Below are 143335 nucleotides of genomic sequence, written 5' to 3' on the forward strand. Positions count from 1 at the left end.
TCCGATCCAGCTGACCTTCTGTGGCAGCTGGACCTGACTCGATGACTCTGACCCTGACCTCTTTGCAGATTCTGTTTCTTTTACCTAGAATGTTCCATTCCCTCCACCCCTCTCCCTTCTGACTGGCCAATTTCTAGGCATTCAGTGCCTGGCACATAGTAGGTGTTCACATGTTTCTCAAATGAATAAATTGATATGAACAAATCCTTCCGATCTTGACTGACTGTCATCTTGTAAGAAAGTTTTTTCTCACTTCCCTTTATATTTTACGTTGCACTGACACTGTATTAGTAAGTGTAAATATGTGTTCAGGGCCGGCCCGGTGGCTCAGGCAGTTAGAGCTCCATGCTCCTAACTCCGAAGGCTGCCGGTTCGATTCCCACATGGGCCAGTGGGCTCTCAACCACAAGGTTGCTGGTTCAACTCCTCGAGTCCTACAAGGGATGGTGGGCTCTGCCCCCTGCAACTAAAATTGAACACGGCACCTTGAGCTGAGCTGCCGCTGAGCTCCCGGATGGCTCAGTTGGTTAGAGTGCGTCCTCTGAACTACAAGGTTGCCTGTTCGACTCCCGCAAGGGATGGTGGGCTGCGCCCCCTGCAACTAAGACTGAAAGGACAACAACTTGTAGCTGAATGGCCCCCTCCACAACTAAGATTGAAAGGACATCAACTTGACTTGGAAAAAAGTCCTGGAAGTACACACTGTTCCTCAATAAAGTCCTGTTCCCCTACCCCAATAAAATCTTGGGAAAAAAAAATGTGTTCATTTAGCAAGACTCTCTATTGCTGGTTGTGGGGACCAGCATCTGCCACATGCCAGCAAATATTGTTGAACTAAATTGAGTAACATTATACTTTCATACTGAGAAATGTCAGTGACACTTTATTAGAGCATTCTTACACTTTTTCTGATATTTGGATTCTTCCGATGGTGAGAACTTGTGTCTTGGGTTTCAGCCTCTGGCTTCACGGAGAAGGTGGCTTGTGAACCTATGAAGATGGGAAAGTTTGGTCCTGCAAAGATAAAAATCTTGAGCTAATGGGACAAGGAGAAGATGTGCTTTTTGTTTTTCAAATCAACCCATAGGTCACTGTCCCGGTAACCAGATTATTGGCTTTGAACTGTCAGTAGTCTGACTGTGAACTTCTTTTGTAGGCTCAGGTACCTCTGACTCGGACCTTGCCTTGCTCTCCATCTTCCTTTTCTACTACTTCTCACCTCTAAGACTTTGCTCATGACGTTGCCCTCACCTACAACGCTGTTTCTCAGGGGATGTGTCTTGGAAGCCTGAGCCTTTCCACCTTTTATTAGAATAGTGGTTGTTAACACCTGCACATTTTGTGTCTTTCATAATGTTTTTCAACTGTATGTATTTTGCAGTTCAGGCAGCATCACGCTCCATCCATCCACACAATGTCCTTTAGCTGTTTATTTGTGTGTCTACGACGTCCTTATTGCTGCCAAGGCCTATGGAGAAGTCAAGTGCATAAGACACGGTCCCTGCCCCCATGGAGTTCATGGTCTAGCAGAGGAGTCAAGACATGAGAGAAATGGCTCCTCATGGCTTTCTACGGGTCAGAAGAGGGAGCAATCAACCATTGCTTCTGCTGGGAGCATCAAGCGAGGCTTCACGGAGCAGGAGGCCTGTGGGTTGAGACACGGCATACGAGGAAGGGGTTTGGTCCTGCAGAGTTGGGGTGGAGAAGACTTCCAGGTGGGACAGTCTTGAGCAAATTTAAGAGGACAGGAGAGTGGGGGCTTGTAGAGGGGATAGGGTAGGATATTAAGATGATGCTTGGAAGTGAGATGGGAGACTCTATCCGGAAAAGTAGGGAGGGCCTGGGTCTTGGAGAGATAGCAGATCTCCCTCTGAGGATGAGAACTGTTGCTGGTGTTGAGCAGTGAGGTGTGTTGCTATTTGTGATAAGTCAACATAAAATTAAAGAACGGTGATCCGGCACCATAAGTAACATGGTTTGGGGGTAGAAAGAAGTGGCTATGGGGGGCCATGCAGAGATATTTTGGTGTTGAGGAGGGTGGCACCGAGGGCCACCAAGCACTTGGTGACCCCTGCCTGACCCTCAGTCATTGCAGGTGGAATGGAATTCTTCAAACTGCATGTGGTGACTTCAAATCAGCCAGTGGAGTATTGAGGCCACGGGGTCTCCCGAGAAGAAGGGCGGATGCCAGCCCGTCTGCACACGAAGGGGTCAGGCTTTCATGTTTTACTTTATGCACTTTTGTGTCACTTGAAATTTTTACAAAAATACATGCTACTAATTAAAGGATACACATTTTGTTCCAATGCAAAACAAAAAAGACAGATGCCTGAAGTAATCTGAGTAGTGATGGGCTCCATAAAATAGTTTCGAAGTGTGGCAGGTCAGGGTTATCTGGTTGCAGGCTGAGATGAGGTGTCTTTAGAGAACTATGGCACCCAGTCAATGCCTGGTTGGCAAAGGTATGACAGGTTATGATATAAGACAACTGTCATCACGGGTTTAAACACTTCTGTCATCCAAGGGTAATAGTCATTTTTTGGAACATTTGCTAATCTTTAAAAACTTTACAATGGGAAATAGACCAATGGCGTGAGACTGGCTTTTCAAAGGTTGGGTATTCATTCGTGTATTCACTTACCTGACATTTAATTGATTCATTGACCTGATCCATTGATAGTAACTCCTGCACAACATACACCAGAGGCGACATAAAGCAGGTAGGTTGCTAAGAGGATGGGAGCTAGAAAGGGTTCACTCTCCACCCCTGTGTGGGTTAAGATGCTGTAGTTCCTGGGAGTTTGAAAAACAGCTTGAAGTGCAGGTTTGTGATTATATTTATTATTGTCAGATTGATGCGAAAAACACTAAAAAAATTGCAACTTATAAAGAAAAAATCACAGGTGTGTGGCATTTTGTGGGGACCCCACAGGCTGCATGTTTTTGGCTCAGATACAGAAAGGAGAAGATGGTGGGAGGGCCAGGGGAGAAACCAGCATGTATTGTCCTAGGGCAGTGGGTCACATTGATGCCATTGTAAATCCTGGGTGCTGGCTAAGCCTGCAGGTTCTGGGTCCAACTCCAGAGATTCACATCTAGGAGGCCGGCCTGGAGCCCCGCAGCCCAACTGCCCACCCCCGGTGGGTCTGAGGAATGGCGGTGACTTGGAGAAATGAGCCCCAGTCTTGCATTTCCCAGAGATGCCCAGTGGGACACGTGTTCTTCCTGTTTAATAGCCACACTGGATCTGTCCACTTGGGAAGATGGAGCATTCAGACCCCACCACTCAATTCCATAGTCATTCCTTTAGCTTCGTGTCATTCCAGAGGCCTGGTAAGTGGAGGCCGCCTTGAAGGCCCAGAAGCGGGTTGCAGACATGGTGGGGCCTGTGCAGGGAAGAATGGCTCCTGGAGAGGGGCGCTGTGGAGGGTTGGAAAGTCCTGGTAGCCAAGAGGCACTGGGCGGAGAGGAGAGAGACTGTTCTTCGGTCTGAATGGGCCACACAGGCCCCATGCTGCTCCTCACTGCCGCCTCAGGACTCTGCGGGGCGTGGGGAGGGCCTGTGTTTCCACATACCTGTTACCATTCAGCCTCTCCAGGCACGTTGGAAGGTTATGATGCCCTGTAACAGAGTAAGTACTAATATGAGATTTGGAGGGGGGTGGAAAATGGATTTTCCAGCCATCTCAGTTTCTGTTAGGTTGTTGCCAAAGTAATTGTGGTTTTTGCAATTTTGAACCTTTTAAACCGCAATTCCTTTGGCACCAACCTAATACACGGGTAAACCAAGGCCTAGAGAGGAGATATGACCCCTGGGAAAGTGAAAAGAAGTTGGGCTATGACGTCAGATAGAAAGGGGTCCTTCTCCACCTTTGCCATCCCAGCTGGATGGCCTTGAACAGATGACGTGGACTCTCTAGGTCTCACTCTGCTCATCTGTAAGATGGGGATAAAAATACTCAGGGTTATTATGAAGATTCAGTGTGACTTTTTTCGAGCCTGCCACCCAGCAGGCACTGTCGTCGTTGATGCCCAGGGCCCGGCTCAGTGGTGGCCTGACCGGGACAGGTTCCTCATCCTCAGGTCCAGTGTTCCCTCAGGTCTGTGGCCCTCGGCTGCTCTGCAGCCTGGTCAGGCCCTGGCTCCAGCTGCGACAGTTGGGATTGGGATGTGGGGCAGTGAGCAGGCTCTGTTTGCTAACTTTGTATATTGCTTAATAAGGGAAACATGGCTTGTCCTGGCAAACAGTGGATCCGGCCATATATGGGGAAAAGGAGGAACTTGGATATGGTTGAGGACGCAGTTCTGAGCTCTTCTTATTTCAAACAACATCAAAGACAATATGGAGTTGCCACTCTTCTTTGTCCAGTTTGGTTCTAGAGGAATTTCTGGTTATAAATAGGCAACATCTTGCAGTGTGAGCTTTAGAAATAGCTGTGAATTGTTTGGGGAACAGATCCTCTCCACACTCGAAAGAACTTGGCATACAGCAGGAGTCCCCAGTGCACAGAGAGAAAGTGACTGTTTTGCAGCCACACAGGCAGATTGAGACCTCCTGTGGCGTAGCCGTCCCAGGCTGAGCACCAAGCCTCGTGGGCTGGGCTGGGCCAGGCCGACAGCTTCTAGTCAATTCCAAATCCAGGGCCTCCCTGCAGTGGGGCAGCACTGGCCACACTCCCCCTTTCCTCCAACTGTCTGCTTCATGACATCTGCATCACCTGCATTCCTTAGCCAACACTGACTCATTCATTCATTGACTCCCTCAAGCATGTTCTCAGCACTTACGTGTGAGGCAGCCTCCTGATTTCCTCCTGTTCCTCTTTCCTCTGGCTGCTCCTTGCTGGTGGCTACTGCCCTGGGATCTGTCCTCGGTCCCTTTCTTTTCTCTCTCTACACACTCTACTATCTACACTTGGTCTGATTTCCACAGCACTGCGATTAAAAGGTGTGGCTCTGCCTGGGTCCAGTCCTGGCTCTATAACTTTCTAGCTGTGTGACCTTCGGCAAGTTGCTCAACCTCTCTGTGATGTAGTTTCCTCACTTGTAAACTGGGGATGATAATAGTGCTTACCTCTAGGGTGGCCATTAGGACTGACTCAGTTCATCTTTACGAAGCTCCCAGAACAGTACCCAACAGCAGGCCGGCACTCAGAAAGCTTAGATGCCACTGTTCTTTGCTGATGACTCCCAGTTCTCTCACTAGATGCCATCCCTGCCCTGACCTCCAAAGATGGACTTCCAGCTGCCCACTGTGCAGCCTTCATTCAGTGCCAGTTCAGGCCGAGCTTCTACTGTGTGCTGTCGCGGGGCTGGCATTCAGTCAGGGAATAATGGCATTAAGGAAGACACAGTCCAGGTGTCAGACATTCGAAGACATGCATGTGACCCAGCACTGCAGTGCATGTCCCGCCAGTGGCTGGCGCTCCCCAGGCCCACACTCCAGCTGATGGTCTTTGTCCACACCCCCTTCCCAGGTCTGCTGCCTCTCCTGGGGACAGCCCCCTCTTGGGGGCCAGTTAGGCCAAGGGCATGAGAAAGAGACCAGAAAGTTTCCCAGCCTGGGGGGAGGATGGTGTCACCCATTCTGCTCCTGAGTACTTCTTGATTCTGTGGTCACGGCCCCTGCCTGGGTCTGGCCTCACCGCTGCTCCTCCACCCACATGGTCTCTCCGAAAAGCCTCTTCTACTTCCTGTCACTTATCTTCTGACTTCACCTGGCGCAAGTCAGGCCAAGCCTGTGGACAGCTTCTCGGGTGTTTCCCGTCACCCTCTGCCAGGGGTTAGTGTGTGACGGGCCCAGTGCCCCTGCAGCCTCATCTTTCTCATCCTGGGGACGGCCCCCAACGCAGGCCCTGTGAGTGTTGCCTTCCTCTCCTCGTGTTGCCAAGAGCCCAGCCCCATGCGGTCCTGGAATAACAGGGTGCTGCCTACCTGGGGGTACGGGTTGCCCCAGGAGCGCGGGGCTGCGTGAGCCCTCATGTTCCAGCCCTGGCTTCCCCAGTCAAAGCAGAAGTACTGGATGATTATCTCCTCGACTTCCTGAGGACGCCGAGGTCTGCCCCTGCCACCTCACACGCTCCCATTACTGCTCCCGTCTGGTCAGAACAGACTCAGCCACCTCGTGCAAGACCTTTAGGCTTGTCCTGTGGGTGTTTCTTCCCTGGATCCGAAATTGACTTTGCCTGTTTCCCAGATTGGACCTTCAGACCCTCCTAAACTGTCTGCCGGCGCTGCCCTCAGAGCCCCTCTGACCTGCCTCTGTGGAGTCCCCTTTCCCTACCTGACTGTGTGCGTCTGGAGGGCAGGACTCCGCCTCCTCCTCATGGCCTCTCAGAGAGAAACAATAGGTCTTCGGCCCCTGAGTCCCCCTGTCCCTGTGACTCCCCGCTTGATGGTGGGCACTTGTGTTTTCTCCCTGGGCGTCCATTTTAACCTTTGTTTGCGCAGAGGTTTCTATGCTAGGACTTTCTTCAGAGAAGGCCAGAGAACCGCTGGACTAGTCAGTCTGATCTCCCACACTCCCTTACCAGGTCCTTCTGTGCCGTGGTCTCCTTCTTGCCCTGCCTTTGCCCTGCCTTGCACTGTGGTCCCCGTGTTGAGGCCTGGTGACCTGTGTCCAGCTGTATGTCCGTGGGGGATTCTGAGCCAAAGCCTAAGCCCAGGTGGCCTGTGAGCTCAGGCATGGCCAGTCTCGCAGGTGGGTCCTACGTGTGTAGGCTAGAGTGTGGGTCCCAGACTGGGGACTATGCCCAGGTGTGGGCCTGGCTCCTGAGCCACTATGTCTCCACTTAGATGCTGGGCCCTTAGTGCCCCTGTTAACCTGGGGCAGGGGGTCTTCCTGTCTGAGATTTAGAGCAAAGCCACAGTCCATTCACCTTCTCTCCTCCCACCCAGGGGAGGGCAGATGGCCAGGGTGTGATTCACAACCTCCTGCCTTCCATCCTAGAGCATGGAGGTCGTCCCTCCTGGATGTGTGCCGCCTCTCTTCTAGATTGGGTCCCCAGGGCTCAGTGGATGCCGGCCCCCATCACCCTATCCCCACACAGTGGGCAATGTTGAACCATTCCATTATTTTCCAAGGGTCGTGCTCAAGCATGCCCTCTCCTCCCAGATGGCCTCTTGCTGCCACTTTTGTGACATTTGCTGATGAAGCCGTGGGCTTCCAGCTCTCTGGCTAGTTTACAGGGTTACAGAATTATTCTATGAATATCATACTTGGCTGGTCTTGGCTAGTCTTCCCTTCATGCATATTTAGGTTGTTGTTTTTAATTTTTCTTTATTATAAACAAACTTCAGTGACTATCTTTGTAGGTCAAAGGATATAGAAAGGGATCATTTTGATACGTCCCCTCGAAGGGCACTCACACTGCGTGAGAATGCGTTTCCCACACCCCAGCCAACCCGAGTTTTGTTAATTTTTTTATCCTTTGCCTGTGTGGTAGTAGAAAAGCTAAATATAGCATCTCTTTGCATTTATTTGAGTCTTAGCGGCCATTTTGTATTTCTTATTTTACAAATTACATGTTCATGTCCTTTGCTCATTATTCTAGTGGGGGCTCGTTTTATGGAACTGGATAGTGAGAGGTCTTTGAATGTCAGGAAAGCAGGCCATTCATAAATGTTTGTTGACAATTATGTCTTGCAGAAATTTCATTTAACCATGTATTTTTTCAAATTAGAAGTTTTAGGTTTTTATGTGGTTGGATTTTCCTCCTTTCTGGATCTTTTTCTTCCTCTTTCTTTCTCTCTCTCTCTCTCTCTCTTTCCTTCCTTCCTTCCTTCCTTCCTTCCTTCCTTCCTTCCTTCCTTCCTTCCTTCCTTCCTTCCTTCCTTCCTTCCTTCTCTCCTTCTTTCCTTCCTTCCTTTCTTTCTTTTTTTCTTTCTTTCTTTCTTTTTATAGTGGCGCACTTAGAAAGCATTTCTCTCCCATGCAAGATTTTAAAACTGTTCACCTGTGTTTTCTTCTAGAACTGGTAGGGTTTTATTATTTACATTTGAATTTCTGCTCCACCTAGAATTTGTTGCAGTTTAAGGAGAAAGGCATGGATATAACTATCCTTCCCCTGCCCTTGCCACCAACAAAAAGTATGCAGTCAGTTGTCCTGACGCCATTTATCGAATGATCCATTTCAATTCCCGTGAGTAGACATGCTGCCTGTATCATATACGAACTACAGCCCCATACATGCTTGCATCTGCTTTTGGAGTTTTCTCCTGTTCCATCGGTCTGTTGTATTCTGGTTGTAAAAGTGCTTTTGATAATAAGTACCAATCATTGAGTTCCTACTGTGTTTTAGGGACTTGACATCCTTTAGCTCAAACCTTCGCCATCACTGTACAGGATGTGGGCATGATGTGCCCAACGTAACCGGGGCTTGCCAGACTTACACAAGTTCAAAAAGGTAGTAAGTGGGGTCAGTCAGGAATCAAACCCAGGAATGCTTGGCTCTGAGCATGGCCCTTCCCCCTGCTCCATCCTACCCCTGAGACCCTTCTTCCCATCCTCTGGGGCATGTGGAAGAGGGGGCGTAGGGAATACCAGCCTGAAGGTAACTGGCCCTCACTTCACATCGTTGAAAACAGAAGTCATGAGGAGCAGAATCTTACCCCAAACCGGGCCTGGTTAGAGGAGAACAAGTCTGGGACTCAGAGCTCACTGACCTTGAATCTCCAAACCAGTATCATAACAGAGCTGACCTGTTGGCATGTGATGGGATTATCTGTGCCTGCTCTCAAAGCTGTCACACAGGGTTCCACTGCAGACACGGCTGGCTGGCGGTCTCCCTCGTAGAAGTAAGCAGGTCGGGCTGATGCCCAGGTGAACTCTTGCCCATTGCTGAGCAGATGGGAATTTCATGATTCCTTTGGGTCTTAGAGCTGTAGTATAAATGGGTCCTTACAGGTCACACGGTCTACCCCTGCCATGTTTAGACCAAGAAGCTGGTGCCCAGAGAAGGGACAGAACTCGCCCAAAGTACCCCGTGCTGTGGTGACCTTGGGCACCCCCCCTACCTCCCTCCTGTAGGGAGCTTGTTGAGTAAGAACTGCAGTGGCAACAGCTCTTGGCTGCCAGGGCTGGAAGTGCTGGTGGGCTGGTGTCCTGGGCTCCTCGTCTAGGCCTTCCCTTTTACCCTGGTCTTCATGACTGACACCAGGGGAGTCTTCTAAGAACATGATAAGCATTGCTGTTGAGATTGGCACCTCCTGGTAGTACCTGAAGTGACCTAAGTATTGCCTGCTGGCTGATTCCCATGGAAGAAGCAGCCCGGCCTCAGATCTGAGTAATCACCTTGGCCAATGATGCAGTGTGTGTGTGTGTATGCGTGTGTGTGTGTGCGTGCGCACATACACAGACGTGCATAGAGCTGTTAGTCTTTGGAATGATTGTGTCCCCATAGTGCTGTCTGGGCCAAATCACAGAGTCACTTGGCCTGGTCTGTGGGTACAATTTTCCATACTAGTCTTGGGCAGTCTTCTTTTTAATGCTTTTACCTTGACCTTTCTGCCCAGCTGTGTTGATGTCTTACTTTTCTCCACGTATCAAAGTTCTGGTTCATCTCTAAGGTTCAGATCCAGTCTTCCTCTGACTCTTCTGTGAAGCCTTGTCTGCCCAGCCCAGTCCAAAGTTCTGGCACTTTCCCTCTTCTGCATGCTGATAGCTTTCATTTGTGTCATTCACATGGTACTTAAGCACATACGGCCTTGGGATACCCCATCTCTCAAACTTTTCCTTACAGCTTGTAGTGTTAGAATTTTACATGAGATGACGTCTTGTTGCTCCTGATACAATGTTCTGAGAGCTCCTTGGACTGGGTAGGAAGAAGATTTGGGCCCAATCTTGTATTTCACAGCATTTTGTATTCTCATGAGTGTCTGGTGCGTAGTAGGCCCTCAGGAAATATTGGTTACCTGGTGGATTTGGAGTTGGCCAAACTGCAAACACAAACTAAAATGCTTTCAGGCCTATACTTGCCTGCACACGCTGACGGCCGTTCAGAGGTGTGAACTGGGCTCATTCAGCCGTACAGGAGGTTATAATGCAAGAGAGAGCGTGGTGATGTCTGGCCAGAGACATACTGAGGAATAGGGATTAACGAGATACTACGGGTCTGGTGGTAAAAACCTGACAGTACTTTATTCTACTGTGAGGTGGGGGAGGGCATTTGGCAGTGGGTGAGAGGAGTGAGCATGGGGGTGGCACTTCAAGCAGCGGATGGTGAGGAGAACTGAGCTGCCCTCTCGACCTGGAAGGCTTCCTAGAGAAGGAGGGCTGGGGGGTTTGGAACTGGGCAATGGGATGTAGTTCATTGTCGAGAACTGTCTTTGGGCCCAGATATTCCCCCTAGCCAGAACTAGGAGCTCTTAGAAGATTGTACCAGGTGCAGGACACGCTTCCCCCTAAGATCCTAAGGGGATACTAACTGCTCATTGAGGGCCCATTTTTAAGAGAGAAGTCTATTGTGCTTGCTTTCATTTGCTTATTTGTTCGTTCTTTGCTGGGCCTCATGATGTAATGCTGATTTGCTGAAAGGTCTAAATGGGGCTCACTTGTAACGCCAAAGCAGCTGCTGACTGCCTCTGGCATGGGGGACAAGTTTAAGGTCATGCTCTCTGTCATCCAGGATAACACCCAGGCTCCGAAGGCTGGCAGGCAGTGGCCTCCTTTCGCAGCCTCTGCAGATTGCTCTGGCTCTCAGCTTTCTGTTCTCTAGAACTTCCTCCAGCGCTACTGTATCTCTTGCATTTTCTGAGCACACTGGCCGCCTCACACCACCACGCTTTCGTTCATGCTGATTCCTCGGCTTAGACCTTCCCTGCCTCCTCCATTGCCTGGGCGACTGAGCCCCAGTCATCCTAATTAGATTCTTGAGTAGAATCCTGCAGGAGAAAGACCGTGGGCTTTGGAGTCAGCTCGATGTGGGTTCAAATCCTGGTTTCACCACTTCCTGGCTCTGCATGTTCCTTCTCTGGGTTCATTTATAAGACACTTAATAACACTGACCTCACGGGGCTGTTGGGAGGGATAAATTGAGGGAGGTGGGATGTGCCTGCCCTTTCTTCTCTCCCTGCTTCGACCACCATTCTTAGTGCTAGACCTGTAAATGCCTCGTCCCCCTGAGTGTTTGTCTCAGTGAAGCCCTTTCATCCAACAAATATTAACTGAATACCTACTGTGTGCCAAGTGCTGGGCACTGGGAAAAATTTTTTGTTTGGGTACCTGCTACCAAGGAATTGTGAGAGCCTATAGTGGGTTCCCAGAGGAAATGACATGTGAGCCGAGCTCTGGAGGTACGTGAGATTTAACTTGGAAATGACAGGAGGGAAGAGAGTTCTAGGCAGAGGGAAGCAACAGGCTGAGTGGGACTCAAAGAGTCATGAGCTGTGCTAAAGTCTTTATCCTACAAGCAGTAGGAAGGATTCTACATCCCAGTGGGACGTGGTCACGTTTGCACCCCAAAAGCAGAGAGTGGACTGAGAAGGACCAGCGAGGAAGCTGGGAGACCGGTGAGGATGGGCGGTTGTCCAAGGGAGAGGCTTGGCTGGTTGGCGTGGGGGCTGTGGCCATGAGGAGACTCCAGGTGAGTTAGTAGGCGTGGCGATAGGGGCACATGGGCAGTGAGGACAGCAATGACTTCCAGGTTTCTGGCTCTTGCAACAGGATGTGTTATGTATGGAGAGTGGGTTGGTGCCAAGGGAAGATCCGCCCCAGCTCCTCTCCTTTCAGCAGTGGTGGCCTCTCAGACTCTAGGCCTCCCCTGGGACCTTTGAGTGCCCAGGAGGATCCCAGAAGACTTGTTCCTGGTCCAGGTTGGAGAATTAGTCCCTAGTGCCCTGTCTGTCAAAAGACTTGACCATGGACCCGTCCCCTTCGACTCCAAGGCTTGTTATGTTGGAGACTCGGCCTCTGGCCCCACATCCTGAAGGAAGCCCAGCTTCTCAGGGGCTTCGCGCTGGTGCTGGTGTGCCCGGCCTCCTTGGCAGTGCCAGCTGGGATGGGGCTCCCACCGCCTCACTGAGCCAGGCTGGGGGTCGGCCTCTGTCCTGGCTGTGTTGTATCCCATGGGAAACAGACTATGTGAGTAGAAGTGGCTGCTGGAGAGAAATCTACAACGTCTCTTATTGGGAAAGAGCTAGGCTACCTACCAGAGGCTACCAGATGCTCTGTGTCATATAATACATATTTTATGGCAAATGAAAACATAGATAAAATCTGTACCCAGACAGCACCCTGCTTGCTTAAAGGGGGCTGGATCCTTCTTAAAAATTCTTTTCCTTTTCAAATTTTAGCTCAGAATTCCCTTCCGGGCTAAGAACTTATCTGCCAAGTTGGGGCCCAGAGGGAACCCTTATGGGGTATTCATAAACCCCGTCTTTTGAGGAAATCATGGGGCTGAGTCCACATTCAGCTCCACATATTTACACAATAGTCTCTCTCAGCTCTGAGGATCCATTAGAGTAAATTAGATGAATAATCTATGTTTAAAAAGTCTCTAAATACTTATTTATACAATCCATGCTTTGCCCAAGCCTGTTGAAGCCCCTTTGTGGGATCTGGAATGGATCCTGGGCTTAGAGTCTTCCTCCTGGACTTCCAGGGCAGCTTCGCCTCTTGGTGACCATCCTTTGGTGTGGACGGGGACAGGCATGTATGTATGGATGGATCGTGGGTTGGGGGTCTGATGTGTCATGGCAGGGCCTGGTAGCCACGTGATCTTCCTGAGCCTTTGCCAAACACGCTTTATGGACCACTGGTCCTGGGAGATGCCATGTGGGGAAAGGTTCCAGGGTCTAATAAATTTGGGAGGCACTGTGTCTTAATTCCTCTCTTGACGATTCCTCATGCACATTATCCCAAGACACTGAGGAGTCCTGCAGTAAAGAAACCGACTTAGAGTTCTCTAACCTAGCTTCCTTCAGATGTATCTGATTCTAAGCAGCTCCGTCCCATAATCCTGATGGATATCACTTAGAACTAGCATTCTCTAGAAAAACACGTTGGAAGACAGCAATTCCACTCCCCCCCCCTTTTTTTGCAGGGGACGTGCTGGGTTTTGGCCACCCACCCAAATACTGTGTGTGTTGCCTTTAGTCAAGGACACTGTGTACAGTCATGGTGGCTGTGCATACATAGTTCCCAAGTATGTGTACCCCATGGCCACAGCCTTGCCTGGGTCTTGGAGCACGAAAGAGTCCTGGCATTTGGGGTGGCCACACGGAGGGTTGCATGGAGCACAGCATTTGGTCAGGGAGCCCATACAGACCCCCCAGTCCCGTGGCCCGGAGGTTACCGGACCGGAACCCCTTCTGCAATATGGTCTCTGTGGGTCACTCTAGCCACAGGGATTCGCTGGGCCAGGGACCGCAGGCACCAAATGTGGTCTGAGGCCAGAGCCTGCTTGGAACAAGAGCTGACCTCTCTCACTCATGCTCAGCCGCTGTTTTGAGTTGTCCTGCTCTCAGTCTTCACATGGTTCTCAATCCTGGCTGCACATTAGAGTCACCTGGAGACATTAAAAAACTCCTGATGCTCGGCCAGAACCCCAGATTTGTTCAATCAGAATCTGGGTGGATGGGAAACCTGGCCTGAATAAATTGTCAAGCTTCCCAGGTGATTCCAACATGCAGCCTGGGTGGAGGTGAACGGCCCAGCCTTTTAAGGATGAGGAGTGAGCTGGTGCTGTAGACGGGGTGGCAGGTTCTCCAGTGGGCTTAACCACACTGTGTCTATTTGCCCGTAAGGACGGCATGAACCCACAGCCCTGCGCAGGCAGCCCTGAGCAGTGTGGCAAGCCCCTCGGGTCGGAAGTGGAAGCGTCCTGCTGCAGTTTCCTGAGTTGCTTTTGGCCGTGAGTGAGGGGGAGGACTCCTGGCAACACCACCGAGCATCTCCAGCGTGCCAGGTACGGTCCCACACATGCCTCAGGTAACCCTCACGCTCCCCATTGAGCTAGGGTTTCCATTTGTAGATGTGGAAACTGAGGCACAGCATGGCTATGGAATGGGCCCACAGTCACACAGGTGTTCCTAAGCGATGGAGCAGTGATTTGAATTGCCTGAGGCGAAGAGTTCTTAGTGTGGTCCTGGTAAACGCCACCTTGTTGTTCATGGGGCAGGGGCAGTGTGTGGGGTGGGGGGAAGAGGCTTGCGTGTGTGCTTTCACCCTAGTCAGGGTTGGAAGTATTTCCCTTTGGGCTGAGGGGAAGGGGACGGGACTGGGGAGAACGCAATCAGCAGGGTGCTGGAGCCAGTTCTCACAGCCTGTGGTGCCGATGTGTGTATTTCTTCCCAACTCAGAATTCAGTGACATCCTGTGGGAAGCTTGAAACAGTCCCAGTGTGAGTATTTACACCATCGAGATCAGCAAACACTACAAATCAGGTTTTTATTTATTTGTTTTCTTAGAGAGTTGGCTGTTAAACATTTGCCAGGATATCACTGGACAGAACCCAACATCTTACGCCTAGCTCCTCTGGATTAAGGACGGGGAAAACTTCGGGCCCAGGGAGAGGGAATTGAATGAGAAGCTATGCAGCGGAGTAAAGATTGCATCAAGGGAAATGAAATGAGAGAGGGGGACAAGCTTCTGTGACTTAGGGCAATGTGGTGGAGAAACATGGTTAGTGCTGAGTAAATGTTTATTTTTCTTAAAATTGGGATTATTGGAAAAAAATAGCAGCAGAGACTGGGATAGAAATAAGGGAAGGGCATGAACCATTCTTCAAAGGTCTGTAAACTTGACATGGAAGTTTTGCCACACCACAGCAGGTGAGGAACTCAGAATTGAGCTGCAGTTTGCAAACCCCGGGCCAAAAGCCATGCCTGCGTCCGTCTCCTGAGTCTGCCTTTTGGAGGTGGTGGACAGGCGCTCCAGCAAGGAAATGGTTAAATCAGAATAACAAGGGGTGATTTATCTCGCAACCCCAACATTCCCTTGCTCCCTGCTCCGCCTGGCCCCACTAATGCTCCAGGGTTGCAAATCTACCTATTTGTCAAGTCCCTCTCCACTGCCTGGCTCTCTCTGGCTGCTTGCGTGGTTTATTAAAGAGGCGTTTGCTACCTGTCATCTCAAATGGCCTCCTTTTATCCAAAACAGAATAATAGAGATATCTCCCTCCAGGGACGCGGGATGCAAATGCCTGAGGACAGGTTGCCAATTTGCTGCCTGTATTAGGGGAAGGAAGCTGTCAAGGGAAACGGCTGGGATCCAGGCTCTTCTAACAAGCTCATTTCTGGGTTGAGGGGAGACCTGGGCGGCTTGAGTTTAGATTACGTGGGCATGCGCCTCTGCTTTCCTACGGACAGCTGTCAGCAGCAATCGTTTCTCTCTGGGAAACAAAATTGGCTTTGCTTTCTCCTTCCCCTCCCCCATCACATTCTGGGGTAGCGAGGTCCTGCCAATAACTGTCAAGGAGCCGTCCAGCTGCAGAGGTGCCCACACGGAGTGGAGCTGTGGGCAGCGCCCTGCTCTGGCAGGGCCAGCCCTGGTTTGCAGGCTGTGGAAGTGGGTCCTGCTAGTGTAGCCTTGTTGGCTGGGAGCCGAGGAGAGAGGGGTCATTTTCTCCTTCCTGGAAGGGAATTTAATGAAAACAGAAATCCTGTGCTGGGGACACCCGGGCAAAGATGCTTCTCCCGGCCCTCATCCTAATGGGATTGCATGGCCCTCCTTTTTGCCCAGGGATCTCCCCACCCTTGGTGCCTACCTTTAGGGGCCCCACATAAAGATCTTTGATTTGACTCCGGTTCACCCTAGAAAGAAAGGGTAACTGTCCGGCTCGGGGACCATTCAGCATGCCACTCTGGGTCCAGTGGCTTTTTGCCCCTAGGAAGTGAGAGGACTTGGGTACTAGAGAAGGGTCCTGCTGCACCCAGCAGAGGATCTGGTCATCTCCTGCATTCCTCATAGAAACCTGTGCACACGCCCTCCCCCAATTTCACAGGTGAGGAAGGTGTGGCCTAGTGCCTTCCTGACAGCTGGCAAGGGCCAGGCTTTGGACTTGAACCTGGGACGGGGCTATTCCATTTCCTGCAAGGCTCTGCGTGCATCCACAGGGGCCGTGCTTTGCACAGGGTTCACCGGGCGAGGAGAACTGGCTTCTACCTTTTCTGGGCCATTCCACAGCGTTCAGTCACCCTGGAGGGGCCGGCAGTGACTCCTGACGGGGGTGGTAGTCTCGGGAATGTGTGTGAGGTCTCCTGGGTCCCTAAGAGTTCTTATGATCAACAGGATTCCTGTTCCTCACCATGCCTTCACCCCCACTCCAGCTCCCATACCGCCTCAAGCCTGAGACCCCAGGGCAGGGCCGGGAGTGCATAGATGTGCTCTGTGCGTGTGGCACGGGTTTGTCTTGGAGCTGGGCAGAGGTGACCCTAGTGTGTGGATACAGCTGCTGGACCTGTGCTGCAGCCTGGAAGCCAGAGTTTGCTAAAGAGGGCAGAAGACATGGGAGAGGAGCTTAAGGCAGGCCCTTCCTTGACTGGGAGCCAGACAATATGTTGGGGTTTTGGAAATGAACCTCAGGGTAGGGTTCAAGGCCCCCTGCGAGGACTCTGTAAACTTAAAGGTCTTGCCAACCTTGAGAATTCACATCACTTGACTGTTCTGGGTCTTGACTCTTCTGTGAAGAGGGTCTAAGATGTCTTGTCTGGCCACAGCTCAGGGCTACCTGGTGGGGGGAAGATAGACAGGAGGGGGAGGGGAGGGGGAGGTCCTGCGGAGCAGGGGGGAGGGGGCTCAGATCTTTTGGGGCCGGGCTTGGCTGCTCTGGCCTCAGCCTCCATGGATGCTGGGCTGGGGCTGGGTTTGTCTACTGATAAAACCCCAGGCTGTGGCTTTGGGCTCACCCATGGAGCCACCAGCCCCTGTTGGGATGCCCTGCAGGGCCTCTGCCACCAGTGCAGCCAGCCGTGTGCCAGGCCAACCTGGCATGATCCCCTTGCACTCCATGGCAAGGTTCAGCCCAGATGTAGCTGGCCATGGAGTCCAGCTGAGGCCAGAGAGCCCACAACATCTGGCTGGAGTTCCTTGCCCATAGTCCAAGCTTCCTAGAACAATCATTAAAAAGGCAGCTTCTAGGGTAAGGGAGGACAAACCCAGAAAGGAAAAATGGAATATGTGTGGGATTCTACCCACAAATGACATTGGTATGCTTCAGATGTACTCCAACCTGAAGTGGGACCTTGGGTACCTCACTGATTCTCTCTGAGCCCCAGCTCTCTCATCCAGTGCCTGACACATGGTAAGCGATCACACAGCCATCAGGTGAATCTGTAAAATGGGAATAATAATAGTTCCTACCTCAGAGGCTTGGGGGCAGTGGAATGAGATGAAGTGTGGAGAGCGCCTGGCATGCAGTAGGCACTAAGTGCTCGAAGCTTTTCTACCTGTAGGGAGTCCTGGGGGAGCTTGGCACCCAGCTCCTCTCTTGGTGCCTTTTGTGTGTTCTAGCTTCCTCTCTCATCTGCTTGCCCTCTGCTCTGGGACTCGGAGGCTTCACTCCAGAAGACACTGTAATTTCTCTTAGGGAGAGGCCCCAGGAGCAAACATCATGGAAGTCTCTAAGTAGGCGTGTGAATGCCAGAGCTGGAAAAGCCTCCAGGGGCATCACAGATGGAGGAGCCAGACAGACCTGTGTCTCATCCCAGCTCTACCACCTACGAGCTGTGCAGCCCACCTCTCCTCTCTGAGCAGGCTCCTCAACAATTCCTACCTGGTGGGGCTCTTGTGAGGCCAGACTGAATGGTCGTTGCGAAGTGAAAAGCTGTATTTACATTTTCTAGTAGCATGTGTAACTGTGTTAGGAAAAGCTGTCACTCATTCTTTTACAGTGTTCTGTTCTGCTGAGCGGGCACCTGGGGCTCAGAAAGGAATGAAACTCACCTGTTGTCCCACAGCGAGGAGGAGAGAGGTAGGGCTTGGCCTCTCACCTCTGGGCTCCATGTGCTCTCCCCACCTCTACTTTTTGGAGGCACCATGAGGTGAAGGAAAAGCAAAAATGTATCCACAGCTGTCAGTCAATTCCAACACCTAGCCCCTCCCAGAGGTGACCAGGTTCTCTGTCGGAGGGACCTGGTCTGTCAGAGCCAGGGCCTATATGGAGGTCCACTCTGGGGCCTTCCAGACACCCCAGAGGGAGATGAACCCCTCCCTCTTATCCTACTGCTTTTCGCATGTTCTGGGCAGCCCAGACTGGCAGACATCCTCTGTCAGGGCCCAGGGAGCTGAGGGAGAAGACATCATGGAAGATTTGTGCGTTAGGGGAAAATCTGCCTCAAATAATTCCCAGATTCAGGCCTGAGCAGTGCAGGTGAAGGCAGGTAGGAAATTACAGCCACTTGAGGCTCCCTCTCCCAGGGACTTGATTAAAGCTGAGGAGTGTTGGAGCCAAAATAGCTGGGATAAGTGCCCTTTGATATGTTCATTTGGTTTTAATTTTGGGGGGCACAGGGCAGCCCCAGCTTGTTTTATTTCTGCTTCCTTTTAGCGGTTTTCACTTGGCTCCTATTCCCCACTTCCACCCCCGCCCCTGCTGGAGTTTGTGAATTTCAGGGTCACCTGAAAGTCAAACTTTACCATGTTGGTGATGAAATGCAAGCAGATGTGGCTGGTTTGGCTGATGGCGGCCACACCCTGAGAGCTGTGCTGGGTCCTCTGGGTGATGCCTGGTGAAATTAACAAAGTCTGATCGCTTACAACCCTGGGTTTCCATCTCAGAGATTCAGATTTCAAAGCGAGTGCCAATCAGGCATGTGTTTGCTTAGGAGGGTTGGCTGGGGAAGGTGTGGCCGCTCATCCCAGCAGTGACTGACTGAGAACCGTGGATAGGTGCCGGCATTCGGGGCTGGCGTTTGTCACATGGCACTGGCCCTCGATGCTGGTAGGAGGGATTGGTGGATTCTAGTGCTGGTCACACCACAGGCCCATTCAGTTGCCCTCTCCCTCTTCGAAGTGGGTTAAGCCATTGGCTTGCCATGGGACCAGCCCTGTGTTGGCAGTGACCTCAGGAAGAAGATCAATTTTCGGCTCGGCTTCCTGGAGTCACCCACACCCCCCTGTGACTCAGAAAGTGGCCCAGCCAGCTGCCTCCTGCTCTAGCGCTCTGATGGACATGATTGGGTGGTGCCGCGAGGAGTGGCCTTCTGATGTCCCAGCTTGTGCTAGCTGGGACATCAGACACTACCCCTCAGATTCCATGGAAGGCCTCGCACGGCTCCCTGACTTGGGGTCTGTTGACGGACTGTGGCAACTTCGTCCATGGCACACCTGGGGATGGACCTTCCCAGTAACATGCTGGCACTGGCTTACTGGGCAAGCAGCGAGACCCAGCAGACTTGGGTGGTTTTCTCTGTGCTTACCGGTGCTTCCCAGCCTCGCTTCCTGCACCCACTGCCTCCCAAAGCCCAGCTACAGGGCGGAGCGGATGGACGCACAGCCTGACAGGCAGGGGGCTGAAGATGGGTATTTGGGAGTCAGTCCTGTGTGGGAGACCCAGCTCCATCAGTGGTCAGCTGTGGGATCTCAGTCAACTTGCTTGGCTCCTCTAAGCCTCAGTTTCTTTGTCTGTAAGAGGGGATAATGGTGTCCTCCGCAGAGTTGCTGTGAGAATGAAATGAAATGGTGCATGTAAAGTGCCTGGCACAGTGCCTCGTGCCTGCAGCTCAATCATGTCCGCTATTATAGCTATTGTCCAAATCCAGCGAGAGGTCTGAGAAAGTCGTGCGGGGAGGGACCTGCCCAGGCTCCCCTGTGGCCTGCTGGGTTTTCCTAGCTGCAGAGCCCAATTACCCAGCCATCTCCAAGCCGAGGAGCAGCGGGGAGCCCTGCCTCTTCCCTAGGGATCCTGCTCCAGCTCAGCAGGGAGCAGAGGCAGATGCAGATGGGGAGTTAGCCTGAAATCACCCCCTCTACCCTGCCTTTCTGAGTGGCAGCATAGTGCAGAGAAGGGACGTGTATAAATACGTCCCTTCAATTGTGGAGTTGTCCAAAATGGGGCTGTTTTTCACAGCACAGTCATTTTGGGATAAGAAAACCTAAAATGAGAAAATTGTGAATGCAGAACAAAGCAGAAGAGCCTGCCACCAGCACATGTGAGCCAACCCTCAGCATCTCGCAAACAGCCTGCCTTGTTAAAGTCAGTCCCTTGGTGCAGGGGGATTAGCGCTCTGCAAACTTCCCATCCCAGGCCTGCCTGCATTTTTACTTTCCCTGCTGCACACCTCTTGCTGATCTTCCTCCCTTCATACCTGGGGGGATTTGCAGCACATAATGGAGGACACTCTTATTGCTAAAAGGATGGAGTGATTTTTCTTTGCTTTGGGCAGAAAAACAATAACTTGTGCAGGAGAGAGAGAGAGAGAGAGAGAGAGAGACAGACAGACAGACAGACACTATGTGGAACAACTCCCCCTGCATTGTCCCCCACCCTGGGTGTTCTGGGAAGGAGCAGGGAGACCAGAGCAGAGGGCCTTCTCTAGGTAACTGTGTGAGTCCCAAGGGTCATTTCTTTCCTGCTCCTTCTCCAGGAAGTCCTGCCTGGTTTACCTACTCTGCAGAGTTGGAGCCTCCACTCGGGTTCTGAGTAGCAGACACAACTGTCGACACACAGCACCCCAGGGGTTGTGCAGTATGCAGTTCCCACAGGACCTGCTGACTGCCCACTGTCCAGGTCACTATCTGCCAGCGTGGCTTGTGGGCTATGAGAAGTATGTCCAAGATGGGGCAGCAAGGCCGCACCTAGGAGAACGTGCTGGTCCTCCCTGCTCCCACTGCTCCTCTGCCACTCTGGGCTAGCTGGAGCAAGGCTGCCTGGCTGGCTGGCCTGGGTCCTGGAGCACAAAGCCTTTTCCTCGCCCTGTTTGCTGAGCCTTCCCAGGCTTTGGCCGCTCATTATTCTATGCTGGCGGGTGAGTGGGAGAGGCCACACCAAGGCAAGCCCCAATTACCAGGACCTCACCGCCACACACTGCCTTGGATGCGTTTTCTCAAATGGAGGAGCCCTCTTTGGGGAGAGGCAATTTGTGGGGAGCTCAGGGCAGTGTAATTTATGGGCCCCCTCTCGCCCAGTTCGGAGTGAGGTGGCTGTGGCTTAATTTAATTAGCTGGGTTGAAGCCGAGCACACCACCAGAATGGGCCTGGAATCCTGGTAAACGAGGCACATTTCTCTTCTGAGCAAAGCACAGCCGCAAGGACGAGGCCTACAGTTGCTTCATTCACTTGGATCCTTTGGTTAGGGAAGTCTTCCAGTTTGAAATACAAACCCAGTTATTTTTCTTTACAAGAATCTAGCCCACCAGCTACAGCGCTCTGCTCATACATTTCATAGAAATAATTGAACGGAGATGAAATTATCATAACCCAACGCTCTCCAAGGCAGATCCAGCCACGTCACATTTTTTCTGCCGGAAAGCGGGTATGTTGAACCGCCAGCCTTGTGTGCTGCTGGCAGCAGCCCAGCTCTGCTTTGCAGTGCCTCGTTGGTCGGGCTTCAGGGGGTCCAGGGTAGCAGATGCTTCCTAGGTAGTACCATGTTTCCCCGCTAATAAGACCTAACTGGAAAATAAGCCCTAGCATGATTTTTCAGGATGACATCCCCTGAACATAAGCCTTAATGTGTCTTTTGGAGCAAAAATTAATATAAGACCCAGTCTTATTTTCGGGGTAACACGGTACATAGCTCTCATCTGGGCATGGCTCTCTGATATGAAAGGATGATCAGGGAAAGCTAGAGCTGGCAGGGACCATGAAGTACTAATTCTTTTGGGGGGAGCAACCATCATAATGATTGGTTAGGACCACCTTCTTATTTTACAGTTGAAGGAATTGAGGTCCTGAGAGGTTATAAGATATTCTGCTCATGACAGACTCTGGGCCCAGTTTTTCAGACTTCCCTGAGCACAGAGGGAAGGTTCCAGTGATGCAATTCATAGATACAGATGCCTTCAGCAGGTATGATACACAGAATCTGCGGGGGCCATGAGGAGATCTCCCTCACCCGCTACCCAATCTTGGGGAAGCCTCTCCCAGCCTCAGTTTCCACATCTGTAAAATGGGGATCACAACACCTGCCCTGATTCCCTCACATTTGGTTTGTGACACCTGAGAGAGAATTCAGGGACGAGGGCTCAGCTAAGTTCAGCCAGGTTGTTTGAATACCCCAGAGCACTCTCACCTGCAGAGGGAGAAGCTTCCTGACTCAAACCCAGGCAACTTTTTGAACTAAAAAAATGACCAGAAAGATCAGAATTGCCAAAAGTAGGGGTGGGCTGCTGACTGGGTGGCCTGGATTTGAGCCCGGTGGCTTTCCTCAGATATGGCCCTTGTGGCTCTTGTGTGGCAGAGCAGAGCGTGCTGTGTTGTCTCAGTGGGTCTTGCTTTCATCAGCCCACAGAAGCAGGCGTTCAGGTGAACCACCTGTGGGAGGGGCAGGACCATGTGACTAGAGGACCAATCCTTGTCCAGCCAATGTAACCAGATAGGAATCAGAGGAGGGATTTATTCCCACGGGGCATGTGGATAAGCACTCTCCTCCCTCCCTCCCTTTCTTTCTTTCTCGTCCTTTCTTTTTCTTTCTAGAGCTGCACGTAAAGTCATCGGGAAGCCCAAGCTGGGTGTGGGGTTGGTGTTGGGGCTGGTGGTGGCTGGTGCTGGGCACACCAGGAGCCCTGTCATTCTCACAGGGCCAGGCCCGGAGGCCCAGGGGATTTGCCCAGTGCTGTCAGAGGAGCTGTGCGGTCCCCTGGCAGCAGATAAAGCCATTGCCAAGGTCGCAAAGGTGTTCCAGGAAGCCATTGTGACCCCGTTCCCCCAAGAGGACCACTTGTTCTCCTTTTGTTACTTAGTAAAGCCCATGGTGCTTTCGCTCTTCAATCACAAATTGGGATGTTGACTTCAGAAAAGCAGAGTGAATATTATTCCACTGTTTATCTTAGCACAAAACTAACATTTCAGGGCCTGTGCCCATAATTCAAATGTTGATAGGGACCACATTGTGTGAACGTGGTGCAAATATATACAAGGGGGAAGTTGCTTATATTTAATAGAGAAACATGAAGTAAACATTTTTGAATAAAATGGCAAAGACTTGGGTTCTACTAGTTGCAGTTGCTCTGTTTAGCACATTTAACTGGCACTTCTTAGGAGCGATCATGTGGTGTAAGGGGTCAGCAGGGTTAAGGTCAAGTTCTTATGACGAATGATGCCTCTCAGAACCTGAGCCCCGGGTTCCATGTTCCTGGCGCTGCTGGGATTTCACTGATCTAGAAGCTAGTCTGTGGCTCTGGAAAGTTGAGTACTGCTCCTTTTTCTCTGTCTCCATGTTTGCTTCCACTCGAAGGCTCGTTATAGCAGGAGCCCTTTATAAAGGCAGGTGGGAAGGAGAGAGAGGCCCCTTGTTAAGAGTGGTTGCCTTCAGGCTGCTTTTCAAGAGTCTCACTCAATCTGAAGGCTCTCCCATCCACTGCCTCCCCTGTGTGGAAAAGAGAGCTATGGGCCCCTGTGGTCTTGCTCTAGGAATTCTTATGCAATGGAAACCGAGGCTGCTGCTAGCATCTTACATCATGCAGAGAGGGCCTGCAGGCCTTATGTAAACACTTAGGTGCCTGTCTGTACAAACGTGGGGCCTTGACACTGGCAGGCTCCGTTTCTGTTACAACTGCGGGGTGTGGACGTGTGGGCACTCGCAGTTCCTTTGGGAATTCTCCAATATGTGTGTCTGGTTGGGGAAGCAGTTCTGGGGGTGGCCCCAGCCCCTGGGATAATTCATCAGGTGATAGGTAGAAGTTGGGGGACTCTGTGATGCTGCATGCTGGTTCCTGGGGCTTTAGCTTTAGCATTAAATGCCTTCCCTGCCAGGAGACAGCCATGTGACTTCTCCAAGGGAAGAAAGGACACTGTGGATTTGTTCCCATGGCTCTGTTCATGATCGCCATCTTATTTCTAGAAGTTTCACTTCCTCACTGCTGTATTTTGTATTTTTATGGGCTTCCTGAGATGGCAGAACCAGATAGTCCTTGGTGCCCTACTTTCTAGGGGATAGAGATACAGTGACACTTACCCAGATGAGGTTCATGGGGGGTAGGGAGGGTCCTGGAATCTCATTGGTTCAATTCAGCGGACACTGTCTGGGCACCAGTTGTGGGCCCAGAGCTGTGTGATGTGTTGGGAGGGGGTCGGCAGGGCTGAAAGGGAGGCACATTTAGGTCCGGGGTGGTTCCGAAGCCACCATATGAGTGGGACAGAAGTTAGAATTTTACTTCAGAAATTCAGAGCCATTTCTTTCAGGGGCTCTGTTTGGGGGCCAGTGGTAATAAATAAATTGATTATCAAAAAATGATAAAGTTAACACAGTGCTATGCCAGAAGCTGTTCTAGGTACCTCATGGGTATTCATTTAACCCTTACATCAAGTCTGTGACGTGGACAATAGCAGCCTGTCCGTGGCGAATAGCCACCGTGGCAGACCTGGCTCCAACCCCAGGCAGTCCACTCCAGGGCCCGCGCCGTCAGCCACTGTGGCGGTGTAAGGAAGAGGGCACGCCTGCTGAACCCTGGGGTCTTGGTGTTTGGCCGAAGACCCTGGCCTGGACATTTGCCCTCTGTGCCCAGGGATGGACAGGATGGTGTTTAGAGCTGAGAGGAGAGAGCAGGTCAGGCTGGGGTCACCCACTGTCCAAACCCAGGGCTGAGCAGGCGTTTCTCTCTTGTAGGGAATCTGGGACTCAGCTCAGTTCCAGCTGGCCGTCTGAAGGAAGTGTGCGGCCACCTCTGCCTGCCAAGGCTAAGAGCCTCCTCCCAAGGTGGGGGGTAGAGCTGAAACAAGAATTAAGGGACTGAATGGATGCCGCTCTGTGCTTTCCTCCGGGCTGTTTCCAGGGGCCACTTGCTAGGAGGTAGATGCCATAGAACATTCCTCCCCAGCCTGCTGATTCCGTTCTCAAATGTGTCAAGGCTTTCAGATGTGTCAAGCTCTTATTTTGCATCCCATCTGTACCACGATTACCTGTTCCTATATTAAAGGAAGACACCAATATGGCTGACTCATGGCTGAGAAGCAACTGGTTGAAAGCGCTTTGGACATGCCGGGCGTGTGTGTGTGTGTGATGTGAGATCCCAGTAAGGAAGAGACAGAATGTATCTCCAGATGTCTGCAAAGGCGTGTGATGGAGGAAGAAGTGGTGGTCCTAATGTTGGAATGAGAAACCAGTGTTGAGCAGTTTCTGTTTGAGGGCATCACCCAGGAAACTTCTAGAACTTAGAAGGTGTGTGGTTCGGGGACATTTGGTCAAAGTGGACGGATTCCTCCACTAAATGAATGTTCCTCAGGGAGCGTTTAGCTTGGGTCTGGGGCTGCAGGAAGAGCTGCTGGGGGAAAACTGAGTCCTTGTGAGAAGTGCTGCGTAGAGAGCTTGGGGAACACTGCTTTCTCCAAGTGTGCTGAGAGCAGACAAGTGTTGAAGCTGATGAATAAAACATAAAACAACACACAGGCCCATTGGTATGTCCAGGGATGGATGTAGAGCTTTATACATAGTATTACCTGCCTCTGAAAGCCTTTTTCTTCCAGTATAAGTATACGCTTCCACTTCTTGACAGGGTTTCTGTCTTCTCCAGGAGCAGCCAGTAATGTGTCCTGTGCCTGGTAGCAATCTGCTACCCAAGGAAAGACAGGAGTGCTGTTTCTAAGCTAGAAAACAGTGGAGGAGGAGGAGGAAAAAGCAGCAGTGTTTGCTAAAGTGTCCGATGTCTTGTTTCCTTGAAATGGACTCGTCAGCATTGCTGTGTTAGCACTGGGGAAGGACAGAGGTGGTGTGAAGTGACACCATGTCTCAGCTCTGGGGGTGGAGAGGTCTGCTTGGGTGATATGGTGACTGGCCTTCAAGGCTTGAAAAATACCTGGGTAAAGGACAGGCAGGGGTGTCTCATTTTATGTGACCTTTGCGAAAAGAAAAACAGTTTTTTGTTTACCAAGAGAATCATCTGTTGCCATGGAAACAGAAGGGGGAGAAGGGGAAGTGGCTGGAGGGGTGGGTGTGTGGTGATGGGACTTCCTCTGGGGGAGGTGCCAGAGCAGGAGTTAGGGGTGGCCCTGTAGCCTCTGTCCCCTCTGTGTTCTTTCCAGACACGGGCCTCTGCATGACTAACCCCCTGGGTGTGGATCAGGTGCCTTGATGACCTGCTTTCTTTCTGAGTTGCTGGTCTAAGCCCCCATGTCTATGACTCCTTGCTGTGTGCCCTCCTCCAGGCGGCCCTGAATCCCCACGCCTCAGGCTGTTGTCCATCCAGCACCAGAGTGATGGGGTGCCCTGCTCTGGACCTGACAGGACCCTTTCCTGCCCAAGCCGGGGTTTCCTGGAGTGTGGTCTGTGCGTGACCAGTGGAATCACGATGACTCTAGGAGGTCCTTCGGGGAACTTTGAAGTTAATAGTTATGGTCGTGTTTGATGTACCTTAGAAGATGTTAATCAACATGTGAGATATCAGGTATGAGATTCCTCAGGTATTAGAACCAAGGATGAGACCCTGACTGTGGATGGCAGCAAGAATATGCTAATGAGTAGGGCTCTGAGGACAGGCTTCCTGGTTCGAATCCTGGCTCCGCCACTCACAGACTGAGAACTTGGGCTTGTTGCTCGCTTTTCCTATCTAATTGGGGGATCGTAATAGACCTGCCTCTAGGGACATTGTGAGAAATAAGAGAGTTAATGCATGGGAAGTGTTTAGAAAGTGCTTGGCATATAATACCCACTCTGTTGGTGTTTGCTAGTATTTTTATTGTTGATTGCTGTTGTTAATATTATTTAACAAAGAATGGTGAAGGCAGTACGCAAATAGCGAATCCCAAAGTCAGTCTTCTTTCTGCATAAACAATCCTGGGCTCCTATTTCAGCTCTGCACTTGCTCTCTTTGTGTCCTTGGTGAGATACCTTAGCTCTCTGACTCCTCAGTTTTTTCATCTGTATAATGGGGAATGTAATGCTTACCTTGCAGAGCCCTGAGGTTAAACATATGAGACCCATCTGGCACAGTGGCTGGCACACTCACTGGCATCTATTGTGATATTATTGGTGTTATTGATACTGCTATGAGCTCCTGAGGGATGGGGCCAGATACGGTCAGCTTTGGTGCTAGCTATGCCCAGTGTGGAGAAGATGCTAAATAGATTCCACTGTTCAGAGCTGAGGAACAGGTGCTTTCCATGAGGTAGGTGCAAGGCAGGTGGGGCTGCTGCCTGAGGAGCTCCGATGGCTTCAGGGACATACCTGTGGGCAGACCAGGAGAAAGATAGAATCAGGAGAAGGATAGCATAGGATTTCAGGCTGCCTGGAGTCTGAAACCACTTGTTCTGGGGAAAGTGTGAGAAAAGGCAAGGCAAGGTAGGTATATTTGAGCCCGAGTCCCCTGCTCAGTTCTATTGGGCCATGAAGGCCTGCCCACCCAGGAACTGGTGACTTCTGATCTGTAAATTGAAGTTGATCTCCATAGGGCCTGCTCTCGTCACCCTGCCCTGGGCCTCACAGCTAAATAATGTTCCCAGCTGGAACCGCTGATCTTAGCCTGCCTTCCTCCAGCCACTGGAGTTACTTATATTACTACCTCTTCTATGGTTTGTATTTCTTTAAAAACTTTTTTTAAATTTTCAATTACAGTTGACATTCAATATTTTGTTAGTTTCAGGTGTACAGAATAGTGGTTTAGACATTTATATACCTTATGAAGTGATTCCCCTGGTAAGTCTAGTACCCATCTGACACCATACGTTGTTGTTACAATGTTACTGACTATATTCCCTATGCTGTACTTTACATCCCCGTGACTATTTTGTAACTGCCAATTTGTACTTCTTACTCCCTTCACTTTTTTCACCCAGCCCCATAACCCCCTTCCACCTGGCCCATCAGTTTGTTCTCTGGATCCGAATTTGTTTTGTTTGTTCATCTTTTTGTTGTTGTTTTTAATTATTTTATTTAAAATTTTTTATTTAAACATTTTTTTCAATTACAGTTGACATTCAATATTATTTTATATTAGTTTCAGGTGTACCGTGTAGTTCTTAGACATTTACATATATTTTGATGTTTAGGTTCCACATATAAGTGAAACCATACAGTATTTGTCCTTCTCTGACTTATTTCACTTAGCTTAATACCTTCCAGGTCCATCCATGTTGTTGCAAATGGTAACATTTAATTTTTTTTATGGCTGAGTAATATTCCATTGTATATATGTACCACCTCTTCTGTGTCCAATCGTCTATCGATGCACACTTAGGTTGCTTCCAATCTGGGCTATTGTAAACAATGCTGCAGTCAACATAGGGGTGCAGATATCTTTTCAAATTAGTGTTTTGGATTTCTTCAGATAAATACCCAGAAGTGGGATTGCTGGGTCATATGGCTATGTTTAATATTTTGAGAAACCTCCATACTGTTTTCCATAGTGGCTGTACCAATTTGCAATCCCACCAGTGCACAAGGGTTCCCTTCACCTTTTTGCCAACACTAACTGTTCGTTGATTTATTGATGATAGCCATTCTGACGGATGTGAGGTGATGTTCATTGTGGTTTTAACTAGAATTTCCTGGATGATTAGTGATGTTGAGCATCTTTTCATGTTTCTAATGGCCATCTGCATGTCCTCTTCGGAGAAATGTTTAAGACCTCTGCCGATTTTCAATCGGATTGTTTGTCTTTTTGGTGTTAAGCTGTCGGTCTTCAGACCGTTTGGCTATTAACCCCTTAATGGATGAATTAAGTTGGTGAATATCTTCTCCCATTCAGTAGGTTGTCTTCATTTTGTTGACTTCTACTGTTAAATCAACATTTACTATGCACCTTTCTGTGTTTCACATGTACCACCTGTGAACCCTATGAGGTGGATGTTATCTCCATTTTACAGATAAGGAACCTGAGTTTGAAAAACGCTAAGTGACTCTTAATTGCTCATTGTTAATATTATTTAAAGGAACATAATATAAATGGGTTCAAACTCAACTTTTTGATGCCAAAGTCCACACTTCTAATCTCTTTTAATAGCTTTTATTTCCTCTTGGTCTTCATCTTATCGTGGTAAAACAAAGGCAAGAGAGGATTCACTTTCATCCTGACCCTGGACCCCACTGCGCTAAGAGTGATGATTGTGTGATGGGATGATTCTGGCACTTAGCCCTTCCCCGCAGGTCAACGGCCCCCAGACCCTTTGCTATCCTCATAGAGCATGTGAAATGTGGCCGACGAATCAGGGCTCTGCTCAGGTTTTTGTGTGAAGTGTTTGCGACTCTGGAAAGCTTTTCCTCCACTAGTGGACCCAAGGGAGGATGAAGCCCTATCCGGGAGCCTGGCCTGGGTCTGTGACGAGATGCCCAGAAGGGCTGCTGTCATGGTGACAGGCATATGGACCCTATCCCTGGTCAGTAGATTTCTGCCCTGCCTGCACCTCCCCATGGCACCTTTCTGAGAGAAGCCTGACATCCGCTGTGTCCAGATGGCTGGTCTTCTGATGCCAGCTCTGGGGTCCTGTGCAGTCAAGTCAGAAAGGATGTTGTGATGTATGTGATGGCGCGAGATTGGGTTCTCCACCCTGCGTGGCCCCAGACTTGCTGTGTGAGACTGAACAGGCTTTTTCCCAACTCTTGTGTCTCTGCCTCTTCAAGCTCTGTACAGTGGGCATGGCAATCCCTGTTTAGCTTCTGACACAGGGTTGCTCTGAGGACTGCTGAGATCAGTGAATGAAGGATTGGCTGGTTATAAATCTCAGAGGGCATGTGACCACCTTTAGGAACCCTCTGGGAAGCCTTCCATGATCCCTGCACTGGGTTAGAGGCTGTGTGTGGCCACAGCTGCCATAGTCCACTGTGAGAGCTGTCATCACACTGCAGCAAAACTTCCAGTCCGTGGGGTAGTGTCCCTCCTGTCTGAGAGCTCCTGAGGGCAGGGACTGTGCCTTGATCACCATTGATGGCACAGGGTTGACACTCAGTAAATATTTGTTACTTTCATAGAGGATTGGATGAGTTCGTTTCTAACCTGTGGAATTGGCTGGATGTGTTCCGGGGTCGGTTCTGATCGCTCAGTCAGCCAAGGGCTCCTTTAAAGAGAGGGTTAGGAATGTGAAGAATTAGAGGTGATGCTTCCTTAATATTCTCGATGTAGTCCACGGGTAGATGAGGTGTGGCTTGATTCAGCATCCAAACTGTCTCCATGACAGGGTTTATTTCTTGGTTCCTTTAAGTCGGATCGGTCCTATTCTCAGAGTTAGTTCTGGTCTCAGTCCCCACATGGTTAAAAGATGGCTGCAGCAGCTCTACCCCCACATCCTCTTATTTGGTCCAGTGGGATAGATGGAGAAGGTTTGTCCCTGCATTCCTAGCCGAGGTCCTGGGGCTCACTGTGATTGGACGGACTTTGGTCACGTGCTCTCCCCTGAACCAGTTTCTCGGCCAGGGGAAGGCGATGTACTGATTGGCTTAAATTTGGGCCTGTACTCCCCCCTGTGTGGAATGAGAGTGTGAGTGGGATAGATCCTTCAATACAATTAAGGCTGTTGCTGTAAGAAGGGGAGATGGATATGGAGGGAAATGTAAAGTATTTTCATCATAGATTGCAACTTACGTTTTTTTTTTCTTCTTTTTTAAAACTCTATATGAGTGTATCAGTCCTGGGCTCCTTCAAGCTACAAAGGTGTTTTCCTCTTCTACTGTCTGTGTGAGCCCCTGCAATGCCATGTGTACGTATCTAACTAGAGCCAAATTGCCCCCCTGATGCCGATTCCCTGCTTTAGCTGGGCACTGGCTGTTGGCACTGGGTTCTTTGGTGCTTTCTGGTTTAAACATCTCTCAATCTGCATGTCTCACTCATGGGATGTCATCTGGGTGGGGCTTTGGAGGTCGTGTGTTCCAAATGTCCAGACGAGAAAACAAAAAGCCCAGAGAGGCAAAGGCTCTTCCCTGAAGGCATAGACAGCATCAAAGCCAGGATCAGAACTAGGTATCCTGGCCCCACCCGAGCTCTCTTCCTTCCCTTTCCCCCATCTCTCCAATACGATTTCTACTTTGAGAAGATATTTTAGGGCCATAGACAAAGGCAGGAAAGACTGTCCAGGAGGCCAAGAGGCAGAATGTTGTCCTGTAGAACAGCCCAGTTTCTAGTCACAACCCTGAGCCTTCCCAGACTTGGGTGCCCAGGCCAGAGTCTGCAGCAGGAAATCAGCAGTATGTTGGTCAGACTTTCTATTTCTCTTTTCTAAACTGAGTGATCAGGGTTTCTAAGAGGAACCATTATCTGCGTGTCTGGGGAATGCCTGTTTTTTCACACATGCAGCCCTTCCAGAAAGATTTAGCCTGGGGATGAAGCAGACCAGGCTCTACACTAAAGGCAGATACCAATCATTTTTACAATTGTTTGCAACAAGAGAGGAAACATGAGCTTAACAGTTCTGTTGTGGATGGATTTGGGGGAGAGACACGAATGAATTGTCAACAGGATGGCTTCTGCTTTTATCCTGGGATTTGCTGCCATTCCCCGCGGTCCGCTGCCCTGTGCAGAGCCCCAGGATTTACAGACAGTCCTTGCAGGTGCGGCCTCATTGTGCGGCGCAATCCCTGGGGCTGGGCTGGCGTCTGTGCAAGAGAATCCGTCAGGTGTGTCAGGGGAGGGAGCATACTCCTCAGAGGGGAATTTGGGAGCCCCCAAGTTGGGGGAGGGACCCAAACGGAGGGGCTCAGGCCTGAGCCAGCACCCACTAGCCTCTTGAGTTGGTCTAAGTCCCCCTAATGTTTTCAAAAGCCTTGGACAGCAGGAACCAAGAGGAGCAGACTTTTCAGCTTCCCGCCAGAAAAGAAAAAAAAAAAAAAGACCCTGCTCGGAAATCCATTTGCGGGAAGTTTGAAGTTTGAAGCCCTCCAGCTGCAGACTGGCGGCCTGGGTGGTCGAGCGGGTGGGACGGGTGTCCTCCAGTGGAGTATGGGGCAGCTGGGAGCAAGGCCAGGAGGGCAGCAGTTGCATTGAACAGCGGTGGTGGATTTGCCATCAGACAGACCTGGGTTCAAATCTTGACTGTGGTCCTGAGTCAGCTGCAAGCTCTTGGGCAAGTTACTTAGCCTCCTTAAGCCTCAATTTACTTACGCGTAAAATGGAGATAATGCCTCACTGGTTATTACGAGACTTAAATGAGGTGCTGTGTGTGAGGCACTTGTACAATGAATGGAGGTGGTGTTTGTTGTTATTAGTGACAATGGTGGTGCTAAGGGCACCGCCCCCCCCAGTCTCAGTCGACACCGTTCAAATATACCCCATGCAATAAACACACAATCCATGTGAAAACAGTGTTTCTACGTGAGTTTCTAGCCTCTCTTCCAAGCTCATGGCCAGATTTAGACAAATTCCGGAGTCATCACTGATTAATGTTGATACAAATGTTTCAAAATGACTTGCCACTTTTCAAATATTACACAGCTCTGGGTGAGAAAGGACCCAGGACCCAGGGCGCGTGATTCCTGGTTAACGTAGAAGGTAGGTGGGTGGTAAAAGGTAGAACAGGTAGAAAGACCAGTAGAGAAGCAGAAATGGGGCCCTAGCAGGGTTTCCCATACCCCACCTCAATAATAACTAGAAAAGGAAGGCAGGAGAACGGAAGTCATCAGTAGTCAAACTCAGGGGGTCTGTGTGTCTATATTTTTATATATGTGGCATGGTGGCTGTTCTTTTCCTGAGTAATTTTTTCCCAGGTCTCACAGCTAGGAAGGGGCAGAGCTGAGACTCAATCTCCAGCCTGTGCCCCACCCTCCCCAAATATGTTTTTTTTGGAAACACGCCCCTCTCGGTTTCCAGGAGCACAAAGTGGATGGTGGTTGAGGGGTGGTGGTTGTAGGGGGAGCACATCTTGACACTCAGGCATCGAGGCGCCCAGAGACCCCAGCTGGGAATGGCGGTCTGGGTATTCTCAGAATATCGCCAGGCCCTGTCTATGAAGGAAAGTGCCTGGGAGGTCTGGGTCCCACCTGGTCTGGGCATCAGCGGGCCCTGTGTGACATATGTGCCCGTTGTCCCCACTGCAGCAGGGCAGTGCTCGGGAGGCCCAGTTCTCCAGGATCCTCCCCAGTCAACACCCGGCCCCACCTGGTGGCTGGTGAGACTGGGTGGTGGTGTGCCAGTGCCTGTGTAGGGGAGCCCAGCGAGTCTGGCGTTGGGAGAAGCCACCCTGGGTCAGCACACTGGTGGTGGTGAGCTCCTTCTCACTCTCCGGGTTCCTGGCCTCCCTGTTGGGCCATGCTCCACTGCCCTCACTCTCCTGCCTTCGTGGGCCTCTTTGTGGCACTTACGGGGGTTGCATATTGTTTTTAATTGTCTGATTGGCGACCTGCAATCCTGGCACCAGAATGTAAGCACCATGAGGCCACAACCTGTGTTGAGTTTGTTCAGTATTGGACCCTAAGAACCTAGCGCCATGCTTGGTCCTCCATATTTCATGCATTCTTTCATGTATTCAGTGTACATTTATCGAACAACTTTTGTTCTGGTTTTATGCCAGATGCTGTGCTAGGACTGGGGTGTAGCCGTGAGCACTAGAGTTGAGTCCCCCCACCCTGGAGCTTCCATTCTATGGTATGTACAGCAGCTCAGCACATGCTGGTGAAGTAGGGATTGAGCGAATGGCCCAGGGACCTGCTGGCCAAGACAGGGTTAGCTCTGTTAGCACTCTCTGGACATTGGGCGGCAGGACTCCAGGGCTCCCTCTCCCGAAGGTGGTCAAGACCAGAGCGCTGCTCTCCTCTGATGAAAGGAGCTGGCGGGGAGCCCAGGGCTCGCTCGCTCAACCTGTTGGGGTTTCAGATTCGTTCCATCTGAGCAGTCAATTAATTAGTAATTGGAGCTACCCATCATCCCCGGCTCTTGCGCCAGTTGCTGGGTGCCCCTCCTTTCTCCTTTCCATTCGCTCAAATTGAGCAGCCCAGTTCTGTGATATCATTTGAAACCAGGCCAAGAAGCAATTAATGTGCTGTTTGCTGACAAGGATTTGCTGCCGCTCCAGGAGCAGGGGCTGGGGATGGAAAGACCTGAGCAGAGAAGAGGAGACTGAGAGCAAACAAAGGTGCGGATGGAGGCGCTGCTACTGGTCTTTGCAAAGTGCCAAGGGCAGGTGGGAGCAGCCCTCCTCTCCTTGGAACTTTTCTCACCCCTCCCTGCCTAGACCCGAGTGCTGCAGGGAAGGCCCTGGGAAGTAGAAAGGAAGAGATCTTTTGGGAATTCTGATGGTAGCTGCCAGTTACTGAGCTCGGACCATGTACTAAGTGCCCATCCAACCCTCACAACAACCCTGAGAGAGGGGTTTCATGAACCCATTTTATAGGCAAGGAGCCTGAGGCACCAGAAATGAAAGGACTGGCCCCAGATGCCCTGGCAGTAAGTGGTGGGGAAGGATGCGAGCGTCTGGAAAAGCTTGCCTGTTCAGGCAGGTACTCAGTGGGAATGGAAAGGGTCAGGCCTTGGGCCCACCGCCAGGTCACGGTGACTCGCTAGCGGACACAGGCTTGATGAATGACATTGCATAATCAGTGGCTGCCTTAGGAGGGTGGTTGGGTGGAATCTTATGGAGTGGGCTAGCCCAGTTGGCCCAGCTGACGGAGCAGAGGCTCATGACAGAGTGAGGGGTCAGAGTGAGGGGTGCTGCTGAGGAACAGGACACCCTTCCTCACCCCAGGTGGCTTGAGCCTGTGTCAGGGCCTGGGGGATTCTCAAAGGAGCCCCTGCAGCTGGAGGTAGCCTGATGTGAGGGGGCCTGGGTAGGCCTCTTCCTCAGTGGCTGGGACACCCATGCGGTGCCTTCCCACCTTTCTGACAGCTTTGGGGCCAGCCTGTGGAGAGCTGTCTGCCCTGATATTGACTCATCCTGGGTAGAATTAGGTACAGAAATTAGTCAACAGAGGCCATTTCCAGGACCGCAGGCAGGTCTCTGGGCACTGCAGGTGCCATGCTGGCCCTGGGGTCTTTCCAGGACACAGAACATCGCCTTCATGGGTATGCTTTGGGGGGTGGGGGCTGCTCACTGCAGAGCAGTACAGTTGGAGGCTAGTGACCTGGCCCACTGCCCGACGGCCTTCCCCATACACCCCGGGTGGGAGAGCAAGCTCTGGCCTCTGCCAGCTTGCCAGGGAGAAATGGAAACCCTGGGACTGGAAGTGCTGGTGCCTCCCACCCAGCCCTCTGCCAAGCACCCCATGTACCGGGCACAGAGTCAGCGCTAAGGATTTGGGGGTCAAGTGCCTGGGCACAGTTGTCAGCGACCTCCTGTGGTAAGTGCGGGAAGAAGCTAACGGATGGATGCGGGCGTGAGAAATGCTGTCCTGTAAGAGGCTTCGTGGACTGATTTCCGTTAGGTAATTTGGACACATGGTGAACCTGTCGAAGGGCATGTGCTACAAAAGGGTAGACAGTGACAACTGCATCCCTCCACCGGTTTCCAGCCATCAGTTTCCTTCCCCAGAGGCAACCACTATTTCCCGCATATTCTTTGTGCCCTCCCCCGGATGTGCTCAGTCAAGAAGCCGGTGCTTGTGGATATATTTGATAACTCCAGACCTTTTCTTTTACCTGAACAGCAGCATTCTCTACGTGCCACGATGCCCACGGCTTTTTTCCTTTTAATGCTCTGCATAGCTTGGCACTCATTTCGTACAGCTTGTACAGAGGCGCCTCATTCCTTTTAATGGCTGCATATTATTCCTTTGTATGGCTAGACTGTGTTGTTCTGACCAGTGTCCCATGGAGGGGCTTTGCGGGGACCTTCTATCTTTGCTGTAATAAGCAGTGCTGTTGCAGCAAATGTCTGAGTAAGCATGTGCACCTGGAGGAAAATTCCCCCAAGTGGAAATGCTGATGGTATTATATATTTTCAAGTTTGATCGATTCTGCCATGTTGCCCTGTGAGGAGGTTGTACCAGTTTCCTCCCTCACTGAGGTGGCTTTCTTCCCCACATCTGCACCTACGCACAGCAGTATCAGACGTGCTGATCTCTGCCAATCTGATTGGTAAAAAAACGGATGTCATTGTGTTTTGTTTTGCACTGATATGGTTGGGTGTGGCTGAACTCTTCTCCCTATATGAAAAGCCATGTGCCGCTCCGAGGCAGGTTTAAGGGGTGGCGTGGCCTTTCTTCCAGGCAGGTCAGAGGCCTGTCACCAGTGCCCACTCAGGTACACACGCTGGTCGAGAAGGGGCAAAGGAGACCTGGAACAGGGTTGGTGGGGCTGCTCTGCCAAGGGTCAGGTGAGGAGGCGCATGCCTGCCTGGAGTGCTGGGGAGGATATGGCTGTGATTTCAGTTTTCCATGGTGATGGAGAAATGGAGCAGCCTCTAGACCAAGGGAAGAATGGTAGGCAGCCTTCTCCCTGCCTGGACTAGTGGGCAGTCCCACCTGGAGGCAGGGAGGCAGGCGCCATGTTGTCTCTCAGAGCTTCGCCACCCTGGGGACTCAGAGCTAGGGGGGGCGCTTATGGGACCCTCCGCTTCTCACCAAGCTGTCAGGCTCCAACAGGGTATCCTTGTTGCCCAGAGCTTTCTATGCTGCAGTATCTGCAGTGAGCCCCACACATGTCCATCTGACGTGTGGAGCACATCTTCCTCCCCTGCCCTTGTGAGCTTTCAGTCCTCACGGCCTGTTACCATGCGCTGCTTTCTTCCCTCCATCCCCCCGGCCCCACCACAGGGGCAGCCCCTCAGCACGTCTCACCTAAGGCCTCTCCCTACCCCAGTCTCTCCCCAATTCATCTGTCTTGACCACTATGGTTCCTTGGCTGACTTCTTTCCCTTCAGGGCAGTTCTGGAAGCCTCCTTGGATAAAGAAGAAAGTCCACCTGTGTGACTGGCCCCCACCTTCTGCTCTCCCAAGTCAGTCTCCACCCAAATCTGCTAACCCACCCTCCCCAGACATACTCTTGCAGTTGGGCCTGTATATGACCCACTCGTCTGGCCTGGGGCCTTCTTCCTTCCTTGCTGCACACTCACACTCCTTGAGAGCCTTGAGAGGGAGGTCAAGGGCACTGCCCAGGAGTCATTCTGCGGCCACACTAGCCTGTTCTTTGCCCACACATCATTCTGGGGTCAGTTTCCAGGGTCCAAGGGGTTCACAGTGGCAGTGATAACAGGCAGCACACGCAGTGAGGGGCAGCCGTGAGACTTGAAGTCGTGGGTCTGACAGCAGAGCTAGTGCCCTTAGACGCTGAAGGTCTAACCGTACTCTGGAGAGCAAAAGTTGTCTCCTCAGCTAAGACATCCGCTCTGTCATCCTGCCTGCCACTGCAGCCAAGTGTCTGGTACGTGGTGGGAACTCAGTAACTGGTGAATGAATGGATGAGGGGCTGAGGAGAACCAGTGAAGGTTTTTGAGGAGGAGCGTGACACAATTAGAGAGAGTTGCCTGGTCATGTGGCGATGAACTGGAAAAGAGGAGACTCTTCCAAGGGTTGTTAGAGAATCCAAGGAGATGAGGGTCTGGGTCAGTGAGGACAGTGGGCATCAGGAGACGACAGGCCCTCTGCCTGATGCCTCTGGGCTCTCTCTCCGTGTGCCAGGCACAGGTCTGCCCACCGAGCTGGGCCCTGCTGAGAACAGGGTCAGCTGCTTCCTCCTCCATGTCTCCTGTACAACACCTCACACAGGCCAGCACACAGTAGGTGCTCAGTGGAGAGCTGCTAGCTGACCTTGGACCTGAATCCATGAATCCTGGTAAAATCTGGGTGGGAAGGCATTCCCCAGGGGGCTCTCTCTCCCTTTCTCCGTTTCAACCAGAGATGAGAACCAGACAGAATAAGACATAGAAGATGGCTTCCGGTTCTGCTGCTGCTCAGATGGTGACCAAAGCTGGTTTAACTGGTTGAATGTGATGGTGATGAGGGTGCCCTGGGGATTGCTTCAGGCACTGTCTGAAGAGGCCAGCACTGGATGTCGGGCACAATAAGTGCTTCGCCGATGGGCACCACTGTGAGGGTGGTGAAGGTGATGATGGAAGTCATGCTGGGAGAGCCAGCTGGAGTCTTGGAACCCCGCAGGGGTCGGACCAAGTGAGGACACACCCTGACTAGTCCCCCAGCACCGCTCCTCCCTGCCCCTCTGGGGGCTGCTGTGTGGCCACGGTAGCAGAAGGCCGGCCCTGCTGCATCATGTGTGGCTTCTCAGGGGATGGGTTGGCAGGACTTAGTCAAGGTGATTATTGTGCTCTCCTGGCCTGTCAAATAGATGGCCATGTCACTGACTTACCTGCCCTTCAAGACTGTCCTGATCCCCAGCTGCTCTGGCTGTTGGTGGACAGGTTGGCCTGAGGCTGACACGTGGAGGGGAAGGAAATCGTTGACAGTCTCTGGACCTGGTGTTTGGCCAGTACCTGTACTCAGCCCTGTACCTGACTGAAGTCACCGCGTCTGAGGCCCTTCACCAGACCCAGGGGTGACGAGGGGGAAAGAAGGGCTTGGGAGGCCAGGCAGCCATTGTTGTCTGGTTTATCTGGATTAGGCTTTTCACGTGAAGGGAAGAAAGGAAAGGAATCTGCTTTGTCGCAACTGGGGCATCAGGCTAGACACACAGTTGGTGTTCCTGGCAACCCCCAGCACCCTCCAAAGCTTATTTGTTTCTTTTCCGAGATGTATCCAGGTGCTCTCTGTTATGATAACAAGTAGTGACACAGAGTTAGCTTGAAATGGCATAAACAAACAAATTAAAAATAACTGGATTTGGGCGGCTTGGTACTGAATCTAGTGTGCAGGCTGTCACTGCTCAGCCAAGGGGTGTAGGTGGCGCCATCAAAGGCACCCCTACCCCTGGAGCCGTGGGGAGTCGGGTTGGGTGTGGCTGAGTCCCTCTCCCCTCGCCCCACTTCCACCACATGTAGCGATGGGCTGCCTGAGGCCCCGAAGAGGGGTGTGGTGGGCCCGGATGTGAGCGAGGCAGTTTATGTCTGTTTGGAGGAAGCTGGGCCAATGTTTGGACATCTTTATGGTTTGGGAAGTTTCTTGGCCTCACCCAGAGGCACGATGGTTGCATCAGAATTTGAGGTCCTCTCCTCGGTGGCCCATGTAGAGAGAGAGAGGAGCAAAGGGAGCAAATCTGGTGTCTTTGAGGAAGAATGGGGGAAACAAGACACTTTTCTAATTCCAGGCTGTTGCTTCACCCAACCTTGTGCCTCATGAGATTTACACAGTGCGTTTGGAGGCTGATCTGGGCCAAGGAGAGAGGTCGGAACACGTGAACCTGATACATGCAGGGCCGCGTGGGTGGCTTCTCATGACTGGGTCACATCACAGCAACAGACCCAGTCAGAAGAAGGCTCACTGTAGGGTGGGTAGAGAAGAGACGTATGGTTTAGGAGCCCACGTACACGCCCATTGCCAAGTTGAGTCTTTGCTTTCATGAGCGCCATCGGCACCTGTCAGTCAATGGCGCTGCTCTTACACATCACAGGCCTGTTTCACCAATGACCCCAGGATTCCGCCCTTAAACAAGCACTTGCTGTGGTCATCCTAAGTCCTGCCTACCAATGTTTCTGGCTCTCCTCCTGGCCACGTGGTAGGACTGCACTTCCCTGTCCCCTTGATGTTAAGTGTGGTTATGTAAACACCCAACAGCTTGATGTTTCAGCCTGATTCTCTCTTTCCCTCTGGCACAGAATTCCAGAGTGTGGCTGAGCTGTCTGCTCAGGCCCTAGAGTGAGGACCAGGCAGGGCAGAAACCCCAGCTGCCCTGTGATTGGTGTGTAGCCTCAAGAGGATGTCAGCCATTGAGACTTAGGGCTTGTTGGTTACTGCAGCATAACCTAGCCCATCCTGATGGCACTGGAGGGGAAAATGCCATGCCTGGCCTAGAATCAAAACCTAAGCACCTCTCAAGATAGCAAATGGCCTTTTCATAGCACCTTCTTGCTCACTAAGGACCAAGTACACTGGCCTTTCTGTCACTTGAATGAGCCACCCTTAAACCCACCTCAGCTCCTTTGCACTTCCTCTTTCCTCTGATGGGAGCACTATCTCCCCAGATTTTTGCGTGGAAAAAAACATTCCCTGTCATTCAGGTCTCAGCTCCAAAGTCACCTCTCAGAGAGATGCCCACCCAGTCTGAAGTGCTGCCGCCATCTCCACTGTCACTTTATTACGTTACCACATATGTCTCTTTTTTAGCACTCATCATGCTCGTTTACTTCTTTATAGTGTGCCTCCCCTTCTAGGAAGTCAGCTCTGTGAAGGCCAGGACCCCAGTTGTCAGGTTCATATCTGTGTAGCCGGTGGCTACAACGGTGCTGGCCCAAGATGGAGGCCCATTCGGGGAATACGTGGATTAGAAGGCGTGAGGGGCACAGGGATTTATTGCTGTGTCCTAAGGGTGGAAACTTATAAATATAGTTGTTCAGTGCTGACGATGGAGTGGGAGCTTAATAAATATTTGTTGAGTGAATGAGCTCTGGTAGGGAGGAGGAGGAGGTGGTGCCATTTCAGAATCTGGGAGAAGGCTTGTGTGCTCTCCAAGGGCGGGAACCATGCCTCCAGCCAGCTCTGTACATGCAAAGAGCAGAGAAGGTGCCATGGTCCCTCTAAGGAGGAAGAGAGTTACTAGGATGGTGACTTGGGCCATCCCACGCCACTCCCAGCTCACTTCCCGTGGCACCAGGGTCCAGAGAGCTGAGGAATGACCGGCTGGACAGGCTGCGAAGCAGAGCCCAGTGACAGTTTTAGCAGGTGAGAGAGACTGAATGTGTATGTGTGTGAAAAAGAGAGAATATGAATGAATGAGTGAGTGAATGAATGAATGAATGAATGCTGGGTACCACCAGGGCCAGCTTTGCAAGCTCTTCACCCCCAGGGGACCCTTTGCTGATCAGGAGGCTGAGAGAAGCCAGGAGGCCTGGAAAGAGGGCTGGGCACTTGGAGCAGGAGACTTGGTGGGGGGGGATGGAAGGAGGGGAAGAAGCCTGTCCTGCTCTGGCCCCTGGTCTTCGTCCTTCCCAGAACTTACCAGCCCTCGGCCCTCCTGGGCATCTGCTCTTCTCTGTACCTGGAATGCTCTTTTCCAAGTGGTGACTTATCCGATGACTTCAGGTCCACTCTGAGTGGTCTCCTCTGTGAAGCCTTCATTGACTGCTGAAAGTTGGCGGCTACCTCCTCCATGCTCCCGCAGTTCTTGGCTCAGCTTTGTGGGAATGCTTATCTTGCAGACCCAAGTTCTTCCTATCAGGACGCTAGGGCCGGGCTCTTACCCTCTCTCTGTCTCCTTACTCGCTGCCCAGCATGTGGTGCTACCCTGTCAATGATTACTGATGATGAGGGACTTGGCCTCTTCAGGTAGCGGAAGCGCTCTCAGGTAAAAGAGGAGGCTGTCTGATTGTGTGACCTCAGAGGACAGGACCCAAGCTGTGTCTCGCAACTTATAGACAGACAGATGTCAACTCACTGTGACAGAAACTTCCTGTTTATCAGAGTGGCCATCTAGGGACCCAGCCACCTTGGGGCCACTTCCTAGCCCTGAAGGTGTGTGAGCAGAGGTAGCATGATCCCCACTCGTTTTATTCCAGGAAGGAAGTGAGAGCGTTAGATTTTCCAGCTCCCTGTCAGAGATTTTACTGGGCCGAGCAGACTGGGGCCTGGAGCAGATATGACATGAGGTAGCTGCTAAGGGGCTGAGTTGAAGTGTTGGGCCCCAGGTGTTTCCCAGGTGCCAAGGGTGTGGTCAGAGGGCCCAGGCCTGATGGGTGCCCATGCCCTGACCTCACTGAAAGGTGGGGCTGAGCAGCTTTGTCCAACTGCCCAGAGCCCTGCAGATGGGAGAGGAAGATGCCCAGCCCAGCTGGGTGTGAAGACTCTTGTTCCATGTCCTCTGTAGCAGTTTGGGCAACCAGAGCAGGGCTGTGCCATGTCCTGGCCCCACTCCCTTTGGAGTCTCCACTCTCCTGTGTCCTGGTGGGGCTTCCGGAAGGAAAGAGCCACACTGTTCTCCTCAAAGGTCTCAGGGTCCCCTGGCAGATGAATGACCCCCTGCAGTCCTGTACCTGACTCTGGGTTTCTGAGCAGTAAGTAGTTCAGGTGGAGGAAGAGGTGCCCCAAGAGGGCAGGTTGTTGGTATATAATGGGGAGCTTTGGCGAAGCACCTCCGTGAGCTACATGCCCCGGGGCTGCTGTTCTTGGTCCTCGGGATTCAGTCCTCCTGCCTATGGTCTCGGATGAGGCTGCTTCCCTCTCACCATGTTGTCCCCGACCGATTCACGCTGGGCTGACTGTTGAATACAAGTGTCCTGGCCCACACGCCCCGCCCAGCCCTAGTCAGCATTATGAGGCCTCGGCCCCGGGACCTCCGTCTCCTGCCTCAACCTTGACCCTGTTCTTCTACTCCTTCCCCCTCCAGCCTGGCCTCCCCTGCCTCCTGACAATACCTCTCTTTCCACCTCTGTAGCTTTTGATTGCTCTCAGCAAAACCTTGCTGTGCACAACGTCCCCTCCCAGAGGGGCACCGTGTGATGCTGATTTAGGACGCGCGCAGTGGATGTTAGCTGAATGAAGGCCCCAGTCACCGTCTGCCTTCTGATGGCAGGGCCAGTGCCGCTTTGTCCCCGTGCCAGGTGTGGTGCTCAGCCGAGGGCCAAGCGTGCTGTAGAAGGACCATCGTACATCGTGTTCCACACACACCTGCAGTAGGTGAGACTTGGATGGGCAAGGCTTCTCCCTTGGGACAGGCTGTATGCCCGTGTGGCCTCTGGGAGACCTTGCTGCACCTTTGGGGTCTGGGCTGCTGGATGGGATTAGTTGGTCTGGCCTATCACCCCGGTTGCTGGGGTGTAGTGAACTGAAGGACCGTCTGAGATGGTTATTGAAGTGGGTGACACAGTCCTGGCAGAACGGGAAATGAAGAGGTGTTACTGTTAATATGGACAAAGTGGGGTTACTTCCCTCTGCCCCTGAGTTCACGGTGGGTCTGTTTGGGGGGTCGGGCAGCCCTTGAAGCATGACCTGAGTCCTGCTTAGTTCTGTCACCCATTCAGATCACCTGCTGTGTGCTGGTCACTGGGCAGGAAGACGAAGTTCTGGCCCTTATGGGGGTAGGGTGAGGAGGGGTCATGCAGGAGAAGAGGCAGGGGGACTGGGAGGACGGGGTGTAACCCCCAGAAAACATCCCCAGTACTGGAGTGGCTGATCATCTCCCGCAAGGCTGTCCAAGATTTGTCATCTTCCATGCACCTCGCAATTCAGTGAGCGCAGCTGGTGTGACTCAGGATCAGAATCATACTGCCTCAAATACCATACCTGGTTATAAAGTATAATTCTTAATGTAGCAATACAGTCTATGAGAGTAGATGTATCTTCCAGCTCTGTGAGGCTTACATGCAGGTACTCCTTTGAGCCCAATCCTCAGTCTGAATTAGTCCTCCCAGCACCGCTACGGCTCCCTGTCTCTCTGTGTTTATGGCACTCTGTATTATCTGAAATTTCAGTTCATCCATTTGTCACTTGCTGCCAGAATGGAAGCGCCATGAGGGCATGGGTCTTGTCAATTGGTGTTGTGTCTCTTGCGCTCAGAACAGGCTTGGCAAAGCGTAGGGACTCAATAGGTGTCTGTTCAATCGTTGGCTGAATGACTGCATTCAAATTGGGTTTTCACAACTATCAAGTGACTTGGGTGCTATTGCGATGCCATGTTCCAGAGTGGGGATAAAGCTCGATGAGATGGAGTGATAGGCCTATATTACTCAGCCGGTAGGTAACAGGGGTGCGATTTGAACCCGTACGCATACATAGGTCAGGTGGGTATGGGTGTCACCTGGTCGCAGTGTGTGTGGGTAGACCCTGGCACGCGAAGGGCTGTGTGCGAGCAGCAGTCATTTTATTGCATGTGGCATGTTGAGATGGAAAGGCTTTGCAGGAATTTTGCTTTATAGGCACATAAAGGCCTTTATTACCCTTTATTGTGGACGTAGGTCCAAAGAGGATTCTACTCTGCTTTCTACCAAGGGGTTTGTCTGAGGCCCCTGTGGAGGCTGGAGCTCCTGGCCCTGCTTTGAGGAGGCTGGACCCCAGGGAGGAGGGAATGCTGGCTATGGGTAGGGCCTGAGGCCCAGGGCAGCTTGCTATTCATGGGGCAGAATGGGGTGGCAGTATCCCTGGGGTGCAATGCACGTTTAAGCTGCCTCAGTGGGAAATGTGACGTTATGTAGCTTATTAAATCCTACAGGAACACGGAGGAGAGCTGCTTCCAATTACGAGGATGAAAATTAATGGAATAAAACTTCTAGCCAGGCTGCCCCATGGTGGAGCAGGGAGGGCTTTTGCTGCCTGGGCAGGACTGGCCAAGAAGTGTTGGGGCAGTCACACGGACTGTCTGATTGGGCTGGGGTAGAGATGGGTCCTGGCTAATCCTTTCTCCCCTTGGCCCAGAATAGGAAGGGAAATGGGGCTGAGCAAGAAGCTGGACAAGGCCCGGTTTGCAGAGACCTGAGACAGGCGGAGGTCCCTTGGAACCTTGGCCAGCCTCCAGTGAGCTTCAGACCAGGGTCAAAGCTGGGATGGAGCTTCAGCTCACTTTTGAGCATTTGCCTGGAAGCCTTGTCATCAGGTGACTTAGTGAAGCTCAGGCACCTGACTGCGAAGGGGCAGCCCCCTGTGGGCGGACTTCTCATTTTGCCACAGGTCCCAGGACAGTGAGGGATACCGTGGTTGCACCGCATTGATTACACCAACCATCCCCTGCTGCCACTCCTGATACAGGGGGTGGTATTGGCAGGAGCTGAGAGCCACAGCCTGAGTCCTGGCCCGCTGGGTGGGTCAGGGCACATTACTGTGTACAGGAGCAGATTGGCTTCGTGTCTCCCTTCTGCCCAGCCCAGCCATGCGCCGCAGGTCTCTTATGTTGGGACTCATTCTCACCAATGCTGCCTGAGCACCTTCTGCCACCATCCGGCCAGTGTACACTCAAGGGAGTAGATCATTCAGCCCGGTGTGCAGTCCACTCTCGAGTGATCTCACCTGGCTACCCCTTGGATTAGGACAGTAAATACTCAGTACATGTTAATTATTAGTTACAACGTAGAAGATTGATGCTATCTCGTCTCTATCTTGTTGGTGCATAAGCTAAGGCTCAGAGAGGACACGTAACCAGGAAGTGGACTGGAATCGGGCCGTGTGACTCCCATCAGAGCCAGTGCTCTGAAGCTCAGCTTCCTGCTGCCTTCTTGGATGGCTGAAGTATCCTTCCTTCTAGGACTCTCAAGTTGTCCCCTGCAGCATTTCTGGACTTCTCACATCATTCTTTGTAGGGGGGTGGAGTCAGACATGCTCCGCCTCACTTTGACAGTGAGGAAAGGGAAAGGCTGAGTGGCTTGCAGGGCTCACACTTGCACTAATTGACACTTGTCTATGGAACATGGCACCGGGATGATGGGTGTGTTTTGGTTGAAGTCCTTGGAGGCCAGTGGTTTGTCACGAGGGTTCTTGCCTGGAGTTTCCTTGGTGTCGGGGAGCTGGTTGTCCTATGTTTGGAACCAAAAGAGACATTCCAGTGTCCCTGGGCTCATGGCTCCCATGGTGGGGCTTCTCTTTCCTGGGGACTGCCTGCAGGACCACCCAGGGTGTCAACTGGCAGGGTCTCATGTAGCGCACGCAGCCCTGGACAGAACAGGCAGTGGGATATTCAGGGCTCAGTCGGCCAAACTGAGCTGTCTCCTTGGATTGTTGTGTTATATTTATTCCCACTAATCTACTTCTCTTGCCTGTTTATACAGTGCAAAGATCTAATAAAATGTTTTTGAGGCCAGAGCAAATGAGGAACATTTTGGAAAGAAGTATAAAAGGAACGACATCTTGGAATACCTACCATTGCTAATCTGAGTCTCTTTCTCAGCTCTGAGGCCCTGCCTTGGAGAGCTCCATTTCTCCTCCTCTTCATGCCCTGTAAAAGCGAGAGTGAGACTTTTTGACATTAAGCAAATGCTGGTGTACTGCCTCCAGGGTGAGGTTTGCACACGTGCTGCTGAGAGCAGGAAGCTCTTCCCAGCCGGTGGATGCGGGCATTGTGGCTCTTCCATCTAAGGATCCTGGTGGAAAAGTGGGCTGATTTCACCACTTACGTGCCAGGACCCCGGATGCCGAGGCAGGGGAATGCTGCAATCTAAACATTTACATTCTGAAAAATGGGAAATCATCCACTTAGATATAAATTAACCGGGGCCTGACGGGTTTATTACATCCTGGAATGCTTTCATGAGGCTTTCAGAGGGGTCCATGTTGCAGGCCCAGGTCTCCAGCTGGGCTGGCTTGTGGCATTCTCCTAGGGGGACCCCGCTGGAATACACAGGCTGGCCTGAGTTGTCCGTACATTTCCACGGCCTGTAACTGGTTCATGTGCGACATGAGGAGGAACAAGGAAGCACACTGCCGCACCCTGAACAATGAGACGCCCTGAGCCATGAGCATCTGGGAGCTGATTGGGGTGAGGTTAGCCCAGGAGCAGGAGAGGGAGACACCAGATGTGGAGGCCCAATCAGAGGCTGTGGACAAGAGTCAGCAGGAGGAATGGGCTCTGCCATTTCGCAACGCCTGTGGTGTGACTCTTGTAGAGCAGGAAGAGGGCAAGGAGTGAAGTAAGAAATGTCCAGGAGGGCAGGCTCGCACGTCCTGCGCTGGGGGTTTCAGACAAATCTTGGACCCTAAGCCCCGGGGGCCTGGCTGGGTGTGAACTCGTCTGGATGGTGGCTAGCTTAGCTCCGGGCTCACCTAGAGTGGACTGAACAACCCTGTGGGCAAATCCCCAGGGGTGGGCCAATGTTCCAGACCCCCCAAGTCCCAGGCCCAGGGAGTTCAGAAGCTCTTAGGGAGTACGTGTGAAAGACTCACAAACACACATCAGTGTAACAAATTAGGAGCTTCTTTAAAATTTCCCCTTATCTATTAAGTTCATGTATGTATGTAAATATATGTAGATACACTTAGAGTAGATGCTGAATAAGTGATTTTGGAGGACTTTGATGCTCATCACGAGTAATGTGTGACATCAGCTATTGTTGGGGGGATTTGGAGGCAGAAGCCCGCTTTGCACAGCGGTCTAATTTTCGGTGGGGGGACTTTTATCCAGCGCACTGGTTGGCAAACTAGCTTATGTCAGGATCACCTGCAGAGCTTGTTAAAGCAGATTTCTGGGCCCCACCCACCTTCAGAGTTTCTGATTCATTAGGTCTGGGGTGGGTCCTGGACATTTGCCCCTATCACAAGTTCCCCTGTGACTGCTGCTGTTGATTGGGGGGATCCACTTTGAGGAGCCGTGAGCTAGAGCGACCAGCGGGGGGCTTCTGTGGGGGACGGTGCTCTTTTGTACAACTTCCTTGTCTCTGAGCACTTACCTTTCAGACGTTGATAGGAGGAAAGAAGACTCACTGGTATCCTCGGAACCATTTCCTTGTTTTTAGAAAGAAGCCAGACCTCCTGTAATGTGGGCCGAGCCAGCTTGCTGCCACACAGAGCAGCGACTGGCTTTGTGGGTTTACAGATTCATGGGGCAGACATCCACCAGTGGCTGCTCTGTGCCCAGCCCTGTGTGTCACGTGTCTTCAACCTCAGGAAAGCCTCTCAGGCAGGGTGTTTGTAGCACAGTTTAACCCGCCCAGTGTTGGGAATACACCCTTGTGCCCAGCTGGGCTGCCCTACGTGAGAGCTTGGAGGAGAAATGACGCGGTGCTGGCCATGGTTATGCTGGTCATCCTCTGTGCCCTCCCCAGGTCTCTGGCTCCACGTTAGTCCCCAGTCACAATTCTGGACCTCGCTGGGAAGCCAAGTGTTTCCCTCAAAGCCTGTGGGTCACTTTGCTACCCGGGTACGTGTCTGTCTTCCTGGGCTTCCCCATAGCAGACTTCCCAAGACTGAATGTCTTGGCACCTGGGCCTCAGCCCTGGCTCCCCAGCCAAGCAACATTGACCTCCCCTCTTGACAACCCACCGTGTGTTCTAGTGTGTTTTGTAGCCACTTGCCACCATTTTCTTGAAGAGTAAAGTCAAAGCTGGACTTTGGAAAGCCATGAATAGCTCTGCCTCCTTGTAAGCAGGCCACTCCCAGTGTCTAAATGAGGACAAGGAAGGGACACCTTGGGGGATAGCAGAAAGGACGCCAGAGGTGAGTCAGGCCACCTGGGCTCTTGTTATGGGATTTCAGGCAAGTCCCTTCTTCTCCCTGGTCTCAGTGTCCTCCTGTCAGATGAGGTGTGCTAATGCCTGTCCTACAGCCTTTGTCACAGTGGTGAAGCTCCAGTGGGACAATGTCTCAGTTTTCCCTGAACATGTGTGAATGATTGACGGTCTCCGGGATGATGGGCAGACCTCTAAAGCTGTCTTGAGGAGAGCAGGGACCCTTTGAGGTTTGGGGGCTGGAGGTGCAGAAGCTTGAGGAGCCGGGGCAAGGGTTAGCTTGGAAGTACAACATGTCTTTGAGAGACACGCTGAGCGCCTAGATTCACAGCCCCGGTCTGCAACTCATTCACCCCAGGGAGGAGGCCGTGCTGCTTAGCCTGTCTGAGCACCAGGCTCATGTGGACAAAGGAGATAAATAACAGCGCCTGGCTCCCTGGGTGACGTAATGCTCATAAGGCACTTCCTGTGAACCAGGCCCTGTGTTAAGACCCAGTGAATGATGATAATGACAGGGCTTATTGGGGTGGCTTTCGTATCAGCCACAGGAGAGTGAGGTAACACATTTGGATAGAGGGACCCAAACTTCCTGCGCCCCCAAATCATCGCATGCTTGATACTTAAATCTGGATGGTACTTATGGGGTAGAGGCAAGTAAAAATTCAAGGAATGTTTATTAGGCTGAGACCGTGAGGAGGGGAGTTTGGCTCTTCTGGTGCCTGGGTAGTTTTTAATTTAACTTTTATTTTTACCGAAGGAATATATACTCATAGCCAACCAGTAATAAGCTTATAATGAAAAGCAGCAGCCCAATGCCCCATGCCTCCCACCACTGGTTTCTGCTTTCTAGAGGTAACTGTTTTTCATTCTTTTAGTTATTTCTTTTGGTGTTTACCATCTTTCTAAATAATATGCCTATGTTACCTTCATCTTGTTTTAGTTTCGATTTTTCAGTTTTCTTATTTTTTGGACATTCGATTATGGAAGATGGGGGTTAAGTTTTCCTGTACCAGTTCTTCTCTGATACAACAGATGCAGCCACACTTCCCTTTTCCCAGTCTTTCCAAAACATGGCAGCAGCCGGGTTCTAAGGGGGCACATATCCACAGGCGTGTAAAGCTATCGATGGAGTTACTGTGATTATGTTTTCTTCTCCAGTAGACTTTGTTTTCCTTGGAATTGTGCACACAGTAACTGATTTGCTTTTTTTATTTGCTTGGTTTTCTATTATTGATTCTCCGATTCTCTGACTAAACTGGACATATTTTCTGAGTGTGTTCAAGTGCATCAGGTAACATTTGTTTTGTTTTTTCCTTCAGCCTTGAGGGTTGCTCCCCAGGTACTGCTGCTAATCGGAGTCCTCCCTTCACCATCATCCGGGGAATGCTGTGGGGTCACCTGTCTCCTGAGTTCACCTCTCTCTCTCTCTCTCACTTTCAAGGAGCATCTTCCTGAGAAAGGGGACACGGGAGGCAAAAATTTTGAGATCTTGCATGTCTGAAAATATCTCTGTTTGACTTTTATACTTGACTAGTAGTTTGGCTGAATATAAAATTGTAGGTTGAAACTGCTTTCTCTTAGAAACTTGGAGGTATTGTTCCATTGTCTTCCAGTTTCCCTTGTTACTCTTGAGAAGTTAGGTATCATTTTGTGTCCCAGTCCTTAGAATGTGACCGTTTCTGTACTACTCCCCTTCTCCCTGCTTCCCCCCACCCAGAAGCTTTGAGGATCATCCCTTTAAGGACTGTCCCTTGAGGGGACATTTGATAGCCAGGCACATGTAGCTGAATATTCAGCCCCTGGAGGTAGGAGCTCCGGGTACTGAAATGTCACATTTCAAGTGCTTAATATAATGTTTTAAATGCATTATTGAGGGCACTTGATATGGATACTTTTCAATCTAGAAACTTCAGCTGTAGGGATTTGCTTTATTTATTTGGTAAAAATTTCTGCCTGCCATCCATTTTCTCCTTTCTGGAATTTTTCCTTTTTTTTTTTTTTTTTTTTTATGTTGAACCTCCTGAACTGATTCTCTAATTAACCTTATCTTCTAATTTCCATCTTTTTATTGTTTTACTTTCTAGACCAAGAGTTCTCAGACCTTTTGGTCTCAGGTTCCCTTTTAGTTCAGGATCTGTTGACACTCCCTCCTAAGATCATTGAGAATCTCAAAGAGCTTTTGTTTATGTAAACTGATATGCAAATTGATATAAATTGATACCTATTGATATTCACCATATTAGAAATTAGAACAGAAATTTTTAAAATTATAATTTATTAAAAAGAATAAACCATTCCATTATAGCATAAATAACTTATCAAAATATAAATATATTTTCAAAGCAAAAATTTAGTGCAAAGAGTGACATTGTTTTATGTTTTTGCCATTCTCTTGAATGTGTGGCTAAAGAGAGATAGCTATATTCTCATCTGTTTCTGCTTTTGATCTGTTGTGTTACATTGTTTTGATTGAAGTATCTGAAGTAAGTCTGGTTTCATTCAGATGTGTAGTTGGAAAAGAGGAGTGTTTTTAATAGCCCTTTCAGCTCACTGTGGATAGTCTTCTTTGATAGTACACCAGAACTCTATAATGATAAGTTCTTAAAGCTTAGTTTCAGTGTGGAATCTGGAACCTTAATCAGTGAATTCTTTTTTCTCTGTTACATTAAAATCCACTGGTCTGTCTTGTACTTTGAGTGGATTTTACCTATGCCTGATTTTATAATATCATTCATGGATCATTTGGCAAATATCGGTTCACTGAGTTATACAAATCATTAAAATGTTAACACATCTCTTTATATAATATCAAACAAACAATTAGATTTGTAAATATCACCACCAATGTCAACAGAAAAGTATGTGCTCAAGCTTCCTGTAATGGATAAGTTTCCTGAAATTGTAATTTTGCTTGGAAGTTCAAATTTTATCGTTAGTAACAGATATTATCAGTCGTTTTCCTTGAATTGAAAGGCTTACTTTGTTCATTTTCAGGAAAAAAATTTCCTGGGGCAGGAGCTCCAGGTGGGATTCTGTTGCCTAAGTGCACCATTTACATTTCTTCCTGGTGGTCACTGAGTTCAGAAGACCAGACAAGAGGGGCCTCGTAGATTCAGAGGGTCCCCTCTTCCTGCACTGCGTGGTGGCTGAGACCTGGAAACCTTTGCACCGAGCCCATGGCCTGTGCGTCCCCAATTGTCATGCCTGGAAAGGGTATGCAGCCCACCTATCATCTCCTGGGTGGGCTTGGGGAGGCTTCGCAAAATTTCACTTGAAACACTGCAATTTAAATTTCAACTGTGGATAACAAACAATTACAGAAAGAAAGAAGAGCTGTTTTTACTAATGTCGTAGGCTGGGACTAAGGGAGGCAACATAGAGTGGTGGCAGGTACTTACCGGGTCGCTGTCCATCTTTGCTTTGTCTTCCCCAGTAGGTCACTTTGCACAGGTGACTTAACCTTTCTGCCCTCAGTGTCTTCAACATTAATTCATTCAGTCGTTTACCCGACACTGAATGAGCATCTGTTGAGTGGCAGGCCCTGTGCTCAGTGCTGGGCGTACAGAGAAGAACGGGACAGGGTGGTTGCTCTCAGGAAGCTCGGTTTGAGGTGGAATAGAGGGGCCCAAACAGACAAATCCAGGATAGCAGAGCTTGCAAACGTGGGAGGGGGCGCTGCATGTTTGGTTCATCCAGAGTTTTAAATTATTGGAATTCATTTCTGATATTTAAACGTTGGGTGATTTTACCTAAACATTTGAATATGTGACTGCTCTAGAAAAATAAGAAGATTTGGCAAGAGTCACCAGGTGCTTCCCTCTTTAAATGGGTAAGGACCCACGTCTCTATTAAAAGAGATTGAAGAGAGAGGCTGGGCGACTGTGTTTTCAGGAACATGAGATAGTGCCCAGTTTGGATCTGTTCCCTCCTGTTAAGGTACACCCGGGGCTCCTGTGGAGCTGACCCCTGCCACTCAGGAAGCAAGTACTGAGAGGGGCCCCAGGATCCAGAGGTCAACGGGCATGCTATATGTCCAGGGCCGTAGGTGCCGCCTCTACTTCTTAGCATTCTTACAAAGAGCACAGGGCTGGCCAATCCCTGTGAAAGCCTCTGAGTCCTCTGTGGCAGACGGGTCATTTGTTCATGAGAGTTGAGGGCCAGACACTGTACTGTGAATCACTGTGCACCATATCCTGTGTACAGCATCTGGAGTGCAGGAATTATGTTTGAGCACGACCAGAATGTGGTTATGGAAATAGCTGTCCAAGGTTCATGAATCTTCCTTGCCCAAACTTTCTGGCCAAACACCAGTTCCCTGTAGGATCTGGAATCCTGGCTCTCCTCCTAGCTACCATAGCTGCCACCATCATGTAGCCCCGGGGACCTCATCGTCCTGTGGGGGCCACGGGGACTGCGTCTTCGTGGAGGGTCCTGTCAAAGGAGACTTTTAGGAATGGCGTCCTGGTGGGCTTGAGCTGACTGAGTGTCCCCACCCTCGTCCTGCCTGAGGCATCTCCGGGGAGGGCTGGGGAGTCTGGCCACTTATCTCACACCATTAGGCTTATGGCAGTGCTGCTAGCAGACAAAGCCTCGAAGGGGATTAGGGGTAATTACAAGGCCAGCTCTTTATTCCCAAGGTTTAATGGGCCCAGCCACTGTAATTGTACCTGCTGGTGTCAGGCTGCTCCCTCCCATCCAAAGGCCAGGCCCTGGGCTGGAGTATAGGTACTGGAGGACAGGTCCTGGTGCTCGCCCATCTGCCCAATTGCTGGGTGACAACTGGAGTGTCAGGTGGCCTTAGGTGGGTTCAGTGTGGCATGGCAGCGTGGCAAGGACGGATAGTGGAGCTCATCGCGGAGAAGACAGAGCCCATTGTGCGCTAAGGACCTTTTGATGGGGACACATCGGCTCCCTACCTCTTCAGGTCCTGAGCTGCTCAAGGACTCTCGATCCTTGCTGTGGGGTTATCTCTGTGACCTGTGGGGGCCGTGGGTATGTCCAGAAGGGTTGGACATTCTGGAGGGCAAGGCAGTCGAGGATCTTTCTGAGCCTCGTAAGGTGGGACCTGCCTTAGGGATGAGGGAGGGATAGGGCTTTGCATGGAGGGAGGCGCACCAGCCTTTGCACCCTGGGTGCACTAGGAGAGCGGGGGGCTCAGGCAGTCCTGGCTGTGGCCATGGGCACAGGACTGGAGGGCCCAGGATTCTAGCTGGTGGAGCTCACCCCAAAGCCACACAGGAACTCTGTCTTGTTCAGGGAAGCCCTGCTCGGTTCCTCTCCCCTGAAGAGCCTTTGCACCAAAAAGGCTCAAGGAGAGTTCAGCAGAGGGCATTTGAAAATTCAAACTAGGCATCCTTTTAATCCTTTCAGGGAGCATGTAAGGTGATATTGATGGCGGTGTTTTTATTTCTTAGAATTATTTTTCCAGTCATTCATGTGAACTCAGAGCGCCATATCGGTTTTCCACCTTAAGTAAGAGGATTAAAGACATTGCATAATGCGGGACCCCAGTGAAGTGCTCCGGCCCCCGCACCTTGTCACATCGTGGAATTGGGAGTAATTGCCAGTGTGGGTTGGAGGAAGGCGCCCATGATGGGGGTGGGGGATCTCATTTGAGCCCTTGTTATGGGGAGGCAGGGTAAGCTGAGTGAGCAGTTCCTTCGTGCCAACAGGAAGGGTGTGTCTTGAGCATCTTTACCTGGGCGCCGTCTGAGGGGAAACCTGGGGTTGCTCTGAGGGTGCTGCTGCAGGTGTACAGGCAGATAGGGGCAAAGCTGACTCTCTAGAGGTAGCAAGGGCTGGTGTCATGGACCTCTTGGGCTCTTCTACTCACTGGCTGCCCCTTCTTCTCTTTGGGGGAGGGGGTCTGGCCTAAGCATAGTCGCTCTGAGATGACTCCTGCCGTAGCTTTGGTCAGATAAGACTGAAGTTATCTCAGGGGTGGGGAGGGTTGGAGCAGTAGTTGGGGAGGGAGGGCTCACCTTCCATGGGGTGTAACTCTTTCAATACAGCATTCCCCAATTTCAAACCAAATCGTGCTCTGAATCTTGTGTAGTACAGCTACCTTGCCACAGTTGCACAAATGCCCCTCAGGCCAGAGTGTCGCTCATCAGTGGGGACCTGAGGTGGACAGAGGGAAACCCTTAGCCCTCCAGGAAGTGACTGAGTCACCTGGAAGTGAAGGGGTTTTTGGAACACTGTGTTGTAGCCATTGAACAAGCTGTTCCTGTGTCTTTTTCCCCATGTGGTCATCATTTAGCCACATATGTCACCTGCTTTTCCCAGGTTCTGACGCCTTCTTGCTGAGATGGGTGATTGGAAGTGGGAAAGCAGGAAGGAACTTCGCTCTTCTTCCAGAGTTGCTGGCTGAGTGGTTTCTGGAGGCTCCCTGGGACGAGGGAACAGTAGAGGGAAAAGTTGGGAGCAGTGTAAAGTCTCTTGGGATTTTGTCCATGATGCCCCAGGGTCCTGTGTGCCCCTAGCAGTGAGCTGGGAAGGGAGAGGGTCTTGGCTCCTCCCCCTAGACAGTCCCCATCCTGCCTTGTCTTCTGTGGTTACCACTGCCCCATGGAAGGGAGAAGAGGTTCGGGCCCCACCATAGCCACGGCCCTCTGTCCACCCACACTCATTTTCAGTTGAGGATCCCGTTGGGGGCAGAAGCAGTTGCCAGTGAGGATGGACAGGCAGCAGAGACTGAACACATCTCCAATCTGCTGTGCTTCCAAGCAGATGTCGAGTCCCTGGCCCCAGGCCCACCTGGTGCCAAGCCCAGGGCAGCTCCTTGCTCCCAGCCTCAGCTTTTGCAGGTGGCCCTCTGTAGCCCAGCCACACATTTGTCCAGCTCCTCCCCAGGAGTCAGATGAGCGAGACTTGCCCCTGCTCTTCAGAAGCTGGTAGGTTGGGGTCTGTGTGGGGGAGGGGGGAGGAAGGACACATATACCTGAGCCCTCTTCTGGGCTCATGGCTCCCAGGTAGATGTCCCAGGACTCCCAATATTGGGTGTGGTTGACCAGGGGCCCAAGACCAGGGGCACCCATAGGTCTTCCCATCTGGGTGCATTGCTGAGGATCAGCTAAAATAGAGAAAGAGGGACAGGGAGAGAGAGAGGTTGTTTTCCTCAGTCCATTTGCTGGTGTCATTTACATTTCTGGACTTGTGACCATTTTTTATTTTTCTGGGCTCAAGAGGGTTAGGAAAGAAAGGAGGGGCTCTCTGGTTTCCACGGCCCCAAGTTAGATGGCTCTCAGCTGTATTCTGAAGTCTTCCAACTTCCCTTGTGTATCGTCCCTCAAATCAGAAGGCTCGTGGGAAGGAAGCCTCCTGAAGTGTAAGCTGGGAACTCCCTAAAGAAGAAAATTTCAGAACTGTTTTTCGTGGTGGGATCCATTTTTACAAATGAAATTAGACTCTTTAAAATTGAGATTCTGTATAAGAAAGCTGCTTTGGTTAAAACAAAGGTGGGGACCACAGCCTTATCCCTCTGTTTTCTCTGCCTCCTTTGCCAGCTCCTGAGGTACCACTGTGCAACTCTAGGGCTCTTTGGAAAACGGGTTTTCAACTGCTCTCCTAAGTCAGGTACCCTCTGTGTGAAGGTGTACAGATGAAGTTCACAGGCTCTAGAGTCAGGCTCCCTGGGCTCAATTCCTGGATCTGCCACTTGCTAACTATTGTGATCTTGGGAAGGTTTCTTAATCTCTCTAAGTCTGCTTTCCTCATCTGTGAAATGGGCATAATAAAATACCTCCCCATAGGTTTGTTATGATGAGCAAATCAGTTAATCCATGCAGAGAGTTTAAAACAACAACTAGCAGCACATGGGCTAAAAAATGAACAATTATTCACAGGGAACTCCTGAGCTTTCCAAAGTCCCTGTCATCCCAAGAAATTCATTCTAATGGTGAGAACTGAAGCCATGAGAGATGTTGGGAGAGAGAGTCCAGGGTGGAGAGAGGGCCTTCCTTCAAACTCTCAGGGTCACCTCCAGGTCAGACCAGCCCTGGTCTTGTGGGTAATGACCTTGTTTGCAGGTGAGTCACAGGGAAACCTGCCTCTTTCCCCCAAATCTTTGCTAGCATTGAAGTTGAACAGGATTAATCAGGGTGTTGAGTTGTGTCATTCTCCTGCCTCCGCCTGGGGCAGGAACGGTGACTGGATCTCCGCTTGGGCTGTGGCACAGTTCTGGTGAGAGAAGGGGGTGGTGGCCCAACCAGGAGGCCTGTTTAGAGTGGCTGTGGACTGACAGGACATGAGGACAGAATTGAGGACCCTTCCTAAGGAGGGGACCCTGGCTCCCTGTCCCCCCTCCCTTCCTCTGCAGGAAGAATGGACCAGTTATAATAAGGGGCATTGCCTGTGTTGTTAGCCTCCCCCCACCCCAATGGCTCTTGGAGATACTCAGGGTCTCTCTCTCTCTCTCTCTCTCTCTTTTTTTTTTTTTTAAGATTTTATTGGGGAAGGGGAACAGGACTTATTGGGGAACAGTATGTATTTCTAGGCCTTTTTTTCCTAGTCAAGTTGTTGTCCTTTCCGTCGTAGTTGTGGAGGGCGCAGCTCAGCTTCAGGTCCAGTTGCCGTTTCTAGTTGCAGGGGGCACAGCCCACCATCCCTTGCGGGAGTCGAACCAGCAACCTTGTGGTTGAGAGGACGCCCTCCAACCAACTGAGCCATCCAGGAGCTCAGCGGCAGCTCAGCTCAAGGTGCCATGTTCAATCTTAGTTGCAGGGGGCGCAGCCCACCATTCCTTGCGGGACTCGAGGAATTGAACCGGCAACCTTGTGGTTGAGAGCCCGCTGGCCCATGTGGGAATCGAACCGGCAGCCTTTGGAGTTAGGAGCACAGAGCTCTAACCGCCTGAGCCAACGGGCCAGCCCAGCGTACCTCTTTTAATCCCCATTGTGACTGAGGCCTAGAGAGTTGAAAATGCGTGTGTGGCTGACTTCAGGCCAGAAGCCATGGTCTCCTGACAGTGCTCTGAGGTCTTGGTGGATCTTCCTCAGGTTGGAGTCATGGCCATGATGGAGGGAGGCAGTGTGAGAGTGTTCTGTCTGTTCCATTTCCAGTGGAAAGGCCTCTGCCTGCCCCCACAGGACTGGGAACTCCTTTAGTTCCATGCCTGCTGTTAAGTAGGCACTCAGGAGAAGTTTATTTAAACATGTGAACAGTCCTTGAAGGTGTTTCTCAAACACTATCGAACTATTCAATGTACACAGATTGAATCGTGACGTACGCTGCACAACAGGTAGAGCTGTGTGTTCTGCTGCCGTGTAAAAATGGTTACATTTCCATCAGACAGGTACTGTCAATTGAGGCCTCTTATGGTGAGACGTACCACTGCTACATCGAAGTAACCTGCATTAGCTTGGAAAGGTCTCGCCCCACCTTGCCCATGTAGGTCATCACCTTTGATCATCTTTGATTTCCCTCTGTGCCAGGGAAGAAATCCTGACTTAGAAAACAGGCTGGTCTTCCAGAATGTTCTTCACTGACATGGCCCAGCAAACTGCAACTGCTGTCTTCCTCTGGACCTCATTCTGGATGTTAGTCTGGTATTCATGGTGTGATGGGGCTGGGGGGAAGTGCACTCTGAAGGACCTTCTCGATCAAAGGGTCAGTGACCTCAGCCCTATAGCTTTCCACATGTTCTTCTGCGGTTTGCTGTGGGAGCTGCCAGGGCACCTGCTGCCTGCAGTGAGACAGAAAGCCACTTAAGCTTCTCTTGGCTCTGGGCCCCTTGTAGACTTGTCTTACATGTGTAGACGCAGGTCAGGGGCCAAGCCCGTGTGGTCTGTGGAACTCAGAGGTCTTCCCAAGTGGTGCTTTTGTTCAACTGGGGGAGCTTCTCGGAGGAAGGAAATGTGTTATGTAAATGGAGGCGCTAGGCACTTTTATGATTTGGAATGACAATGTCAGGACTGCAGAGTGACATCTTCATTGATGTCATTCTAGCTGTGTGCTAGACGCTGTGTTAGACTCGCGAACCTGGGGCTTGAGCAGCCTTGACTGTTACCCCACGCGTGCCAGCAGCATTTTCTCAGGGCAGAGCCCACGCTGTGCCAGTTCCCATCCTGCCAACAGGCCCACAGACTAGGGCTCATATGGCAACCCTCAAGGTTATGAGGACAGGGGAGGCTGGTTACCACATCCTGTGCTTTTGCTCAAGGTGTCAGCTCATCCAAACCAGATTTGGTTTTATTGTGGTGAAATTTCTAAATTGAATGAGATTTCAAAATAATGATTTCACAGATATTTCAAAATTAGCAGACCTGGAAGCCTATATTGTCCATTGATCTTGGCCTCAGCTGGGCCAGGACGCTGCTTGGGTCCTTCCCGCTGCCGCTCTCCTCGGCCTCTTGCTATAGCTCTGTAGGACTGGGTTCAAGGGAAGAAATCTTGCCTGATTTGGAAGGGATTATTGGCCGGGCAGCATGTTCCGAGAAAGAGCCCAGGGCATACGGGTGCCGCATCCTTCAGTGGTGACTGGGACATCGGCCTTGGAGCTCAGCCTTGGGCACCAGTGCCCATTTGGCTGACTGCTCTTGGAGAAGTCAGGCCGCAGTCTCCCCACCTGAATAATTGTGCTGATGGGGGCTTACACCAGGAAGTCTTCACCAATCTGTGGTTCCAGAAAGTCCTTACAGCACTATGCTCATTCCCACTTGCCAGTTTGTTAAGCCATTGCTCTTCCTAGATTCCACCTGGCTAAAGCTAGAACAAACCTAGCTTCACTGGGAAACCTGCCTGCCACACGGCCTTTTTCCTTCCTTAGGATTCCCAGGGGCGCATTCACTGGGCACATACCCTACCTTGTGCTACTGTATGTGTGTGTGTGCACTGCGCACATACCCTACTTTGTGCTACGAGGTGTGTGTGTGTGTGTGTGTGTGTGTGTGTGTGTGTGTGTGTTCTTTCCCTATCTAGACTGTGCACTCAGGAGGAATGGATCACAGCTATTTTCCTTCTCATATCTTTCCCATGGTCTTAGCCTTGGCTTATGGACATTTTTGGAGACCACAAACATGACACACAACTCAGCAGAGTCACCGTGGTTCTATGGAGTGAAATAGCCCGTGGATTATATATTTTTCTTGAGTTCTAACAGCTCTCCTTGAAACCCGGCAATAAGTGAATTTCAGGAATCTTTATCATGCTCTGGCGACTGCATGGTCTCCTCCACCTGTGGATTGCTATTGTGTAGCTGTCCTCTATCCTGATGTCCGCTTGGATGAGTGAAGGACAAGAATGGGGATGGGGCCTGGGAACTCACTGTATAGATTCCCATTGTGCCTACTGTTCCCCAGTTTTTCCTGGAGACAGGTTTGAAGTGGGTCTGAAGGAGATGGGGGCAGCTGAGCCAGTGCTATGGTTTCCGCCTGCTGGCTAGGCCTACCTGTGTGCAGATTATGGAAATGTGGTCCCCTTTTTTCCTGTGCTGGAAATAGGCCCCAGAAAGCTACCCCCGGCCTCTTCTGCTAGGAGGGCAGGAGGAAGCATGCACCGCAGATACTGTGAAGTCTGCAGGTTTCACTCAGTTGGGATTTGTCATCTGGCAAACAGTCAAGTATCTGCCATACCTGTCCGTGTCAGCTGCAGCCGCCATGGCCAATCCGCGTGATGAAGTATCCAGTCAAGTTTTGGCAATTCCGTAGGTGTGGCAATCTTGGTTCTTGTAAGGGGCCAGTGGGGAGCATTGCGACAGAGGCCCTTCTGCCAGGCCTGCAGGACGCCCAAGGAGAGAGGCGGAGGGCACCCTTGACGGTTGACATCTGTGTCAACAGCGCCCAGTGACACACCGGGGGAGGACGAGCCTGCGCTTGGCAGGCCAACAATGGGCTGATTGATGAAATGAACTTTCCCCTCAAAGGTCCCACCACTAACAGAGGTGCCCGGGCTGACAGTGGTCTGCCTGCTGCCCTCTGGGGGTGCCCCTGGCAGACTCAGAGCAGGGGACAGGGGTGGGTATTGGTCCCTGATGGGGTCACAACCTGCCCGTGATCCTCTGGGGTGACGGGCAGGCCTAGCGGCTCGTTGGCGTGCAGGAACAAAAGCCGGGTGGCCTGGGGGTGATGAATGCTGTGTGGGTGGGAGTGGCCGGGCTCTGGGTGGGTAATGTATCCTCAGCACCTCCCACCTAGCATGGGAGGGTGGAGCCTCATGAGCTGCTGGGAGGTATGTTTGTCCTCCCACAAAATGTGGCTTACTTTGTAGGGGTTGCAAGTGTTCTCCTGGAACCTTAGCCACACTGCACTTCTGAGCTCAGTTCAGCATTGAGGATGAAAATCTTGGCCCTTCTTCTTGCCCCACCCCTCCTCCTACACACACATGTGTGCATACACACATACACACACGTACGCACTGCCTTGCGTGCTGAGGCTGCATGACTCATGGAAGCTGGGACCTCAGACTACCCAAGGCCATGGTGCTGGGAGACTCTATCCACAGGTGCAGATGTGGAGGCCTAACAGGCCTCAGGCGAGGGGATCCCCTAGTTGACTGCCGATAGGAACTGTCCCACCTCCTGTTTTGTTTTTCCTGTGCTGTATTCTCAGATGAAATAAGCCCAAACAGACTTAAGTTACTCAACAGGTCCTCTTGAGACAGGCCCCTGACCCTCTCAGGGTCTCACTGTTACCAGCCACTCAATGAGGACTGTAGTTTCAGCTCAGTGTGGAGCTCAGGAGTGTTATGTGAGTTCCCAGAGAGTAAAGGGACAAAGGGTCCTTTCAGAGCTGAGCAGGAGACTAGACTGGTCTTCAAAAACCCAAGTTTGTCTATTTCAACTTCTGTTTAAACCTTTTAATGCTCCTTCAGTGGTAACTTTCAGTGGTTGCTCTCAGGACAGACCAAAATGCTTATCAGAGCCCAGTCTCTAATCGTCTTAGTTTTTTAATGTCACACTATGCCCCTGCCCCTTGTTTTCTGCACTCCAGCCATGCTGGCCTTGTTCCACAATATCTAACATACAGAGGCTTTGTGGTGCAATAGAGCATGGAGCCCATTGGCTGTTTTGCTGGCTGTTTTGCTGGCTGTTTTGTTGGCTATTTCCCTTTTTTCTCACATTCCCTCTCTCTTGCGTTTTCTACTTAGTTAACTCCTGTCAGTCCTTCAGTTCCTTGAGCGGTGTCCCTATAGGTATTTTCCATCTTGGGCTTTTTTTTAAATACATTGTAAACATAATTCTTATAGATTGTGAGCAGATTATATGACCTGAAGTGTTTGTCGATTGGTTTCCGTTGTCTGGTTCATAGTGTTTTATTTCCTTGTGTGCCTGGTTATTTTTGACTATGTGCTGGCCATTAATTTTGAAACTATGTTAGGGGTGATTTTTTTCAGAGAAGATTTTCATTTGCTTCTGCTTGGGAATAGTAGCAGCTAATTCCAACTTGATATTCCTTGAACTCCGATTCTTTAAACCGTGAGCCACAGGCCCACAGAGGTCTAGTTTATTTCTGGTTCACCTTCGCTCTGAGAGTGTAGCCCTTTAGAGACTCAGCTTTACTACGTGTGGGGAGTTAAATGCCCCACCACGGGCGGGACCTAGGTTTTGGCTTTTGTCCCTCTCGTCCTAGGAGGTCACCACAGCTATAGTTAAACTTTGCATCTGTTTCTTCTGGATCAGAAAATGACCTCAGGGCAAAGGTGGTTTTGAAAGCGTACCTCGTCTTTCTATATCCTCACCTTTTTGTAGATGTTGGCCTGGTAATTCTTTACTGTCTTATTAGCCTTTTTTATTCTTTTTAGAAGATCAAGAATATTTTATTCAGGATTTTTACTTTATTTTTTAATGGAGGTGTACTTGACATAGAGCATTATATTAGTATCAGGTGTACAACATAACGATTCGGTATTTGAATATATTGTGAAATGGTAACCATAATATGTCTGGTTAACATCTGACACCATATATAGTTCCAAATTTTTTTCTTGTGATAAGAACTTTTAAGTTTACTCTTAGCAATTATCAAATATACAATACAGTATTGTTAACTATAGTCACCATGCTGTACGTTATCCCCATGACTTACTTATCTTTTAGGATTTTTACGGTGTTCTCTGTGAGAGGTCAGTTCACATTAACTACTGTTACGAGAGCAGAAGTTTCTTGGTATAATTATAATTTCCCCAACGCAGCTTCTCTGACTTTTAGCATGGACCTGGGTCCCCCATTCTATCTTCTGTTAGCACAATAAGCTTCTCTCCTTACCAGTTCTCACAGTGGTTATGCTTATGAGTTCATTTGTGTGGTTATTTGGTTAACACTTCTTTCTACCTCTAGACTGTAAATCCATCCATAACAAAGGAAGGGCCTGTTAATCTAAAAAGAGGCCAAAGTGAGAAGCAACAAGCATTTATTTGATGTGGAGAGCAGGATATACACTGACAAAGACCTTACAGCCTGCAAGGTCATTCAAGGGAGGCCTCGGCTCAACATCTTCCCCCATAAAGAACAAGGTAACACAATTACAGCCACAGACATACAAACTTGCATATTCACAGAACAGTATGTTCTTCTAATGCTTGCTCTACTAATACTAGCTTGTATAGGCTATTGTTCTAAGACTATAAAAACCATGTGAGAAATAAAAACTGTGCCACTGCTCTGCCATCCATGGACAGTGGACCTCCTGATCCCAACTTTCCTGTCTCTGTGTTTTTCTTAATCTCCCACCCTTCCCCCTCAGGCCTAGCCCTCCTGCCTGTGCTGGATGGGGGCAATTTGAGATCCAAAGAATAGCTATTTGGGAATAGGAGACTAAGACAAGGGGTAGTTATGAGAAACGGAAGGGGAACAATTACATCAATAGAAGAAAGGCATTTCTGTTGGTGCAGATAAGCTAACATAGTGATGCTAATTCTAAACAATATTTTTAATTTTCAGTCTGGTAGTCATAATATCTGTTTTCTTGTTAAATAGTTCTTTGGGGCATAATGTTGCTTTAGGTCGATCCCAAAGGTTTGAGGCATAAGATAGTGCAAGGCAGTTCCTTTGGGATGGCAGCTCCAGCTCCATTTTATATTTATTTATTTATTTTTAAATTTTATCGTGATTTTTTTCCCCAGCTCCCTTTTATTTATTTATTATTTATTTATTTATTTTTTAATTAATTAGATTTATTGGGGTGACAATTGTTAGTAAATTTACATAGATTTCAGGTGTACAATTCTGTATTATATCATCTATAAATCCCATTGTGTGTTCACCACCCAGAGTCAGTTCTCCTTCCATCACCATGTATTTGATCTCAGCTCCCTTTTAAAATGGCTCCCTTTATTATTTTTTTTAGGCCTATGTCTCTTTTGGTCTTTACTGTATCCCTAGTACTGAGAGCAGTGCCTGCTAATGTAATTTTTACTCAAGGACTATTGTAATGATCTCTTATTTCCTTTACTTGGTCCATCAAGTTTGTTTTTGTGCAACTTTTTTTTGCCATTAAACATGCAACTTAGTTATCTCCTACTGAGTATTTTGGATCCCTCCAGGACTGGGACGACTCTAATATGCATGAGGTGATTAAGAGCTTTAAATTCACAGTCCTGGGTTTTATCCCTGCTTCTTTCTAGCTCTATGGTCTTATGTGAGTCTCTCAACTTCTTCGAGTTTCAGTTTCCTCATCTGTAAATTGGGAATAATGTTTGTATCTATTTTATTGGGTTGCCTTGAGGATTAAATGAAATGATAGGCGAATGGGTGCCTGTGATGGGGGAAGTGGATTAGCACCAGGCCTCCATCCTTCTAATTTACCTCCCTGCATATGAATGGTGACAAGGCAAGACTATATGCCTTAGATCCCCTTCTAACTAAAGTCTAGGTGTAAGTAGATCCTACCTGTTGGGTGCATTTGTGTAAGATTTGGGAACCGGATTTGAGGTGGAGGCTGCCTCCCTGCTGCTTTGGCAACACACCTGGCATCAGCAAGCACGGTCATGATGCTGGTGACTTTTCCATGTCAGAGTTATAGTGGCCAGTTATCAGTTTTGGATCCCTCAAGGACGAGGACGACTCTAACGCGCACATGATGATTGAGAAGATGAGCTTTACATTCAGAATCCTGGCTTTTATCCCTGTTTCTTCTTAGCTCTATGGTCTTATGTGAATGTCTTAACTTCCCTGATCTTGAATTTCTTCATCTGTAAACTGGGAATAATATCTGTGTCGATTTTATTGTGTTTCCGTGAGGATTAAGTGAAATGATACCTAGTATAACGGGCGACTGTGGTGGGTGAAGTAGATTGGTACTAGGCATCCATTGAGGGCTCAGAAGAATATGACAAAATGTTAGCGGAAACTGGAAGAAAGGATCCTTGTTATGTCGTGGCAGAAAACTTGGAGGCCGTTGTAGTCGTGACAGCACTTTTATGTCCCTGGATCACAGCTATGGCAGTGTATTCTCAAAGTCAGTAGTTCCAGCAGCAGCGTCTTGATTGCCTACTAAATTAGGTATGATGGTGCTCTGGATACGATCCATCCTGAGGCACAATTCCATTTCATCTATGAACCTGTGAAATGCAGTAAACCAGTTTTCCGCACCAAAAATACAATGGTGGAACAGGCATACTGGTAGGTTAACCGTTACAGAAATTTCTGTTTAAAAAGGGAAAAACTGGAAAGAAAGAAAGTCATTGGTCCCAAGAAATTCTGAAATCCAGGTGAGCAAACTCCATTTGGTTTCACAGTTTCTTTTGTGAGTGTTGGCTCCCTATGAGTCATCCTTCCTTTTTTTTTCCTTTTTTTTAAAAATTAAGGTAGCATGTGTTTGCATATGAGGAGTTTTATATGGGCCTACTTTATCTGGAGAATTCTGGAGGTCATGCTGCCTTCTTACAGCAATAGTTGGTCATATCTTTCTCCATCACATCATTCCGATAGACTCTGCTGCCTCCATCTGCTGCGTTTAAGGACCCTTGTGATTACATGGGGCCCACCCAGCTAATCCAGGATAATCTCCTTGTCTGAAAGTCAGCCAATTTGCAACTGTAATTCCATCTGCTACCTTAATTACCCTTTCCATGAAATGTGAAATATTCAGGTTCCAGGTTTAAGAAATGGATATTCTTGGGAGGCCTTTACTCTGCCAGCCATACCTGACTTCAGATTGTCAGGGAGGCTCCTTAGACTTGTGGAAGTTTTTCCTGGAGGCCCACAGATAGCCCATTTTCTTAGGCGTTTCAATGATTTTGTAAGCACCCAATTTCCTGGCTATGAGTACGTTTCTTATCCTCTTAGGGCTACCTGTAAAATGGGGTGACTGCATCACAGTAGGGAAGTGGCAGTGGAGAGAAAAGAGCATGGTGATCCACCTCCCAACTTTGCGGGAGGCGTGCTGTGGGGAGTAAGCAGCTGCTACCCAGGGGGGTTTCAAGGAGGCAGCATGAGGAATCATGGGCTGCGGGAGTGATGGACCTTGTAGGAAGCGTGAAAGATATTGAACACTTACTCTCCGCTAGTCCCTGTGCTGGGCTGTTTTCTTCTTGGCAATTATATGATTTTACCTCATCTGTGATGAAGGAAGTGTTCTATCGTGTGCTGACCAACACGGTAGCTGCCAGCCAGACGTGACTTTGGAGCATTTGAAATGCAGCTGATATGATTGAAGAACTAAGTGTTTAATTTTACTTAATGTTCATTGAAATTAGTGACATGTGACTAGCAGCTACCGTATCAGACAGCACAGCTCTGAAAAGTTTGTCTAAAGTCTTACTGGGGCAGGATTAGGACAGTCATGAGGGAGGGGTTTGGAGTTGGGCAGTCCCGTCTCATCACGCTTTCTGTGACTGGTCTTTGTGGCAGTTTCTCCCTGACCCTAGCCCCAACCTTGAACATTTCAGCTCCCTCTGCTGTCTGGCCATTGGCTAACACCACCCCTGTAAGTCTTTTCATAACTCCTGCACAGCTGTACCCCCACAACTGGGGTCTTATATGGTCAGTTCACAATTTTGAGGGAGCCGTAAGAGACTGAGGAGTATAGGTGGTCGCAGAAGCCAGAGTGGTCCAGGCTGGTAGCACCTCAGACACAGGCTCCAGATACTGGCACCTGAGACACCCTCGTAGCCCCTCTGCCCCACATGGGCTTGTCATAGTCCTGGAGCCTGCTTCCCCAGGGGCTGCCGCAGGTCACTTGTCAACTCCAAGCCACTGGTGTTTGCCCTCGGAGGGGTTTCTTTTTCTGCTGTGCATGGGTAATTGTCTTTCTTGGCACAGGTAAGAGCAGGTGGTGCCACAGGGATTGAGGGTGGCAGGGCTGTGCAGTGGGGACTCGTGGCACTGGGGATGTCAGGACTTCTTGAAGCAGGCTGCTCCTCTCCTCCGAGCCCCCCCTATGGCTCCATGGGTGGCTTGGCAGAGCTGAGGAGCTGTGTATGATGGGGAAAGACCTGTGGTTGGTGAGGGTAGGGATTCTGGCAGAGGCCGGCCAAACATTTGCCCAGGTAGAGGTTTCAAGTGTATGGTTTAGGGGATGTGCCTGAACTAATCCTGTTATTAGCTGGATTATCTCTTTAAACTGAGAACCAGCTCCTCTGGGTCCCCTGTGAAATGCTCAGTCAGGAGCCAGGGTGACAGGCCTCACCCGGGCTGTGTGCCTGGTGTCAGTGAGCCTGCTGCCTGCATGGCAGCCCAGCTGGCTTCCGCTCCTGGTCCATCCACTAGTTCAATCATTCATTTATCCATCAAGTCGTTCCTGGGCTTTACTGGGCTCTAGGCCTGGAGCTGGATGCTAGGGACCCAAAGCTGAACTGGACCAGATAAGGGTCTCACTCAGAGAGACAGACAAATGGGAGACTGCAAACTGGCAAAACAGAGGTAAGAAGAGAGAGACGGGAATGTAGAGGATGAAAGATTGAGATGTGGCTGGAGAGGTAGGCAGGGACCACCACACGGGGAGGGCCTCAAGAGTCCTGCTGAGGACGTCGGCCTCCACGCCAGAGGCGATGGAGGCTTCTGACAAGTGTCAGGAGAGGAGGGAGGTGCTCAGATTGGGATGTCGGAAATGATGGATTAGAGGACACTAACTAGTGTCAGAGTGAGACCACGGAGGAGGCTGTTCATTCGTTCGTTCATTCATTTCTCAGCCAGCAAATATCTGAGTTCCTACTATCTCCCAGGCCCTGTTCTAGAGCGAGGAATGTATCACTGAACAAAATAGACAAAATCCCTTTCCTCAAGGAGCTTACGTTCTAGGAGAGAGAAATGGAGGGTGGGGGGAAGAGAAGAAGGAAGGAGAATACGTAACAGTTCTAATAAATGAGCAAATATGTAGTATGTTAGAAGGTAGTAAGTGCTACAGGAAAAAGAAAAAAATAGAGCGGACTGGGGGTTTGGGTAATGCTGAGGGTCGACAGGGTACATCTCATGAGAGGGTAAGATTAAGCGGGGACATGAAGGAGATGAAGAAGTGACCCCCATAGGTAGGGACAGGGGCTTTCCAGAAAGAGAGAAGAGCCAAAGCAGAACACCAAGGCAAGACATGTGTCCGCTCTGTTTGAGGAACAGCTAGAGGCCCGTGTGCCTGAAGTGAAATGGTCTCCATGGGAGTAGCAGACGGGGTGGAGAGTTGGCGAGGGGGTGAAGATCATGGAGAACTGGGGTTCTTCTCCTAGTATCCTTGGGCCCCCAAGGGTTTCACGAATAGAGTTGATGGGGTCTCTGATCTTGGATGGGAAAAAATACAGCTTTGTTTTTATTAACCTTGACTATACCTTTCGATCATGGTTGTAGGCAGAAATCCCACAGAAGTAGGGAGACATTTGTCACTTTATCAACAGTGAAAATTACAGATGTTTTTATTACACAATAAAACTATTTCAGATGTCATGAAATAGTTCTGCCTATCACTAATTTGAAATTACAGCAGCCACAGGATCGTATGATTTAATGCACACATATCACTATACCACATGTTTTAAAAATTAACTGTTTCAGTGTGATTGTCTTCATTTGTCATGCAATGTAATGTTTATGCACGTCAAACATTTCTCTAAGACAGAGTCCTTTGGCGTCCTCAGACTGCCACAGGTCCACGGCACGAAGACAGTGAAGAGCCTCTGGTGCGGGGTCTGAGAATCCACTTGAGGAACTTTGACTCTGAGTGAAATGAGGAGCCATTGCAGGCTCTTGAGCATGGAAGTGAGATCTGATTTATCTTTTAAAAGGCTGATTCTGGATGTCCTATTGTGCCAAGACCAGGGGTGGAGTGGAGGCTGGGTCAGGGTGGTCCAGGTCAGGGATGTCTCAGACCAGCATGGTGATGATGGAGATCGTGAGAAGGGTACCAATGCGGATGTGTTCTGAAGGGAGGGCCACTAAGAATTGCTGCTGAATTGGATGTGGGGGTTGAGAGAGAAAGGCATCAAGAATGACTGGCTGCAGTGGTCCGGCTGCCCTGTAAGATGGGGTGGGCGCTGCTCAAGAAGATTTCACAGAGTTCTGCGGAGATTGTACGCGTCTCGTCTTCCCACCCTGGTAGCCCTGGAGGCTTGCCTAGGATCCATTGCAGGTCCTCGGTCCGATGCGGGAGTGAAGGTGGAGGGCCCACGGGGTATCTCAGGCTCCTGGCCGCTGTGCTAGGAGAATGGCTTTGCCATGACGGAGGTCCTGCCACTCAGGGCAGAACAACAGGCAGGAGGCATTTGGTGACCTTGAAGCTTCCAGGAAAGGCGTCAGCCTGTGCTGAGAGTGGAGGAAGCTTGCTTTAGCTCCTCTGTTCTCTGTTTAGCTGGGGTGATTGATTGATGGCTGTGGATTTAATAACTGGGTAAACCAGGGCCACTCCATGCAGGATGAATTTGGTTGAGATGTAAATATTTTATATCAGCGCATTAACTGCTTATTAAAAGTATATTGAGATTTATATGTTATGTGGATAGAATTATGGACATCACAGAGGTCACTTGCTTGCTGGAAGCATCTCTAACAGAGCTGTTAATCCAGAAATGTGTGTCCTGCATCAGCTGGCCTTGAGGTAGAGCATTTTACTTGTCTTATGAAGCAGAAACCAAACTCAGGTCTAATGCTGCTGAATATGGAGTTCCATTTTCTGGACCCACCACATGCAGATCCCATGGACCCGCCAAACCCTGGCTCAACACCGCTGAGATAAAAGGAGTTCTGTGGCTGCAAGGTGCTTGCCACTCATGGTGATGTGTGTGTGGTGGAGGACAGGGGGGCTGCTTGTCTCCTCTACCCAAGTCCGGAGTCTGACTGCCCAGGTATGGAGGATGGAGCGGGTCTGGTTCTCACAGACGGAGCATTTTTTTGTGTTGACCCCTTCTTACTGTGGCTTGCAGAGAGAGGTACCACGCTGTCTGTGGAATGCTAGGAGCTGCTGTGGGTGATTAACGGGCAGGTTCTTTGAACTCAACATCTGCGATTTTTCTTTGCATGAAAATGTGTTCAGTGCAAAACTTTGGGCAGGTGATCCAGGGAAAAACAAGTATTTCTGGAATGACTAAAGGGCATTGAGTTTAGGGAGCACTTGGGGTAAATCCATCCATCCATCCATCCATCCATCCATCCATCCATCCATCCATCCATCCATCCAGGTACTGAGTGCCAGGTACTGGGAATACAGCAGTGGGGGAAATAAAAACTGCCTGCCTGCATGGAGCGTACCTTCTACTGGAGAAATCAAATATCCGAAAAATAAACAAACACATAATGTATCCAGATCAGGCTGCACACAAGAGTATTTTATTAACCAAATTGAAATGATGTCTGTATCCCTTTTTGTTGTTGTTTATTTTTGTTGTTTATTTAAAAATAGATACAAGTGTAGACACACATTTCTTAGTTATATCTTGGTTGTCTGGAAAAGGGGCCACTCCTGGCTCTCTAGATAGCTCACAAATTTTCTTTCATTATTCTGCATGGAAATCTTTCTAGAATTTTCACTGGGTCCCCTGTTCCCTGACTCAGAAGGCAGGAGAGTGTGTGATATGCTCCTGTGATAGATAACTCCAGGCTGTCATGCTCATTCCGGGCTGTGACCTAGGGACAGCCTGTGAGAATGAGGCCCACTGTTTGCCCCTCGCTAAATGGTCCTGGGGACACACACTTCCTGTGTCCTTGGGTCCTTGTGTCCTCTTATAGTTCCCTCTCTCCTCCCTGCTGGCAGGCCCCTCCAGCTCGTGCACGTTTCTCCTCTCTTCATATCGGAGACTTACAGCACCCACACAGAAACAATCCAGCATCGCTCATGTCTTCAAAGAGATGGCTAGTTAGCAAATGGATAAGCACCTTTATCGTTTGACCTGGATGTTTCAAGAATTGTTGCTTGTCAGCAAAGTTGTAGACACATCCATGTTAAGAGTTGAGGGACCACTCCTGGCCAAAGCAGCTGTGAAGTTGGCACAGTGGGTGGCTCAAGGGGACATTTTCTGGGCCGGAGCTGGGGGAATGGAGGTTCAGTGGAAGTAGCAGGTGTGCATAGAGTCGTCAGGGCGTCACCTGCCTCTGTGGTACTCCAGTCCCAGCCCCGTAGGAGGGGCCCACTTCTGCTGTGATGGGCCCCAAAGCGAATGGTCCTCCCAACGTGTCATTTTCCTGGGGCACCTAAACCTGCACGTCCAAGATGGTAGCCACTAGCCATGGGAGGCATGTGACCAGTGCTCTGAGGGGCTGAATTTTAAATACTTAACATTTTAATCAATTTAAATTTAATTTTAAAAACAAGTATAATCTGCCAGCAGGGAGGAGAGAGAAAATTATAAAAAGCAGATCCAAGGACTCTAAAAATTATTAGAAAACTTCCAAGTAGTTTTGGAACTTGGGGGTGTGGGTTTACTTTTATCAGTTGAGTTTTATAAGATGTAAGTTTTATGAGACCTGAATACTGATCAAGTATTTCTGAGGAGAATATAGCATCTAAATGGACAGGTGAGGCAAGTATAAAACGAACACCAGAGTTCAAAGACATGATATATAAAAAAAGTAAAATATCCCACTAATAATTTTTTATATTCATTACATAGTCACATGATAATATTTGGGGTATGTTGGGTTAAATAAACTATATTCAAATTGATTTCACCTTTCTCTGTTTATTTTGTAAAACATGGCTTCTAGAAAACTAAAAATTATATATGTGACACTATATTTCTATTGGACAGCAGTGACCTAGCCCCTGCTGACTCTCATTCATGTCCAAGGCTGTTACATAATTCAGCAGGCTGGAGCCTACCATTTACTGGACACTTATATGCGCCAGACTCATGCGAAAACCTTTACATGTTTTTGGTCCTCCCAAGAGTCCTATGAGGCAGTTACTATTATCCCCACTTAAAATATAAGGACACTGAATCTCAGAGTGAGTGTTGAAGTGTAATAACTTGCTCGAGGTGACACAGTTAATAGGAGGCAGAGTTGTAACCCTAGAATTGGACAGGTCTGGGTTAAAGCCCCCATCATGACCATTGTGCCACATTGTCCCCATCCAATACCACGAGTCCAGTGCCCACCTTGAAGCTCAGTATCCCAGGGCAGGCTCTGCAAGTGACCAGCAGGACCATAAGAATCCATGGGGAATCATGCCCTTGGTTCCCCCCAGAAGGCTCCCCTGAAGGCTTCCCCACTTTGCAGAGGACGTGAGCCCTGGGAGTACCTGGGGAGGGGTGACTGGGCACCAAAGGGCACAGGCTTCGAGTCCAGCAGCGTAACTGAAGCCCGTGTCCCAGCTGCAGCCTTGTCCCATTTTGTGGCAGAGTGTTTTTCGCCAGCATCATGAGATGTCATCTTTTCACAGATGAACAAACTGAGCCTTGGATGGGAGAAATGACCTCCCCAAGATCACAATCAGAGCTGGGACTAGAATCTAGGGTTCCGCTTCCCAGTTTAGGGTTCTTTCCACTAACTAAATCTAGTTCCAAATGATGGCAAAGTAAAAGTTTTCGTACGGCTTGTAGTTTGGGAAAGTCCCAGAACATTACCTGTCATGGTGCCAGAATGCGTTCGTTAGGCCATCATTTCTGCGGGGTAGGTCACCCTCTGAATGAGTGGTTTCTGAGAAGGTCTCCATCTGAATGGGTGAAGGGCAGTGGTGATGTAGCAGGGTGAGGACCAGGGCAGGGTGGTAAGTGGGTGAGATAGGGCTGCTCAGGATGGGAAAGGATGCAGGAGATGAGAGGGCCACTGCAGACCCATGTTTGGATTCCATTGTGCCATTCCTGAGGATGGAGACCTCTTTCCTGGAGGCCTCTGATTTTCTCTGGATACCTGAGAACAAACAGCCACCAACTTGGACTTCCTTGGAGAAAGCAGGTCCTGGGCTCACCTGGATCTTTTCTCTAGGCTCACGTGGCTTTTGACACTGTGTCCTGACACTCCCATTTACTACCCATGGGTTCTGAGGTACGTTGCTTCCCCTCTCTGAACTTCAGTTTCCTCTGTAAAATGGGGCTTTACCTTACAGGGTGAGGGTTAGCACAGAGCCTGTGAGATGTCTGGCACTTGGTGGTACAGTCAGCACTGGGGCTCAATTGCACGAAGCACCTGTTGTGCTTTGGCACCTGCCCCGTCTCTCCACTGGAAACTGGAGGCCCAGGAAAAAGCTGCAGCCTAGGTGTCCCAAGACTGGGAGGCAGGAAACAGGACTGAGGAATTCTCTGGGTATAAATCTCATGCCCCATGGAGGTGTTTCAGTTTCCTTACCATAAAATCGGGTAGCACCACCAGGATGTTAGGAAGAGGGTGGCGCGGCTGCAAAAATCCAGACGATTCAGAGATCGTTTCTGCTGAATTGGAGGGAAGAGACACCCCCCTACCATGGGAAAATATATTCCTTGTGTCTCCTTCATGCAAAATTGGTTTCTCAAGGGCCTGGCTTGCTATACCAGACAGGTTTCTCAAAAGTATCAGTCAAGCAGGGATCAAAGAAGGATTTTTTTTTATTTTTTTTTTGGTCTACTCAAAGTTCCTAAGGCAGCCTGATCTCCTAGAAGAGATTACAAATTCTGGATTGTGTAAACACTCTGCCCAGGAAGCTTCTATGGAGATCTTCCTTGTGTCAGCCAACCTGCCTTCGAGGTAGAGAACCTGGCCAACACGGCCAGAGAAGGCCCCTGAGGTCCGGAGTGGCCCGAGCCGGCCTTGCAGGGGAGTCAGGGATGCTGATCGCTGCCTGTGCCCAGTTGGTGCTGAGCACGGATTCGTAGAGCCCTTGCCTCCCTCCTTCCCACCTTCTCCATGGTTACTGGGCATCTGAAGTCCCTTCCTGGCTGAGGCCAAGGGTCTGCTTGGAAAGAAGGTATGTCTGGGCCCTTTGTGTCCCCTTCCCCCGCCCCAGACTGCTTCTGATGTGTCAAGTTAGGACTCGAGAAGAAAGCTGTATGCAGCAACCGAGCAGAAAGGCCCCTCCTCCTCCTGTCACAGGGTCCAAGTAAGGAGGAGGGTGAGCAGAAGGAGAGCTGACGGTGCTGGCAGCCTGGGCCCTTTCAGAACCTGGGCTCGCTGGATGGTCTGGAGATGGGAAGCTCAGGCAGCTCCTTGACTCTGCTGATGGTCACTGGGCAACAAGCAGTAAAGCCTGGCTCCTTCTGCCTTTGAACTGAGCACTCTGTCTTTATCCAGCCTTGGAGCCGTTTTGAACTGTCAGTTCCCGGGGATTAGATGCATGTTTAGGCTGGATGAACTCATGAATGAAAATATTTTGCTTCAAGTTTTCAGCAGCGGAGCCCTGCACGGTAGGCCCCCCTTTTCTCTCCTCTCCTCGCACCACCCACCCAGGCCCACCCTAACAGCAGGGGCCGAGGCCCTTACAGCAGCACCCAAGCTGCCCCATGATAATTTGGACAGGTCCACTGTGCTGTGATGAAACCAGGCACCCGTCAGCCTCTGGGCCAGGTGAGCCCTTCCTGACACTGTTTTCCTGAGCCACAATATCATCTTTAGGACAGGATGGCAGGAGGCAGCCCCGGGCTCTTCCGTTTGTGTGCAAGGGCAGGGCTGGGAGAGAGAGAGTGGCCCTGGGTTTGTGTATTTCACCCAGCGTTGATTCCAGTGCCATGAGCTTTGAGGGGTGTGGGTCATGTGGTTGGGGACCCGGGGAGCTGAGTCAGTCCTGTCATCTTGGAAGTGTGCTGTCATAGAAGAGGCAAGAGGATCAGAGTTCACAGCTCAGCTCATCCTGTTCATTGTGTGACCTTGAGAAAGTCACATAACTGCTCCACGTCCCCCATTTACATGAGGACCCTGGGGTGCCCACATTTCCTAGCTAAGCTGCTCTGAGGGTTGTTACATGTGAGGTGCCAAGCCTTGTGCCAGGTGTGGGGTCAACATGGCATCCCTGTCCGTTTCCTGCCTGTCGTTGGGCTTGGCTGGGCCAGCAGCCTGACTCAACACCCGCTCTGTGCCCCCGCGGCCCCACATTCAGAAAATGCAGAAGACCCAAGGGAAGCACTTGCGGGACCTCAGTGCGATGGATGAAGTCATCAGATCCTAAGTGAATTTATGCTGCAGTTCATAGGTTGACGCTGTTGCTGGCTGGGTTACACCCATGACTGTCATGCCATCTTTATCGTCACGTGGCTGTGAGGCTCCCTGGGGGCCTGTGGTCCGTGGCCACTCTCCAGAGGGCAGCTGTCTGCTACCACCTCCTGCAGGGGGCTGCTGGGGACTTGCTATAAAGGGCAGAAGCTGGTGGCTGTTAGGAATCTCTTCCAGGGTGCAATGGGTTGTATTGCTTAGAGGATAGATTCAGTTGAGGACCAAAACAAGCCTTGGGCTGGTGGCTGGTGACCTAGCTTGGCAGGGAGGGGAATGTAAGTACATACATAGACCTAGGTATATGCCTGGTGCCAACTCGTGTGTGTGTGTGTGTTTTTGTGTGTGTGTTTCTTACAAAACAATACAATCCATTTTTGTAACTTGTTCTCATTTAGCAACATATCATGGTATATATTGTGCGATATCCATCAACAGCCTTTCACATTCTACACGATCCTGAGTGAGGGCTGCTTGGTGGCCCAGGTAGGAATATACTCAAGTTTCCACAATCACTGCCATGTGTTTGGCACATGTTATTGCTGGGGGTCAGCCCTCATCACCACACAGTGGCTTGTACAAGCACCACCCATACAACTGTTTGCAGCACAACTGTGTGCTTCGAAGTTGAATTTCTGAAAAAGGTGCCTGTGTTTTTTAGGCTTCTGAGACCTTTTGCTAAGTCGCCTTCCAGGAAGTTTGTACGAATTCACGTTCCTACCAGTATTGTTTGGGAGTGTTTGCTTCTCTTCCCTCTCTCCAACATAGGGCAACAGGTGTTTGAAGTTTAAATCTCTCCTCTGCTTTAGTAGAGAAAAAAATGAAGATCTTATGCTTGTAATTTGCATTTTTTGATTATCTGAGATGCAAAATATGTTTTTGTGTAGTTATTAGCCATTTATATTTATTATTGTCTGAATTAGCTGTTGACATAATTTTATCATTTCTCATGAAATGTTTTCCTGTTATTGGTTTCTAGGAGCGCTTTCTTTATTAAGGATAATGTTTCATATATTTTAATGAATTTTGAATGTTTGAATCTTTACCAAACATCTGCTCATTCATTCATTCGTATATGCAGTCACTTAGACCTGCTTAAAAATTCTGGACTCTATTGGGGGTGGAGGTGTACTGGAGAATTAGCCCTTTATGTCCCTTGTTTCAGAGGAGCTCACATCTCATGGGGTAATCAAGTCTGGCCTTAACCAGGTGGGCTAGGACCGTGGTCCCCAGTGCTGATTAGAAGATGGGGAAGGAAAGGTTGGTGTGGGCAGGACAGAGCATAAGGGCATCCTGGAGGTGACATTGGGAATTGGGACTTGAAAGGTATGGGCTTCAGATGTGGGGTAGGGAGGGCACTCTTGGTGCATGGGACAGACAACATGGCTGAAACATGAAGGTGGGATTCAGCATAGATTATTAAAAGGACTAGGATTGTAAATGACCCAAACAGATTTATTCAGGGCTAGCTGCAGAGGGAATTAGCACCCCTCTGTGTGGGAGTGGTGATGACATGGGGAGAAGAATCTCCCCCTTTCTCTGTGTCCTCAGGACTGAGCTGAGAAGAAGGAAAACAGTCCTTTCCCACTTCCTGAATACGTTCCCTGGGCCTGACTAGAAGTTTCTAGAGTAACTTTCCCACAATGGAGTGGGCTGGTGTGAGGCGAGCTCTTTTGGGTCAAAAGCCCCTTCAGGTAGGCCTCTGTGGGGTCCATGAAGGTGCGGAATCCATTTTACAGATGAGGATTAAGGTCCAGAAAGATAAAGAGACCAAGTGTGTCAGCCTGAGGAGGGCCTCGGACTGTGGCTCAGGAGCGTCCAAGGCATCTCAGGGTGTGTGAGGGCCCTGCCTCTGGGCCCGGCCAGTGACCAGGGAGCAAAGGCCTCTGGGCTGATTGTGAGAAGGGCCGTGTGACAACAGGTGCTTGCTCGGCGAAGTCAGGGCAGTAGCCTGGACCTTCCGCCCTGGCTGGGCCTCCCGGTCAGGGCCAGCGCTCCTCCCAGGAAGGGCGGTCAGCTGGGAGTAAGCAGGGGCTGCCCAGGGGGTGGTGCTCGTGACGTGCAGGGCCTCTGACGCTGCGTGTTCAGTGAGCACCCACTGGGTGAAGCGCTGCTGGAGGCCCAGGCAGGCCCTAGAGAAGCAGATGCTGGGCCTCGTGGCCCAGAGGCCGATGGTCTCCTTGGGAGATGGGATGGGCCCCTTCGGCCCAGAGGTCAGGCACTGATGTCTGAGGAAGTGAGGGCCGTGGGGTTGTTCTTTGAGTTGCTGTGTATCCATCCTGGGTGAAGAGGCTAAATGAACCTCTGCCCTCAGGGTCACAGTCCACCAGAAATAGCCAGTGGTGAACTGCTGGCGGCTCCCCCCGCAGAAGCCCTGAGGGCTGTGGGAGCACCGATGAAAGTGCTCCCAGGAGGAAGTCACATCTAGGTGGAGGCCGGAAGGAGAAGTAGGGATTAGGCAGGGGAGGGAAGGGAGGGTGTGTAAGAGCCTGTGGTGTCCGGGTGGTGTGGTGGGATGTGAGGCAGGCTGATGGGTGGCCTCCGGCAGTCCTGGTGGCTTCTCTGGGAGGGGTGGGCCTCGGGAGGACACACGGGCGGGATGGAGGGTGGCCCAGGGAAGCAGGGGAGGCAGCACAGGGAAGGGGGGCGTTGCCCCACCTGTGGTGCTATTGGTGGTGTCATGGAGCTTCCCTCCACAGTGCGCGTGGCGGGGGGCGGGGGGGACCTCAGCCCACTCTCTGTACTCTGAAATAAACAGTCTTGTTCCACTCTGAGGTACGATGAGCGGAAGGCTGGAAGGAATGTTTCTCTGGACTTAGAGGCTCATGTTCTGTACCTCCCCCTTCCAGAAGGGCTCTAGGTGAGAGAGAGCCAGAGGCTCCCTGCTACCCAGGCAGACTTTAGCTCAGGGTAGAGGCAGGTCCCTGCCCAGCTCTGCTCATCTTACTCCCACCTGCCTGCTTTGTGGAGGCCAGCTCCTGTCATGCCCTCCCTGTCGCCTCTGGAGAAACAGCCTGATTCTCACCCTGGCTCTTTGAAGTTAGCCTGCGCTTACATTGCGAGCTGCACTCTGTGCGTCACAGCCGGCACGCTCCCTGCATGCACCTGTCCAACTGCCCTCCCTCCTCTCCAGTGGAAACCAGTACTCTCTCATCACCTTACCTGTCTCGCTTCCTCTGTTAGAGCTCCATCTCATTTACTTAAGTCCTACTCATCCTTCCCAGTGGACAAAGATCACCTCCTCCCAGGAGCCTCCCTGGCTTTCCTAGCCTTCTTGGGCAAAGCACAACTATCCTTTCTCAGGGCACCACCCTTAGTCCTGGTGGTTGTCAACCCCCCACACACTGTCACCCTTGGGTTTGAACTGGTTCTGCCAGCACAGGACTACCAGGCCAGGGGCTCCTCCAGCCAGCTTGTCTCTGCTCCATGTGTCCTCACAAGGCTCGACCCCCTTGTGCTGTGGGGGGCTCAGGACCCCATTTGCTGAGGGAAGGGAAGTGGGTTCATGAGGCAGCGTGTCCTCAAGAACTGGCAGGAGTTGCTCAGGTGCTTTTAGGGTAAAGTGATCGTGGAAGAACCAGTGGCAGTGGAAAGTTGTTTGGAGCCCAGGTTCACAGGAGATGGCTCTGGGGAAGGCCATGCTCCTACCCCAACTTGCAGTGTGACCTTGGGCAAGTTATTTAACCTTTCTGAACCTTGTTTTCTTCATCTCTTGAATGGAGACAAAAATATGCCTCAGGGGTATAGTGAGCATTAATGGAGATAATGCGTGTGTAACCCTCACAGCCCCACAGACGCACAGGGCCCCGGGTCTCTGCACAGTCATGCAGCCCAGAAGTAATCAGAAAGCTGTACCTTTATTCTCCTTTGAAGGAGAGTTGGCAATTGGGAGTCCCTGTCCTAGGCCCCAGCAGCACACCTGAGCCCCTGTGCCCCACTGCAGTGCCCTCCCACACCCAGCCTTTCCTTTTTTCTGTGCACCCCCCAATCCAGCTCTCTAGGACATATATGGGTCCGCCGTCCAAGTCAGCCTTCCTCCAGTATCATCCTTCCTCTGTGCTGCCTACCAGGTCCTGGTTCTGCGTCATGGAGGAGGCAGGAAAGCCTGACAGAGGTAGAATTCTCTTAAAGTGGATGGGGAGTGAGGGGTATCTACATGTGGATGGATGAGCCATCTTAAATGCACAAGGTCCTGGCCCATCATTAATGCTCAGTGGATGTAAGGCTCACAATTCAATCCAATAAATGTTCACGGAGTACCTAGTATTAGGCATAAATGCCAGGCATCACGCTGGATTTTCATTTATAAGAAACTCTGTGAGGGAGGCTGTGTTAACGCCTTTTGACAGATGAGAAAACTGAAGCTCAGAGCACACACCCCTACGCATGGTGGTTAAGTGTCAGCTGGATGCCAGGCTGGGCTGGGAGCGCTGCAGGCTGGAGGAGCCCCTCAGAGTCCTACCCTTGCTCCTGGTCTGACCGGGAAACCATTTGGATGAGCAGAGAAGAGGGTGGAGGCAGGTGATGGGCAGATCCTAAATGTATAGGATTAAATATTTACATTAGGCAAAGATGAGGGTTAAGTGCCTCAGAGGCAGGCAAGGGTGAGTGGAGGGAATTATTGCTGGGGCTGCCCCAAAGAGCTTCTAGAGAGCTGCAGGAAAGGGCACCATCTTTGGGGGCCGGTGGAACGAGTGGGGCTGGGGCCAGAGCAGGAGTCAGGGACTGCATCTCCTGTGAGATGTGGGAGAGTGCATGGTGGTCCAGGAATGTGGGAGCCACATAGTTTTGTGTAATTAGGTCGGCTCCTCTGCAGCGGCTGCAATTAGCTGCACGGGGAGACAGGACTTCCTGCAGCCAAGGTCACTTCTGCACCTGGGGCGGCTTACCTGGGCTCCTGCTGTCCGGACCTGGGCCCTGTGCAGTTTCCGGCAGGGGCAGCTGAGAAGCAGGTGGGGCTGCTGGGACTCCAGGGTTACAGCTCCCACCTCACAGCGGGAGGAGAGAATCGTCCTGCAACTCAGCCCAGGTGTCTTCTCTGAGGCCAGGCTGCAGAGGGAAGGGCCCGCTGCTGCCTCTTCTCACCTTTCAGGGGGCTGTTCCTGAGCTTTTCTCACTCTCGTTGGCTGTGAGTAACACTGAGTAACACTGTCATATCCTCGAGGTCATCAGTACCCAGGACTGGTCAGTGAATGCCTTGTATGCCTCCTTTCATGGGAAGCTCAGAGGCAGGAATATTTTGAGAATTGGCTTTTCCTTTTGAGGAGCCCATCTGTTCTGCCTTAGTAAAACAATGAAAAAAAAAAGATGATTAACGCTGCCACTTTGTTTCCTTTCCGCATCCGGGGAGTATGACTTTATTCATCTAATTTTATCAGCTCTTTGCAGGCACAGTGCTCTTTACTGTGTCTCTCCTAAAATTGTGAGATAGTTGATATGAAAACGTGGAAGCAGGAGAGTCATTATTCCGATTTCACTTTATAGACAGGGAAAAAATAGAGGTTGGAGAACTGAGATGTTTGCTCAGGGCCACATGGGGAAGCTGACAGTGGCCGAGGGCCACCTGTCTGCCAAGTGCTTTTCATCTCAGCCGGGGTGGAGCTGAGGTTGAGATCTGGCACCAGGCTGGCTTCTGGGCCCTGCCACTGTGCCAGTCTGGGGTACGATAGGGGGTGTCGGTATGGCATCCCCCGCAATCAGCACTGCCCTGCAGTAGGCTGGGGCGCAGTCAAGATAGGCCTCGTGGTCCAGCTTGGGGACAGTCGAGCTGCCTTCTCGGGCCGCTGTCTCCAGGCTGGGCTGAGTCTCTAGTTCCTGCCCCCTCTGCTGTGCACCCCAGAGCTAGAAAATGGTCTAAACATCCTTGGAGCACTGGCTTTTCCTGGCAGGCCCAACCTTCTCCTTGAGGAACCCGGGGCAGCGAGGGTGCTGACTACCTTCCGTGACAGCACAAGTTCCCTTGGGCATGGGCCCTGAAGCACCCTGGTCTCACAGGGCACAGGAAGATGAGACGAGGTACTGTGTGGTGACTGTGAGGTCCTAGGATGTGCTGGCTCCCAGTAAGTGTGCAGTGGGAGTGCACAGCCATTATTGCTAATTTAAAACTATCATCAAAGACAAAGACAGGGCTGACATGGTATGGGGACACAGTGCTGCACGAGCAGTAGCTGACATGAGCCACTGGCTCTGTATCTCCTCTGAATTTGTATCTCCTGACTGGCCTATGCCACCTTCCGTGGGAATGAAAGCCCAGTCGATTCTCGTTATTCGTGGTGGTTATGTTCTCGAGAAACCCTCGGGAACACTGAATTAGCAAATGCAGAACTACTGCTCCTGGGGAAATACAGAATTCAGTTCCTGTGAGCCTCTGTCCCAACACTCATCAGCTGAGCTATATGTAACCTTGCTGTCTGTTTAAAGACACCTCCTTTTATATACCGTTAGGTTGGTGCAAAAATAATTGCGGTTTAAATGGTTAAAAAAAATTGCAAAACCGCAATTGCTTGTGCATCAACCCAATGTATGCTTGATTCATTAAAGCCACACTCACGGCCAATCGCACTGTAACTCATGCCTGAACACAGCTTCCCTAACACAGGTATTTTCTCTACGAGGCACACGGCTGGCTTCTCGCACTTAGGAAAGACTAGCCAGCCCCTCAGCACGACACTTGGGGGCCGTTTTAAACAGCTAAATCACCCACTAGCAGCACAAACGTGAAGAAGGTGGCGCTGCATAGGCGGTGGACAGGACATCTTCACTGTAGGAGAGCCAAAACAGGGTGCAGGAGGTCACCTTATTTGGCCTCAGCTGGGAAGGTGCACATCAGGTGACTCAAATTGTTCCCTGCTCAGTGCATGTCCACATGTGACCATGCAAGTGCATGCATTGACTTTTGGGGTTACTAATACTTTTAGTGAGTAGGCGAATTGCACACATGGAATCTGCGGATGATGATCAGGGGTGTATGGTAGCTAACCCAAGCTTCTGACCCAGCGCAGCTGTCTTGGCTGCCCCAGGTAGGGAAGTGGCAGCAGAGCCCTTGAGCCACAGGGAACATAGAGCACAGAGAGGTCCCCAGATGAGCCCAGGGCCAGCTCCTAGCCCAGCCCTAAGCAGAGCCTTGGGGCTCTGAGGCCCTGGGCTGGGCTGTGGCTGGCCTGGAGGGCTTTGTCCTTGGTGGGTTCTCCACACACAGCACTTCAGCTGTTTACAGCAATGTGTTTATGTGGTTGGGAGGGTATATTTCTTTTTATTCTTTGGACATATTTTTGAACATATAAATGTGAAGAAACATATTTTTGTAGGATTTTCACTTTGTACCCTCCTTCTGTATCCTGCGCGTGTAGGTGTTGCAGACATGAAAACCTCATTGGAGGTGGTTGTCTGTTCATTTGGGAACCTGAGCATTTGTGTAGATGGAAAGGAGGAAGGGGGGATGAATAAGAATCCCCCAGCATTCCCCCAGGCTTGGCTCAGGGGAAAGGTGAGGAAATGAGGGGAGGAGCCCGATGCCCCAGCCCCCCCCCCCCCAACTCCCTGGTCTCCTAGGCCTCTCTGCAGACTTACCTCCACCCTTTTAGTCTTCTAGAGGCTGAGTTTGAGATCATGGAGGATCTTGGGCTCCAGTTACCTTAAGTTCCAGGCAGTAACTGAGGCCCAAAGAGGGGAGGTGCTTTCCCAATCACCACACAGCAGAGCTGAGGCTGGAGCTCAGGCCTGTAGACTCTCAGACCAGTGCTGTCTCCACATGAGCACTGTCTCTGCATGAGACGCACTCCGCATGTCTCTGTTCGCTTTCACAGAGGCACTTTACATATGGCAGAGGGGTTTGTTCCTTTCTTTTGTTAAGGACTGCTTTCAGTTCTATGGGCTGGTTAGGAATTTGGGCTTTGGAATCAATGTTAGAACCTTGGCTTAAGTCTTTTATTGGCTGTGTGACCTGGGGCAAGTAACTTAACCTCTCTGTGCCTCAGTATGTTTAATTTAAAAGGGGATGCTAATAATACCTATTAATCGAGGTTGCATTGTTACATCAAGGATTTAATTGATTAATATTTATAACACATAATAGAGCAGCGCCTGACACAAAATTAGAGCTATGTATGTGTTAAATAAAATTTATAAAATTTCTGGGTGATTTGGGGCAGATTATCTTTACTAAGCTTCAGTTTCATCATCTGAAAAATGGGAATAGATAATAAAACCTACCACTAAGGGTTGTTGTGATGACTCAGTGTGACAACTATCGAGTTTAAGATGCTCAGTGCTGCGTAAGCTTTAAAAAACTGTCAATAGCTTTTATTATTTATATTATTATTACTTGGTAACCTTCTCCTAACTCAACTGGCAGTCCCCTGCCCTGAATTTGGACGAGAGAAAGGGAGAACAAACACGAAAGATAGGCCAAGAGGAAGGGACATGACAGGGCTACTAAGGTCTGCACCTAGGTGAGGCCAGAGGTGGCTTTTGGGCCTCCCCCTGGCAAAGACGCTGAGACTAGCTGGGTGCATGGTCCCGGAAATGAGTGCTGCTCTCTGAGCCATACCAGCAGAGATTCTGAGAACCTGTGCTGGTCAGCGGTGGTTCCGTTGCTGAGTCTCCTGCCCCGGCTTTTGTTTTCCAAGGGTGGCCCCTCCACCTGCCCAGGCGTCTGGGCAAACGTGTGGCTAAGGGCACTGCCGAGCAGTGCAAAGGCCCTTCGGAGGAAGTGGGTGCATGCAGAAAACTCCCTTCTGAAGTTCCTCTGGAAGGCTCAGGATACACTTCACAGGAAGCGTCAGCACAATTTTCTAATCAAGTTGAAGTCCGTGGCCCGTAGTTAGAAACAATAAATGAAACGCAATTTGAGCCGACAGTTCACTTGAGTCTGTTTCTGGAAGTGGGTGTGGGTGAGAAGCTGGTCTTTCTGAGGGAAGAACTTGACCCCTGACCCTGACCATTTAGCCCCCAGCCCTGCCATCAGCTTGCAGGGGTGGGACCCTAGGACTTTATTTTAGGTAATCATTGCAAATTCTGATTTTGTTCTGCCAGGTCAAAGTCCACACTTCTCTGTAAATCAATGCACACTATTTAGATCTTTGTGTTTTCTCCTTCCAGCTCTTTCTACCTACCATGCCTAGGGTTTAGTCTTGGAGATCATTGTTTAACCAATATTAAACCATTCACGTAGTTTAAGTGTTTACTTATGTGCTTTGAATCATAGCTTGCAGTAAGAACAAGTGATGCCCCTAATCTGCCTTCACTACACCCCCCAATACCCTAATTATGTAATTTAGAAAAGAACATTTCCTGACAGCAGTTTCTCAGTGCGCAGCAACAAATGCCGATTGGGGACAGGACCAAACAACCTGGTAATAGCTAGCACATGGAGCCCGCGGCCTGGGTCCAGGCAGCCCTGGCTTTGGGCGGACGCCCGTCCGTTTGGGTTAAGGCTTTCAGGTGATGGCATATTAGTGCCAGTAGAAGCAATCCCACATGAAAAGAGCTGTAGCTAATAGCCCATCTCCAGTCGCTCTTAGTTTGCAGAACAGGCCCTCACTGCAAATTGTTACTGACTCAGACGGTCAGGCACAGATATCTCACCCAGCCAGTGAACTGACGTGCGGCCAAAGACGTGTCCAAGAGGCCAAGGTTTAGACCAAGCTGTTCTTCATGTCCTTGCCAACACCACATCTCTGGTCCAGAGGCTGGGCCCAAGAGTTCCTAATATTTCCTTATTGTTTCTTATGAGGGCGGGGTTTCAAGATGAGCATGCCTACTCAGTCAAGCTCGGTAGTATTTGATGGGCGCTGGCTGTCAGGTTGTGTGGTTGGCAGAATCCATGGTATCAAGGCACGTCTGCATTTCAGTATCATCTAGTCAGGATGGCAATTGGGGGCGGAAAGGGCCCTAAATGCCTTTCTCCTCCCCAGCCTGCCAATATCAATGACTGAGTATCCCAAGCCCACTGCCCCTTCTGAGCAGAGCCCAGCTTGGCTCTCTCTGGCCACAGAAGGCCTAAATGCTCACTGACCCAGCTGCTTCCATAGCAGGCATGGAAAACTACCCTTCCTGCTTCCCCTTCCCCATGGAGACCTTGGTCCAACAAATATTCTGTTGCTATAGAAACCCAGCAGATGCCTTTGGGGGCTCACCTGCTTCAGAATTGGGGGCACCAGTGTGCCGCCAATCCTTGGGCAGAATCCAGCAGCTGTGGGCCTACACTGCTATGTAGTCATCCAGCCGCCTGGGGCCCAAGCTTTTGAAGGTCCCAGAGGAGGGGTAGGGGACGAGTGAGGAGCAGACTGAGCTGCGGAAATTTTAATTTGGCTGTGAGTCCCAAACCAATGCGTTAGCCTTTCTAGAATCGCCCGTTGCTATGGTGATGGAAGCAGTGCCAATTGCAAGAGTTGTTTTTGTGGTTAGGGTGCCTGTCTTAGAGAATGAGGCCAAGCTGACAGCTTCAGTCCTCCTCCCTTCCAAGGATTGGATGTTGTCACGATCTGGCCCCAGGAGGAATGGGGGTGACAGCGTCCCAGGCTGGCCATTTTGCCCTCGAATTATTCTGGGAGTCCAATGGCTTGGCCAGAAAAGAGCAACGACCTAGCTTTCCAAGAGAGAACCCACAGGTGGGCTTACCAACGGAGAAGGGGCTATGCAGTTATGGCAGAAGCTGGAGTTTAGAAATTCCTCTTTCCCGGGGCAAACTCACGATAGTGTTCTTATGGAATCTTCTGCCACCCAGAACCTGGCCGTGGGCGCACAGAGGTCAGCTCCTTCAGGCCACGTTTTAGCTTGGGTCTCAAATATTAACTCCCCTGAAAAATTTCCTAAGTGACAGAATGGAGGCCTTTTCTGTAGCCGGGGTGCTTGTGTAGCTTGTTAACTCTCAAAGTGTTTTACAAATATTTATCCACCTTAGGTCATTTGCAATCCTAACCCCTGTCATCCCACCTCAAGGTTGTCCCCTTCAGCCTGGTTGCCCAAAATGAAGTCAGAAGCCTTGGACTGGGAATTCCACGTTGGCGGATTTTGAAAAGCGGGCTCAAATGGTTTGTTTATTTCTCTAGTCTGCCTTTCTTAGAGCTCCAGAATGTGTCAGGACTTCCCAGTCCAGACATGCAAAGCCCTTTGCCCTCCCTGCCAGAGGTGAGACTATTTTATGTATGAATTCATCTTAGATCACTTCTAAAATCACTCTTAATCAAATTAATACTCTTTCTCTAAGAGTATGTCAAAGCATCAAAATAAAGAGGGCATTAGCTAGGAGTGAGGTATTTGAGGACAGGTAGCCAGTTAGTTCCCTTTGACTTGTTTTTCCAGCTGGCATGGACAAGGAGAGAAAGCCTGTTTCATTTTGCTCCCAAAAAGAAGAGATCCCTGAAGTCTGTCTATTTCCTGGGAAAGAGGAAGGCCCCTGGGATTCGGAGGCCCATGTCCTTCCCAGGGGCGACTGCAAGCTGAATGTCAGCGATACTTCCCCCAAGACGCACCCAGATGACTCCGGGCCTCCTGCCCCTCCCCATCTTCCCAGCAACCCACTGCCCTGAGTTGCATCAGGGTTGCTGGCCTCAAAGTGGCCGAACCTGAATTTGCCTCGGCCCTTGGTCTCAGAACGGCTGACTAATGAAGGCTGACCCCTGGTGAATTGTCAGAAGCCACTACTTGCCTGCACCCAGCCCGCTCTGCTGATAAGATAGGCTTTTGTGTGTGGCTGGCAGGAGGGTACACGCTTCAATAAGGGCTATATCAAGGTGTTACTAATCCTTTGGCTAATGTTTGCCAAATAAATAGCCTCATTAGGAAGGGCTATAAAAGTCTGATAAGATTCTTCTAATTATCCCCCAAAGCACAAATACTTGGGGTTTCAGTTTAGCATAATAGGAGACATTGAGAAAAGAGTGAATATTTTTAAACAATGGCTTCCACTCTCCTCAACCCTAACACCGGCACAGCACATCTAACATTTCCTATTTTGCTTTTGCAGAAGCAACAAATTGCTGAACAGAAGGGAAAAAAAAAAGACAGTGACATATTTTGGGTTACTATTTCACCTTTGCAAATCAATACGCAAGCCATTAAAGCTACATTTTTTCCATGAATGATAAATGTAATTACCTCTCTCTTGCCATAAAAACTTGTCCTTATTAAATGTAAATATTTAAAAATGATTGAAATATATTTGAAGGGCCCTTTATAGCTTGATTTTATATGCTGACATCTGGGTTGCCTTTCCTAAAACAGTATTTCTTGGAGAGTTATTAGATTAGTATTTTGAAAGGACTAACACTAGACTTGTTCCTTGTTTCGATTTTAATTTCATACATATTTAGATTTACTGGGAACTCAGAGAGGATTTACATTAAGCTAATACAGCGTATGTTTGTGGGGCTTGTACACATAGAAGCCGTGATAGTCTTTGCAGAGAGAATCTTTAAATAGTTGGGAATTCCATCTACACATTTATTTTGTACCTCTGCAAAGTGTACAAGTAGAAAAATTGAGATTCCAAAATTCCTGGCTGTAAATGTTTCATTTTCCAATTTTTCTTTTGAGCAGGAAGATTGTTTTAAATATTTACGTTTAATTGTGCATCATTTCATATAGCAAAAACCTGATTTTTTTTTTTTTTGGTATATCTGTCGGAGGTTATTTAGTTGTCCAAGACAGATACACAGTGTTATAATTTTTTTCAGCTTTACTCTTTGGAAGAGAATTCCTTTTCTTTAAAAACTCTCATTTTTTGTTGTCTCACTTCGCCTCTATTTTTGGAAAGGTGAGACTGTCCAGTTCCGTGCCTCAGAGAGTTTCAGACAACAATAGAAAATCTAATATTTGGAAATACAAGCTTCGCTAACATGCCTAATTCCAGATGGCAAAAGGACCTTGCCCCAAAATGTGAAAGAATTCAATATTTGGTGGCTCAAATATTTTTTCACGATAAATAAATAGTTCTGGGATGGATGTATTCCTGAGCTCTGCATAGGAAAGCAACCATCCATGCAAGCCGTGCTGGGCTGCCCTTCAAACCCTCTTTACTCTTTCCTTTCACTATGTTAAATCCTTGAGATGTGTAAAGATGTTATGATAGGCAGTGGGTCAAGTACTCTGCACATGTAGCTTTTTATACATTTTTCTTTGCAAAGGAAAATTTTTCTTCAAATCCATCCCCCCAAATAAATGGTTTGTAAAAACAAAAGTCTATTTGTTTTGAAATTGCACACAAGAAACCGTGTTAAAACAATCTCTCTCCTTGAGTTCCGCCTGAGAAAAGAAATTTACCTATCGTCAGCGATTTCCTTCATGATAGATAAGCCTTTAAAAAATAAAGTTGTCTCTTAGGAGAAAATAAACATCAGTGAAGTATAGGTATTTGTAACGATGTGGCCTTTATTCACTTGTCCAATGGCACTGTTTAACCTTTGTTTTCCTACCCCCCCCCCATTCTGTCTTGTTTCTTTTTAGTTCTATTCATGCAAATTCCTGAACCATCAGCATTTTAGAAATTTGTTGCTTTTAATTACATAGATATCTCCTGAATGAATGAATGTGTCATTCCTCCCCTCCCCCCAAGCAAAGTAAAAATTTTAGGAAAGCTTCGAAATTCTTTTTTTTTTTTTTGCTGAAACTCTTGGCAAAAATGTCCAGGATTTGGGAGTATTTTCACAGTGCCATGGAAGGTGAGCCAACGAAGGGGGCGGGGGGACCACGCGGCATTCAGCAGTCAGTGATTTGGGAATTTTTCAGGAGCATTATTTTCTAACTTGAATGCCTTTGTAGATTCCATCGACGGTCCTACATCAAAGAGCGTGCAACTAATAATGGGCATCTGGAGGGCCGATCACATGCTTCCGATGTGAAAGCAGTGAACGGCAGGAAAGTCAGCCGCGGTCAGGTATTAGCTGTAATCACTTCTAAACAACAGCAAGGAAGGCTTCTCTTTTGTGCCTCTGCTCCCAGAAACGCAAAGGTTCCCCTACAAAAGGTTCCCGTAGACACTCTCCTTCTGGCGGATGAGTGAGTAACGAATGATCTGTAAACCTGCAACGCCAGTGTTGATTCAGATCACCTTAATTTCTTCACTAAATGCAAACCCAATATTGTGTGAACTTTCCCCTTGAAGCCCGACGTGGATGTGGGGCAACAGGCAGCTGGTTGTATTCTATGAGACTTGAGCTAATCCTCACAGGCTTGCCCCTTTATTTGTGTGCATTTTCCAAAATAAATGAGTATTTTCCAGCAGTAGGCTAATAGGCACTTTTTGCTAGCTGAAACCGAAGGCGTCCTTCCTACTTACTTCTTTCCTCTCTTTTATGGTAGCCTGTTGAACTTTTCCAAAACGATATACGTTCCCCAAACCCAAGTAATATAAGATAGGCAGGTAAGACTGTATTTAAGCTCAACAAAAATGTTGCCGAGAAACATGGCGCTTTGGGCTCTAAACACTCCAGCAGGTCTAAAAACCTGCAACTCTTTAACAATAATTCTCATTTGAGTAGGTCACAGATAATAAAGGAACGCTTGTTTCTGGGAAATTAAAAAAAAAAATGACATGGTGGGAGGGAAATATTTATTTGCTTTCTGCATTGGTCAAATGACAGGGTGCATATTAAAAACTTATAAACAGACAGATGCAATCAATTCTCTTTCATTAACAAATATTACAATTTCACAATAAAGTAAATGCATTAAAAATGTCTACACTTCTGAGAAGCTGAAGTTGTCAGGGCTTGAGCCTGCTTTAAATGTTTAAAAAAAATTTGATATTCTAATCAGTTTAGAGAAAAATATTTTCTTGTAAACCTTTAAAGAACCAGTTTGACTGTTAAATACCCCTTTGGCTCTTCAGGTAGCAAAAGTGCCAATCCATTTTGTGTACATTTCTGTACGTTTGGCCCTTGACTAAATCTTCCCAGTCGCCCACTTTGTTTTCCTTCTAAGTACAAGCATATCAGCAGCACATTTTAAAATTAATTTGAAGCAGGGTCTCATAGTGCCGTCAGCAAATACGTTATAAGCTTCTTATTTAATAGCGATTCCGCGGTAAGGCCATCATCCCCTTCCTAAATCCAAATATAAAAGCTGAAATCGTATTTGTTAAAACTGTCATTTTGAATTTGTGGTCCAGATCGCTTTCCCCGAGTGAGCCAGGCGGCTCGAATGCTGCTCCCAGCTGCAGGCGCCCCGAAGCCCAAGCAAAGCTGCTCGTGGCCGGTGGCTGAGACTCTCCCAGCTTCCCAAACCGCCTGCTGCCCCCAAACGCAGCTCTAGCCCAGCCGCTCTCAGCTTTTCCACATTGTAAAATCATTTGATTTATTTGTTTGGTTTGGTTTGGTTTTTTAGAAGCACTGCAGAAATTATTTCCTACTGGCAGAGAGGGCACTGGTGTTACATTGCATTAGTTTGACATCATTAGTTTAGGGTTCTCAAACTTAAAATTGTAAAGTATACGGGAGGCTTCTAGAGACCTCAGTTCTGACCAGAGCAGAACCAATTAAACGGGATGGATTCCTTTCGCTGTCTGTAACGTGTGAGGCCGTGCTTAACAAACTGCGGTGGCATTGCTGAAGGGGTTCCCTCTGTTAGCTTTGGAATTTGGTGGTAGGAAATGTTATTTATAAGGAGGAAAAAATTCCTCTGTTACCATTCTGCTTCTTAAAAATTGTAATTTTATCGTCATTGCTTACAGCAAGAAGCCAAGCCGGGGGTGCCGAGGACAGCCAGGACCCCATATCTCTGGGCTACCTCTCTCACCTCCATCAGCCGCTTCCCGTGGTGTGGACTCTTGCTCTTTACCAGTAATTGTAAGCCCGCCAGTGGCCAGAGGACAAGCCTGGATCACACCAGCCCCAGCCTGTGGTCTGCCCCAGGGTGCCAGGCTAGAGTGGGCACTGCAGGCGTCTGGGGGAACCTGCACCTCAAGGCTGGCCATCTCTGGGCCCAGGTTGGAACCCAGGCCGGGTTCAAGGCCTGGAGTGCCTTCTCTGCACAGGGGCTAACAGGAGACCGCTGGCTGGCTCACAGGCACCCATTCCGCTCCCTCCTCTCTCTGGCTCTTCCTTTCCCAGTGTCTCTTCTAGGAGTCCATTGAGTTTGAGCCAGACTTCAGCCTTGGCGGCTGCTGCAGCCACACCAGCCCGCTCTTCAGGTGAACGCTCCCCAAAGCTCTCCTGCCACCTGTTGGCGGCCGGTGGTGGTGACACCGGTAGAAGCAGCACTTGTGGGATCTGCCAGGCCTGGCTTCCAAACCCTGTTTAGAATTATTAACGTTTCGGAGGCAGCGCTTTGTGTTCTGGCCAAGGCCCACAGACTGGCAGACCTGCAGCTGTCCTTTCAAGGCCCCTCAGGCTGGTCCCCCACGTTTCCTGAGCCCCAGTCTGACCAGGCCACCTCAAATGAACCAACCTGTGGGAGTATGATGTACAAGGCCCTGCCTATCTTGGTGTTGCCTGACTCTGAGGTAGCCATGGGCTAGCTGAAGGTTGAAAGTGTCTCTAAGACCAGAAGCCAGCCCATGCCGGGTCCTCGTATGGTAGTGGTGTCTGGGGAGGCTTGGTGTGTACTGTGTAAGAGCCATGGTGGGAGACATGGGCGAGTCCCCCGGACATGGTACCCTGCCTTGCTGTGAGACAGTGGAGCAAAGGGATTGCAAACCAGACTGTCCACCTTGGGCTTTTCGGCACCTAGGCAGAGGGCTCTGCCCAGGCCTCTCTCACTCCTTTCTTCATAGGGGAGTTCCTAGGGTGTAGATGGATTGGCAGCTCAGTGGACTTCAGCCAAAGGTCGGAAAGAAAGGTGGAGGAGCTTCAGAGTGTAGGAGAGGGCAGTGCTTTCTCACTGGAAGTTGTGGGCCTTGCATTGCACAATAAACCATCCCCAGAGATCATAGGTAAGCCATTCTGCTCTAAGGGTGAATTCCTAGGCCCTCAAGCTGGGAACCCGCCCCATATAGGCTTGGGTTCTCCCATACAAATGGCTCTGTATGGCAGTCTTTAACAAAGAGGCGAGGGCTCTTGCTTGGTGGCGGTTTGGGGCATACTGGTACAAAGCAGTGCAGCAATCACATTTCTGAAGCACCTGGGGACAAAACTAAACCTCTTTCCAGGTCCTGAATGGACCACGTCTTAGGAATGGATTAGGCCTGGCTTTGAAAATGTCACATGTAGTTTCATAGCATGGAGGGCAGTGGACACATGTGGTGGTGACGCTCACATTCTTATTTGGAATGTGAGGGGGCCTAGAGCTGTGGCTCTTCCCTAGGCTCTGCTGGAGATGGCTGAGACTCACAGCTGCTATTGGCCCTCAGACCGGCCCTTGACCCAGTTGGAGACGCAATGTTTTTTCATTCCACAGTAGTTTTATACACAAATGCTGCGTCACTCCCAACCCCACCCGCCTGCAGCATGCATGCGCATTAAACACAGCATCTGAGGTCCAGCAGGGCATTCGTGCTTGACGTGGCTCAACAGCCGGGCCAGACGGCTTGGGCACCCTAATTTTGCCAACACAGGTCAAGCTGCCATCCGGCCGACTTATATCTAATGTGAACACCTATTCTCTACCCTGTAGAGGGGGTGGGCCCTGAAAGCTTGTGTTTAGGTGACTGTCTCCTGGCTTGTCTAAGCCCAGCATGTTCTTGCCTCCTGGCTTCTGAAATCATGGAGAGGGACTCTGGTATTTGGCTAAATGGCTGCTGAGAGCCCAGCCCTGAAAAGCTATTTTCTTAGTCAAGGGGCTTATGTGAGCCCTGGACTAGGGTGATTTAGTTGTGTTTTTTCAGCTCACCTCATAATTTAACGTAGAAGAAATTCTTTGGCATATTTCCTCCTGGGTGCCGACTGCCTTTGGAGCAGTTCTGTACAGAGCAATGCCCCATAGTCAGAAATCTCCTTGTTATGCCAGATCTGGGCTTTCCGGAACTGCCAAGTGGCTCCTTGTAATCTCTCAGGTTGGCCAGCTATGGAGGGCAAGAGATCCTCCTCAGCCAGGACTCACGTTTTTATGGAGAAAAAGGAATGTTAGAGAACTCAGTAAACTTCCAGTCCTCATGGCCCCATGAACATGAAGAGAAGAAGAAAAAAAACCCCAGCCCACTGGTTATTTACCCCGAGCACAAAAGCGGCCTCCCCTCCATCACCTCCCTTTTCTTTCCAGCCACTCTGACAGAAATACATTACTGGCTGAATACGGCTTCCCACAATACTGTCCATCACACAGGTATCGGGGGCCCAAAGGTAGGACGAACTTTAAACACACCTGACACCACGGGCTCCCTCCTTTGTGCTTGGAATGGCCACCAGCCAGCTGGCTGCCCTGTGTCCCATTCACATGCTCTCCAGAGGAATTCTGACAGACTGACTTCTTCCTGTGGTGCCATAGTATTCTGAAGTCAGGCCATTTGGCTGTCGTGGCACAGTTGGGGCCACCTGCCTGGTAAGCAAGCTTATCAGTCTGTTCAAGTTATAAGCTGCTCAGCCAAGAGGATGATCTGGGGGTCAGGGAAGCGAAGACTCTCTCTGCTCGCCTTCAGCAAACAGAACAGGTTTCCCAGGGCCCCCAGGTGATCCCACCCAACGGCTGCTTACTGTGCGGAGGCTGTTTCTCTAGCCTCTGTGGACCACTTGGAAGAGGGGGCAGATGACCGAACTGTGGACTGGTTCCCCACTTTTATGCATGTGGAATGCCAAGCCTCTCCCCAGAGTTGTGGCACATAAAGAGAGAAAATGCTTTTACTGGTAGTGATTCTCTACCATCGCTGAACTGGGAGGCCGCTGCTCCCCCCTCCTCCCCCTCCCCCCCACCCCCCACACCCTCTGGGCAGCTTTAAGATGGATCTCAGCTTTCGACCTTTCCAACAACTGGGTAGGAAATAACCCTGAGTCATCCTGAGTCTTCCTCTCCAGCTGCTGCAAGTTCATTTGGTTTAACTTTCCCTTGCCTGAGAGAACATCTCACAGAGGCCAGTGAGTGAGAACAAAACGTGTGTGGAAAAGTCTTTTTCAGTCGGAGCATTCTTGGGAGACTGAGCTGTTCAGGAAGATGGTGATGCTTTCCTGGTTCACAAAGCCGAGCGGGGATGAGGCTGTTAGTGGCACTTTGGATGTGGGGCTGATAAGACTGTTTTTTGTAAAACACTGGAATCCTCTGTGATTATCAGTTGGGAAATTCATCCTCGAGTTTATCTGTAGAGAAAAAAAGAAGACGAAATGGACTTGGGGACAGTCAATTGGGTCCCTCGTTGTCAAGCAACCACTTAGAGAGCATTTGCTCTGGCTGTTCAGTGTCACTGCTGTTAGCCACTTAATCCTTGGGAGAGGCCGTGCTCTGGGTCACCCCCATCCTCGAGATAAAACTCAGCCCTGCTTTTCTTCTCTGTGTGATCTCGGCGTAGGCAGCTGAGCGTTGTTTTGACCCCAATAAGCAGACCTCTGCAATCAAAGCCCCTGTTATTAGCTGAACCTAAATTGCATCTTGACCTCAAATGAGATTCAAGAGCATAGGAACAAATACTTTTGGAAGGACTAAAGGAGATGACAGAGCTGTCATCACAGATGTCAGGCCCCTCCCCCTGAGTTTCCATGCCCCCTCTTCTCTCTCGCTCCCTCACCCCTGCATGCCCCAGTGGAATCATTTGGTGTTCACCTGGCCGTGGGAGAGAACATTGTGAAATTCTGAATTTGCTGCAGCAACTTGAAGACATGGAAAATGCAAACTACTTGCTCGGTTTGTCCTGTCTTCTGCCAGTGCAATCTGATGGAGTTGTAGGCGTACGGATGCCAGATATAATCCAACTAAATAAATCTTTAAGAATGTAAAATAAAAGCACTGTCACATTTTCCTTTTGTTTTCTGCACAAAAGCCATTCTTAATGTAGGAGTGGTGTCAGATGCAGTAATCCAGAATAAATCCCCAGGAAGAAAAATGCATCTAAACGTGAATGATCACTCATTTCCCACTTCCCCTTCCTCCCCCCATTTTTATATTGAGTCACTGGGGTGGCTGCTGACAGCTTCTGTTGGCCGGCTAGGATTGGAGGGGTGATCACAGGGACTTGCTAAGACCTGGGGTTGCAGCCAGTTCTGCACAGGTCATTGAGCCCCAGCTCTGGAGGATTTTGGCATTTTGCCCTTTGGGCCATGTCCATTCTGGCCGAGGGTCGGAAGACCACATCTTTTGATTCCAGGCTTCCACAAGGGCCAAAGCTTCTCCAGGAGGTCGTATGGGTATGTTCTTGCCAAATGCGTCCACTGGAGAAGTCTGGGAGCCCTTCATATAATGTTGGATGTCAACTGTAATTGAAAATAAAAGAAATTAGAAAAAACAAAAGTCTGGGAGCCTTTAAGTCATACGTACTCTTTGGGCAGGTTGAAGTTGATTCCGGGGCTATCCTCTCCAGGCCCTGGACAGCGGCCCTCCTTGGAACAGCTGTCTATTCATTAGTGAAGGTGACATGGCTTTTGGGAAAGAAGGTGACATGGCTTTTAGCAAATTGGGGGCATTTGCTAAATCAAGATTTCAGAAAGCCCTTCAGAATCAGAAGACTTTTGCCATTAAATAATTAATCTTAACCCTGCATCATTTACCCTACTCTAGAGTCCCTCTTCCAGAACTTTCCTTTCACTCCACCATCTAGTCCACCGTCACATGTTGTGTTTAGTTTTCAGGTTTCCTAAACAACCTTTGATCTATCACAGTTCTTTAGCATTTTTTTTTTTTTATCTTTGGGGATGAGCAAAAGGAGGGGAAGGAGAGAGGAAGGAAGGAGGGAGGGAGGGAGGGAGGGCTCTTCATCAAAAGAGAATGCCACCTGATAAACGTTGAGAAAGCAGTGGAACTGGAAAATCAGCATTTAGTGACCCACACGGTAAAGACCAGTTGGGGCAAATGCATAATATTGATGTTTTGTTGAAGAAAAGGTCAGAATGCAGAATGTTCCTCCCTGTGTCACATGTTTTCTCATGACTAGATTTAGATCGTACACCCCGCTGGACTGTGTATCCTTTCAGGGCATCACATCAGGAGGCACCTGCTCTCTGTCGCCCCTCGTTGGCGATGTGCACTCTGACCTCCCGGTCAGGTGTTGTCTGGGTGCTGTACTGTAAGCTCCTCTTTCCCCTGTAACTAATAACTGGTCTGTGGCGGAGACACTTTGACATGCACATGTTCAAGTCCACTAGCGTCCATCAATGATTCCTGCCCCAGCCAGTGTTTCCTGTGTGGGTCACTGAAGGCTGATTTTCCAGTTCCACTGCTTTCTCAACGTCTATCAGGTGGCATTCTCTTTTCATGAAGAGCCCTCTCTCTTTTCCTTCCTTCCTTCCTTCCTTCCTTCCTTCCTTCCTTCCTTCCTCCCTCCCTCCCTCCCTCCCTCCCTGCCTCCCTCCCTCCCTCCCTCCTTCCTTCTTTCCTTCCTTCCTTCCTTCCCTCTCTCCTTCCCTCCCTCCCTCCCTCCCTCCTTCCTTCCTTCTTTCCTTCCTTCCTTCCTTCCCTCTCTCTTTCCCTCCCTCCCTCCCTCCCTCCCTCCCTCCCTCCCTCCCTCCCTCCCTCCTTCCTTGCTTCCTTCCTTGTTTCTTTCCCTGCTTCCCTCCCTTCTGCTGCTGCTGCTTCATCAGGAATCATCCTAGATTCCTTAGTGGGTCATAATGTGTGACTATCATTTATTTTGATGCTTAAATTGTCCCAGATGTAGCCAGTGAGATCCCCTTCGAGTTGGACATCCCTTTGACATGCTACCTCATTATTTTGAGTTTACTTTCTGGCATTAACAAGATGTTCCAGGCTTACCTTGTACCTTCCCTGCCCTCGTCTTGGAATCAGCCATTAAGAAACACCGGCTCCTTTTTCTGGGGAATGCTATGTAAAAATAACGAGATCTAGATGCCAGGTATATCCAGTGCTATCGGAGTGTCTTTGCTTGAAGACCCTTAAAATCTAGGAGATATATTATATTACACACACACACACATATATATATATATATATACACGTCATATATCTTAGCTTTGAAATATAGAAATACATACATACACACATGAAATTGTATATCCACATATGTATACATATTTGAAATTACAGATATATATATATTTAAAATTTTATGTTTACATATTTTTCCACGGTGTTACCCTCAAATCCATTTTGTCCCTACGTGATGCTCATCGCTTCCCCTCACCCCATCTTTGAATCTCCCTTCTTCCACAGTGAGAATCCTGGCTCCCAACAATATCACATATTTACGCATATCCGCAATTTCACAATATACATAAAATCTTTTCAAAATTGCTATACCCATACCACTATGGAAAACAAGCCTAATTAAAAATAATTCATGATTAAGTTTGCAGCTCTTTTTCCCTCCAGACTGAGGGGATACAGTCAATGTACTTTGTTCAAAGATTGCTTGGATTAGTTCTTATTTTTTTTTCCTCTTCAGTGTGGTTCTCAGTTTGGGCTTGTCAGACGTTTTCTAATGATTCGGTTTGTTTAAAATACAGTTTGGTTCATTTGCTTCTATTTGCTTTCAATTTTAGTTTTTGTTCCCCTCATCCTTGTTGATTTAATTTTGTTTTTGATGATATAGAATACTAATATGCTTCCAAAAGCCAAATCTATAGAAAAAAAAAGTATGCTTAGAAAAGTGTCACTCTTTTTTACTCTGTTCACTCAGTCTATCCCTCAGAGGTAACCAATTTTATTTTTTTCTGGTTTTTCCTTCCTGTATTTCTTTTTTGCAAAAATTAGCGAACACGTGTATGTTTTCCCATTTCCCTTTCTTTTTTACACATAAGGTAGGATATTATATATATTTTTTTATATCTAGCTTTTTTTATTTAACAATATATTCTAGAAATGACTCCTTATCTGTTCATAGAGATCTTTCCCATTCTTTTTGTTTTATACAGCAGCTCATTACTTCATTGTATGTATGTAACAGTTTATTTTAAACCAATTACCTGTGTTTGAGAATTTAGATAGTTTCCAATATTATACTGCAACAAGTAAAGTTTATGTGTGTACATGTATATTCTTCTTGTTGGAGGTGTATCTTTAGGGTAATTTCTTAGAAGTAGGATTGCTGAGTCAAGGTAAATAAATATGCAGTTTTGTTAGTATTGCCGAATTTCTCTCCATCGGGGTTGTACACTAACTATGCATTCCCACCAGCAATGTAGGAGATTACCTGTTTCCTTATAGCTTTGCCAACAGAAGGTATTGTCAAGATTTTGAATTTTTGCCAGTTTGATGGATGAAACCTAGTATCTCAATGAAGTCTTAATTTACATTTCTCTGATTATATGTCAAGTTGAATATTTTTTCATATGTTTCAGAAGCATCTTTATGTTTTTTTGTGAATTGTCTATGTCTTTGCTTACTTGTCTGTAGGATGTTTTTTTCTTTTTTTTTTTAGGAATATTAGCTCTTTATCTGTTGTATTTGTTGCAAATGTTGTCTCAGTTTGATGTTTGTCTTTTGATTTTGCTTGTGGTGCTTTTTTTTTTTTTTGCCATGCAAAACTTAAAAAATAATTTGTCAGAATGATCAATTTTTTATTTGATTTCATCTGGATTTTGATTCATAATTAGAAAGCTTTGCTACACCCAGGTTATAGAAGAATTCACTCATTTTTGGTTTTAGTGCAAGCATAATTTGGTTTTTTTTCACTTAGATCTCTAGTCTATTTGGAATTTATCTTTGTATGTGATGTAAGGAATGGATCTAATTTTATTTTCTTCCCCAAATCTATCATTGCTTGAATGATTGAAGATATCACCTTTAACATATACTAGATTTCCACATGTAGTCTGGTTGGGCTTTGTAGTCTATTCCATTAGTCTATCTGTCTCTTTAAGTGCCGTTACCACACTGTTTTAATTATAGAGGCTTTGCAATATTTACAAATATCTGTTTTCAGTGTTTTCCTACCTGTTCCCACACATCAATTTTTCTATATGAACCTTAATATCAACTTGTTTATCTACAGAAAAAAAATCGGTTTAGAATTTTTATTGGGATCATGTTAAGTTTATACATTAACTTAGGGAGGCCTGACATCTTAATGATGTTGAGACATCCCGACCATGAAGAAGGGATGTCTGTTTTATTGGTTCAAGTCTACTTTTGTGTTTTTTATGAGTGTGTAATAGTTTTCTTCATATAAGTTTTCAACATTTCTTGTTAGGTTTATTCTGAAGTATTTCGTCTTTTCTATTGCTATTGTAAGTGTGTGTGGGGGGGGTTCTCTTCTGTTATATCTAATATCTTATATCTGGTTTTATTTATGTTTATGAAGGCTATTGACTTTTGCTGTTGATTTTATATACTGCTACCTTGCTGAATTATTTTATAGTTTGAATTAGTTCAGTGCTTCTCAATATACGATCCAAGCACTTTGAGGATTCCTGAGACCCATTTAGTGGATTGACAAGGTCAGAAACAATTTTCATAATAACACAAAGACATAATTTGCCCTTTTAACATTTATTCTCTCTTACTTGTACAGTGGAGTTTTCCAGAGGCTACCTAATGTGTGATATTATAACAGATTGAATGCAAAAGCAGATATGCAAACCCAGCTGTCTTCTATTAAGCCCAACAACAGAGAGATATACAAAAAACAATGTCATCCTTCTCACTGAAATTTTTTGTTTATGGTTAGTTAAAAATATGCTATTTATGCTAACATGTTTATTATTGTTACTTTAAAATTAATTAATAAGCATTGTAAGTTTCCTGTTTTAATTTCTAATGTAGTAAATATCATTAGATATAATCCACATAAACAAATACTCTTTGAGAGCCTTAATAATTTTTAAGAGCGTAAAGGGGTTCTGAGATCAAAGAGTTTGAGAAATTATTAGTTTTATAATCTATTTAGGTTTTCTAGATAAACTGTCATGTCCTATGCAACAGAGTTTGCTTTCCTTCTTTTCGAATTCTGAAGCCTCTTATTATTTTCTCTTGTCTACTTGCATTAGCTAATACATCCACTGCAAGGTTAGTAGTAGAAAAGTGGGTATCTGTGCCTTGTTCTTTACTTCAGTGGGAATGCCTCTAGTGTTTTCCCATAATATGCTGAGATGCTGGTTTAATATTGTGTTAACTGAGTCTCTTTTTCTATTTGATGCATTTCCATTGTTGTCTAAAAATTCTTTTGGTATTTAGAAAGGTTTGTATTTTTGAGCTTGTGGTTCCCTTTATATTTATACCTTTTATACTGCCCTTAATCTTCCCTTTTCTTAAACATATACTATTTGGTCTGTCTGTTTTAAATGGTATCCTTTGACTCCCACCTGTTACCTAAACAATAATCAGTGGTCCTATTTCACTTTCCCCTTTCTCTCTTCCCTTTGTTACCATTTTAAAAGTTGCATTCTTTCTACTTTGTCAGAACATGTAATGTTTATATACTCTTCTGTGACTATGACCACACCTTTATTGCATTCTTAGCTCTATAATTAAATATATTAAATGATCAGCACCCATCATATTACTGAAGCTCCCCCAGTTATCTCTTGGATGGATAAAGCTTGGTTAGATGAAGACTGGATATAAAATTTTTGGCTTTCGTTTACTCTCTTTCCTTGAGTGTCTTGAAAATGCTGCTCCACTCTTGCCCTGTTCTGTACGTTGTTCTTAGAAAGTCTGATGTCAGCCTAAATGTGTTACCCGAATAAAACTTTGACCTTTTGCCTAGAGGTCCCCAGGAGTTTTTCTCTTTGTCATTAAAGTCTAATAGTTTTGCTAGGATATATAGATTTGATCATTCCAAATCAGTTTTTCAGGGCACACAGTGGGGCTTTTCAATATGTTGACTTAGGATTTGTCTTGTTTCTGGAAAGTTTTCTTTGATTGTATTTCTAAATACAGTTTCAAGCCCATTGTTTTATCTGTCTTCTTCATGGACTGCAGTTATACATCTGTTGGACCTTCTTTGCCTGCCTTCCATTTCAACTACTTACTCTCTGATCCTTTTTATATCTTTTAAAACTCATTTTCATTCTGTTTTATGTGTTACTACATTTTTTCGATGTCCCTTTAAAATTTTTCATTTGAATCTATTCTGTCTTGGGCACCTTGTAATTTATTCTTCATTTCTGTGATAGTTTGGACATTTTCTTCAAAATTTTTTCTGAATTCGATCAACTCTCATTGCATCTTCCTGATTTTTTGGGTCATCTTCTATTCTTAGTTTTTATAGGTAATTCTAGTTTTTTTTTTTTTTAACTTCAAATGAATGTTGTATAATATTTAATTCAGTTTGAAATGTTATTTTGTAGTTTCCTTCTGCTTCATGGTTGATTTTTTGGGGATGAGAATTTTCATTAGCTGAAATGTCTTGATGCATATTATAGCTCTGTTTCTTACAATAGCTTAATATGGAGTTGGTTTAATTTTACCCCCCCTACCTTTTATGCATATTGTGGAAAGGGTTCTGATTTCAAGAGTGCCCTCTTCTGGCAGTATAGTGAAGTGCAGTTTATTGAATGGGTAGTGCTGGCAGAAGGGAGGGCTTGGTGTATTTTGTTATTCTGTTGTTGTTGTTGCTGTTGTTTTCCCCTTCAGAATTCTTAATTTCCCCCTCATATTCCTTTTTTTTCTTTACTGTCACATATCTAAGGGGCAACCCTCTTCTCTGTTTATTTCCTAATCCTCCCAGAAGTCATACTTCTCTGACATCTGACAGTGCTCACGTTTTTCAAGTACCTTGCCTGAAGCTAGTATTGTGAACTAAGTTTCAGACTTATATTCATTATTTTGTATTTAGTGTTTTTCGGCTTTATTAAGGTATAAATAACAAATATTTTGCGTTTAGTGTTGCACTTGTCCTATCTGGGATGAGTCTATGTATTGTTCATGATGGTCTTCCACTCCCCTTATTTTTTCACAGAATTTCTTAAGACTCCCCTTTTTTTGCTCTCTATACCCACAGACTTGCAGCAGTGGTAAGTACTGTGTTGGAATTTGGTGCTCTACTTACATGTAATTGAAGTTTCTCTACTTACATATAATTGAAGTTCATATACAGTATTATCTAACTCCTAGTATGCTTAAGGCTAGGATCATGTGTAGGTTTTGGGTTGTTTTCGAATGTTTTTTCTCCCTTGTAGATCTTAGCTTTTTGTTTCTTTTTTCATTTTTGTTTTATTGGTTTGTTTTTTTTTCAGATGTGAGGAGAGGTTTGTATTTAGGAAGCCACCATTACATTCCAGACTTATTGCTGTTAAACAGTAAAAATGTTGATTTCCAAAAAAACCTTTTTCATTTAAACAAACACTTAAAATTCCTTAGATTAACATGTTTTCACTTAGGAATTTCAGTGGAAGAAGTGCCCCCTGGTGGAAGTTTTTAGAAATATTTTCACACAGGATAGGACACAAACTGCTGGGAGAGAGGAGGCCTCTATAAGTAAGAGCATGGTTCCTCCTGAAAACACTTACCCTGTGGCAGCCATTTCAGTTTCAAAGCTGGCAGTTTTCTTCCATTCCTTACAGGTCAAGAACCCCTGCTCTCATCTTCTTTGTTGGTCATTGGCGTATTGTTAAGTATCAGTAATTGTTTTTAAGCATCCCCTCACAAAAATTTTCTCTTGATGGACATGAGTTCAGTCTGAGCTGCTCTCTTTTTTCACCTTTATAAGTGAGAAGAGCCTTGGTTCTTACAAGTGGCTGCTAACAATCAGGAAATTGTCTTTCAAATGAGGCAAGCACCTACCAATGCTTCTTGGAGCTGGTGATTTGGTGGCTTCTTATTAGTGGTTTCCTAGGGCTTTGCTTGCTTTTCTTACAATTTCCAATAGGTGTTTTTCCCCCCTAAAAGACTCTTCATAAAAACTGAGAGCAATGTAGACAGAGATGTCTTGAGCAAGGCACAAAAACTGTTAGTCATACAAGAAAATAAGTTGATAAATTAGACCATACTAAATTTAGAAACTTTTCATTGAAAGATACCAGTAGGAAACTAAAAAGGCAATCTACAGAATAGAAGACATTTGCAAAACTTACGTCTGATAAATGATTTGCAGCTAGAATATATAAATAACTTTTACAAATTGATAAGAAAAAGAAGACAACCCACTAGAGAAATGTACAAGAAACTTGAAAAGATACTTTATCAAAGAAGCAATCGGTATGGCCAAAAAACATATGAAACAGTGTTCAGCTTCATTAGGCATTAGGGAAATGCAAATTAAAACCACAATGAGATACATTACATCTACCAGAATGACTAAAGTGGAACAAACAAAGAAACCCAGAAAATATCCAGGTGTTGGCAAGGATGTTGAATACCAGAAATCACATGCACTTTGGATAACTGTCAGTATCTACCAGGGTTAAACATATGCCTTCTTATGATCTAGCTATTCCACTTAGGTATATACCCAACAAAAATGCAGGCATATGAACATCAAAAAGCATGTGTTAGAATGTCCATAACAATACCTTTTGTCATAGCTCCAAACCAGGAATCATTCAAATTCCCATTAAGAGTAGAATGGATAAATGAAATATGGTATAAATTACACAGTGGAGTACTAGACTGTGATGAAAATGAACCGTCTACAATTATATGTAACCATATAGAGTGAAGCTCACAAACTGTGAAGTTGTACTTCAATAAAAAGTTACAAACAAAAAACTAGCCTGAGCAGCACCTGAAAGCTGAACCTCAGATGGGAGGTACTCCTGTGGTTTTGTGTTGATAATGAGATCCTCCACACTTAAGACAGGTTGGCAAGGACAGCCAGTGCTATCCGGGCCTCCAGCCCACTGAAGGGGCTGGCATGACCACCTGGCCAGCCTCTGAGCCACGGTACTAAGACAAATGGGAGGGGAAAGGCCTTGACTGGGACACAAACTAGAAACAAAGACAGAGCCTCCTCATTCTCAGGAGTTCTAGCTTTTAATTAATTTTTAACTATCCAGGCAATACAGAAATACAGTTTCCTTATAAGTTTAAAATGTCACAGATGATATGATGATGTCTTGGATTTGCTTTAAAACATTATGGGGTGGGGAATGGCAGGGGCCATAGTTGAAACATAGTTATAAATGGATGGTTGTTGAAGCTGGGACCTTTTTATAGTATTCTCTCTATTTTTGTATATGCTTGAATATTTTGCAATAAAATGTAACCACACAGCACATAGTTACTGAAAAGGCTAAAGTCATAGATGACTAAGCCTCAGATATTGGTGTTTGCCCCTCTCTTCCTACCCCAGTTAACCACTGTTAGCAGTTAAGTTTTATCTTAGGAGGATAGAGATGACACATTCTAAGTACTACAATTTGAGGAGGTTTTAATATAGGGACATTACATAAAGTTGTGGGAGGGAAACCCACAAAACGTAGCGCAGCACCCCAGGGCTTGTTACAACAGGAAGACTTTCTCACCTCTAGGCCCAAGGAACCAGAACCTGGAAGAAGAGAGTGTGGGCATATTGAAAAAGAGCTGTGAGTTTTGGCTGAGGGATGTGGCTAGTGTTTGGAGACCCCAAAGGCAGCAAACTGGGAGAATAACTACTCCAGTCTCATTCTCTGCCATTCCTGTAACCTGCGCACCGTTGGCTGGAAGGCAAGGCGACCCGCTGAGGTGGTACATTCTGATCAGCCTCCCAGGGCACAGAGCAGGGTGGAGAAGGCTGGAGAGTGGGTGAGCAGAGCTTTGTAGGAGATCTCTTGTAATGTGTGGGTCTTGCAGATGTTTTTCTGTGCTTGTGTGTTTATGAATCTAGAGACAATATGTGGTTTTATTTCCATTGCTCTTTTAATGCTCATGGGATCATGTAGCATGCCTCATTCAGTAACTAGTGATTTTCACTCATCAATGTCTTTATCTTCTTTCCATGCCAGTATATTGAGATCAGCCTCGTGTGTGTGTGTGTGTGTGTGTGTGTGTGTGTGTATGTGTGTGTGGCTGATGGTGTTCTAGTATAGTTTATCTTGCCATTCCCCCTTGACAAAAGCCTAAGTTGCTTCCCTGTTGAGACCTCTTGTCTTCACCCTGGGAGCTCTCTTGCCACCTTGGGAACACTTGGGAAGTTGCCATATGCAATATATCCTTTGTACCCTTGGAGTCTCATGCTTGGTTGAAAGAGTTTTTGTGTTGTAGTATATACTTGAACTATCCAAACAGTCCTGATTTTTGGCAGCTGGGACTGGTAGAGTCAGGTGAAATAGGCAATGAGGACTGGATCAGGCATTGAAAGACGGGTTTGAGTTCCAGCTTTGGCACTGCCTTGCTGTGTGATCTTGGGCTAGTCGCTTAACCCCTCTGATCCTCAGTGTCTCATCTGCAAAGTGCAGATGATACTCATGCCTGCTCCACCTGGTGTGAGGGTGTCCTGAGAAAAAAGGTGGGAAAGTGTTTTGTAAAGATCCGTACAGCTGTAGATGTTACCTCTTCCATTGCGACTTAGAGTCTGGCCATGAAAGGAGCAGTTCTTGGTCTGAGACAGAAGCTAGTGACAGTCCCCTGTCAGGGCATAAGCCTTGTTCTCTTCTCCAAGCTCCTTTCTGAAGCCAAGCCAAGAAGCAGGTGGTCTCCCTGCACCCCTCACCCCATGTCCTGACCCACTGCCATGGCTCAGAGACTCAGTTTCCCTGAATGACGGGGTTGCCATAGGCTGAGAACGGTCTGACCCTGTGCTTTTGGGCAGTCTTTTCCGTGGGGCTAACTTGCTATAGGATTTTGACTCCTTGCTCCTGGAAGACTGAGTGGCTCTCAGGAGTGGCGTTTTCTATCCGTGGTTGGGGCACGACCTTCAGGTCCTTCCCTCTTCTCTGAATCCATCTGAGACAGGCAGGCAGCATATGCCACCATCACCATCCCACAAGGGCAGGATGACAAGCTAGGGAATGGGTCTGTGTCCCTCACTGCTTCCAAAGCCTCCAAACTCGGCTTCTGCAGAAAACTTCCTCTTAAACAAAGCCCGGCTGCTGTTTCTTCAGCGCTCACTCCCTGCCATGCACCACGCTTAGGGCTTTCCACACGCTGTTTCATTTAAGTCCTCACAAGAGCCCTGTTATTGCTATCCTTATCTCCACCTTGTAGATGAGGAAACACAGGCCCACAGAGTGTAAGCCGTTTGTCCCAGCTCACCCAGAAAGAGGCAGAGTCAGGATTCAAACCCTGCTCTCTCTAGCAGCCTGTGGACCCTTGGCCACCAGGATATACTCCCTCCTGGCTCACCCTGCCATCCCTGATGCCACTCTGGCTATTGTTTCGTAGTGTTTCTGTGTGATTTGACCCACAATATTTCCTATCTGTTGTGCCTCGTTCCCTAGAAAATCGTGAATGTGATTTCTGCTCTTTAGTTCAATCCCAGAGTGACTGGAACAGAGTTGTGTATATGGTAGGAGCCTGGCAAATGCCAATTTCTTGTGAAAATCCCAGTAGGGGTGCTGTTGGCAGGCCCAGCATACCAAAAAGGCGGTGTTGGCCCTTTATGGAAGTTATCAGGAAGACGAATAAGGCTCAGCATGCGAGCCCCTGGCAGGACTGACTCAGACCTCACAGAATGGCTCACTCGGGCCTTTGAAGAGCTGAGAGCTATTTACACCCTACTAATGGACTTCACTGGCTGCACTATGTAAATATTCCAGTCTAAGGCCACGAGTGAGTGAGGACAGCGACGGGAAAAGAACCCCCTCCTTGTCCGTGGGCGTTGGAAGCTGATGTGGCAGTGACGACCCAGTTTCGTGGGAAGCCACACACAGCTGGCCTGTGCACGATACACAATGGCTTTTAGTTGGCATGTATGTGGTATATAGAAGCCTCTCCCAGCATGAGGTTCTTTGCATAAATAAATGGTGACCAGCTGTTAGTCTTTCTATTAGCATGACCATCCATCACAACTTGTTTCAAATATAAGTCTGGGAAGGAAAAGCTGAGACTCCCATGAAAGGCAAATGTTCCAATGATAATCCAGCCCAGTCTGGCACACATCTGCCTAGAGAAACTCACAGATTGGAAATCCTGGCTGGGATCTATGCAGGGGGCTGGGTGCAGGCTCTGATGTTCTCTGTAGGTGCCCCCCACCCACGGATCAGGGAACACTTGATGAGACCAGGCTCCCATTGGGGGCCTATTGAGTGGAGCCTCTCTGGGGTGCCTTTCCCATCTTTTGCCCCTGGCCTGGACCACAACAGGCCTTGAGGACAGTTGGGCAGGGAAGGGGAGGGAAGGTCTCCTCCCCTAGGGCCCAGCCCTTAACTTGCTCGCGGTGGTCATAGCCCACTGGCTGTTTGAGATGCTCTGGTTCAGGGGTAGCCGGTGACAAGCAGGGCAGAATGTCACCGTGTTTGTGGTGAGCTCTCCAGTGCCACTCTCTGTCTGCCTGCTGCCAGGTCCAAAGTCACTATGGCAGGCTTGTCTGCTGCCAGCCAGGCTACGTGAGGGGGCAGGGGCCTGACCTGCCTGCACCCCACCCCTCCTGCAACCAGGGAACACGGACACTCTCCTCATTCATTTTAAATCATTATTATTTTTTTCTCCCTCTCTCTGGAAACCCATTCATTCATTCATGCATTCACCTACACATTTTAAAATATATATGTGTATGTATTTGTATCTCCAGTGTGCCAGGCACTGGGAATACAGGGGTAAGCAGGATAGGCACGGTCCCTGATTTACTGGTACTGACATTTCATTGGAGAGGGGAACACAATTGGATAATACACAAGGAAAGAGACTAAAAGATAATGGCAAGTTGTGAAGGGTGCTATTAAAGAAACAAAGGGGGGTGGGTAGAGGGTAACAGGAGGGATCTGGTCTAGATAGAGTGGCTTCTCGGAGGAGGTGACTTTGAGCTGAGGCCCAAAGACTGAGAAGGAGTTTGCCAGGAATCTGCGGAGTGAAGAATAGGCGAGAAAGAGCATTCCAGAAGAGACTAGCATATGCAAAGGCCCTGAGGTGGGGCAGAGCTTGGTTTCCTTGTGGAATTAAAAACCATCATTGTGGGTGGTGTGTGGTAAGTGAAGGCAAGTTAAGACAACTCATGGTGGAATCACAGGCCCTGCAACAGTGTGGCAGATAGAGGAGCTCAATGGGCTCTGATGAGGCAGCGGAGTTTAATGGGGGTGGGTGGGATACACTGAGAAGGTTGCTTTATGTGCATTTATTCATAAGCATTTGTTCATAAGCATTTATTGGAGGCCTAGTGTTTGCCAGGCATTGTGATGAATTCTGAGGCAGATTAAACTTAGTTTGGACCATCTCCCAGAAGCAAAGAGGAACGCACTGGGGTCTTTAATTTGGGATGACATGGTGACATGTGGAAGCAGGGCAGCAGCAGTAGAAGTGGCTTCTGTGAGTTCTCCATGTAGTGGTTTCCCAGAAGCCAGCCAGCACTGCTCTCTGCCAAACCACTTTCCACCTGCCAGCCTGGGGCTTGGGCATGTTTGGGGTCTGGCTGCAGATGGGGACTGTACTTTGCACACAGTAGGTGCACAGCAGACTCAGACTCTGTGGCGGGTGAGCCAAGGAGACCCTGCCCTCAGGAGGAGGGTGATGTCTTCTTACTAAGGCACAGAAAGTGCAGAGGCTCAGCCCGAATTGTGGGTGCAGAAGGAGAAACAGTGCTTCCTAATGCCATTGAGCATCTGGGTGCTCGCTGCTCCCCCTCTGTGCAGAGGGAGAAATCAAGTCCTGGGGAGAAAAGTCACCAAGTTTCTTGAGCAGCTGATAATTGTATTTTTCATCTCATGTTCGAAAAGTACGTAAGGAGAGAGATGTCTTTACCTGCGTAGCTCAAATATCTCCTTTTAGTGCTAGGAAGACGGCCTGGTGTTCTCCAGAGCGTCCAGCAGCTTTGTCTTGGGGAACTCTCAGTGTGTGTACCCCGTGTCCTTTCTTCCTGAGGAACGAGTCGTCTCTGGCCAGAGAGGTGGCACTGTCATAGTTTTGGAGGGATCATTTCCGTTCTTAGTCTCTTCCTTTCCTTGCAGGTAAGGTGTTTATAGCTATGAGCCGTGCAAGCCTTGGGTTAGCCGTGTGGAGAACACGATCAGGACTTATTTTGTTTTATGGTTTGGGCTTTCCATGGAAGACACCAGTGTGTGGAGAAAGGGCTGTGGCCTCCGGAGGCACGTTGCCTGGGTTCCAGCTGTTTGACTGTGGAGAAGTGACTTAACTTCCCTGATCCCGGAGGAGAGGGGAGATTCAGATGGTGATTTCCAAAATAGTGACAACAGCTTGCGTGCCAGCTCCTTGTTCTCAAGCACCTTCCACGTGTTGCTCAGTGATTCCCAAACTTGAGTGTTCACCAGTCACCTGGAGAGCTGTGCTACCAACACAGATGGCTGGGCCTCACCTCCAGAGGTTCCCATTCAGTAGGTCTAAAGGGCCAGAGGGGCCGGGGGGAGAATCTGTACTTCTAACAAGTTCCCAGGCGATGATGGTTATACTGTAAGAATTACCGTATGAGCTCATTTAGTTGCATCATCATGACAACCCCCTAAACTGGGTATTATTATAATTGTCACTTTGCTGGTAAGGAAATGAAGGCTTAGGGAAGGAAATAACATGCCCAAGGTCACACAGCTACCAGGTGGTGACACCAGGATTCAAATCCAGGTCTGTACTGTCCAAAGAAAGCCATTGTCTTTAGACTCAGTGTGAAAGTGTGTGTGTGTGTGTGTGTCCTCACATGCTGCCTGCCTGGCAGTGAGGACGCGCGCAGTAAATGCTGGCTGCAGTCCCTTCACCTCTTGAGGCCCAAAGCAAGCCTTTATCCAAGATGATCGTTGACACCAAATTGATTTTCATTATTATTTTGTGACAAAGCAGAACCAAATAATACTCCGAAAAATTGGATGAGAAAATCCCGACTTGAAAGGACAGGCAAGTGGAGAGGTGCTGAGTCATCAGGCAGTGATGGGCCTCTCCAGGGCCAGGAGAACCGAGAGAATCGCTCCTTCAGCCTCCTTGTGTCCTGCCGTCTGCATAGCTGGCCTGTGCAGGAGCGCTCACTCTTTTGATACTAGGACAGTGAGAAAGGGCTTCCTGTCTGAAGTGGAGGTTGGCTTGGCCAGCAGAGAGAAGTCACAGCCTTCTTTCTTTCTGCATCTCTTTCCTCAACTGGGGCAGGAAATCTGGTGCCCCAGAGGACAAATTGTGTGCCCTGTGAACCCCCTGAGCTTGTCCAGACAGTGTGGGCACAGTCATGGAGGACTGGGCTCTAGGAAGGCGTGGGAACCTCAAAGCAGGACCTGATGGGAAGGGAGGGATTCCGACAGTGGAGGGTGTGGAGGGCACTCCTGGCCGGGGAACTGGCAGAAGTAGAGGCCCAGGGGGTGGAAATGCAAATGGCATCCTGGAGGCACATCGCTGGGCTCTTCCCCCAAATGCAGCCCTATCTCCACAATGATGTTTCCCTTCTGAAAACTCAGTTTCTACTCTGGTCAGCCCATAGGCAGCCTTGAACACTCAGCTGAGGCATTTGGATTGTCTCCCGGGGAAGGAGGAAGTCCCCTCCCCCCAGTCTCAGCCTGAGTCTTGGGCTTCTGTGGGGGCCTGTTGCCTTTCTTTCTGAATTCTCATCCAAATATTTCTGCAAACTTTCCATGTGAATTCTCTGGAAGCCGAACTTTCATGGATACTCCAGTCAGGCAGTTCCCTCTTTGCCCTACCCCTCGCCCCTTTTTTTTTCTGCCAATAAGGAGTAAATTTAAGGAGACCATTGTCCGCATTCCAGCACCCCAACCCTGAGCAGGCCCTGCTTAAGCTGGTACCTTCATCTCAGTTAGCTCAACCCTAAACTCTCTGGGTTTTAGCTGGATTAAGGGCCTAGATTGTTGCTGAGGAGGAAGGAGGTACCTCCGTAATTGCTGTTTAAATCTACCTAACAATAGCCACATGTGGAGCCCGATTTGAGGGTTATTAAATCTGAGCCCATTCTTTCCCTAAACATGCCTTTGTTTGCATAGCTGGGCAACATGGGGAGAGAAAAAGCTGCAGAGTCAAAAGGGGGCTTCAGAGGCCCTGTTTCCAGGAAAGAATGGGCTCTTGGTTTGGCAGAGAAGCCTGGTGACCAGAATCTCCCAGACCTGGCCTGGGCAAGCCGCTTTCTGAGTCACTGGAACCCATGGCCCACAGACCTTCTCTGATTGTAAGCTCAAGTTCCAGTCATGCGCAGCTGCTCCAGCACAGCTTGGGGGTTGGGGGGTTCACGCCAGCCCCTACCCCTGTCTTAGAGGGTCGTGGCCCCCTGCGGCAGACACCTGCCATCTTGGCAGTGACATAAAGGGAAGGAGGGCGGGCTGTGGAGGGAGGCCTCTGAGCTGCCCCCTCTGCAGCCATTTGGGGACAGACGGACACATGCTTCTCAGCTTTTCCCTGGTGCCCCTTTCCCACGATGTAGGTAGGGTGAAGGGCAAGAAAAGTGTGTTTGGAAGGCATGCCATTGGCTCCCCGCTCTTTCCTTGTGGGAGATAGAGGGCAAATCAGGTGGCTCAGGTTCCCTGCTCTGCGTTGTAAGGTGTGTGAGCAGACTTTGAGATACAGTCCTTTTTTTTTTTTTTTTGAGATATGTGCTGGGCACATGTGTGTGTATCTGTGTAACAGAGACCTGGGTCAGGGAAAGGCCACGTGTGAACTTGGAATCATCTCTCGGGGTGTGTTCCCCAGAAGGGTACAGCTAGGCTCCTGTGGACTCTTGTTCAGGTGCTGTGTTTACCACCTTCAGCTGAGGGCCTCAGGAAGCAGAAGTCTAGCAGCAGCAGGTGGCTGCAGGACCCTGGACGCAGGAAAGTCTTGGCTGAGGCAGAAGCTAAGTCAACTCTAGTCTCTGGGCAGGCTCACACCGCCAGCTCAGGGCTCGCTGGGACAGCCCTGAGTCCAGGGCAGACCTGCTTCCATTCAGAGGTCTGTTCTGTCACTCCCCAGACATGAGTATGGTCAACCACGGAGATCGGAGTAAAATCTTGCTAAGAGGTGTCTTTGCGGGTGGCAGATGCTTTGATTTTTTTTTGCTTTAAATGATTGACTTAAACGACTTTGTAAACTAGCTTATTAAAGTTGAATTTCTAGAAGGAACCTAAAGCATAATTAAGACAAATGACAAACAGACATTACATTTGCATTATCAATGGATGAGGAACATAGGAGAGTTCTCACAAATCAGTACAAATTTCTTTTTTTAGGAGGATGGAAGGAGTAGGAACCCTCAGATAATGCTGGGTATAAATGGCCACAGTGTTTCTGAAAGGCATGTTGGCAAAATGTGTTAAATACTCTCAAGAAATGCACAAAGCTTTATCTTTTGTCTATTTCTACACAGCTCTTTCTTATGGCCTATGTCCCCCCTTTTTTTTCTGGTAAGGAGCAGCAAATTTTCCTCTGTGGGTGTAGTTGTGTGACATATTTGTTATAACTTTTATATTTAATTATATGAGGTGTGATAAAAAAATACAGTGAATGTTTAAGTTTAAAAATTTATTACGGTAAAAGACACATTGCCGTTCATCCACCTCAAAATACTTCTCCTGGTTTTGAACACTTATCCCATCGTTCTTGCCTCTTTCGGAAGCAGTGCTGGAAGTCCTCTTTTGTGAGTGTCTTTAGTTGCGCTGTTGTGGCTGCCTCGATGTCCTGAATTGATTCAAAACATTTACCTTTCATGGTCATTTTGACTTTGGGAAAGAGCCAGAAGTCACACGATGCCACATCTTGTGAATAAGGTGGATGAGGACACATCGTAATGTTTTTATTTGACAGAAATTGCTGTACCAGAAGCGATGTGTGACACAGAGCATTGTCATTATGGAGGATGAAGTAAAGACACTCACAAAAGAGGACTTCCAGAACTTCCTCAGAAAGTGGCAAGAACGGTGGGATAAGTGTGTTCGAAGTGAAGGGGAGTATTTTGAGGGAGATTAATGGCAATGTGTCTTTTACTGTAATAATTTTTCTATTTAAACATTCACTGTATCTTTTGATCACACCTCATATATAAAATAGATATTTATACTACAGTTTGTATTGAAATGCTGTTTACAGATAATTTCTTCCCTGCCTACAGTCTATGCTACTAATGTTTCCAAGAACACTTTGATACCAGGCTCCTCTCAAATAGAATTAAAGGCAAAAGTAGGGATGGGGTGGGGAAGAAGAAAAGAAAAAGTGTGGGCTTTGGTGCTGGTCAAGAGTTCAAATCCCAGCAGTGTACCTGTCTCCCTGTGTGGTTTCAGGTAGGTTACCTAACCTCTCTGAGCCTCAGTGTGTCTGAGGCTCAGTGCATCTTTTACATGGGGCTACTGGTCACCCAAGGGGCATTGCTGTGAGGATCTAATAAAGGATTGTGGGTAAAGCCCCTGAGCACTGTAGTTGCGCGTGGGGAGTGCTTAGTGAATGGAGCAGTTGTTACCGGGTGTATAGGGTTCCTGGGACTAGGACTTATGTGGGCCCAGGAAGCATCAGGGTTCATCGGGTCCCATCCCTTGCTTCTTGGCAGGACTGAGTTCCAGGTATTTCAAAGAAAGCAACCCATCCCAACTTCAGAGACCTCGGGGGAAGGAGGGCCCAGACTCCTGCTGACTAATACATCCCAGCGTCTCACCCTTGGAGCCAGGAAGTCCTCTTCACTTAATCCCCATGGCCCGATTTGAGGCTTATTTTTTTCTTGCTCTTTCCTTAGGGGAAAAAGACTGAGATTTTTTCCTCCAAGAAGGTGTCTGGCGTCTGTGGCTCTATCTTGCAGTCTCCCTGTGAAATCACCTTGTGAGGAGATTCAGGAGAAGGAAATGGGGCAGGGAGTCGGGGGGAGGCTGTGGAGAGAGAGACGTAACACTCCCGACTTGTCCCTGAATAGCCGTTGGAAAGGGGCCACATTGCTGTACATGCGTCTGGGACTCCAACACGGAGCTGCACCCTCCACTTCTCCACGGGGCTGTCTCACGGGAATCTCAGCCTTACTCTGACCCTTCTACCCCAGCACACCCACCTTGCATCTCCTCCAGGGTTCCCCATCTCAGGGCATGTTCCTCTGTCCATCCAGTGACACAGCTGGACAACTGGGAAGCCTTCTAACACATCTCCTGTCTAGCCCACCATGTCCGATCCAGTCCTAAGCCTTGTTAGTTTTATATGCTGTAGCTCTGGAATCCTCCCACTTCTGTCCATCTTCACTGCTGCCACCCTAGTCCACTTACCTTGTTGTCTCACCTGGATAGCGGCAGCAGCAGCCTAGCTGGCCACCCACTCTCACCTGCCCTCCCAGGTCCTTTCTTCACTCAGCACCCAGAGCCTCTGCAAAACACAGACTGACGCTTACACTTACCGCTTAAGCCCTCAATGGCGTCCCATTGAAGACCACACTTGTTGGGTCCTAAGAACCTTTCCTTGTCTGTCGTCATGCTGCCCCTGGCTGCTCCTGGCTCCCAGCCACTTTGGTGCCTTCTTCCTGTTTCTCAAACACACCATGTTCCCTCCTACCCCAGGGCCCTGACACATGCTCTTCCTGAGCCACTTTCTGCCCTACCTGTCTTTTCCTTGTTAACTGTCACTTATCCTCTGGATGTCAACCTTCAACAGTTACTTCCCCGACCCTCAGGCTAGCTCAGGGGCCTTTATTAAAAGCTCGCCTGGAGCGGAGTTCCTTTCTTTCAAAATCCCTAGGTGAGGTTACGGTTAGGCGTTCATAAGCATGATATCTGTCTTGACATCCTTCCACATTCTAAGCTCCTGGAGAGCAAAAGGCCTATTGGTTTTGTTGCCTGTTTCACGCAGTGCTTAGCATAATGCCTGCCGTGCAGTAGGTCTTCCGTCCACGCCTGTGGCAGGAGTGTCTGTCTCCGAAGTCCCACGAGGACCAGAGCTTTCCCAGCCTTCCTTCGGGGATTGTCTTGGAGTCCACTTTCCACCGCAGCCTTTGTGGTCATGCTCCCCTCACAGCCCAGGTCATCTTTGGGGGTGGACTTGGTGTTTAGAGCAGCCACGAGCCATTCACCTGGTGCTTTATGCAGGGCAGTTGTCAAGTCCCCACTGACCTATAGCTTTGTGCTTCTGAATGGCCAGTGTACTCAGCGTCTTTGTGAAGGGGATTAGGCCAAATGCTAGTAGAAGGACTTTCGCTATTTATAAAAACTCAGGGGTAAAGAAAAAACAATCCTTTGGTAAAGCAAATAATTACCGGCTAATTTGTCCCTTTTGTGACTTCAGTTTATTGTACATACTAAAAGGGCTTTGTTAGACCTTTCTCTATTAGAGAAATGAGTGTCATTAACTGCCCCAAAAGTCTTTGTGGGGGTGGGGTCAAGGGGCCCTGGTGGTAACAGTGTCTTCTCAGTCAGCTGGCTTTTCCTCCAAGTCCCAGAAGTGATGTAAGGGGCATTCAGTGGTTCCCACAAATAAATTGTCACCGTTTACTAACTCCCCAGTGAGTTGAAGAGCTAATTCTCTCTGCATCTGCCCCCCTCCCACGCCCCCAAGTTCCCATCTCAGACATATAACACCCTCTGGAATATCTAGCCTCTCAATATTGATGGGTGAAAATGACAGCTTGACAGGTAGGTGGTCCAGTAGGAAGATTGGCCTGGATTTTTGTCCTGGGTTTGCCGCCAGCTATCTGTGTAAGCTGGAACATTACTTCACCTGTCTGCCCTCAGTCTCCCCCTGCCTGATACATCTCTTACAAGAGTATAGGGCTCACTCTAAGTGTGTTAAAGTGGCTTTAAAAAGTCTGACATTTTTCAAATTCAGAGAACCCTAGGGATTGAAATATACTAGTTGGCAAATTCTGTTTTCCAGTGTGATGATTTTTTTAATGCTCGATCTTCTATTCTAATGTGTGAGTTTCTCGCACAGGTCCACCTTACTTCCCTGGGCCTCAGTTTCCACATTTGCAAAACAAGGTGGGTTGCACATAGGAGAACTAAATGCCGTCTCTGTGTCCTCCCACAGATCAGCCGGCTATCACTGACGGACTCCGAGAATGCACTCCTCAGCGGAGTCAGCCGGTACTAACCTATCGAGCTTTGGTTCGAGGCTGAAGCTGTTCACTGGTTGTGGAGAGCAAATCCTCACAAATCCCCCACAAGGTGCAGACAAGACAATTCAGGTCCAGAGAGGTCTACTTACCCAAGACTTGGAGGGCGGGGTAAGTGCATCTGTGAACTTACTGCTGACTTGGGGGAGCTTGTTTGGGTGGGTTCTCATGTTTGGAACATACTAAAGGGGTCCAACTCAGGGCTCAGGGGGGGGCATTCATGTGTTTCAAAAGCATCGCCTTTCTCTCCTGCTCACCTCACAGAAGGCCCCTGATCTCCCTGGGTTTGTGTTCTTTTGCCGGCCTACCTCCCCTCCTGAGGTGAACTCCACAGACCCCAACAAGGTCCTGCCAGTCCCATGGGAGCAGATCCATGGCCACGGCCCTCCCCAGGGCCTGGGACCTGAGCCCCCTCTTTGGAACAGGAATGTGGGGATGTGTGCCCTAGGAGGTGCCATCCTTTGGAAGCAAGCTGGATTCCCATCCTTTGAGGAGCTTTTCTGCCCAGGGGTGCCCCAGGCAGATGAGTGAGGACAGAGTTATTTGGCAGGAGGGGAAAAGGGAAGATGTACTGCTTCCGTGTGTGCATGAGGAAGCTTAGGTGAGCGCTTCAGATCTCTCCCTCCCTCCCTCCCTTCCTCCAGTGTTGGAGGCCCCACTACAAGGTGGTGGCTGGGTGGGGTGTGGGAAGAAGGGACCTGCCAAATGGGGCCTGAGCTGAGTTCAGACGTGGGGAGCTGGGTGGGCATCATGCCATTTGACTTGGGGTCCTGAGGACAGCAGGCCCGGCTGAGACAGCTCTGTATAGTGGGGAGCTGAGCTTGGGGGCAGAGGCCTGGTTGCTGGGGGTCTGCCTTCCTATTCAGAACCGAACAATCAGAGGTCTCGTGGGAGAAGCAAAGGTCCGCTCTGGTCTCTGTACCTGCCTCATCCCCCTCTCTATTTTATCCTTCCTGTTTTGCTTAAGAAATGGATGTGATGAAGATGTTATGTGGCTTAAGTGGGCTCGACCCCAAATGTGACCTCCAAGCCTCACATCCAGATACCTCTCCCCCCCACACAGGCACGCGCCCTTGCTTGTGGATTCTGCGCCTCTCAAACAGGCACTTCCCTCTGACCTGGCTATACCATTTAACAAATTCACTTGGGGGTGAGCTCAGAGATGAGGATTGGAGGAGAGAAAGAATTGTCTCTTCTCTTAACTGTCCCCAGGATGCCTTGAGGCGTGCAGGATTCTCACTAATCTAATCTCTGTCAGAAAAGGAACCATAAAACAATTCAGGCTTTAGAAGCCAAATCCCCTTCCTGCGCTCACACCGTCTCTATATCTCTCCCTTACCATTTCTTCCTCCTTCGCGTAGAAGCCGGGGTTCAGTCTTTCGGTCAGGGTTTCAGTGGATAAGGATTTCATATTTCACTCTTCCACTTTTTCATATTTAAATTTGCTTTACTCTCCGGTTTGACTTTCCACTGACCCTTGAAGAATTGGCGTATTTCGAGGAGGGGGAAGAGATCTCATTATAGGAAATGAGAAAAATGGAGCTGAGTTTTAAAACTTTTAATGACTAAAACACAATGTTCCAAGTCAGTATTGCACTGGGGTTGGAGTCACTGTTTGGTTACAAGTCTTTTAGGTCTAAACGGGTTTGATGACATCTGTTTAATTTTAGATGTCTGGAATACATTCTGAAAATAATGAAATCCAAATGTATGACCAAATTAGAGAACAATTTTTATCTGCGACAAAGAAGTTTTTAAAATAAGAGCAAACGTTCTGCCCAAACAAAGCTTTAGAAGACCCACCAAACTTTTGGTCATCTTGCTTTGACTTTTCCCAGGGGGTCTGTATGGTTAAGAGATCCTTCCTTTTCTTGGTGTGTGAATCAGATGTTATTATGTAATTTTATACCCATTTTCTTGTCCTTTCTCTGGGTGTGTGCTCTGCTCTGTGCGTCAGCCATGAAGAGACCATGTTTAGGGGAGGGAGGACGCTTTGCAGGAAAGCCCCATTGGTGAAGCAAATGGCTCTTGTCACAAACATTGGAAGGCCACTTGTCACCTGTTATGTAATGGCTGTACAGCTTAGGAAACAGGGAAAATGAACAGTGCAAAGTCCTGCTGATGTGACGGGTGCTACCTTGGGTATTAGGACAGACAAAGAGCATCTCTGACTGTCGTCACGCCCTGTGTGGCCAGGACAGGTCCCTGACCCCCCCCCCCACCCCGTCTGGGCCTCGCGTTTTCCATGTATGTTTTCCTTGTAGTGGTTGGCCTTTCTCCAGGATGATTCTGTTGTGGCGTGGACCTCTTCTATTGGGAGCTGAACAATTCCCCCCGCACTTCCTAGATAACCAGCCCCTAGGATGATGTGGAGACTCTGCCCACATGGGTCTGTTTATTGTCCCCATCCCAGGAAGTCCTATGAGGGTGGCGTTGACAGGCAGACTTTCCTGTGTCCTCTCTGTGCTGCCACAGTGGGCCCGTTGTCCAGCCATCTTCTCCATCTTTGGTGAGGAGACTCTCATGTATAGACAGGAAGTGAATTATGGTCAAGGTTTTGCCTGATGTCTTAAAACACTTGGCTACTCGGCAACAACATTCTACACCTCCTGGGTCTTGTACCTTCCAAATATCTGTAGACTCGTATTTCCCTGCCTTATCCCATTCTCCTAAGTTGGCCCAAGTCTTTCCCTGAGAACTAGTCCCTTCTCTGTTGAGTCCCCCCCAACCCCCATCAGGGCTGTTTGGCCAGGCTCAGCCGTCCCAGGGTCAGCTCCCCAAACCACAGCCCCATGGGCCATTGTCTACACATTTCACTCATGGCTTGGGCTTATCTGTGGATGTCCCGGAGATGGGAGAAAGTGTCCCAACTGCTTGCCCTTGACCAGTGATCACGGACAAGCCTGGAAGTGGGTGTTATAAGCCGGGGATGCCAGGCTAAGATGCCCGTGGTAAATCTTGGGCTTGGTGAGGCCTCCAGGCCAGGTTGGCCTGTCCAGAAACAAGCAGGTTGAGGTGTGCGCTGCTGTGGACAGATGATGGATAGATAATGCTGAGGTGAGCGATTCTACCTAAGTCTCTGTGTGGCCTTGGGAGAGTTCTGCATGGCTTTGGATCTTACTGTCCCCATCTGTACAGAGAGGCCAGCAGGCCCCACTCTACTTCCGTCGCTGGGCTGGTGGATGGTTTGAGCACACGCTTTGGCAGGCTGGAAGCACCATGGGAATGGGTTGGGTGGCACTGGTTTCTCAGTAGGATGTTCAGGCCAAGATATCTTGGCACAACTCCGAGGCAACTGTTCTGAGCTGGACATTTTCCTGTGGCCTGGCTGCAAGTTGTCAAGTAACCAGGCTATAGGGCTCAATCCCTAACTTTTTATCTGGCGGTGAGGGGCTGAGTGGACCAAAGGTTTGTCAGTGTGGCTGTAATTAAAGCTCATACTTTGCAGGAACTGAGTGTAACTTAATATTCTAACTGTGGTGTGATAAGCTTACGGCGTCAGGGCTGGGTCTAGCTACTTGGTAGACTGAAGACCTAGTCACGTTGTGCCAGATGCGTATCAGAAGGGAACCCTGGGGGCCAGGCGTGGTGTTGTGTCCTTTTGTTTTTTGTTTTGTTTTGTTTTAATAGACTTTAGGTTTTAGAACAGTTTTACATTCACAGTAAAATTGAGGGTAAGTTACAGAGAACTGCTGCCCCTATCCATACACCGCCTGCCCCATTCTCAGCATTTCCCCACCGGGTGGGTCACTTGTTGCAGTTGGTGAACCTACATTGTTACATCATTATCATCCAGAGTCCATTAGGGTTCATTCTTGGTGTTGTACATTGTATGGGTTTGGACACATGCATGACGACATGTGTCCACCATTCTAATACCATACAGAGTAGTTGCACTGCCCTAAAACTCCTGTGCTCTGCCTGTTCATCTCGCCCTCCCTGCTGGCAACTGCTTATCTTTTTATTGTTTCATTGTTTTGCCTTTTCTAGAATGTTGTAAAGTTTAATCAGACAGTAGGTAGCCTTTTCGGACTGGCTTCTTTCTCTGAGTCAGATGCATTTAAGGGTCCTCCGTGTCTTTGCACGACGGCACATCATTACTTTTTAGCACTAAATAATATTCTGGATGTGCCACCGTTTATCTGTTCACCTACTGAAGGACATTGTGGTTGCTTCCAAGTTGAGATATTTATGCATAAAGCTGCTAAAAACATCTGTGCGCAGATTTTTGTGTGGACAGAAGTTTTCAACTCATTTGGGTAAATACCAAGGAATGCAATTGTCGGACCATATGGTAAGAGTATGTTTACTTTTGTAAGACTCTGCCAATCTGTCTTCCAAAGTGGCTGTACCATTTTGCGTCCCTACCAGCAATGGAGAGAGTTCCTCCTGTTCCACATCCTCACCAGTGTTGTCAGGGTCCAGATTTTGGCCACTCTGATGGGCGTGTAGTGGTATCTCATTATGATGTGGAACATCTTTTCACATGCTTTCATGCCATCTGTATCTCTTCTTTGACAAGGTGTCTGTTAAGACTTTTGGCCCACATTTTAATTGAGTTATTGATATTTTTATTGTCAAGTTGTAAGAGTTCTTTCTATATTTTGGAGGACAGTCCTTTATCAGAGAGGTCTTTTGCAAATAGTTTCTCCAATCTATGCCTTTCTTTATTCTCTTGAGGTTCTGAGTTTTAGCTGCCTGGGCATCGGCCCTCCTCAAAGGACCCTGTGCATGGTTCCTCCATGCCACCGACCAGCTCATGCTCCATGGGCGGGGAGTGGGGGGTGGTGCCCAGATCTGGTGCTGGCTCCCCCAGAGTGTGAAACATCTGCCTTCTTAGTGCCTGTGACTTCAAGAAGGGATCAGTGCCCTGCTGCCACCCTCATTGGAGAAGCTTGGCCCCCTGTCGGGAGAGTGCAGGATTACGTGGGTTCTGTTATTTGTAATGCCACCTTGTCATGAACAAACGCGAGCCCCCATCACTCCCACGAGCGGGAATGCAGGGGAGAGGACATGTTTGTAGGATTAGTAGGCACAGCATTGGGTTCTTAGTCTGGAGATGTGGTGGCCACACTTGGCCCTGGTTGCAGGAGGGACGTATATGGGGCCTCTCTTGTCTCTGAGCCCAATCCTGGTCCCAGGACTATGGCCAGTGGTGTCAATAACAATTATAGTTCTTTGAGATTGAGCACACACTCTATGCCAGGTCCTCCTTGCAGTGATTATCTTGCTCAGATTATCATAATAACCCAAGAGGAAGGTGTTGTTATTCCCATTTTCCAGGTGAATAAACTAAGGATCGGAGAGGTGAAAACAGTTGCTCAGGGCCCCCAGCCATAAGTGGGGAGCCAGGATTTGAGCCCTGCCTGTCTGACTACAGAGCCAATACGCTCAAACACAAGGCTGTCTACTTGGTAGTTAGTCCCCAGGCCCAGGGCAGGTATGGCCCAGGGCAGCAGGAGATGACGAAGGCTGGGAGGAGAAGGACAGCCACTGTGGTTCCCTCTCCCCCTCGCTCCCAACCCACAGCCCTGACATAATCAGGACACTGCTCTTTCCCAGGTGGACCTTGGGCCCCATGGGAAAGACTAGGTCTCGGGGGAAGTTGGGTGGGAGGACGGATGAAGAGATGGGAGGAATCAGTCATTCATGTCACCGTGACAAAGCGTCAGGCCTGAGCCAGGTGCTGTGCTAGCTGCTGAGGATACAGAGGTGATCATGGCAGCAAGGTCCCTGCCCTCCTGGGGCTCACATTCTGGTGACAGACACAGGCACATACACACACACACACACACACACACACATAAACAAGAGAACTGTCAGGCGTGACAAGTGTACTGTAGAACATTAACATCGGCACATGGGGTGGGGAGCTCTTTGCAACTGGATGATCAGGGACGGCTTCCCCCTGGGGGGACAGTGCAACTGAGATGTGCATGACCAGGAGTCAGCGGTGAGAAACTCAGGGAGAGCAGGACAGGTAGGTAAAACAGTAAGTGCCAAGGCCCTGGGGATGAACAAGTCTGGTGTTTTCAAGATGCAGGCTGGACAAGGCAGCTGGATTTAGGAATCCAGGAGGGAGTGGTAAATGGTGGTGTGGGCGAGGTAGAGATCGGATTCCATGGGGCTACACGGGTCAGAGTCTAGGAGTTTGGGTGTAATTCTAAGTACAGTGGGAAGGCAGAGTGGTGCCATGATTAGATTTGTGTTTTTAAAAGATCCCTTGACAGCTTTAATGGACAATGAATTGTAGGGAGCGAAGGTGAAGACAGGAAGGTCAATCAGGAGGCCAGTGTGGGAGTCTAGGTACAAAATGGTGGTGGAGGCTATTGTGGGTGCAGTGGGCATGGAGAGAGGTGGGTGCGTCCAGGTTTGTTTTGGAGGTGGCGTCAGGAGGGCTTTCTGATGGATTGGCGCTTCCCCCCAGTTGCTCAAGCTGAGAATTACTCCTGATTCCCCTCTTTCCATGAGCTCCACGGCCGTTTGCTGAGATGGGGGAAGAACACAGAGGAAGAGCAGGCTTGGAGGATGGAAATCGGGAGTGCGGCTTGGGACTTATTAAGTCTGAGAGGCCTCTTAGACATACAAGTGATGACATCAAGTTGGCTGTCATGAGTGTGGAGCTGAGAGGAGGCAGGGGCTGGAGACAGACATGTGTCACTGGCGTGGCAGTGGTATTTGAAGCTACAGGACTGGATGAGACGGAGGGTGGAGAGAAGAGAAAAGGGCTCAGAGACGGAACCATTGCACAGGACAGTCTGTAGATGTGGGAGGAACCCGTGAGGGTGACTGGGAAGGTATAGCCAGCGGGGTGGGGTGAACCTGGGGGAGTGTGGCGTCCTGGAAGGCAGGGTTTTGGGGAAAGGTCTTCTGGGCCTTGTCTACCTGCACTGTGGGTGACCTCGGTGAGGCCAGGCCAGTGGGGAGGCAGGGATGAAGCCTGACCAGGGAGGGCGGAGAAGATAGGGAGCCTGGGAGAAGACATCAGGTCTGTCCAGATCCCCACAGCTCTCTAGGAGTTTTGCCAAAAGAAGCAGCAGAGAAGTGGGCTGGCACTTTGAAGGATTGTGGGGGTCAAAGCAAGGTGTTTTTCGATATGGGAGAAATTACAGCAAATTTGTATGCTGGTGTGAGTGAACAAAGGGAGGAGAAGTGTGATGGTCCCGAGAGAGGGGACAGTGACAGAGTGATATCTTTGTGAAGGCACAAGAGAGGGACTCAGAATACAGAGGAAGGAGCTGGCCTTGAATAGGAGCGAGGACACTTTCTTCAGGCCTGGTCACTAGGGCAGGCAGAGAGAGTAGATTGGGTGGAACTATCTCTGTGGTTCGTGTGACCCCCAGATATCTGTCCCCAGGCCAAACCTCTTCCCCAGTCGTCCTGCCCATCTGCCTCCTGATGTGTCTGGACACATACTTTTGAGCACACTTGTCTGTTCCCACCAGTGCATCCCATTTTACCCACTTCTACTGTCTTCTGTGATTCAACCCCTTCTTTCCCTGCCTACCTCTGATCCCCTTCCTCCAGGGAGCTTTCCCAGATTACCTCAGCCCATAGGGCTCTGTCTCCCCAGCTGGGCCACTTGAGCCCTGATGATCCAGAAACCCATATAGACCCCGGTCACTAGGACTCAAGAGCCAGCATGAAGGATGCTGCCTTGTCACATCTCTTGTGGCATTGTCATCAATCCTCTGTAGCTAGGGATCATGCCGTTAGTTTGTGGAGTGAGAGAAAAAGGATAGAGGTCTTAGGTTCTGGAGTCTCACTGATCATGGTTCAAGTCAAAGGTCCTTACTAGTTGTGTGACTTTTGGCAACTTTTTTTTTGGTAACTTCTCTGAGCCTCAGTTTCTTCATCTGTAAAGTAAGGTTAATAACAGGACTGATCTCACTGGCTTTTGGTGAGAATTAAATGAGATATTGCATATCAGGTTTCCCTGAAAATAAGACCTAGCCGGACCATCAGCTCTAATGCATCCTTTGGAGCAAAAAATAATATGAGACCCGGTCTTATATTATATTATGGTAGATAAGACCCGGTCTTATATTGTAGTAAAATAAGACCGGGTCTTATATTAATTTTTGCTTCAAAAGACGCATTAGAGCTGATGGTCTGGCTAGGTCTTATTTTCGGGGAAACACGGTATAAACTGTGTCTGTCACATTACTAGCACTCAAATATCATCATCATCTTTATTAGTATGTTATTTTTGTCCCTACCATTTCTTCAGTGGGACCTTAGTTTAAGAGAATCAATTGAGCTTCCTATGCCTCAGTTTCCTCATCTGGAAAATGGGGCTGATAGTAGTACCCCCTCCCAGAAGTTACTGCTGAATTGAATGAATTGAGGTGTGCAGATAGTTTACTACAACAGCTGGCTGGCACACAGTAGGTGCTGGAGAAGAGGAGCTTCTTGCTGCCGGTGGTAATGGCGATGATGACAGTTATCACTGTGCATTCCAGTTTCCCCTGCTGAGCCCCACTGAGCCTGTGGGGCCGCTTCCTGGGGCTCCCTCCACCTCTGCCATGCATTGGCAAAGGTGACTCCTCCCATACACCCCCACCCCCACTCCTCCCAGGCTCAGCTCTTCGAGCATTGCTTCTCACACTTTCCTACAAACCCATTCATCTCTGGATGTAAGGTTACAAGTCTTCAGCAATTAATTTTAAAAATTACACTCTTCTGACCCTTCAAACTTCACTTTAAGTCCCCCTAAGTGCCTTAATGAAGCTCAGGCTGTTAGTAGGAGAAGTATGGCTGACAGCGCCTTTTAGTTTACATAAAAACAGAGGAACACACATGGACCCAAATATATATCTGTATAATAAAGAATAAAAATCATAATCCCCTAAGCGGGCTGCCGTTGAGCATCAGGTTTAATAGAGGATTAGGAGGAAAAATTAAAGTTGCCCACGGGGTACACCAAGAGACTTCAAACATCTTTCAGAAAGCAAATTAACGTGGTTTTCAGAAATCATTTACCAAGGGCGGCAGAGGGTTGCTTTCTTTTGAAATGTACTTTTAACATTTGTATAAACAGTGACATGGGGCTTCCTGTGCGGCCTTCATTAGCTGGTGTCTCTGCGAGAACTCGGCTCATTATCTGGGTGATTTGATTTCCCTGGCTGCTGTTGATGGGCCGGCCAGGGGCTACCCTCTCTTCTTTTCCGTTGCGTAGTTGGTTTGTGGCTCACCTGTTTCCACACCTTCCCACTCAAGCCTGGCTTCCCAGAAGTGCCCTCAATTCCCCGGAAAACTGGACTTCTCAGGCAGGGAGCAGTGGCTGGAAGGTTGGAGGCTGGACCTGTTTCAGGCTTATCTGAGAAGTTGACAGAATCGGCCTTCAGCACCCAGCCTCTGCTCTCCTTAAGTGCGTCTGCAGTAGAATGTGTGGCCTCTGTAGGTACAGAGTTCCCCAGCACTGGAGGTGTTCAAGCCATGTCCAGGCTGAGGTTTTGAGGGAGTCTGTGGACCTGCAAACGTGAGATTCTGTAATTTATGCTCTACAAGTGGATTCTGAGCCAGGTCAGGCTGAAGCTTTACAGCCACAAGGATGGATACCTGTGGTAGAAGACACAGCATTTGACCCCTAACAGTCACCATCGGTGACCCCTGTGTGCTCTCCTTGCTCAAGGCAAAAGAGGCAGTGCCCTGTTCCCTTCCGGAGGTTCCAGGCTAAGAGTTTCCCTTAGAGATTTGATCCAGCAGGGCCTCTGGGCCACACCTCCAAATTGTGTCTATCTCGGTTCCCTTTTCAAGCTCACTTTCTTCCCAGTAAATGGGGGCAATGAATACAGTAATCATAGCTAACACGTATGAAGTACTTACCGTGTGCCCGACAATGCTTGAAGCACTTGTGTGCTTATAATTACTCAGAAGGAGGTACTGTTATTGCCCGCACTTTACAGAGGCCCAGGGAGGTTAACTAACTCCCTCAGGACCACACAGCTACCGTGTTTCCCCCAAAATAAGACCTAGCTGGACAATCAGCTCTAATGCATCTTTCGGAGCAAAAATTAATATACGAACCATTCTTATATTATATTATATAAGACCCAGTATATTGTATTATATTATATTATGTTATATTATACTATATATTATATTATATTTATTATATTATATTTATTATGTTATGTTATGTTATGTTATGTTATGTTATGTTATATTATATTATATTATGATCCAGTCTTATAGTAAAATTAGACCAGGTCTTATATTAATATTTGCTCCAAAAGACGCATTTGAGCTGATTGTCCGGCTAGGTCTTATTTCTGGGGAAACACGGTTGTAAGTGATGAATAACCTAATAATCTAATAACCAGCTGCTGACCATCTGCTGAGCTCTTCACAGAAAAGTGGAAGTGCCCCCTCAGCCTTCCCTAAGTCCTCCAGGAAGCCAGGGGGGCGCAGCCCCGCCCTGGTTTTTGACCTCCTTAGAGGGCTAAGCTAAGGTCAGTGCCTTGTCCAAGCCTGGCGGGGGACAAGTGATGAGTGAAAAATTGTCTTTCTTACAGAGAGCAGAGCTCCTGTGGGCTGGCCAGCCGGCAGCATCCAGGCTGGCCTGTTGGGTGTGCCATCTTCTAGAAGTTTCCTTCACCTTTGCAAATGGGCTGGCGGTTGGAGGTGAGCTCTGTGAGGCTGATTTACCCTGAGTTCACATGAGGCCACTTGCCCACATCTTGCCTCTACTTCCTGCCACTTTTGGGCAGGTGCCTGTAGATTCCCATGAGGCAAGAAGGTGGCTTCCTTATCCTGTGCACGGGGGTCTTAGGAAGAGAGGGAGCATGTATTTCCCTCGACTTGGGTGAGGACTGAGGACCTGGCAGCTCTAGCAATCATGTAGTCCCGTTTCTCATTGGAACTGCATGTAAGCAATCGTCCCTCCCCCCACCCCCAGCTGCCTGGCTGGCTCTCACAGGAGGCTCTAGTCTTATGTCATTGAGCCTACAGCACCAGGAGTGGGCTGCCAGGGATGGAGCAGGAGAGTTCTGCTGGGTGCACAGATCCAGCTTCACCAGGAGGAGGGATTTCGGTTAAACCTCGAGGCGTAGGAGAATTTCTGTTGGCAGAGAAGGGGCTGATACTGTGTGTGAGCACACCAGTGGCATATACTCTGTGCTGAGCTCTCCGCACGCATGCTCTCATTTCATGCTTCTGACAGCCCAGGGCTGCTATCTGCCTTTTGTTGGTGAGGGGACAGAGAAGGGAAACAACTTGCTCAAGGTTGTACAACCGGATCTAAACTCAGGACGGAAGCATGCCTATACTCTCTTCCCCTGTAGCAGCTGGAGGAAAGCATGAGCTCTGGCATGGAGGCCTGGAGGATCTGGTGGGTTTGGTGAACAGCTGGAGGGCGAGGGTGGGAGAGAGGAGGTGGCAGGACACGAGGCTGGGGTTGATGGTGGTGGTGACAGCTTCTGCCCAAAATGCCAAAGGCCTCATTCAGTGGTGTGCTGGAGAGGGTTGGACAACCAGCTTTTTGTGGGGGGGAAATAAAATAGCCCTAATCTGAGGTGACTGCCTATTTCCATGGTGTAACTGTTCCCACCGTGACCAATTACAAGTTATAAGTGTGATGTCACTGAAGCCTACGTCCTCATGAGCCAGTAGGAGCTGTCTTCAACGCTCCAGTGGCCTCAGCTCTCTGGCTCTGTTGTTTGGGGTTTATTTGGGAGATAGCAGAGAGGTACTAGAAAGGGAGGTGATTCCATTGGACTCTTTTCCAACATGCAACTCTGGGTTGTCTAGTGTTAGGAAAAGAGGCTCGAGAAAATGGCCAATTAGGAGGCTACTTTGGGACTTGGGGGCTAGAGGGGACAGGGCTGGGGCAGGCAGGGGGTGGTGGGGTCCTTGAAAGGGAAGGGCCACATCCCATAGTATCTGGTGATACTGTGTCTTTCCCTCTGTAGAAGCCTTATGGGTCTCTTGCTCTAAAAATGTATGTCTCAGCAGAAGGCTTCTGGAAGCAGTGAGCCTGCAGTGCTCCCAGCTCTTCTTCCCCTGCAAGGCCAGGCTGGGCCTATAGCAGTTCAGGGGTGAGCGCTTGGCTTCCTTTTGTACATCCAGTCCAGTGATTTAACAACAACAACATATATTCCCCCAAGAAATAACCTGGGAGTTTTCATTTGGGAAAAAAAAAAAAAAAGATTCCTTGGAAATAAACCCAGTTGGGGAGTTGAAGGCGAAAGGAGATATCAGAGTTTGTGATCAGCTGTGTCATAGGCCTGCTGAGATGCTGGGACACCTTTGGGAGGGGGGAGAGTTCAGTGACGAATTCCTGCTTCAACCCCATGTGGGTGAGGGGACCAAGGCCAGAGAAGTGTGAGCAGAGAGAGAGACAGACGGACATCAGGGCTGGCACAGAACCAGCAACCGAGACTTCCTGAGGGAAGAGGTTTTAGCTGAACTTGGAAGTGTGGGCAGGGCCGGGAAGCACAGCCGTCCAGGTGGGAGTCTGAGGGTGTCCGTGTGGCTCATTTGCCTCCTGGCACTCAGATCCAGTCCCTGCTTGGCTAGTAGCACAGAGGCTGGCCCTGCAAACTGTAGTTCCCAGGTGTGGCCAGTGGGAGGCACTGACAGGAGATGGGATGGTAGGAGAAAGGGAGAGGAAAGGGCCCTCTTCCCCTCTGTCTGGCTTGGGTGGCACTGTCTCCCACAGCAGTTGTCTCCGCCATGGCTCCAGCTGTCACTCATCATCCCGCCTCCCCACGGTCTTGGCTCCCTCAGCCTGAGAGACCCTTACTTGTTCTACTGGAAGAGCCTGGCTTCTGAGCTCTGGAGGCATTTCCTTCTGCTGTTCCTCCAGTCCTGGGGTTGGTGTTGACTTTCTCCTGCTAAAGCAGATCCCTGCGTCACTGTCCCCTGCTTGTCTTTGCAGCTCCTCCATCTTTGTAACTGTGCCCGGGATGGCCTGCTGGGCATGGGCTATGGGCTCTGCTTTCCTGACTGATCCAGCGTGCCTCTTGGAGTGGGAAGGGGTGAGGGGCAGGAGAGGCCTCCATGGGGCAGGGAGGTGGGGTCTTGGGCCAGACCTGATGCCTGCTGGCCTGGCAGCTCAGCTTCTCCCTGCATGGGCCCCAGACCCCTGAGGCTTTGGTTACTTCCAAAGCTCACTCTGGGTCTCCTGTCTGCCATCCCATCAGGTCTGCTTCTAGAGGCCATGGACTTGGCTGAAGTAGTGACCCATTTTCACGCAGTACCTTTATTCATTGGGTCAGAATCTCTGCCAGTACCCACACGCTGACTGGCTGGCTTTCCCTCTTGTTGGCCCCCCTCGCTCATCCTGCTATGATCTTCCCAGGGCAGAGGGCACACTGACCTGTGGCCCAGACCTCCCTTTCTCTGGTTCCTTGGGAGCCCATATCTGAGTGAAAAGGAAGGGTGGGTCTGGAATTCTGTTCTGTGAAGGGGAAACACTTACCTAGGCTTATGTACTGGGACAGAAAGGCTTAGCCATAGCGTCCAGGCCTCAAATGTGGCCGCAAAGCTTCCAAGAACAAAGCTGGAAAATCACCAGTGTAGTCCCAGCTTCCACTTCATGTGGGAAGAAACAGAGGCCAGAGAAGAACAAGGACTTCCCCAGAGTCACTCAGAGCCAGTGGCAGAGCAGGAGCTCGGGCTATGGTCCCCAGCCCAGCACCCGGCGAGCCGTGGTTCCAGGACCTCCTTGGCTTTGGGAAGCCTGTGGGTCTGGCAGATGAAGGCATGTGGGGAGGTCTGCAGAGGCCTCTCCAGAGCCCAGGGGCCCCTGGCTGCCATTCTCCAAGCTCAGGGTGCACGTGCGCAGGGACGGGCCCTGGGTGCGGCTGCAGAAAAATCCCCGAGTACACACCGCCAGGCCGGTGCCAAGTTGCGCAAGAGCCATGTGGCAGCGGTTGTGCTTGTGTGGCTTTGTACAGAATTGAGAGTGCTGCGCTCTTTGTGGGAGAGGCTGACTCAGCAGTGCCGGGCCCCCTGGGGAATTGCCAAGGGAGGCCAACATGGCGGGGACACCCCGCCAGGGCAGAGGCAGTGTGTGTAGTCGTGCAGGGAGCCACAGCAGTGGAGAGCGGGCAGTGTCCTCTGCCCAGGTGGGTGGCCTGCTTGTGCACCCACCGAGTCTCCTTCCCACACCCCCCACCACACCCCTGTCCCTGGCTGATGAGTTCTCCTCACGCTGCAGCGCGCTTGCCAGCTCTGGGCAGCAGCCTTGGGTTTGCACACCTGTGAAGTTTTGGGGACCTAGAGACAGGCTAAGCAAAGACTTTAGTGGGTAATCCCATTTGAGTGGGAGATGGTGTATATATAGGAGAGCATGCCAAAAAAGACATCTAGAGAGGAGACGGGGCTGCCTAATCATACAAGGCCTTCGCTGGCTGGCCTGCCTGGACTTCAATCGGTGAAAATAGGGAGCCACGGAAGGTTGTGGAGCAGGTAGCCAGAGATATGCTTTAGGAAGATGGGGAGGGAAGTGGAGGGAGCATGTCAGTGGAGCTAGACCAGGGTGAGGCCACGCAGTGTGTAACGACAGCATTGAAGAGGGTGAGTTCAGAGCAGCGGCCACAGAGGGAGAGCCAGGCTCGGCCATTCTCCCTCAGCTGGCCCCCGGGGTCTCAGGAGGAGCTGCTTTCTCCACTCAGGAGGGTTTGGGCTCAGGAACGGGAAGGGGTGGTGAGAGTACCCTGCCATGTGCTGACTGGCACCAGGGGCAAGTTACTTAACGACCCATTCAGTAGCTAAGTTATTAAGCAAACTGAGACCCACCTCTGAGCTTCAGTTACCTCATTTGCTAACTGGGAATGCTATGTACTCTTCTAGAGTTTTTGTGAGGCGTGAATGTACGGAGAAGGCCTAGCACAGTGCTTGGTGCCTACATAGAATGTGCTCAGTAAGTAGACACAGAGAGGATACGACTGACCCATGTCTAACTGGTGATCCCTCCCAAGGGTCTGGTCCAACTGTGCACCTCTCAATTCTTGCACAACATCTTCCCTTCAAGTCCCCTTTCTTCATAGTCTCTCCGAGGTGCCCTTGGGTCAAGGAGGAGTAACTGCTGAGGCCCCTCCCCCTCGAGATGCACCTTCCCCTCTCGCTGTGCCCGTGACTTGGACGAGGCAGGAACCAGCCTGCCCTTTTTGTGGGGTCACTGGGGGGTCATGGCCCGAGATGACGCACCCTCAGCCATGGGGCTGGGCCCACAATTGTCTCCCCCTCATTCTCCTGGCTTGGCGAACTCCAGGGGAAGATTTGCCGTGGGGTGGGTGGCCTGACCAGGCTGCTTACACTTGTCATTTCTAATCCTCCTTCCTTTAATGACAGTAATTGTCAAGAAGGTTTCTCAGAGGAAGCCTTTTTAGTAAAGAGATGGGAAAAGAATGGAGACGTTAACCGAAAAGCATTTCTGGGAGGAAGCCTGGTTTTTCTCCTGGGAGTGGAGCTAGGTGGGGTGGGGAGGTGGCCGTGGAGAAGCCCCTCTTCCTCTTGGGACCCCAGTCATTTTGGGGGGTATTTGAGCTGAAAGACTGGGCCTGCTTGTGCCCATGCTAGGGCCACTGGCAACATGGAAGAATACAAAAGGCTCCCTGAGGTCAGCTGAGGGGTAGGTGGGCAAGGGACCAAGCCCCTTGGAAGAGTCAGTCCCTCCCTGGAAGGTGGAATGCTACTGATGAACAAGTTCCAGGCCTGTGTGTCCTGCTGACACCAAGCCCTGGGTGACCTGTATGCAGCCCTCAGCTGGTGGGGCTGCCAGTCCTTTGTCTCTGTAGGTTCCTGACTTGCTCTGTACACCTGCGCCGTGAGCAGAGGTGACTGACACAAAGCTGTGCTTTCTCAGCAGACAGGGCACTTCCTCCTTCTCAGGGACGCTGGAGGGCAGGAGGCTGCGTTTGCCAGGGTGGAGGCCATGAGTGTGTGTTAGTGAGACCACTAGGAGGGTAACGGGCTGGCCCTCAGCACCCAGGGACAGCAGCCTGAGCTGCAGTGTGCCAGCTGGTCCTGTGAGAACTACGTCCTCCAGCATGAGGAGGAACAGACTGAGGAGAGCTTCTCCTCCATGACCAGTTCCTGTACCATAGGACATCTTCAGTGAAGACCAAGGGCTGACGGAAGACGTGAATGAAGAGAGTAGTCGCTCCAGAGTGGATGTCCTGGGAAGCTGAGTCTGAGGAGAATCTGCTAAGTCTGTGGTTGTGCAGGGGCGGGTATGCAGGCAGAAGATTGGGCCAGCTGACCACTTGGCCAGCTAATCCTGCTGTCTGACCTCAGGGGGCTGGTCTTAGCACTCACTCTGAGGGTCCATTCCTGTTGCCACAGGACGCCCCCTGCAGGCAGCTACCAGCTCTGTCACCCAGGACTTAGAGGTCCCCCATAAAACAGGATCACAGTACTCTCATCCGCATTGGCAAGGGAACCAAAACCCAAACTCGAGAGAGTGGATATAATGTTCTCAAGTATAAGATTTTCTTCCATAAACTTTTAATGAAACCATTGGCACCCATTATGTCTTCATCCCTGGAAAGCCCTTGCAGATGCCAAAGTTACGGAACCATTTCAAAATGTGTGAGTCCAGTGAGCTGGTTCACAGGTCCACATGGGCACTGCCAGGATTGGAAATTTAATAGTCCTTGTTGGCTGGATAGCTGCATTTTCAGCTGGTAAGATCATGCCTGGTCTGTGTGCTGGAATTCAGCATATTTGGGTCTGGCTGCCTTCCCTGGAGGGGCTTGGTGACAAGAGCTAAGGCCCTTGCAGGCGAAGAGATCAGTGGCTCGGGGCACTGTTTCTTAATTCTCAAAGGTCTGTGTTGCCATTTTGCTAAAAAAAAAAAAAAAAATCCTTCAGAATTCATATAATCTGATCTGCATTATCTAGGTACCCACCTGGTGACCTGGTATTGCTGTACAACTTAAGAACCTCTTGGCATGTCTTCCTGATTGTGTATTTGATTGCTCATGTGTGCTCCAAGGGAAGGCCAAACACAGCCATGGTCCCCTGTACGAAGGAAGTTTATTTCAGTTGTATTAGTTCAGCTAGATAAAAGTGAGGGCAGAACAAAGCCCATGCCAGTGGGCAGTGCCAAAGGCCTAGACACCCGTGGCCAGTGTCGCATTCATATGGCAACGAGATCCCAGCTTGATACGTTGCAACTAGCTTGCGTTTGTTGGCAGTAACTGTGCTGGGAAATAAATGAGGAAGAGATGGCTAGAATTAGGATTAGGAGATTAAGAGTCTGTTTAAGGTAGATTTTAGTACTATCATAAAGCTAATGTGGCTTCTAGTGAACAGGGCAGCTTGACAGAGGTATCAAGTAATCCCTCATTAAAATTGGTGCTGCAGGCTTATGTGCAGGGTTTTGGTTTCGTATAAAAGCTGGTTATTCTTGCAAACAAAGCCTTCACGTTATTAATGCCACTTTGTTTGCATACATCTGTTTGCCGGCATTCACTCTCAGCATTGGTATTAATTAAATCAAAATACAGAAACAGAACTGGCCTGAGGCGACATCTTTCTACTATTAAACCCATTCTTGGCCGTTTAATTTTGGCAAAACACATCATCTAATTTTGTTGGTAATTTTTTTGTTTGTATTTAATTTGCAAATTTGTTTTGGCTTTTTATGTGTTCAAGAGTGATAAATGTGAGGAATGAATAGCTCTGATTTTTGTTTTTATGTCTGTATTCATTTACCAGTCTATTTGTTGAGCTCCTCGGTATGACAGGATGTCCTAGGCTCTGAGGCTGTGAGAGTGAACAAAACAGATGAAATGCCTGTCCTCATGGAGTTTATAATCTCGAAAGGAAAATAGAAATAGTTTAGAAAAAAAACAATGGCGAAAAAAACTACCCACAATCAAATGAATAAATGTACAGTAGAACATTAGGTGGAGATGAAGAAATGAGTTGGCAGGGTAAAAGGACAGAGCTGCTAAGGAGTGGCCCTTAGAAAGGAGGTCAGGACAGGCCTCTCTTGAAGAGGTGACATTGCCCAGAGACCTGAGTGAAGCACGCTGATCAAGAGAAGAGAGTTCTAGCTCAGGGAGCAGCAGGTGCAAAGACCCCCAAGACAGGGACAAGGGTCAGTGTGTGTTGTGTAATATTGTTTTAATTATGATGTGGATACAATTCCATATTTATCAATCAATCCATGGTGAGATGGGGCACTTGGAGTTTGGAGGCCTATAGCAAGAAGTGGGGTGGCCAGTGTGGTGTGGGACTCCAGAGCGACCTCAGACCCAGACAGAGGAGCAGCCCATGGGGGCAGCAGGGTTCCCTCAGCTTTGTAGGCTGAGAGGCGGCTGCAGCACCATGGGCTGAAGGGGAGTAGAGTTGCTGATGACACCCCCACTCCATGTCCTGTCCCCCCCACTCCAACATGGCCATCCAGGACAGCGGTTCTCCAGCTTTAGCATGCGTCAGAATCACCTAGAGGGCTTGTTACAACTGGACTGCTGAGCCCCGCCCCCAGATTTCTGGGGTGGGGCCTGAGAATGCAAGTTTTTCAAGTTCCCAGGTGATACTGCTGTCACTGGTCTAGGACCACACCTGGAGAATCACTGCTCTAAAGCAACCACGAAACCGCGCTGGGATCTGTGGAGAGAATGAGGATGGGAGTCCTCAGCAGAGGACCTGCTGAGCTCACACGAATGACTGTCTGGCTCCTTGGCCGTATTGGAGAGTTACAGCCATGATTCTGGTGCCCTGATTCAGGGGCATGAGCAGGTTGACAATGCCCCTTGCTGAGCATGTGTGACAGACATTGCCCATGCATCAGCGAGTCCATGCCGGCTGCTGTGGCCACTCTGGTCATGAGCCTCTCAGATCAGGGACATGCAGCTGAGATAGGAGGCTTGGGAGTGGGGCACAAGCCCTGGCCCGAGGCCCTGGGCAGCCAGCACTCAGTCACTGTGGGATAACACTGAGGAGCGGGGGCCCTGACATCACAACATAGAGATTCTGGTCTCTGCCCTGTCCCTCTGAGGTCCAACAGCTCTCTGAGCTCTTCTTCCAGAAACGTGAGGTGGTGGTATTGGACATGAACCGCGGACGTCTGGCTTGATTTTCCCCAGTGAGGCCTTCTGCTCTTTCCAGTGGTTCACCCAGGGGTGTGGGTTTGAGCATTGAGGGAGGAGGAAAGAGAAGGGAGGCAGTGGTCAGCAGCCTAGAAGTACCGTCTTTCCCCGAAAATAAGACCTAGCCAGACAATCAGCTCTAACGTGTCATTTGGAGCAAAAATTAATATGAGACCCGGTCTTATTTTATTGTAAGACCGAGTTAATATAGTATAATGTAATTAATATAATATAATATAATGTAATGTAATATAATATAATACAATACCGGGTCCTGTATTAATTTTTGCTCCAAAAGACGCATTAGAGCTGATTGTCTGGCTAGGTCTTACTTTTGGGGAAACAGTATGGGAGGAGCTGATGGGAAACAGCTGAACCAATGGCTCTGCACTCAGAAAATAAATCATGGCTTCCGAGGAAGCTGCAGGAAGTTGATTTTTGCAGCTTCAGTAGTCATCCTGAAGGATTTGGTGGGGTGGAAACTGGGTCCATTTCTCATCTCTACTCTGTGCTGCCGGGTCAGGTGTTGCACGGGCTTGTCACAGAGGCAGAGGGGCCTGGGCAGCCCATCACTCCTTGTCCCTCCCATCACCCTGTGCAAACGGAAAGGCAGTCCCAGCTCAGCTTGTCCTCAGCGTCCAGCTGCTTCTGCCTATTGCTGGCCATTCATGCCTGCTGTCACCAATGTGAAAGGTGTGTGTGTTCATGCAGTTGAGTTCAGATTGAGTCATTTGTACAGGGATGCAGCTGGGAATCTTTGGGGTCTGGGTCAGGGTGGGCATCTTGGGGAGCTCAGCCTCTCCATGTCTGCTCAGTCCCTTAGTGAGTGCTGGGGAGACAGCAGCCAGCTAGGTCAGGTCTGCTGTAGCCTCCCCCTGGGCACTGGGTGGGGTTGCCAGGCGCAGGGGCTTGTCTGGGAACAAGGCCGGCCTCTGGCACACTTCCCTGCATGTGTGGAGACTGGACTTAGCGCAGGCCCCAGGGAGCTGAGATTCCCACAGCCGGGGAGGAAGTGCAGCTACAGACTGACGGTTCCCTGAGCTCCTGTTGCCTTTGGATGATTTCATGGAAAATTGGACCAGGGTGCTATGAGGCAGAACTGTGACCTCTCATCCAGCAGCCAGTGCAAGGAGTAGCTCGGCCTTCCAGATACGTGCAGTGTGGGCTGCCATAATCCTCCTTGGCCAAGAGTCCTGTGGGCAGAGAGCCTGGCTCTGTGCCTCTTGGGTCCCCAGCCTGCTGCTCGGCTGTCAAGAGGGACTCATCCCAGCCTTGCTGGGCTGCTATGAAGACCCTATGAGACCAGGCCTAAAGCGCCTCACCTTTGCCCACGTGTCGGGGTAAAGACTCAGACACAGCGGAGCCTGGGCCGTGTGCGGCCGCTTTGGCTAAGGTGTGGGATTTGGAAATGGATCGTCTTTTCCTGGTGCTCCTTGCTGATGTGGCATATCAATGCCTTGATCGCTGAGACTCCTGTCCCTCGAATGTTTCCTTCTTGCTGGACTTACTGGAAAGAGCTAGAAGTGAATGCTCTGCCCAAAAATAACAAGTTCGTCAGGGCGTCTGGTACTAAAACCCCTGAAAAGTGGCAAGCATTTCTTTTTCCTTGTCTTGTTTGTGGTGATAGCATCTGTTATCCATACCTGGTAGCTGTGGTGTTTAAGCTTGGAATGGGCATGGGAATGTGGGGAGGGAAGAAAGAGGGGGGCATTGGGCAGTTTATCAAGATAGAAAGTTTCTTTAGGTAAAAAGAGATATTTTCTTTAGGTGCAAAGTGAAATGGGAACCCAGTGGGAAATAATCACAATGGTATGGTATAGTGTTATGGATAGCATTAATTCCCCCCACTTTTACCTGATTAGGACTTATATAGCATTCTCTTTATATAATATATTAATAGTATAACATTTTTAATAATCATAATTATTAAAGAGTGGCTCACTTTTACTAGACTTCTATTTGCAGACATTGCTAAGCCCTTTAATATCCATTATTTCACGTAAAGTTACCTCAAGAACCTTATGAGTAATTCTTCTTTCCATCTTAAAGTGAGGGAAACAGAAGTTGAGAGGTTGACTCTCTTGTCAGGGGTCCACTGAGACAGAGCAGGGGAGCCAGTAGCTCGGGCCCTGCACTTCTTACCCTAAGGAGACCACTTCCTGGGTGCTCGGTTGTGCTTGGAGGTGACAGATAGCAGGGAGCACGAATGTTTTCATTCTCATAATGAGGGCAGTGATCCAGGGAGTGAGTGGTCACATAGGCGCTGGAGCTGGACTGCCTGCATCCAAATGCCCAGACTGCTATTTATCAGCTGGGTCACCTTGGGCAAATTCCTGTTCTCTGTGCCTCACTTTCCTCCTCTGTGCCTACCTCAAGGGTCGTTGTGAGGATTAAATGGTTAATACCTGTGAAAGGCCTAGAAGGATGCTGGCAATACGTGTTGGCGATTGTTCTTGTCACTGTCCCCCTCTGGCAACTCCCCCAGGCCCACATCTGGGAGGTGTTCTGTGGGTTGGCCTGGTGAGACGTGTGGAACGGGTGCCCAATAAACATTCACTGCATGAAGAAATGGAATTTAGCAGGTGGCCTGGAGGAGACCTATGGTCATTCATCTTCTTTTAAAAGGACCCTCCCATAGATGCGTGGGTTTAATTCTATTCCATTGGAAAAACCGTGTGATTGCACTCACATGGGGAATATAAAAAAAAAAGTAACAGACAAATTAACAAAACAAAACAAAAACAAACTCATAGATAGGGACAAAAGAATGGTGGTTACCAGAGGGGAAGATGGTGGGGGGAGGGTGAATTGGTTAAAGGGGGTCAAATACATGGTAACAGAAGGAAACTAGACTGGGTGCTGCGCACGCACTAGAAAATACAGATGTCAAATTAAAATGTACATCTGAAATTCATATAATGTTATTAACTAATGTTACCTCAGTAATTTTTTTTTTTTTACACAAGGATCCTTCCCCTAACTTCCTGGCTGAGACTGACCCCCACGTAGGAGTGAGCCTGCCTCTCGTCCACACTGGCTGGCACATTGCCCTGGGTCTGCTTGGTGGGAGGGGCATGGTTCTGATGGACCCCAGTGCCCGCCGGAGGCACAGGGATCTTGGAGAGGCAGGAGATGGAAGTCCCTAGCTCTCCAGCCTGCAAAGAGGGTGTAGGGAAGCCGGCTGTTCTTTGAAAAGTGGGGGCTGTTCAGTGTGGGCTTGTGAGGTGTGGACCCCAAGCCCTCCCCCTGAGCCTCCAGGGAGCGGGCTAGCAGAGAGCTGCCCCAGTGCAGAAGGCTGCAGAGCCTGTCAAGGTTAACAGATAGGCCTTGGCTCTCCCCTAGGAAGTCATTCAACTTCTCCCCTGACTCAGGCCACATTGTTTCAAAGCATGTGGTATAAACTACTGACCACTGGGGAATTGCTTGAATTAACAAACTCATTTTTCCCGAGACCTGAGGTTGAACTTGAGTGAGGAGTTCAGGGCTCTTTTGCAGAAATCCAATAGATCAGGAGAACTCATGTTACAGCATGTTTTCAACCTTGATCAAATGCACATTTGCGTGGTGGGGCCTTCTCCACGCCTGCACACTTCCAGCTGCACTGGCTTGCTCGGTGCTGTCACTGACCAGGGCAGTGGCTGGCACTGGGGCTGGGCTGTGGAGGAGCCAGCCTCCCTCCTGGGTTAGAAGGAGCTACAGAACAGTTCCCCTTTTCTCTCCCTGCTCTCCCCTTCACGCCTGCCTCCCCCATGCCCATCCTTCTGAGTGAGTGCCTTTACTAAGGAGAGGTATGAAGGTTTTGCTGGAATGCTCCTGGTTTATGGGCTGAGTCATGGGGCCCCAGCTCAGCTTTCCTGTGTGTCCCATCTCTGCCTGTGCTGGGCCTGCCTCTCCTCCAGCACAGTGCCTGCACGCAGGGGCCTCCATGGATCCGAAAGGTCCACAAGGAGCCCATCCCTCTCTCACCGTCGGTCATGTCCAGGACTGAGCCTAGAGCAGTTCTGTGGAGGTCTGGAGATGGCTCCACACCGTACCGGACACAGGCTTGTCTCCAATAGGCCAGGAGCTCCCCAGAGATGAGGGTTCTATGTGTGGTACAGGCAGAAAACCGCAGGAAACAGTGGATGTCAGGATGTGGGGAAGATGGGGCTCCGGAGGGAGTTCACATAAGAAGGGTAGGCTTCCTGGAGGAGGCGGAGTGGCATTTAGACGCCCAAAAGAGAAGAGAACAGGTTTTATTAGACTTATGCGGCACTTTCCAGGAAACAACATTGCTCCCCCAACTCTGTCCTCTGCCATCTGGACACTGTTCTCATGAGGCCAGGGGTACATACCCCAACTAGTGCTTCCTAAGCCTGGCCCAACATCCTGCTCACCTGGGGGCTCTGTGACACAGTAGGTGCACAGCCCACCCCAGACCTGCCCACTCAGTTGCCCTTGGGTGGAGTCTAGACATCTGCAGTCACAAAGCTCCCGAGAGGTTTCCTATGCTGGGCCAGATTCAAGATTGCCCCGCCTCAGCCCACTTCCTTCCCTGCCGATGACTATTTGGGGTTCAGGGACCTCAGTCAGTGCAGGGAAGTTTGATGGAATCCCCATGGGTCCCAGTGCACCTGTGGCCTAACTGCAAACTCCCAATTCAGCGTGGGTTGTAGGAGGTATATCCCGGATCATGGTAGCGCTGGGATCCAGGGTAAAAGATAGTGACTCAGCTGCTCCCCTATGCTGGCCCCTCTCCACCTGCTGGTAGAAGATTCTACCTCTTGTTCTGCCCTCTGGTTACTGTCTCTTCAACCTAGGAGGCTGCCAGCTTTGGGAAATGGCATGATTTTGTAGTTGTATCGGCTGCTGCACTATAGTTCTCTGGGAATTCCCTCTCTCAAAGTTCCAGGGCCGGGAATCAGATTGGCTCAACTGGTAGGTCAATGATGGCTCATGGTTTGTTGCCTTGGTGGGAAGGCAGATGTTACAAAACATGGCTGCCAGTGGGCTGGGGTGGGGCAGGCAGGCCATGGCCATGACCAGTATAGTGAGTCTCTGTGTGTAAAGGCAGAATCTTCTGGCAGCATCTCCACCAGGGAGAGCTAAGTGGATAGCCATGGTTTCCATGTGCAGGCAGGAAAACTGAAAGGGTACCCCGCTAGGACATTGGCAAGCTGGAGTCTTCATTTTCATTTCAGGTGTGTGGAAGTAAGAGACTCTAGAAGGGTACAGAGTGGGTCCCAGACCTTCTCATGGCCAAGGCGTGGCTCCTTCCTTGTGCATTCCAGAGCCCAGGGAGCTGGGAGAATAATGGCTGGCTGGGAATGGCTTAGCTGCCTTGGACGTCTTCTTGTGTTGGGGGAATGACAGAATGAAAAATTCCTTTACGACAGAATTTTTTCCTCTGCTCTCTCTGTTACGTTGGATGAAAAGTGTTGTGTGAGCTTCTCTGGGAAGAGGGTCCACACCTCTATGAGATTCTCCCAGGGGCCCCTGGCTTAGTCATGTGAAGACCCACTGCTTCCTGGAACATTTTAGTTAAACTAGTTTCTCGAGTTCTCAACTGTAGTGAGAGCTGTGGAGCAAATGGCCTTGCAGTGTTTTGTCACAGGAATGCTGAGGGGTCCTCAGAGTCTTTGCCTCCCTGGTTACTCTCCTGGTGGCCCTGCTGCCATAGGTGCACTCCAGGGAGGTTGACCCAGGAGAGGGTGTGCAAGCCAAGTGCACATGGGCTGTGTTGCATGCGTGTGCGAAGAGAGGGGTTACTGTACGTCCTGGGCTGCGTTGGCACCTGGCCTGGAAAAGCACTCAGACTCGGGCCCTGGGGGTTTCTGCCTCAATCCCCCAAGCTCCCATTCTTCCACAAGAGCCCCGCATTGGGGTCACGGGAGCCATGTGCCCACAAGGACAAAGATCCTACTTCAGTTTTGTGGCTCTGTGAGGTCATTGTGGCTCAAGGAGGCGTAGGCCCATGATCAGGCTGTCCTTTTTGAGGCTTCCTGTTTAGGTCAAGGCCAAGTTTCCTGGACTTTAAAAGGTTCTCTTAAAAAATCAAACCCAGCAGTGAATGCCACTGCACCCTCTCCTGAGCAGCTGTCATGCAAAGTATTAGTTATGTGCTGAAAAGGTTCTGATGGAGACGCACAAATGCCCCTGATTGGAATGGTGGAAAACATTCATCTGGGGGGAGGGTGGGCGGGTGGGGAGCAGGTGCCAACAGTGGACGCTGTCACCCTCTCCAGCCTGTGCTTCACGTGAACGTGTGTGTACTACTTAGGCGACTAATAGGCCTCTTTACTGAGGGTGACAGTTACATGCTATAAAAAGTCCATTAACTGAATTTAAGCTTCAACAGAGATCGTGGGGCCTAATCTGTACTTGGCATGTGACATGGAGGGAATTGAAAATCCAGAGGACCCTTTCTGGGTCCTGTTTTCATGAGGCCATGAAACATGCTGTGCCTTGGCTGGGATTGGAGACATGAGCTTTGCTGAATGGGTGAGTCAGGGAATGAATGTGTGAGGTGAGAGCAAGAGAGGGAACAGTACCACTGGGCCAAGCACGTGTCTCGTAAGGCTTGTGAACCAAAGTTAGGCGATTCTTCGGCAACAATTGAGAAAACAGTTTGTTATTTTTATTGCCAAGTGGCATAGTCAAAATTCTCTATGGTAATAAGACAGCCTTGTTATTTTTGAAGATCAAAGTGTTTTCAAGTAGCATTCTCTGTTTTTAAATCAACTGTTCAGAAAGCTACTTTCTTTTTTTTTTTTTTTTAAGCTAAAGACTTCATCAAGTTGCGAATCAGTAGTTTACCTTTTCCTGATGCTGCACTGTAAGCCTGAATTTAGGATTGTCTCTGCACTTCAGGCAGGGCCCGTTGGCCCATCTGTAAATGGGACAGGTCTACCTGGTCCCTCCCCCGCCCTGTGACGATCACCCAAGTCCCCAAGCCACAGGGAGGCACCGGATTTGTTGGGAGCAAGGTCTCTGCTGCTCCTTCTGTGCTGCGTCAGAGCTTAGGTGACTTGAGGATCCCTGGTCCAGAAGCTTCCCTGATCACCCCACCCTCCCAGAGAGCATCCACCCCACACCTCTTGGAGCTCACACCTCAGATTACTCACAGCTCAGTAATCAAACTGTGAGCTCCCAGGGGTCAGGCATGGACCCCTCTTTTCTGGAAACTTTTTCTAACCCATTGCTGGGCTTGTAGAAAATACTCATTGACTGACTACCTGGTAGCACCATCCCATATAGCATGATGTGAAGAGGAGGGAAGCCTTAAAATGGCACCCTAGATTCTGGAAGGAAGCCGTCATGGGAGAAAGAGAAAAATCCCAGAAGATCCTGAGCTTGAATCCTGGCTCTGACACTCACTGACTGTATGACCTTGGTCAGGGGACATGACTCTTCTGAGCCCCAATTTGCTTACCTGTATAAGGGGGATGATGGTATCCATATGTCACAGGTGGTTTTGACAGCTTCATGGAAACAATGATCATTAAATGCCGTCCTCAGTGTATATAGATGAAAGCAAAATCCTAACAGCCTGGATGTGAATCCCAGCATTGCCACTCATGGGAGCCCGAAGCTCAGAAAGACTGAGTGGTCTCCCCTGTAAATGGCATGTCAGTCCCTCCTTCCTAGTGATGCCCCACGCCCCAGGCACTGGGCTGAGCCTGTCAGTGGTGGTGATCATGTGATCAGTCCTCTCTGCTTGCCAGTCCGGCCTACCAGCAGAGGGTGGACCACCCCGTGGGCTGTGGGCACTGCCTGGCTCGTGTACATGGGGGCTGCAATGATTGCAAGGCTTGCCTCCTAGCCCGGGTTTGGGGAATTTGGAGCAGAATGGCTGTAGTGAGCAACCCTTCCCCTGGCAGGCCCCGGAGCCCATCCCACCTCTTGATTGCTAGCAGGCCTCAGGTCTGGCCCGGCTGCGGAGCTCGGCCTGGCCCTGACCTTGGGCTCTGAGCCCCTGTGGTACCCTGCTTGTCATCCACAGCCCCATCAGGCCTGCCTTGCTGGGCTCAGGGGCTGCCCCGTATTCCTCTGAGTCCCCGGTCGAGCGTACCGAGTTATGTAATGCTGCTGAGCCAACATTTATGAGTCGCAGCCAATTTGCCGGCCTCGCGTTACACTGTGCAGATGCTCTGTGTTACGGTTGGCGTTTGTCTCAGAGGCCGTAAGCAGATAGCATAACTCCGCTTACCATTAGACATTTCGCAAATCATCTGGGCTCGAGCGTGCCGCAGCCAGACAGTTCATTTATGCTGTGAACGGTATGATTTGTAAAGTAATAAATTTCCCGTCTCTCTGCCAGCAATAAAGTACAGCAAGCAGGCGAGGCCACAGCCCTCCAAAAATACACTGGCTCCCAGCGAGACTGGAAGAGAGCTCTGTCAGGTCTGCCTCTCGCTGTTCCTGCCTTCATTGGATTCTGGGAAGTCAGGTCCAGGCCATAAATCTCCTCTACCATCTGGGTGACTCTGGGCGCCGGCACGGACTTGTTATTAGCCTGTGTAATTGGCCCCACCATGACATACGTGCCACTTCCTGGGCCCCTCTCAGTCCTGGCATGAAAGGGAAGTGGACAGACCTCGCTCAGACTGGAATGTTGGGAAGCCCTTGACCATCCCTCCCATCTTTGTGGCTACGCTTGTGTATGATTGGGGTCAAGGCAAAGCTGTTTGTCCTGGGAAGTCGGTGGCTGCCAGCGAGGGATGTGTGTGTCAGCCTTTGTGAAGGGCAA

The sequence above is a fragment of the Rhinolophus hipposideros genome, assembly GCF_964194185.1.
Source record: "Rhinolophus hipposideros genome assembly, chromosome: 23".
Taxonomy (NCBI): domain Eukaryota; kingdom Metazoa; phylum Chordata; class Mammalia; order Chiroptera; family Rhinolophidae; genus Rhinolophus; species Rhinolophus hipposideros.